General features: G+C 38.8%; 6 protein-coding genes and 2 non-coding genes across 14 annotated transcripts; 5 read left to right on the top strand and 3 right to left on the bottom strand.

Annotated features, from left to right (window-relative positions):
* The first annotated feature begins 18,403 nt into the window (after positions 1-18,403).
* On the top strand, positions 18,404-31,713 carry LOC100032458 (mas-related G-protein coupled receptor member H-like). Its single transcript, XM_001381428.3, has 2 exons — positions 18,404-18,771; positions 24,649-31,713. Exon 2 carries the CDS (start codon positions 24,681-24,683, stop codon positions 25,632-25,634), a length of 954 nt encoding a protein of 317 aa, XP_001381465.3. The 5' UTR covers positions 18,404-18,771; positions 24,649-24,680; the 3' UTR covers positions 25,635-31,713.
* A 94-nt stretch (positions 31,714-31,807) lies between these two features.
* LOC130453495 (mas-related G-protein coupled receptor member H-like) lies at positions 31,808-37,797 on the top strand. The gene has a single exon (XM_056819012.1). The coding sequence runs from the start codon at positions 34,492-34,494 to the stop codon at positions 35,491-35,493; it is 1,002 nt and encodes a 333-aa protein (XP_056674990.1). The 5' UTR covers positions 31,808-34,491; the 3' UTR covers positions 35,494-37,797.
* A 15,090-nt stretch (positions 37,798-52,887) lies between these two features.
* Positions 52,888-82,078, bottom strand: PNLDC1 (PARN like ribonuclease domain containing exonuclease 1). Of its 4 annotated transcripts, XM_007484852.3 has the most exons (19): positions 81,868-82,078; positions 80,710-80,767; positions 79,802-79,875; positions 76,612-76,651; positions 75,687-75,810; positions 75,389-75,477; positions 70,013-70,113; positions 69,111-69,187; positions 68,628-68,771; positions 67,437-67,506; positions 65,690-65,775; positions 64,145-64,200; positions 63,142-63,206; positions 62,612-62,665; positions 60,945-60,987; positions 59,294-59,390; positions 57,877-58,052; positions 57,625-57,723; positions 56,575-57,137 (listed from the first exon to the last, which is right to left on the bottom strand). In XM_007484852.3, the coding sequence occupies exons 1-19, from the start codon at positions 81,941-81,943 to the stop codon at positions 57,065-57,067; spliced, it is 1,602 nt and encodes a 533-aa protein (XP_007484914.1). In that variant the 5' UTR covers positions 81,944-82,078; the 3' UTR covers positions 56,575-57,064. The 4 variants fall into 4 exon arrangements, with proteins under 4 accessions (XP_016284483.1, XP_007484914.1, XP_007484915.1 ...); XM_016428997.2 differs by lacking the exons at positions 56,575-57,137; positions 57,625-57,723 and adding an exon at positions 52,888-55,438; XM_007484853.3 differs by lacking the exon at positions 57,625-57,723.
* Positions 82,079-87,422: 5,344 nt separating this feature from the next.
* On the bottom strand, positions 87,423-89,685 carry MRPL18 (mitochondrial ribosomal protein L18). 4 transcript variants are annotated; one of them, XM_001381420.4, is made up of 4 exons: positions 89,365-89,685; positions 88,871-89,057; positions 88,021-88,252; positions 87,423-87,618 (listed from the first exon to the last, which is right to left on the bottom strand). In XM_001381420.4, the coding sequence occupies exons 1-4, from the start codon at positions 89,414-89,416 to the stop codon at positions 87,547-87,549; spliced, it is 543 nt and encodes a 180-aa protein (XP_001381457.1). In that variant the 5' UTR covers positions 89,417-89,685; the 3' UTR covers positions 87,423-87,546. The 4 variants fall into 4 exon arrangements, with proteins under 4 accessions (XP_001381457.1, XP_016284482.1, XP_007484913.1 ...); XM_016428996.2 differs by having other exon boundaries at positions 88,170-88,252; positions 89,365-89,676; XM_007484851.3 differs by having other exon boundaries at positions 88,004-88,252; positions 89,365-89,651.
* Positions 89,686-102,405: 12,720 nt separating this feature from the next.
* On the top strand, positions 102,406-114,660 carry TCP1 (t-complex 1). Its single transcript, NM_001032972.2, is given in 12 exon segments — positions 102,406-102,528; positions 105,135-105,220; positions 105,430-105,558; positions 106,948-107,045; positions 107,604-107,714; positions 108,658-108,839; positions 109,857-109,983; positions 111,810-111,985; positions 112,729-112,852; positions 113,581-113,773; positions 113,856-114,019; positions 114,306-114,660. Coding segments are annotated over 12 exon segments (1,674 nt in total). The 5' UTR covers positions 102,406-102,464; the 3' UTR covers positions 114,526-114,660.
* LOC130457791 (small nucleolar RNA SNORA29) lies at positions 107,349-107,485 on the top strand. The gene has a single exon (XR_008917065.1). It is a non-coding gene; the product is annotated as a small nucleolar RNA SNORA29 (small nucleolar RNA).
* LOC130457781 (small nucleolar RNA SNORA20) lies at positions 112,920-113,043 on the top strand. Its single transcript, XR_008917055.1, has one exon. It is a non-coding gene; the product is annotated as a small nucleolar RNA SNORA20 (small nucleolar RNA).
* ACAT2 (acetyl-CoA acetyltransferase 2) lies at positions 114,513-127,952 on the bottom strand. The gene is made up of 9 exons (XM_001371360.4): positions 127,718-127,952; positions 126,198-126,332; positions 124,521-124,702; positions 121,057-121,174; positions 119,468-119,611; positions 117,015-117,137; positions 115,864-116,018; positions 115,368-115,478; positions 114,513-114,963 (listed from the first exon to the last, which is right to left on the bottom strand). The coding sequence occupies exons 1-9, from the start codon at positions 127,770-127,772 to the stop codon at positions 114,793-114,795; spliced, it is 1,194 nt and encodes a 397-aa protein (XP_001371397.1). The 5' UTR covers positions 127,773-127,952; the 3' UTR covers positions 114,513-114,792.
* Positions 127,953-144,179: the final 16,227 nt, after the last annotated feature.

Below are 144,179 nucleotides of genomic sequence, written 5' to 3'. Positions count from 1 at the left end.
ATTCCCCCATCTCTTTCTCTGAAATGTCTCACTTTCAGCGAGCAGAGCTCATTCATTCTGTGTGTTGCCTAGTAAAGTCTTATCTTTATACCTTCTCTAATTTCTGTTTACTATAAGCCTGGACAAGTGGGTTCATTCATTATGTGCCAAGTGGGTTCACTGAGGAACTGGATACATAGTTTGGGCCACTTCTTCCTGGTTAAAGGTTAATGATCAGGCTCTTAACTTGAACCTAAAAATTATTTCACTTAGACTAATAAATTTTAGAGGAGCACTTAGATACAATTCTAACTCCATACCCTTTCTCTGAAGGGAACAGAATGTCTCTCTTACCTCTGTTACCAATCTCTTGCTTCCCCTTCTGTCAAGAGTCAGTGTCCCTTGGCAGCTGGGTAGCTTAGTGGATTGAGAGCCAGGCATAGAGATGGGAGGTCCTGGGTTCAAATCTAGCCTCAGATACTTCCCAGTCATGTAACTCTGGGCAAGTCACTTAACCCCCATTGCCTAGACCTTACTGCTCTTCTGCCTTGGAACCAATACCAATACATAGTATTGGTTCCAAGGCAAAAGGTAAGGGTTTAAAAAAAAAAGAATCAGTCTCCCTTGAAAAATGGTGGATGGAGGTTCCTGGAGATATATCTAGCCATGCCTCCCCCTTTGAGTCACATCTAGATGGATCCATGTAAGTCTAAATAACATATATGGGGAAAACATAGTATACATCCCCTACATTCCTATTTGTGCTTCAAACAGGATAGCAGGGAAGATTTTGAGCTCCAGCTTACTGCTTGCACCACTTTGAACAGACTTGAGTTGGTCCCTTTCACTGTGGACACTTCTAGAGATGTTCCCCATTTCTGGATTTATCTACCTTCCTTGTGCCATCTCTGCCTGCCTTAAGGGACTTTGAGATCACATTCAGGAAATAAACTCAATTCTTCTAGCCTGAGTTCTAGACCATTTCTTGCTTGTGTACCACAGGTTAGAATGCTCTGTGTGTGAACATGTGTGTATGCCAGCAGAGATTACTAAGTGAAATCAATCAAAAGTCCAAAGTCTTCAGCCTAATTGTGTATATAGGAAAATCAAGTAGATGAGGCATGCATAAAGAAACCAAATGAAAGAAGGTACACAATTAGACAGATAGTTGAACTGGTCTAACAGTACTTTTTTTCTGGGACAGACAATGGTAGGTGACCAATGAACTGGACCCAGAACTCAACAAGGAGAAGAGAGAGCCTTTGAGAAATTCCACTATGTTTTCAATGAGCCCAAGCTTCTGCTTCTTTTTTTTTAAACCTCACCTTCCATCTTAGAATCAATACTGTGTATTGGCTCCCAGGCAGAAGAGTGGTAAGGGCTAGGCAATGGAGGTTAAGTGACTTTCCCAGGGTCACACAGCTAGGAAGTGTCTGAGGCCAGATTTAAACCCAGGACCTCCCATCTCTAAATCTGACTCTCAATACACTGAGCCACCCAGTTGCCCCACCCCCCAACACCCACCCCAAACTTCTCCTTGAAAGAAATCCATCTTTTTCATACCAGTGTTTTTCCATATGCTTGTGGATCATGGAACACTACAGTCTCCAAGGAATCAAAATTTCAAAAAAAAACATGCAATTGAGAGGTGCAAGTTGAAGGTAAAGAGTCTGCAGTTTATTGTAAATAATGATTTACAAGAATGAAAGATATAAAAAATGTCAAAGGGATAGGTAGAAAAAGAGGTAGACCAATTATTTAATAAGAACAAGGGGAATAGATATTCCATGGTATCTATATGTGACAAAAGGTCCAGAGGAAGTGTTGGATGGATACCCAGTGGAGGACTTACTGGAAGGGCAAAAGCAGCACAAAAGGAGCTGAATGGATTTCAATCTGTGCCACTGAAGATCATGTCTAAAATAGCAACTGATCAACTCAAGGATCTATTGAAATTACATGTGTATGCATATACATCCATATATACCTGTACAGACACAGATACAGCTTTGTAGCCAAGCAGCGATATCCGTGTAGATGTAGATATAACTGTATTAAATATGCACATAAGCACATATATTCCTAGGGATCTTTTCATTCAAACCCTAAATTCTACAGATAAGGAAACAGAAGAAAAAATGAAGTGTCTTGGCCAAGGTCACATAGCTGGTAAATCGCTCTGCAGTTTTCCCAGGCTCTTTTTAGCTTCTCTTTTTGCTGTACTAGACCAACGTGAGTCTGGGTCAGGAGATAACTTTTGTACCCAAAAACAGGAAAGGAAAGAAGGTGCTGCTATCAGGTACCTAACTTACCCGCAGCAGTCCCACTACAGACGGATTGAGGTAAGTTATGGAAGAGTCACAATTTTTGTAGTAGAAAATTCACAAGACTTGGAGTCAGTCCTGGATTCAAACCCGTCATCATCTTCCTCATTATGAACACTTTTATAGTGTCTACTATGTGCTAAGCACTTTACAAATATTATCTTGTTTGATTCTCACTACAACAAAGGGAAGGAGTTCACTCTTTTATTTTATAGTTAGGGTATAGATCAGGTAGATCCTTATCCCTTTTTTTACAGTGAATGAAACTAAGGCAAATAGAGATTAAGTGATTTGGCAAAAGTCACACATCTAGTAAATTGGATTTGAGCTTAGGTCTTTCCAACTCCAGGCTCAGCACCAGCTAGCTGCCTGATGCTTCCTTCTCTTACTACCTTACTACCTGTGTGCTCTTGTCGTAGTCACAACTTTTCTGACCCTTAGTTTCTTCATCTGTCAAATGCAGATAAATAAGACCTGCAATAACTATAATTTGCCAGCTTTGAAATATTATATAACTATGAACAATTAAGGCATCAGGAAAAGTGAATTTAATGTCGTGCCACTAATGCCGGTTGTGTAAGCAGGGGAAAACTCCAACATATCTGCACCTCAAGTTCTTTATCTAAAAAATAAAAGAGTTGAACTCTATGATATCTATGTTCCTTTCCATTTAGATCTTTTAGACTTGAGACTAAATGAGTGCTTTTTAGCACAGTACAGAGTAGACACTTAATAAAAGTGTGCAAATAGAAATTTGCTACACCTGAACTACATTTACCCAGCATCCTTTTAAGTTACGTCCTCATTTTACATTCAGAGGCTTGGAAGATAAATTTGTCTGAGACCCACACTGAGGGATCCTTTTTTGAGCTTGGGTTTTTGGTAAAGCATGGCAGGTGTGGGTCTCTCTGGTTCTGTGCTCTGCTCACTTGGCTGAATTAACCCCTTTCTTACTCACTTCATTATTATTAAATCCTATATAAGAAATACTTTGAGTATTTATTCATTTTTAATCTCACAAAAAACTTGTTCCCTTGAACTGTACTGCTAAAGAACTGGCTTCCATTCCTTACGCTGTTCTACGTCCAGTCCAAAGCTCTCCGATGTGCAGAATAAGCCCAGACTACTACAGTCACATTGGCAAAAGAAATTTCAGATCTCACTTGGGCATAGAAGATGCAGGCTAAGATAAATGTTGACAGGCTGATAGTAACCTTGAAAGTCTTCAAGAACCCTCCTTGGTCCCTCCAGTCCAACCCCATGCTTGGGCTCTAATTCCATCAGGCACAATCTTCAGAGTCAGATCCCAACCAACTTCCTGAATGGTCATTAGTGACTCGCACTGGCTGCTTGACCAGGATTCTTTTAGAGTAAGTTTATGTTCTCTTAATCACTCTCTCAGAGCTCCTAGGGACCAGAGGTCAAGTCCTCAGTTTACAAAAGAGGAAACTGGAGCTCAGGGAAGTGAGTGATGTGACCAAATATGGTCAATTCAAGGAGTTTGGAGCAGAGCTGAGACAAGAGCAGGGGTCACTTGGCTCCCAGATCTGGGCTCTTCCTACTCCTCCATTCTCAGTGGTCATCTTGGTCTCTTGTGTGCTGTGTTTAATAAAATAACTACTGATAACCTCAGGCTTGTTTGTGCTTTTGAACCATTCTTACAATATCCAGTGTTTCCCATTTTGCCTTTTGTAATTTCTTTTTTTTTCCAGCTTTCTGAGACTCAGATAACTCTTTAAGATTAATTCGATAGGCTAGAGAAGGGTTGGACTCTGCTTTGGGATTCCACCAATGAAATCACAGGTCCTGGATATATGGGTGTATATTAATTTAATTTCTCCTCTTTCAGTTTCCTAAGGAACTGGTGCTTTTTTGCACACTTCCCATACTCAGTTCACACTCTGAGTCTGTTTGTTTTGGGAGTCATGAGCAACTATCACAAGAAATTTGTTCTTTCCTGTGAAGACTTAGTCCTTTAGAATCAGATATTTGAGGAGGGGGGTAGGTTGTATCTCAAGTAACTAACAGGTAAATATCAGTGTGCTACTTCTAATCATGTTTTCAAGATCATAAAGAAAATTTATGTCTCTTAGATTCTTATAATAATAAATAAATCTTATAATAATAACTAAATAATAATTGATAGTGGTTGGCACATAGTAGGTACTAAATCAATGCTTATTGATTGATTGACTGACCAATATCAAAGGATATTTATGGCTATCCATGAAAAGTCTGCAAGGTCCATAGCATAAAAGAATAATTAAAAATTCATTAATAAGCCAGGGCTAGAGACGGGAAGTTCTAGGTTCAAATCTGGCCTCAGATACTTCCTAGCTGTGTGACCATGGGCAAATCACTTAACCCCATTGTCAAGCCCTTACCACTCTTCTGCCTTGGAACCAATACACAGTATTGATTCTAAGGCAAAAGGAAAGGGTTTAAAAAAATTCATGAATACTGCTTTAGTATTTACTTATATTATCATAGAATTTTCTTTACAAATCCTTTTTCTGCCTTGCCCTGAAGTACTATGAACTTAAAATATTTATAGGATCTTGGGAATTGAAGCAGGAAGAGATCTTGAAGATGGTTGAGTCCAAATCCTTAATACTTTACATAATTAAAAACTAACTTTCTCAATGTTTCAAAATAGCAGAGCTTGATGTATATTGGGCTTCCTGGTGTCAAAGGACCTTGTAAAATTCAAATGTGTACTTATATACCCGTCTATATAAATCATATATGTATAGTACACATATGTACAGATACATGTGGAAACATAAACACATTTTCACTTACTAATAGTATTGAGTGAAGTCATTAACCTTTCCTTAATATTAGTACTGATGGCTAATATGGAAATGAGTTTTACAAGATTTCATATGTATATGTGAAATATTCTTGCTTCCCTTCTCAGTGGGTTGGAGAAGGACTGGAAGAAGGGAGAACATTTGAAATTCAAAATTTTAAATTGCTTAAAATAAATAGTTTCATTTAAAAATTCATTTTGTGACACATGTAAAACTCAGTGGAATTGCATATCAGCTACTGGGGGAGAGAAGGGAAAGAACGTGGATCGTGTAACTATAGGAAAATAGTCTAAATTAATTAATTAAATAACAATTTTCAATTAAAAAATTCATTTTGATAAGTATTCCATATCAACTGAATGACTACTTACCCTACATAGGACACTGCCATTTATGCAGTATTCCATAGATTATCTCATTTAAGTCATGCCACAACTCTGAAGGAAGTAAAAGTATGATTACCCCCACTTTTCAGATAGGGAAACAAAGTGAGGAGGGTGTTACTCTTCGATTTAGGAAGGCCAGGTTCAAATACTGCTTCAGACACATGCTAGGTATGTCATGTTAGACAAGATACAATTTCCCTGATCTTCAGTTTCTCATTTGCAAAATGGGGATCATGTTAGCATTCTATGTCAGGTAGGGCATAAAGATCAAATGAGATCATATGTGTAAATCATAAGGTGCTCTGTTAGTGTGAGCTATTATTTATAATAATAATAATATTTATTATTGTTGCAAAAATGCTATGTTTGGGTTAAAGATTCAATTATTAGGTGATGTTCAAAGCAGGGAGAAACAATAAGTGAACTGAGTTTCTGTTTGTATACTTGAGCTCTTCTACCAAACTTACTAGTAACTATTAATTAAAAGATATAAAATAATAGTCTCTGCCCTAAAGCAGATTATAGTCTAATTAGGGATGATGAAACAGGTAGGAAGTGATAGGGTCAAAGCAAGTAGCTATTCAAAGTGATATTGAGAAAAAAATAAAAAAGGAAAAATAAATTTCTACTGGAGTTATCAGAGAAGGCATCAGAGAAGAGGTAGCATTTAAATCAGGCCTTGAGAAAGGATTTCAACAGCCAATGTCATAAAGAGACTTTGGAGAAAAGCTTACTCCATTGCTCAGAGGAGAAAGTATAGGAGACAATCTGTTTGTTTATTTGTTTGTTTGTTTTTTGTTTGTTTTTCCAAAGTACCAACTTCTAGTCTTATTTATTAGTTTAATAGTTCGATCACTTTCAATTTTATTAATTTCTCCCTTAATTTTTAGGATCTCTAGTTTGGTTTTCTCCTGGGGTTTTTTAATTTGTTCGCTTTCAAGTTTTTTTTATTTGCATTTCCAATTCATTGATCTCTGCCCTCCCTAGTTTGTTAATATATGCACTCAGGGATATGAATTTACCTCTGATTACTGCTTTGGCTGCATCCCATAAGGTTTGAAAGGATGTCTCACCATTGTCATTTTCTTTGATGAAATTATTAATTGTTTCTATGATTTGTTCTCTAACCGATTTTGGAGTATCATATTATTTAATTTCCAATTAAGTTTTTATTTGGTTTTCCATGTACCCTTACTGATCATTATTTTTATTGCCTTGTGATCTGAAAAGGCTACATTTATTATTTCTGTTTTCTGCATTTGTATGCCATGTTTCTGTGACCTAGTGTATGGTCAATCTTTGTGAATGTGCCATGTGGTGCTGAGAAGAAGGTGTATTCCTATTTGTCCCTATTTATTTTTCTCCATATGTCTATTAACTCTAATTTTTCTAAGATTTCATTCACTTCTTTTACCTCTTTCTTATTTATTTTTTGATTTGATTTATCTAAATTTGATAGTGGTTGGTTCAAATCTCCCACTAATATGGTTTTACTGTCTATTTCTTCCTTCAATTCTCCTAGTTTCTCCAATAGAAATTTGGGTGCTATACTATTTAGTGCATACATGTTGATTAGTGATATTTCCTCATTATCTAAAATCCCTTTTAACAAAATATAGTTACCTTCCCTATTCCTTTTAATCAGATCTATTTTTGCTTTGGCTTTGTCAGATATCATGATTGCAACTACAGGAGACAATCTGAAAACAGTAAATATTCCAGTTTTTCTAGAACATAGTTTCTGCAAGTAATTACCCTAAGAAAAAGTAATTTGATGCCAAATAGTATAGGGTCAACCTAAGTAAGAAAACTTGCTCAGATCTTATCTGTAGTAAGTTTTGTTTCCAGTTCTGTGGGTTACAGTTTTAAAAGGACATAGATAAGCTGGAGCATGTCCGGAGGAAGCCAACCAGAACAATGAAGGACATTGAGTTCATATTATGTGAAATTTGGTTGAGCATTTTTTCTTAGAGAAGAAAAATCTCAGAGGAACATGATAATTATTTTCAAGTACATATATCTGAAGAATTGTCACGTGGAGGGGAGATTATAATCATTCTGTTTGGGCCCACATAATATAACCAAAAGAAATGAGCAAAAGTTATCCAAAGGTAAATTTAGACTTTGTCACGGGTGAAATTCAACAAAAGGTAGACAAAGGAATGTTTTCTCTAAGCAAAATAACATTTTATGAACAGAGGTACTACTTGCCAATAAAATGGGTCTAATGACTGCTTCAGTGAGCCAAAAGATAAAGCATTGAAGATTCAACTCCTTTTTATAAGCAAAGAACAAAGAACAGGATAGATGAGGAAATCATAGATGATTATGGGGTTTAGCAGCATCATGGAGGTGAGGGATCGTGATGGGTTCCATTAAGGGAAGAGGGTTACACACACAAGAGGGATCAGGACTATCCCTTTCTGTCTGAAGGGAATGCTGGTTTTATGGGACCCAGCTGCACCCTAGGGCCATTGAAAGTGGACCAGGAATACCCGACTCACTGGCACCCGAGAATGAGATGACTACTTTTAATTGGGCAAGGATAAGGCTAAAGATGGGACAAGGTCAGTTTGTCCATTCTTGAGAATAGCACATAGATGTCACAGAATTTCTCTGGAGCTGAAGTTATGAGGGATAAAAAGCTTCCTTGGCACCAAGTGATTTGCAGGCTGTATTAGCATAACAGCTCCCTTAAAGTGTTATATGAGAGTATTGAATTTCTAAACTTAGCTCAGAGTTTTTATTTAACTAAAAGTAATCAATAGGGAGGATAAACTTTGGCATCTAACTGTGGAAGAGGACTACTGAACTTTTGAACTCATGAGCTTCTATACTCACAGACAAAGAAAGGTTTGTGGGAAGATTAAATTTAACTCTCCCCTGATTGTGAAGATTAAATTGTAACCCCTGCCTATTTTTAGATTTAATCACCAAAAGTGTAAACATCCTACTTAAACTTGAGTGGGAAGATCTGCCCATTTTTAGATTTAATCACCAAAGGTATAAACACCACATTCACACTTGAGTGGGGGAGGTCTGTGACCCATGTGTGTGATAGTGGGTGACAAAACAGAATTGACTGACTGCCTCCTGGGAAGTCCTAAAGCAGGACTTCAACTGTGATTGGTAGGCATAGAATTAGGGGAAGGTACAGGAAGTGATGCAAGAGAAAATGTCTTTAAAAGGGAGTGACAACTTCCTGAGTTCAGTTCTACTGACAGTTCTTCATTCTTTGGAGTGGAGACTAGTGGAGAATCTGCTGACTGGATCCAAGACCCTGTTCCTGGTGAGGCTCTTCTAAAATCTCTTCCTTTCTACTGACACGTGGTGGGTGAAAAGGCTGACTCTTAACTGCTAGATTTTCTGAAAAAACTAGCCTCAGGATAAACTTACATCTTGAGAGAGACTTCCCCAGGTCCTCAGCTTTGCTGAGGCCTAAGGACTAACTCTCTCTGCCCCAGCTGAGCCCAGGGGCTGGGAGTAAATTATTCAGTGCTTAAGCTAGATATCTTATCCTAACCTCTCTCTGATTTTCTTACTTCACTCTTTCTATATTTTATAAATAAATCTCTTTGGAATTAATATAAATTCCTGGCAACCCTATTTTAAATATAATCCAGTCCAACCTTTTTTATAATTAACCCCTTCCCCCCTTACATTTATTATATAGAGTGTAAAACAGTTACAAAATAAAAACAATTACAGAGTGAAATTGATTATAAATCAATTGTTAATCAATCATAAATCAATAATTTATTTTTTAAATACTATTTATTACCTATTGTCTTAGAATCAATACTAAGTATTGGTTCCAAGGCAGAAGAGTGGCAAAGGCAAGGCAATTGGAGTTAAGTGACTTGCCCAGGTTCACTTAGCTAGGAAGTGTCTGAGTTCATATTTGAACCCAGGACCCCTTGTCTCCAGTCCTGCCTCTCTATTCACTGAGTCATCTGGCTGCCCCCAATAATGAATTTTTCACAGTTTGATGTCAGAAAAAAATTAACTAACAGAGCTGTCCAAAACTGGAACAGATCACGTCGAGATATGGTGAGTTTCCTTTCCTTAGCAGTCTCCAAGCAAAGGTAGATGACTATTAGGCATAATATAGTAGGAATTACTAATTTAGTGTCTGGTTTGGACTACATGGCCATGGAAGTCTCTTCCAATTCTATAATTCAGTTACTTGGTAAGGAATAAGCATTTATATAACTCTAACTATCAGGATTTGGGCTAAATGCTTTTTAAAAATATTATCTCAAGGAATTATATGAACATAACTACAAAACACTCTTTACACAAATAAAACTAGATCTAAACAATTAGAAATATGTGAATTGCTCATGAGTAGAATGAGCTAATATAATAAAAATGACAACCCTACCTAAATTAATTAACTAATTCAGTGCTATACCTATCAAACTACCAAAACACTTTTTTATAGAATTAGAAAAAATTATTACAAAGTTCATCTGGAAGAACAAAAGATCAAGAATATCAAGAGAAATAATGAAAAAAATGTGAAGGTTAGAGGCCTACCTTTACCAGATCTCAAACTATATGATAAAGCAGTAATTATTAAAACTATATGGTGGGGGCAACTGGGTAGCTCAGTGGATTGAGAGCCAGGCCTAGAGATGGGAGGTCCTAGGTTCAAATCTGGCCTCAGACACTTCCCAGCTGTGTGACTCTGGGCAAGTCACTTATCCTCAATTACCTAGCCCTTACTGCTCTTCTCCCTTGGAACTAATATTTAGTATTAATTCTGAGGCAGAAGGTAAGGGTTTAAAAAAATTAAAAAAAATAAAACTATATGGTGCTGGGGCTTAGCAGTAGAAGGGTGGATCAATGGAATAGGCTTGGGGTAAATGATCTCAGCAAGCTAGTGTTCAATAAACCCAAAGATCCTAGCTTTTGGAATAAGGACCCACTATTTGACAAAAACTGCTGGGAGAATTAGAAAACAGTATGGGAGAAATTGAGCTTATATTAATATCTTATACCCTATACCAAGATTAACTCAGAGTGGGTAAATGAAAAATACAGAGGGAAACCATAAACAACTTAAGTAAATAGTATATCTGTCAAATCTATGGGAAAGGAAGGAATTTAAGACCAAGCAGGAAACAGAAAGCACTACAAAATGTAAAATGAATAATTTTTATTATATTAAGTTTTAAAGTTTCTGTACAAACAAAACCAATGCAACCAAAATTAGAAGGGAAGCAACAAATTTAGGGGGAAAATTTATAACAAAAACCTCTGACAAGGGGGCAGCTAGGTAGCTCAGTGGATTGAGAGCCAGTCCTAGAGACGGGAGGTCCTAGGTTCAAATCTGGCCTCAGCCACTTCCCAGCTGTGTGACCCTGGGCAAGTCACTTGACCCCCATTGCCTAGCCCTTACCACTCTTCTGCCTTGGAGCCAATACACAGTATTGACTCCAAGATGGAAGGTAAGGGTTTAAAAAAAAAAAAAAAAACCTCTGACAAAAGTCTCATGTCTCAAATTTATAAAAAAAAAATATCAAGCCATTTCCCAATTGACAAATGGTCAAGGGATATGAATAGTCAGTTTTCAGATAAATCAAAACTAACAATAAGTACATGAAAAGGTGTTCTAACTCTCTCATAATTAAAGAAATGCAAATCAAAACAATGCTGAGATACCACCTTTCACCTAGCAGATTGGCCAATATAACACAAAAGGAAAATAATAAATGTTGGAGGGGATGTGGCAAAATTGGGATTCTTAATACACTGCTGGAGGAGTTGTGAATTAATCCAGCCATTCTGGAAGGCAATTTGGACTTATGCACAAAGGGCTTTAAAAGAATGCCTGCCCTTTGATCCAGTCATACCACTATTGGGCTTGTACCCCAAAGAAATAATAAGGGGAAATACCTATACAAAAATATTTATAGCTGCGCTCTTTGTGGTGGCAAAAAATGGGAAATGATGGGGTGTCCCTCAATTGGGGAATGACTGAATAATTTGTGGTATTTGATGGTGATGGAACACTATTGTGCTGTAAGGAATGATGATCTGGAGGCTTTCCATATGAAGCTGGAGAACCTCAGTAAAATGATGCAGAGTGAAACGAGCAGAACCAGGAGAACATTTTACATAGAAAGTAAAACATTGTGGAAAAATCCAATGTAATGAACTTTGCTACTAGTAGCAATGCAACAAGTCAGGACACTCCTGAAGGACTTATGGGAAAGAATGCTAACCACATTGAGAAAAAGAACTATGGGGGTAGAAATGCAAAAGCACAACATATGACATCATTTATCACATGTATATATGGGTATGTGATTTGGGGTTTAGGCCTTAAAAAATCACTTCATAGCAAAAATGTATAATAAGGAAATAGGTATCAAGTGACAACATTTGTACAATCCAGTGGAATTGCTTATTGGCTCTGAGAGTGGGGAGAAAAGAAGGGAGGGAAAGAAAATGAATCATGTAAACATGTAAAAATATTTTTAAATAAATAAAATTAAAAATAAAAATAAAGATCATAAAAATACAAATACTATCTTATTTGGTCCTCACAACAAGATTGTCAAGTAGATGCCTTTATTAATCTCCATTTTACAGTTGAAGGAACTGAGGTTAAGTGATTTGTCCAGGGTCACATAGGCCAGTTTTGAACTCAGGAAGATGTCTTCCTGACATCATATCTAACACGTTATCCACTGTACTTCCAGCTATCTCCTAATCTACTGACCAATAAATTATTCTATGAATGAACAGGAGCCACTAAGAGTTTTTGAGCAGGAGTCATACAAGAAGTGATATGGCATAGTAGAAGACACCTTGGATTTAGAGTTGGAAAACCTGTGTTCAAATCCTGATTCTCCCAGTTACTGTGTGTCCTTAGGCAGCTCACCCAACTTTTCTGGGTCTAAATTTCTCATTGGTAAAATAAAGGACTTAATGGATGATCTCTGATCTGATGAGGTCCTCTTCAGCCCTAAATGCTATGGAAGCACATTAGGAAGACGACTATGGCAGCTATGGAAAGGATAAGTGAAAGAGACCAATAGTAAGGCTATTCTAATAGGTCGGGAGAAAGGTGATGAGGATGTAAATAAAGGAACAGATGTGAGATAGTCTAGAGAGAGAATGAACAAGATTTGGCAACTGATTGTTTGGGTGGAGGTGAAGGAAGAATGATGGAAGACTCCAAGATGATTTGGATCTTTTTAATACAAAAATGCTCCCTGGGAAGTAGACTCTAAAAGATCCCCCTGGTGCAAATATTAATAATAAAGAAATGGGTCTTGATCGATGGTACATGTTAAACCCAGTGGAATTGTGCATCAGATACGGGAGGGGGAGTGTGGAAGAGAGGGAAGGAACATGAGTCTTGTAACCATGGAAAATTATTCTAAATCATCTAATTAAATAAAATTTCAAAAAATAATCCCTGGGGGAACATCTTGATCATAGCTAAGGATGACTCAGCTACCTCAAGAGGGGAGGAGGATAAAGGACTGAGAGAAGCCTAGGAAGGAAGAAGGCCAGGGGAGGTGAGCTGCAATGACAAACTTCCCAAGGCCCCTCTAACTTAGTTCCAAACTTCCCCATTCTCTCTAACAGTCTCCATTCCTCTCAGCTCCTCTCCTCCCAGGTGGGAGAACCCCAAGGAGGAAGGACATCCTGAAAACATTAGCCTAGGAAATCCAATTCTGATCTAACCCCTTCCTTTTCCTCTCCTCCCCCACTTCAAGTTTCTACTTTGGAATAAAGCTTTCCACAAGCCTGACCTAAAGCCCCTTTTCCCTAGAGCTACATACAGGAATTTTGTCCTAACAGAGACAGAAATAGTTTTTGGCACGTAAAAATGGAAGTCGTTGGAGCATGTCTCGTTGAGGTTTTAAGTGTCCGTCTGCTAGAGAAAGAATGCCTCTAAGTATCCCAAGATAATCAAGGTTCTGCCTTGCTCTGAAGTCTGCACTCGATGTTGGGAAAAATTTTTTTGTCATATGAAAACTGTGAAAGATCAGTTAAGATGTTGTAATGTAGCGGAAAGAAACCTGACCTTAGTAACAAAGGCTCAGGCTAAAACTTACCTCTGCCATTAATGTGTCTTCAGAAAAGCCTTCTTAGTTGGAAAAAAAAAAGAAGAGGTTTGGGCTATGTGATAGCACTTCATATGCATTATCCCATTTGATCCTCAAAACTACATTGTGAAAATTATTGCTACAAGGTATTATTTTTTCCATTTTATAGATGAGAAAACTGAGGCTAGAAGTGAATGAGTTGTTCAGGGTTATGTAGCAGAAAGTGTCAGGTAGTATTTAAATCAAGCACCTTCTCACTGGAGGTCTAACAATAATTAATGCACCAGGTCTTTCATAAATAATCTCTTAAGTTTCTTATGAGTCTATTTTCCCCTCAAAATTGAATAGCATCTCTACACCCTATTTTCCACCTCTGCTGACAGGTTTAAGGGAAAGATTGCTCTCTAGATAATGAAGCACCCTCCAACCTCCGTAAGTTCTCTAGAGTTCATGCCAGATGCCCAGATCCAGGTGAATGGGTCCTTCTTGAAATCACCATCAACAGAAGATGTCTCAGCCTGTGTTTCCCTGCTCATCTCCAGACTGGGAACAATTGACAATGGACTTATCATGTGGCATCTCATCATCCACCTCAAGAAGAACTCCCTGACTGTCTACATCCTACATCTCTCAACTGCGGACTTAACTCTCCTGCTTTGTACTTCTACCAATGCAATAGTTCATATGGTTTACTCCAAGAAGGACTTAACCAAACTACAATTATTTGACTTTATCTTCTGTGTCCTGGTTCTATTTGGCCACAGTACTGGCTTCTACCTCCTGACAGCCATCAGTGTAAAGAGGTGTCTTTCAGTCCTTTTACCCCACCTGGTACCGATGCCAACACGCCCAAAGCACCAGTCCAGTAGGGTTTGCACATTGTTCAAGCTCTCTCTGTTTTGTGACCTGGTTAGATTCTTTTCTGTTTTCAGGGTACATATCCCAGATTCCCCTTTAGACCATGTGGTGTTGTGAAAATATTTTTGCTTATCTCTAACTGCCTTGTGTTTGCCCCTCTCATGGTTGACCCTCTTCATCAAGGTCTTCAGCAACCTGAAGCACCATCAACCAGCCAGACTTGACATTATCATCAAAACCACAGCCATTCTGTTCCTTCTCTTTGCCATGCCTTGTAGAGTTTTGTTGATGTTCTTGGACTTCCAAGATGAATGCAATGAATTTCTGTCTATATTATTTACATATTTGAATTTGTAGCAGTCCAGCCCATAGTTATTGTGGAGAGACAAGGATTGTGAGTGAGCACATGGCCATCCTGCGCATGGCAATGAACTCTATTCCCAGTGTGGCTGAAGTTAGGGTGCGAAACCTTGCTTCCCTTTGTCTCAGTCACCTGAGGATAATAACTCCACCTTCACCTTCTCATAATTTGCAATTATCCAATGGCAATATACTATGTAACTCATCTATATGTATTGAGGCATCATGTAACTTATCAATATGTGTTGAGTTCATTTGCATATCAAAGAGAATAAAAGAAAGGGACTGCAGCCAGCTCCTCCCACTTTGAGGACATGGACAGGTTATTTAACTCCCATTTGCCTTCACCTTTCCTGATTCCACTTCCTACTCCCTGGCTGCACTTAGTGCCCTCTTTCCCAAAATATCTTGCATAATACTACTTTGTATTTGTTTGTAGGCCATTGCCTAGCCCTTACTGCTCTTCTGCCTTAGAACCAATACACGGTATTGATTATAAGGTAGAAGATAAGAGTTAAGAAAAAAAGAATATAAGATGATGCCTTTTTCACATCAACAGTTTTGCATCTGAAGGAGACAGAAAAGGAACTTATTAAAATATTAAAAAATGAAAGTGTGGAGAAATGAAGTTTTCAGAGACATAAAATGTTAAAAGCACTAATTTGAAGACTAAGAAACTTTTCCCTTTTATTGCCCAGAACCAGAGTGCCAAGCTACTTCCTTGACATGTCCACATTCTGTTGTTACTTACCCTCACAAACCTCTTATAGTATCCAGCTCTATTTTCTGTTCTGTCTTCATCCATTATTATATAAACTTCCTGAGGATAGGAACTGCCTTCCTTGTTAGTATTTTTATTTTCAGCACTTAGAAGTATCTGTATATTATTATATAATTATATATCATATAAATATATAAACAATTATTCACAAAATATAAATAAATATAAAAATTATATGTGTATATTAAATTATTATATGTGATAATATCTTAACAAATTATCTATCTGCTGTGGGAGTAGAACCGCAGAAGAAAAACATATGATTGATCACATGGTTTGATGGGGATATGACTAGGGTTTTGGCTTTAGGAATAATATGGAAATAGGTTTTGAACAATGATACATGTATAACCCAGTGGAATTGCTTGTTAGCTCTGGGACAAGGGAGGTGAGAGAGGTGGGAAAGAACGTGAATCATGTAAACATGGAAAAATATTCTAATTAAATTAAATTTAAAAAATAAATTAAAATAAAATGAGGGGAGTTGAACTAAATGGCTTCTGAATTCCCTTCCAGCTGAAAAAAAAAGAATAAATAATCTATCTACTCATTTACTTATCAATCTTATCTATCTCTCCATCTTTCTATCTTCCTATTTACCTGTCTACTTATCTATTTGTCTATCTGTTCATCCATCCATCCATCCATCCATCTACCCACCTATCTACTTACCTATCTAATTACAACCTGTCTACCGATCTTCTTGTCTGTCTGCCTATCTATCTATTTATCAATCTGTCTGTCTACCTAGCTACCTTTTTAGCTTTCTTCCTGTCTGTTTACCTACCTATCTAGCTATCTGTTTACCTACCTATCTAGCTATCTACCAATCTATTTGTCTACTTTGCTATTTATTTGTCTATCTGTCTAGCTAGCTACCTATCTGTCTACCAGTCTCTCTACCTACCTATTTATTTGTCTCTCTGTCTACCTTTTCAGCTTTCTTCCTGGCTATCTACCTACCTATCTATCTACCAATCTATTTTACTATTTAGCTATTTATTTGTCTGTCTATCTATCAACCTACCTGTCTACCTGTCTACCTTTTTAGCTTTCTTCCTGTCTGATTAACTATCTGTCTACCTATTTATCTAACTAGATACCAATCTATTTGACTCCTTAGCTATTTATTTATTTTTCTGTCTGTCTCTCTATCTATCTATCAACCTACCTGTCTACCTATCTACCTTTTTGGCTTCCTACCTGTCTGATTACCTATCTGTCTACCTTCCTATCTAACTAGCTACCAATCTATTTGACTACTTAGCTATTTATTTGTCTATCTCTCTGTTTGTCTAGCTAGCTAGCTAGCTTTCTGTCTACCAATCTATTTCTCTATCTACCTATTTATTTGTCTGTCTGTCTATCTACCTTTTTAAGCCTTCTTCCTGTCTGTCTACCTGTCTCCCAAACTATCTGTCTATCTATTTACCTACTTACCAGCCTGTCTACCTATCTATTTATCTGTCTATCTGCTATCAGTCTACCACTATCAGACCTCACCCCTCAATTCTTTTCAGGGAGGTAGAAGGGGGGCATGTCTTATGATTTCACTGCTTCATAGGAAATACCAATTCTAAATCATTCATCGTATAGAAAGACTCTTTTTCTCTGCAAATTAAAGCCTTGTACTATTAACCAAGATACTGAGAAGTTAATCACCTTCTGGAGAAAAGCACACAACCGCCATGTTGGAGGTTCAGGCCTTGAACCTGGGCTTTTCTGACCCCAGGGTCAGCTCTCTGTCCATTACAGGCTGCTTCTCAGACCTCTTCATTAGATATTAAGAAAACATGTCAAGGGGTTAAATGTCTTAGCCAAGGTCACACAGCTAGTAAATAGTTTCTCAGTCCCTCAACTCCCTCATGGATTCTTTCTCTATGAAGAGACCTAGCACTGGATGGAAGAAAATTGGGTCTGAACCAGGTGAGAAAGACTCTCTATCTTGGGACAGAATAAAGGACAGGAAGAGATGGAGAAGGAAGAGCAGCCAGTAACTAAAAATGCCCTGGCATCTCCACTGTACCAATGAGTTGGAACTGGAATGAAAGAGCTAGCACGGTATTCTGAAAAGTACAATAGACTCACCATCAGGAATGCTTGGGTTCAAATCCCATTTCTGATCCCTTTTGGTGTATCGTCATAGGTAGTCGCATTTCTCCGGGCTTCAGTCTCTTCACCTATAAAGATGAGAGAATATCTATCACTACACTTTTGTGGCCTTGAAGCATCATACAAATGTGAGCAATTATTACAGAAGTCAGGAGTCCTGGGTTTTTAATTCAGTATTCTGCCACCAACTAGCTATCTGACCTTCTCTGAGCCTCCCTGTGCTTCACACTCCTTACCTGCAGAAGGAAGGAGCTGGACTAGGTGATCTCTCCGGTCCTTTGCAGGTCGATAGCTCTGATTTGGTGAACTTGAGATCAGAACCCCTGCCTCCCAGAGTAGTTGGGAGGCTCAAATAAGTAAACATATGCCAAGCAGTTAGCAAACCTTAAGGTGCTATTGAAATTGTATAGAGAGAAATAGAGAGAGAAAGCGATAGCTATTATTCTTTATTATTGTGATATAAAATATCTTAGATTGTGCTGCTAGAGAACTGGAATTTGGTTGGTTGGTTTCACTCAAATTGAGCCATCCTAGCATTTCAGAGTAATTCTTCTTCAGAGTAATTCAGAGTAAAAGCCACTCTGTCTTGCCTGCTCATACTGACTTTTTCCCAAAGCAGTGATGTACCACACTGGGTGGGGATGGGGTGGGACAGAAGGAAGTGGGGGAAATAAAGTGATATCAACGTCTACCCCATGAGCAGCTAAGTCCAGTCCAACGCCCTCTGACGTCCGGAACAGCATAGACCACTAGAATTTCAGTTGCAAAGAAGAGAGATTTTAAATCTCACTGGACATAGACTTAGATTGTTGCCAGATTGTTCTTAGCCCAGGAAGACTTCGATAATCTTTCTTAGTTGTTCCATTTTAAGTTCTCCATTCCACAGACAACAAAAAGACCCCGTTAGTTCTATCAGGTGCCCTTTGGGGTGACATTGTCTGAGGAGTGGGTGAGCACCTGGAGCCCCCCAAAAACCACCCTTCTAAAATTGGCCACTGCTCAGTTACACTGACTTCTGCCCAAAGAAGCTGTCTGCAGAGGAAAGCCATTGATCGGAGGATAACTCAAGATCGGACAGGATTCTTAACAGTAAGTTCACATTCAATTCGTCACTATATCAGAGAGAGAAGGGACCTGAGATCTCCATCTAAATTAACTCAGAGGAATGAACTGAGGTTAAGGAGAGAGGGTAAGAGAAAGGAATTAATGAGGGTAGGTATGTGCTTAGTGTTTTACCCAGCCAATGTCAAGGAAAAAGAACGAGCATAAGAACCTGGTTGCTTAGTTCTCATACTAAAGCTTTCACTTTCCCCCCAAGGAAATACAATTTATCTTCTTTAGTGTACTGTTATTTTTTTGGTTGTTTTGTTTTTTTAACTCTTACCTTCTGTCTTAGAATTGAAACTAAATATCATTTCCAAGGCAGAAGAGCAATAAGAGCTAGGCAGTTGAAAGTAAGGTGACTTGCTCAGGGTCACACAGCTAGGAAGTATCTTAGGCTGGATTTGAATCCACAACCTTCTGCTTCCAGATCAGCCTCTCTACTGAGCCACCTGGCTGCCCCTAGTGTACTATCAATTGGCATCTTGAGCTTGTTCATGTGTTTTAACTTCCTCTTCCTAGGATATGGGTAGAATGTCAATTATTTCCCTTTTCCTACCTATAATTTCATTTTTTCAAGATTTGGAGACTCTGCCAACTCTCTAATGCTTAGGTACTAAGTTAGAAAAAGAATTAAAGTCTGCTTCAGGTCTGCTTCGACTGATGATTTCACAGGTCCTTGATGGGCTGACATATTATTTTAATTTAATTTCTCATTTTTTCATTTTCCTCTGATATAACCGATATTTTTGCCCTTTGACTGATCCTCCTACTACACCCTATCAGTTTATTCAGTTTGGGGTACCTGCGTCCCCTCCTCAGCCAATAAATATCTATTAAGTCAGGTATCATGCCAAGTGTCAGGCATACAAAGAAAAGCAAAAGACAGTTTCTATCCTCAAAATTCTTAAGGAAATACCATTTCCCATAAAGCCTTAGTGTTTTATAAATGTCCATTTGGGATTTCTACTCCTAGTAAATCATGGCAGACAAATATCAACATATTGATTACAGTGGCAAAACTTGTAAGGACATAAGAAAAGGTGTTTCACTATTAGATTCCTACTAGATTAACAGTGCTTTGCATGTAGCAGGAATTTATTGAACACTTGTTGATTGATTAAATTGCCCACTGACACTGGATGGCTATAGCTATAAACAAGGGTCTGTTAAGGTACCTAGCAGGAAAACCAGCAACAACAGCAATTAAAAGTTCTCTGTGAGGAAGCAGCTGGGTAGCTCAGTGGATTGAGAGCCAGCCCTAGAGATGGGAGGTTCAAATCTGACCTCAGACACTTCCCAGCTGTGTGACCCTGGGCAAGTCACTTAACTAGCCCCCCCCTTCCCCCCTTTGCCTAGCCCTTACCACTTAACCAAAGACAGCCTTGGAACCAATACACAGTATTGATTCTAAGATGGAAGGCAAGGGTTTAAAAAAAAAAAGTTCTCTGTGCTTTTGTACTCCACATCTCTGCCTACTGAAATCTCTGCCTTCAAGGCACTAGTTTTTGGCATTAATTGTGCTTTTGTATTCTCTTCTATTGTCAAATTTTCTTTCAAAATCCTTTATCTGCCGTGTCCTGAGATTTTATCACTTGACAATATTTTATGGAATTGTAGAAAATGAATCTGGAAGGGACGTTAGATACTATTGACTTCAACTCCTTATTTTACAAATTTGGAAATGGAGATCCAGGGAGGTAATCAGGCTTACCCCAAGTCAAAGTTATCCCAGATGCTTTAGGATTTCATGGTTAGAATGAGAGATCCTTAATTTGCTGATGTATTCATTTCGATTTTTATTCTTCAGTTTCCTATATTGTTCTGTTACTCAGTACATACCCTCAGTCTATTTCATTTGGGGCAAGACATAAGTACTCCTCCTTTTTAAATTTTCTTTACATAAACTCTTACCTTCTATCTTAGAATTGATACTAACTGTAGGTTCCAAGGCAGAAGAGTGGTAAGGGCTAGGCAGTTGAGGTTAAGTGTCTGAGGTAGAAAGTGTCTGAGGTCAAATTTGAACCCAGGACCTCTTGTCTCTAGCCACTGAGCCACCTAGCTGCCCATAAGTAGCCTTCTTAAAAATATTTTATCTCAAGCAGAACCAGGAGAACATTGTACACAGTAAGAGTAATCAACTGTGAAAGACTAAGCTGCTGTCTGCAATCCAATGATCTAGGACAATTCTGAAGATCTTAGGACAAAGAATACTATCCACCTCCAGATGAGGTTGGAGTCAGATGCAGATCAAAACAAATGATTTTTCACTTTAGTTTATTTGGGTTTTTATTTTGTTTTTTTAAAAAATATGATTATTCTCTTACAAAAATGAACAATATAGAAATATGTTTTGCTTGATAATACATGTATAACCCAAATCAAATTGCTTACCATCCCCAGGAAGGGGGAGGGAGAGAAAGGAGGTAGACAATTCGGAACAGATAATTTCAGGAAACTAAAGTAGAAAATTATTATTACATGTAATTCTTAAAATAAAATCTTTACCCCCCAAAAAAATGAAAGCAAATCTCTTATCAAAGTAAATCAGTAACAAATGAACTTTGAATACTTATTTTAGCCTAAGGAATGGAGCTAGCTCCAAGTGACTTATAAAAGTCAATTATTACATTTTCAGTGAGATATTTATATCAGAAATTGGCAAATCCTACAAAGCTGGGCATGATTTCTAGTCTTGTTAAGTGTCTGTTCTTTAAAAAGTGATGGAAAATGTAAATAATAAGATTAAACTTTTTAAAGTATCTTTTTTAAAAAAGAATATTTTCTTTCCAGGAACAGCTGAGTGGCACAGTAGATAGATTGCCTGGAGTCAGGAGGACCTGGGTTCAAATGTGGCCTCAGACAATTCCTAGCTGTTTGAGCCTGGGCAAATCAGTTAACCCTGTTTTCCTAGACCTTGTCCTTCTGCCAGAGTTGTTACTAAGACTGAAAGTAAGGGTCAAAAAGAAAGAAAGAATATTTCATTTTCCATAAAGCCTTTGCCTTTTTGAAATATCCATTTTGGGAGAGGATGTCCCATCTCTAGGTCTGGTTCTCAATCCACTGAGCCACCCAGTTCCCCTTTTCCCCTCTTTTTCAAAAGAGTTCTTTTTGCCTTTCTCTTAAATATTGCCACTTCAATATAATTATGAGGTCATAGGAATTAGGGCTAGGAAAGCCCTCAGATAATAGCAATTTGATTCCCTATTTAGAAATTTAAAGAAGAAAGATAAAGTAACTTGTCCAAGGCCTCATGGTAGTAAAGCTCAACTTGGCTAATTTAAAAACGGGAAGCCTTTGTGAGAAACAAAATTGTTTCAAGAAGGCTATCCACGTCTTGCCCAAAAGAAAGCGATAAAGAGCATATACAGAGTAAGAGGAGACTTTATAGAGCAAAAATGTGCTCAATTCAACCTGGTATAAGAAGAAACTTATCAAAATATTTATTCCTTTACTAAAGGTCTTGCTGGAAAGCAGAAATCCTCCTTTTACAACCTTAGTTTGATTCTAACTGTCTTTCCTACTTGTACTATAATAATGTCTCTAAGCCTCAGTTTCCTCATTTGTCAAATAAAGGGGGTGCATTGGACAACCTCTGACATCTTTAACACTTCAATCCTATAAAGATGTGTGGGACTAGAAAAGCACAGGGGCAGCTCATTGGTACAGCGGATAAGGAATTAGGTGCCGAGTCTGGAGTCAGGAAGACTTCATCTTCCTGGGTTCAAATCTGGTTTCAAACACTTACTAGCTGTGAGACTCTGGGCAAGTCACTTAACCCTGTTTGCCTCAGTTTCCTCATCTGTAAAATGAGCTAGAGAAGAAAATGGCAAGCTACTCTAATATCACTGTTTAGAAAACCCAAAATGAAGTCATGAAGATCAGAAATGACTGAAAAAGACTGAACACCAACAAAAAGCATCTTCCCCGAGGAAAAGTATAATCTCTAGTTTCCTAGACCAGCTCACAGAAGCCTCTTTAACACATACATTATATGATTTTGAAACCTAAAAGCAAAGTTTCATTAGAAAAATTAATTCATGTGCGTCAGCTATGGAGGGAAAGAACATGAATCTTGTAACCAAGGAAAAATATTTTAAATTAGTTAATTAAATAATTTTTCCATTAAAATTTTTAAAATAAAAATAAAATAAAATGTAAAGAATTTGACCCCTTAAAAATTAATTCAGAATTCCAGCTTTGGATACTAGAAACATATCTTCCTCCTCCCCTCCTCACCCAATTGCAGACCTAGTAGAAAAAGTAGATTTATTCTCCATCCCTTTGCTTCTGGGTCATTGGAATAGAGACTTACTCAGCTCCAACCTATTGTCTGGGACCTGCGATATTGCAAGTGGAAAAACTGAAAGGGTTGAAAAAGGCAGAGACAAACTCTGCCTGAAGGTTGATTTTTCTGGAGTGAAGAAAAAGTTGGGGATAGGTGAGGGATGGCGCTGGAGATTGAAGTTGGGAGTAAGGATAAGGATGCTGCAAGAGCCAGGAATATACAGAGGAAAGTAATAGTGAGGATCCTAGCTGGGGGTGCTACTGTGGCTTCTCCTTCCCAATCCCATTTTCATCTTTTCTCCTTATCCTCCTCCTTTCTCACTTCCTTCACTTCTTTTTTCCTACAAAATTCCAGGGATTGTTCAGTCTCCTTTCCTTTCCATCCCAACTAAGCCTCTGTCTCTTTTCTCTACTGCAGAAGAATGAACATATACGTTCAATTCAATACTTATTAAGTCAAAGGTAAGTTTCTTAATATGTCCTCCTGAGGAAAACATAAGGATGAAGTCAGGCACAGACCCTGACCTCAAAAAACTTACGCTCTTAGGGGAATGTAGCCCATTTTCTTGTCCCTATTTCTGTCAAGACTTTGAGAGTCTGACTGATGTTATTGGACTTCTAAGATGAAAACTTCCAATATGAGTTTGGGGACAGCATTATTTATAAATATTTGCATTTATTCTCTTGTATTAATGGTACCATTAGCCCAGTTGTCTATTTGGTGGTAGGTTGGTTCAGGAGGCAGAGAATCAGAGTCTCTGAAAGGCACATTGCAAATGGTCTTTGAGTATAACCCATGTCCGTGTGTGAAATAAACCCTGGATACTCCAGTGCCTCAGAGGCACAGAGAAGTAAACAATCCATGAGGAGAGGCTCTAAATGAACACCTTAATGCAAATACCAACAACATGGAAATGGGTTCAGATCAAGGATCCACGTGATACCCAGTGGAATCACGTGTCGGCTATGGGAGAGGTGGCGGGAGGCAGGGAGGAAAAGAAAATGATCTCTGTTTCCAATGAATAATGTTTGAAAATGACCAAATAAAATAATGTTTAAATCTGAAAAAAAAATAAGTAAACAATCCAGCTGTGTTCTGTGTCAAACACTAGCAATCTAGAAAATGGATTCTCAGTCAGGGAAGAAAATATTGCTGCCTATCTTGCAGGCAATGTTTAAAATCCCCTCTGTACCTCCAAGAGAATCTACAGCCATACAAAAGTATTGTAAATATATGTCCTGATGGGAATATCTTTATTGCTATTAGTTCATTCCATTCACCAACTTTGGTGAATGTCTTCTAATACTGTCTTCTCTGATGGATACTGGTAAATAGTTTTATTTGTTTTCAAAAAGCCCTACATCTACCATTACCCCCATTTACTGTGCCACACTGTCCCTCCACAATAATTGAACTCCTAGCAAATGCCTGGCATATAATAGGCACCTTTAAAATGATTGATGATTGACAAATTGATCTTTAAGGTCCCTACCAGCTCTAAAGTCAATGAACCTATGATTTAATCATTAAATACCATTGATATCTCTCTATATACTATTTTCTATCTCTGCTGACAGGTGTGATTAGAAGAATTGATGATTTCTAGATAATGATGCTATCCTCAACCAGCAGGCCATCCATGGAGTCCACAACAGATGCCCAGAGCCATGGGAATGGGTCTTATTTGAATTCACAATCAACAGAAATGATCTTAGCCTTTGTTTCTCTGTTCATCACCCTGTTGGGAACAGCTGGCAATGGATTTGTCATCTGGTTTCTCCTCTTTCACTTCAAGAAGAATCCTTTTACTGTTTACATCCTACACCTTTCAATTGCTGACTTGACTTTCCTTCTTTGTGCATTCACTACTATAATAGGAATAATAATTAGCTACAATTTTAGTACTGGACCATTCAAGATTGAAGTTTTTCTGATCATTTTTTATGTGCTGGTTCTATTTGGCTACAACACTGGCTTCTACCTCTTGACAGCCATCAGTGTAGAGAGGTGTCTTTCAGTCCTTTACCCCATTTGGTACCAATGCCAACGCTCCAAGCACCAATCTGCTATTGTCTGTACCATACTGTGGGTATTCTCTGTTTTTATGACCTCATTAGAAGCCTTTATGTATGTGTGGGAAATAGGATTCTCTGTTAGAATTTATATTGTTTTGCAAATAGTTGTGCTTATCTTGAACTTCCTTGTGTTTGCCCCTCTCATGGTCATCTCCAGCTTGACCCTCTTCATCAAGGTCTTCTGTAACCTGAAGCACCGCCAACCAGCCAAGCTTTACATTATCATCATAACCACAGTCATTCTGTTCCTTCTCTTTGCCATGCCTTGTAGATTCTCATTGATGATGTCTAACCTTAAAGCTATAAACCATGAGTCTGTAAGAGTGTTATTTCCATATTTTACTCTATTATCCTTTGTCAATAGTAGCGTTAATCCAATTGTCTATGTGGTGGTTGGTAGACTCAGGGGACAGAGAACTAGGAAGTCTCTGAAAGATACATTGCAAAAGGTCTTTGAGGATAAGTCACACCCAAGAGTGAGATCATAGGATCATAGATTCATTCCAAATTTAGTGCCCCTCACTGAAAAAAATCCTACTCTGTATTATACTACCAACAATTTAGAAAATATATTCCCAGCCATGTTATGAAAAAAATGCTGAGGGCAGCTGGGTAGCTTAGTGGATTGAGAGCCAGACCTAGAGATGGGAAGGTCCTAGGTTCAAATCTGGCCTCAGACACTTCCCAGTTGTGTGACTCTGGGCAAGTCACTTGACCCCCGTTGCCTAGCCCTTACCACTCTTCTGCCTTGGAACCAATACACAGTATTGACTCCAAGATGGAAGGTAAGGATTTATAAAATAAGTGAATAAAAAAGAAAAAAGGAAAGGAAAAAAATGCTGCCTATTTAAATAAACAACATTTTAAATTCCCTTTGCAATTTTTAAAAAATCCTTACCTTCTGTCTTAGAATTAATACTGTGTATTGATTCCAAGAGGGTTTTAAATATTGTGCATTGATTCCAAGATAGAAGAGCCATTAAGGGCTAGGTAATTGGGGTTAAGTGACTTGCCTAGGGTCACACAGATAGGAAGTGTCTGAAGCCAGATTTGAACCCAGGACCTCCCATCTCTAGGTCTGGCTCTCAATCCACTAAACCTTCTAGCTGCCTCCTCCCTTTATATTTTCTAAGGAAGATACCATAAACATATATACTGATGATGCTATCTTTAAAGTTCTTAACCCATTCTGCTTACTTCAGATCCTATTCTCCATACTAAAACTTGAGAAATAGTTTAATTATTTTCAAAAGATATGTCCTGGAAACCTTTTTCTTTCTGTCTCTCCTAGCCTTCATCTCTTTCCTTACTTTAAGTCCCATGTCACCAATTGCCACCTAGACATGTCCATTTGCATGTCCCTAAGCATCTCAAACTTAGCATTGCCAAAAGCAGAAATTGTTGTCTTTTCCCTTAAATTTACAATATCCTTTTGCCTTCTGATTTCTGTGGATATCAGCCTTTAAGTCACCCAGGCTCCCATCCTTAAAGAATCTTTCCCTCTGCCAGTTTCCTTTTCCTTCTCTTATAAAAGGCAATGTGATTCAGCTGATAGGATGCTGGACTTGGAATTAGGAAGAGATGGGTTCAAATACCACCTTAAACACTTAAGAAACCCTGGGTAACTCTCTTAACTTGTCTTAAGCTTCTTCATCTATAAAATAAGGTTGGATTTAATGGTCTATCAGGTCCCTTAAATTAGAAATCTCTAATCTATGGCCTTAACTCTTCATTCTTCACTCTTCTCTTACCCTTAAGTAGAATGTGATCACCTTGTAACCATCTTCCCATTCAGTTATGTGCCAAATGTTATCAATTTTATTCCTACAATGTCTCTTGTATCTATCCTGTTCTTTCTACTCTTCCACCAATGTAGTTCAGACCTTCTTAACTAGACTATAGCCTCTTAATTGCTCTTCCTGGGGAAAATAATCACACAATCTTGCTGTTACTGTGTACAATGTTCTCCTGGTTCTGTTCATTTCACTTTGCATCAGTTGATGTAAGTCTTCATGTTTTATTCTGAAAGCATCCTTTTCATCCTTTCTTTTTTCCTTTTTTTTCCAACCAACTCACTCATTTTAGTATTTTTTAATTATATATAGAAACAATTTTTTAACAATTGATTTCTATTCTTTTGCAACCCAAATTCTCCCTTCCCCTCTCTTTCGTCCCTGCTCCCCAGGCAGCAAGCAATCTGATATAGATTATTCCAGTGTTGTCACACAGTACAAATTTCCCTATTCCTCATGTTATAAAAGAAGACATGTTACACATATAAGAAAAAAACTCATGAAGGAAATAAGGCAAGAAATGGATTGGCTTGATCTGCATTCATGCTCTAACAGTTCCTCCTATGGCTATGGATAGCACTTTTCATTATGAGTCCCTTGGGGTTGTCTTGGCTCCTTGAATTAGATAGTTTAGTTCTTCACAGTTGATCATTATACAATATTTTCATTGCTGTGCATATTCTCTTGGTTCTGCTCACTTCACTTTGCTCATTTCACATAAGTCTTTCCAAATTTTTCTGAAATTGTCCCATTTGTTTCTTACGGTAAAATAGTATTCCATTACAACCACTTACCACAACTTGTTCCGCCATTCCCCAACTGATACACATCCCTTCAGTTTCCAATTTTTTGCTGTCCCAAAGAGAGCTGCTATAATTTTTTTTTACATGTAGGTCCTTTTCCCTTCTCTATGATCTCTTTGGTATATAAACCTAGGGTAAAAGGATATCCACAATTTTAGAGCCCTTTGGGCATAGTTCCAAATTGCTCTCCAGAATGGTTGTATCAGTTCACAAGTCTACCCAAGAACCAATTATTGCAACAACAACAACAAAAAGAATATATTAGTGTCCTAATTTTTCTATCTCCCCTCCAATGTCATTTTCCTTTTCTGACATATAAGTCAATCTGGTAGGTGTGAGGTGGTATAGAGATAAATTTCTTAAACAAACAAGGGTTAGAGGATATCAGAAAAGATAAAATAGGTAAATTCAATTACATGATATGAAAAGGTTTTATCTAAGCAAAATCAATGCCTCTAAGAGAAGAAGGTAAACTATTCATTAGATAGGAGGTGGGAGCAGGGGAAGTACTTCGCACTAAATATCAGATTTCTTACAGACAAAAAAAGAGGGAATTAATAATAGGTAAGAATAAGAGTCAATCCCCATAAATAAGAGGTGTGAGAAAACAAGCTCATTGAACAACTATTAGTGAACCTCTGGTATTTATCTACCGATTGGTGAACAAGGTACTTTCCAGAATGTTGGTACCATTCCAGAAAGAAATTTGGATTGATATAAAAAAGTTAGCTAAACAGGACCCAGTTATACCATGGACAGACCTATACTCCAAAGAGATTAAAGGAAGGAGAAAAGACTTTATGAATGTACAAAAATATTTATAATAACTCTTTCTTGTGGTAGCAAAAACTGAAAACTTATGGCATACCCATCCATTTGGGAATGACTGAACAAACTATGGTATGTGAATGGAATGGAATGGAATGAGACTTCTGGTGCCAAGATGGCTCAGTGAGGAAGCCATCCTCCTCAACCCTCCCAAATTCCCCTCCAAACAGCAATGAATGTAATGGAATACTGTTGTGTTATAACAAATGAGGGAAAAGGTGATTTCAAAGAGATATGGAAAGACCCATATGAACTAAGGCAGAGTAAAGTCAGCAGAACCAAGAAAATAAATTATAAAATAACAACAATGTTGTAAAAGTAAACAACTCTGAAAGCCATTAGATCTCTAATCAATCCAATAAGTATCCATGTTCCCAGAGCACTATTGAGGAACTATTTACCTTCTATTTCTTTTTACCTACTAATGATGAACTATTTACCACCTGTCAGAGAATCGATGGCCTCAACATGCAAAATGAGATATGTTCTCTGGACATAGACAAGAAAGGAATTTGTCTGACTATGCCTGATTATGAACACTTATTGCAAGGATTTGGTTTTTTGGAGGGTTTTTTTTTTTTTACAATTTGGAAGGTACTCTCTGTCACCAAACTCTCTCTTAGAAATCATTTTTTCCCTCAAATAATTATGTTGTATCCAGCAGATTTATTATATTTAATTTACTATTTCACTTTTTCAAGTTCCAATTAGCTGCCCTTGTAGCAATCTCACAACCTTATCTATTGTTCCAATGCTTATTTAAGAGAGGCAATACCCCCTTCACTTTGAATAGAAGAGAACCAAGGAAAAGACTAGGACTATGTACTAATTATTGATTAATGGTTAAGAGTTTTAGTAATTGCTGTAACCAATTTCTATGGCTTAGGTTGAAATGTGTTTTGTATAGGCTTTGGTAGAAGAGCTTGTAAGACTTGACTATGTAACTGGTCTCACCTCTTGAAAGAGATTAAAATGATAGATGGAAGATGATTCAACCTGACCGGGAGGTGTTTTCCCTAGCACAGAATTTTTCTAGTAAGGGGAGGGGGTGTGGAATCTGTCACAGGACTTTCCAGAAGATGTGACTAACCCTGTGTTTTCCCCATTACTATGAATTCTAGAGACTCTTCTTGCAACTTAGCAAAATGGAAGTTCACTCTTCTAATAGAGATCCATCACAATCTTAGTTTAGTTTACATCACTGGACTGTATGTAACCACCAAACTGTTTAAAAAGCTCCTCTGCTTATAAGGTAGATCTTTTGTCACTGAGGAGCCACTGACCTCCATTATGGATAACCTTGCTAATAAAGAGATTATGGTTGGACTTTTGTGCCTCAGTTTCTCTTCACCACAGATTTTTGTCACAACAGAACCAAGAGCCACAAGGCCTTACAGGGAAGAAGTCCCTTTCCCCTCACTGAATTTTCAGATTCAGTAAGATATCCCAAGAGTGATCAAGGCAAAAAAGGATAAAGCTTCAGTTGACAGACCTCCTGAAAGCTTCTACGGCCAATTAAAGGATCATCATTCCAATTTGGGATCCACCAATTAGAATGTGTAACATAATGTCCACATATGCTCTACCATCTCTCAAAGGAACCTCCCTTATATGTCACCATGATTCTCCCAGAAGCAAACTCTCTCACAACTTAGTGTGGGGAGACACCCAGTATGTGCCAGGCCCCCATTACATGGGCACTAGTAAGTCACAGTCAAACTTAGGAACACCTTCTTTTCCAAAAGTTCATTTGTAGAGAAACCATGTGATACAGTGAAAAGGGCACTGGATTTGGTTTCAAAAGACCTGATCGGGAATCTGGGCTCTGTAAATTACTCCCTCTGTGGCTCTGGGCAAATTGTTTAAATTCTCTGGGTCCCAAGTTCACTCATCTGTCAAATGAGGGCATTGAACTAGATGGCCTCTGGATCCTTTCCAACTCTAACATTCTATGATCTGATGAAGTCAGTTATTTGGAACTCAGAAAACATTGTCCCAAAGGAAAAATGCTCTACAAGGTAGTTAGTTTCCCAGGCCAGCCCAAAGAAGCCTATTTAATCCATAAAATAGTTGAACATGGAAATTAATCACCATTTACAACTCAGTCCCAATGGGAAAATGCATTCAAAAATTATAACTCTGAATGCTCAAAATGTACTTTTCCTGGGCCCCCTCCTCAAGAATAGAATCTAATATTTATTCCTGGCTTACTGATAGATTATGGAAATGGAGTCAAAGTTCCAGTCCCTCTATGGAACAAGGGCTATAACACAGGAAGAAATTGAAAGGGCCTTGAGAATCAGTGGGTTTCCAAGAAAAATCTCAGGGCGAGGGATTTAGGTGAAGTCTCTGGCACTGAGGTTGTAGGGTATGGTGGATGTGGAGTTGGGAGGTCATTAGAAGTGAGAAACAAAGAGGTAGGGTTGGGGAAAAGAGTACTGAACATGCTTCTGCCACCAAACACTTTGGGGTTTCCTTTCTCTTGTTTCTCCTATTGGGCTCTAAAAAAGTCCCACCTAATAATCACATAATCAATAAGCCTGAGGAATGATTTCTTTATATTACAGACACCAACCCAGTTTCCCTCCAATCTCTTTTAGATCACTTAGTTTCTTTAAATGCATATCCATCCCATTTCCATATCCATCTATCCCATTTCTTCCTTCTTCCCCAGACCACCCCTGTTTCTACTAGGGCAGATTCCATTCCCAGCCACTTGACTCAAGTGGTTGTGGTGAAAAGACCTTTCCAAGATGGTGACCATAACCAATATATTCCTTAAGGCATAACAGAAATAGAAAGAGGAAAATGTTTCTTTGGCTGCTGTTGTATTTAATAGTAGTGCTAAATTAGACTGTGTAAGCAGGTAACCCAGGATAAGTAAGTCGATATGTGTAGATATGATGCCGATACATATATTCTGTTAAGAATTTATAATCCAAGTGTTGAATGATTGTCAAAGTCGAGAAATGAATGAACTTTGATTCTGCTGACTTGCCAAAGTCCTCTTATCCTATCCACTAAATGCCAGGCACCAGGAATTAAAAAACAATCTCTATCCTCAAACTTACAATCTAATAAGGGAGATGAGGAACACAAAGTACTACCCCAGCATTGGAGGGGGGGGGGAACAAATTTAAGGAAAGAGAAGTCATTTTTGGTTGGGGATTATCAAGGAAGATTCATTGAGAAGATAGTTGCCCCTAAACTTGAAGGCAGAGGAGGATTTCAAAAGACAAAGGCATGGAAAAAATGTGATCCAATCAAGAAAGAATATCCTACATCAGTAGATAAACGGGGAGAAGGAGAAAAAGGTGATCAAATAAAATATTGTTTAAAAAAAAAGGAGAAAAAGGATCAAGTAGTCTTTCTTTCTCCAGAATATAGTGTGTCAAGGGGAATAATCCAAGAAAGGCAAAGTAGTTTGAAATCAGATTCTGAGGGTCCTTATGTACCAGCAAAAGTAGAGTTAACAGTTTATCCTAAAAGCAATAGGGAGCCATGGAAAATTTTTGAGTTTTAGTGGGACCATGTAAGAAGCAGCATAGAATACTAAGAAAAGCACTAGATTTGGAGTCAGATGAGCTGGATTCAAATCCTGCCTCTAAAAGTAATTACAAAGGACATTAGGTATATCTCTTACCCTCAAGTCTAAGGTTCCTTCATCTGTAAAATGAGGTACTTGACTAGAAGATGTCTGAGGTACCTTCCTGCTCTACATGATATCATAGTTCAATGACCTGCATATTAGGAAGAATAATTTGGGAGTTGTGTGAAGAAATAGTTAGAGGAGAGAGAAGTCAGGAGGCCAGTTAGAAGCCTTTTTCAATAGACCAGGAGAAAGGAGAAGAGGGAACCAGAATAGTAGCAGTGAGAGGAAATGAAGAACAGCTGTGAGAGATGTTCTGACCCTAGAACCAGGCATCTGCCTGGATAAGAAGTTATAAGGAAGAGGGACGAGTCAAAGGTCATATGTGTACCCCAGAAAGAGTATCCTGCCCCGTAAAAAAAGTCAATTTCTAGAATGGGGACTGTATAGTTGGGATCTGAATGCATCCAAGTGTCCCAGGGTCTTGAGGGTCTTGCTTTTCCCCTAGATCTGCAATAGATATTAAAGAACATTTTTTAACACATGAAAACTATAAAACTTGGCATTCATTATATATCATCATGGAATGTCAGAGATGAAAGAAACATGAAAACTCCTTTAGTTCAGACATTTCCTTTGATCACCAAGAAGACAGAAGCCCCCGGAAATGACTTTCTCAAATAGCACATTATTGATCCACAACTTGCCAAGTTCCCTGATTGCTAGTGCAATACTCTTTTAGAAGCCTAAGATCACAAATTTAAAGCTAGAAAACACTTATCCTTACAAATGAAGAAACTGAGGCTCAGCCCACGTGACTTATTTGACTGAAGTTACACAGGTCATTCATTTCAGAGGCAGAATTTGAACCCAAATCTTCTGGTCCCAGAGTTGTTTCCACTTAACCATCTCAGAAAAAAAATACCAATTCTGTACCCTTTGTTTTAGATACAAGTTTCCAGAAATAATTTTAATTAATTTAACATGATTCTAAATTCAAACATTTCTAGTTTGATGAAAAAAAAATATCTTTGTAAAGATATTTTGTTTTACCAGTCACATGTAATAACAATTTTCCACATAAATTTTCTGAAGTTACATGATTCAAATTGTCTCCCTCCTTTCTTTTCCTCCCCCTTCCTGGGGTGGATAAGTAATTTGATCTGAGTTATACATGTATTATCATGCAAAACATATTTCTATATTGTTCATTTTTATAAGAGAATAAACATATAAAACTAAACTCCAAAAATAACAACCCAAATAAACTAAAGTGAAAAATCATATGCTTTGGTCTGAATTCTGACTCCAACAGTTCTTTCTCTGGAGGTGGAGAGCATTCTTTGTCCTAAGTCCTTCAGAATTGTACTGGAACACTGTATTGCTGAGAGTAGCTGAGTCTTTCACAGCTGATCATCCCACAATATTGTTGTTACTGTGTATAATGTTCTCCTGGTTCTGCTTATTTCACTCTGCATCAGTTCATATAGGTCATTCTGACTCTTTGAAGTCATCTTGTTCATCATTTCTTATGGCACAATAGTATTCCATCTCCATCATATACCACAATTTGTTCAGCCATTCCCCAAATGATGGACATTCCCTCGGTTTCCAATTCTTTGCCACCACAAAAAAGGCTGCTGTAAATATTTTTTTACAAGGAGGTCCTTTCCCTTGCCCTTTTTTTTAAATTTCTTTGGGATATAAACCAAGTAGTGGTATTACTGGATCAAAGGGTATGCACAGTTTTATAGCCTTTGGGGCATAGTTCCAAATAGCCCTCAGAGAGAAAAATATCCAAAATGACACAGGCAAGTCACTTGATTTCCTTGGGCCTCAGTTTCTTCATCTATAATGTGACTGGGTGGGAATAAGGCTGCCTAAATAATAGCTATCACATAGTGTTTCTAGAGTTTACTAAGTGTAAAGTGTCTCAAAAGTCTTAGAGCAATTCTAAGCTTAATAGTTTTAAGCTTAATTGCTTTTGGACACCCAGTATACATTTTCTCATTTAATCCTCACAACTAACTTGTAAAGATATGTTACAAGTATTATTATCCCCATTTTATTAAAAAAAAAAAAGACACTGACACTGAAAGAGTGATTTGTGGGAAATCAAATACCTAGCAATAGCCAATGTGGGATTTGGATCCAGGGCTTTCTAACTCCAGGTTTAGCCCTCTCTTTACCCTGCTGTGCTCTCTTTCACATAAGATTTCTAAGGTTTCTTCCAGTTCTAAATAATATGTCTATGATTCAATAAATACCATCTATACATATTGCCATCTCTGCCAACAGGTGTGAAGAAAAAAAAATTGATGATTTCTAACTAATGGAGCAGTCCCCAACCACTCTGCCTACTCTGGAGTCCATGGCTGATACCAGGAGCCAAGTGAATGGGTCTTCTTTGAAACAGGAACCATCAGAATTCTTAGAATATATTTCACTTTTCATTTCCCTGTTCGGAATAGTTGGCAATGGACTTGTCATTTATTTTCTCCTCTTCCACTTTAAGAAGACTTCCTTCATTGTCTACATCCTACACCTCTCAATTGCTGACTTGATTTTCCTTCTTTGTGGATCTACCTTTATTATAACAGATATAGCTCACTCTAATTCCAAACGTGATGCATTTAGATCAGACATGTTTCTGTTTATCTTCTGCATGCTGGTTCTGTTTGGCTATAACACTGGCCTCTACCTCTTGACAGCCATCAGTGTAGAGAGGTGTCTTTCAGTCCTTTACCCCATTTGGTACCAATGCCAACGCCCCAAGCACCAGTCAGCAGTGGTATGCGTCCTTCTTTGGTTACTCTCTATTGTTTTGACCTGGTTAGAAAGCTTTGTGTGTGTGGGGGAAGAAGAGCCAAGATTCCCTTTTAGAACATGTTCTATTGTGGAAATATTTTTGTTTATCTTGAACTTCCTTGTGTTTGCCCCTCTCATGGTCATCTCCAGCTTGACCCTTTTTATTAAGACATCTTGTAACCTGAAGCACCGCCAACCAGCCAAGCTTTACATTATCATAATAACCACAGTCATTCTGTTCCTTCTCTTTGCCATGCCTTGGAGAGTCATGTTGATGTTGGATAATTTACTGGATGAAAAAGATTCATTCTTATCTGCATTCTTTTCATATACAAATTTACTATCTTGTATCAATAGTACCATTAACCCAGTTGTCTACTTTCTGATTGGTCAGATCAGGGGGAAAAAAGCCAAAAAGTCCCTGAAAGATATATTGCAAAAGTCATTTGAGGATAAGCCATGCCCTATAGTGAGAGAGAGACCTGGGCATTATGAAATCGGTGCCCTTCACAGGCAACAACACTGAAGAAAAAAAAATTATGCCCTACATTACAGCATTAGCGACCCAGGAAAATCAGTCTTCAGCTAGTGTAAGAATGGGTTGCTACCTTTTTAAGTGGACAGGTTTTTAAATTCTCTTTGTACCTCCTAGGGAAGTAAAAAAAATGTAAAAATATTTACTTATAAGTCAATCTCACGTAGCCATTTCATTTACTTGCTTCTCTTTTCTATATCCTGCCTCCTAGGCTGGATATTCAGAAATTGTTTCAGTTATTTTAGAAACACTTTAGCCTGGACACTCTTCTCTCTGTCTCTGTCTCTATCTCTGTCTCTGTCTCTATCTCTGTCTCTCAGTCTCTCTGTCTCTGTCTCTGTCTGTCTGTCTGTCTCTCTCTCTCTCTGTCTCTGTCTGTCTGTCTGTCTGTGTGTCTCTTTCTCTTTCTGTCTCTCTGTCTCTCTCATGATCTCTGTACAGAGATCCCAAATCTACATATGTGGCCTTTTTCTCTTTCTTCATCTCCAGTCTTATATTATCAGTTACCTACTTGATATCCTCAACTGAGTGTCCCATAGGCATCTCAACCTCAATATATCCAAAACACAGTTCACTCTTTCCCTCTAAAACTTCTCTTCCTAATTTCCCAATTTTTCATCCATTTCACCTCCACAACATCTCTAATATTCCTTCTTTTCTCTACACACATTTCTCTTGCACATTAGTACAAGCTCTTCCTACTTGGACTACTTGGATTTTAAATTGGTCTACCTACTACACATTTGCCAGATCAATATTACTAACACATAAGTATATCTGTGCTACTTCTTGGTTCAAGAAGATCTAGTGGGTCACTATTACTTCCAAGATAAAATACAAACTCTTCAGGATGGTTCTTAAATCCCTTCCTAAGACAATTCCAGGTTACCTTTCAAAATTTAGATTCCATTCTTCTCCCTCATGTACTCTATGTTCCAGGCAGACTGACTACTTGCTTTCCTGTTTGTAGTATTCCATCTTCTATCTCTTGCCTTTCCAAAGATTCCCTCTTGTCTAGAATGCTCACTTTCCTTACCTACAATACTTGGAATTGTTTGTTAGATCAGTTTTGATATACTCAAAGATCCCAGCTTTTGGAATAAGAACTCACTGTTTAACAAAAAAAATCTAGGAAACTGAAAAACAGTATGGCAGAAACTAGGGATAGATCAATCAATATCTCACAACCTCTTCCAAGAAAAAGTCAAAATGGGTTTATGATTTAGATACAAAGAATGATACCATAGAGAGCATTATAAGATGTGAAATGAATAATTTTGATTTATATTAAATTTAAAAGCTTTTGTACAAACAAAACTAATGCAACCAAGATTAGAAAAGAAGCAACAAATTGCAAAAAAAAGAATTATAACAAATTTCTCTGATAAAGATCTAATTTCTCAAATCTATAGAGAATCAAGTCAAATCTATAAAACAAGTCATTCCCCAATTGACAAATGATCAAAGGATATGAACGAGCAATTTTCAGATGAAGAAATCAAAGCCATCAATAATCACATGAAAAAATGTTCTGAGTAACTCTTGATTAGACAAATGCAAATTAAAATAACATGGAGGTATGGAGGTACCACCTCAAACCTATCAGATTGGCTAATATGACAGTAAAGTGATAAATGTTGGAGAGGATGTGGCAAAATCGGGACACTAATGCATTGTTAATAGAATTGTGAACTGCTTTAACCATTCTGGAGGGCAATTTGGAATTATGCCCAAAGGGCTATAAAATTGTGCATATCCTTTGATAATACCACTTCTAGGATTATATTCCAAAGAGATAATAAAAAAGGGAAAAGATCTATTTATACAAAAATATATATAGCAGCTCTTTTTGAAGTGGCAAAGAATTGGAAATTGAAGAGATGTCCATCAACTAGAAAATGGCTGAACAAATTGTGGTGATGTTGGTGATGGAATACTATTGTGTTATAAGAAATGACAAGCAAGCTGACTTCAGAAAAAGTTGGAAAGATCTACATGAACTGATGCAGAGCAAAATAAGCAGAACTGGGGGAACATTGTACACAGTAATGGCAATATTGTGTGATAATCAACTATGAAAACTTGGCTACTTTGTGTAATTCAGTGATCTGGGACAAACCTGAAAGACTTATGACAGGGAATGCTATCCGCCTCCAGAGAAAGAACTACTGGAGTCAGATGGATACAGATCAAAGCATACTATCTTTCATATCAATGTATTTATGGTTTTATTTTGGAATTTTGGTTTTATATGAGTGTGCTCTTACAACAATGACCAATATAGAAGTGTGTTTTGCATGATAATAAAAATAAAATTAAAAAACTAGAGATTAAAATGTTTTTTTTTAGAAATAAAGAGATAAATCAGTGGAATAAATTATATGCACAATAACAGATGCAAATAAACACAGTAACCTTTTTGTTTGTTTGATATAATTAAATATCCCAGCTATTAGGTGAAGAACTCACTATTTGACAAAAGCTGTTGGGAGGAGGCAGGTGGGTAGCTCAGTAGTTTGAGAGTCAAGCCTAGAGACAGAAGGTCCTAGGTTCAAATTTGTTCAGACACTTCCTAGCTGTGTGACCCTGAGCAAGTCACTTAACCTCCATTGCCTAGCCCTTACTGCTCTTCTGTCTTAGAACCAATGCTCTGCATTGGCAGAAGGTAAGGGTTAAAAAAAAAACTGTTGGGAGGCAGCTGGGTAACTCAATGGATTGAGAGCTAGCCCTAGAAACGGGAGGTCCTAGGTTCAAATCTGGCCTCAGACACTTCCCAGCTGTGTGACCCTGGGCAAGTCACTTAACCCCTATTGCCTAGCCCTTACTGCTCTTCTGCCTTGGAGCCAATATACAGTATTGACTCCAAAATGGAAGGTAAGGGTTTTAAAATAAAAAATAAAAAATAAAACTGTTGGGAAAACTTGAAAGTAGTGTAGCAGGAACAAGGCATGGACCAACTTTTCATACTATATGCCAAGATAAGCTCAAAATGAGAGCGTGATTTAGACATAAAGGTGATATCATAAGCAAATTAGTGAATCGGGAGAAATTACTTGTTAAATATATCAATAATGGAAGTGTTCATGACTAAATAAGGAGATAGAGGGGATCACAGGAGATAGAATAATTTTATTACATGATTCTTTTTAAATGCACAAATAAACCCATACAGGTAAAATGATAAAAGTAAGAAACTGTGAAAAATATCTTTATAGTAAATTTCTCTGATAGAAGTCTCATCTCTAAGATATGTAGAGAATTGACTCAAATGTACAATAAGAATTTTCCCCAAAATAGGTCTTGATCAATAAATCAATGACACATGTAAAACCCAATGGAATTACTCATTGGCTGGGGGTGGGGGGGGTGAGAGAAGAACATGAATCATGGAACCATGGGAAAATATTCAAAATTAATTAATTAAATTAAAATTTTCTATTTAAAAAAATAAAAGATAAATTAAAAAGAAGAATTTCCCCCAATTAATAAAGGACCATAGGATATGAATAGACAGTTTTCAGAGAAAGAAGTCAAAGTTATCAATAGCCATATTTAAAAAAAAAAACTTTAAATCACTAATAATTAAGAGAAGTCCAAAGTAATATAAATCTGAGGCACCATCTCAAATTCATCAGATTGGCTAAGATGACAAGAAAGGAAAATGACAAAAACTTGTGGGGATCTGGAAACAGAGACAAGAGTAGTGCACTGTTGGTTAAGTTGTAAAATAATTCAAACATTCTGGAAAGCAATTTGAACTATGTCCAAAAAGCTATTAAATTTTGTATACCCTTTGATCCAGTCATACTGCTACTAGATTTATATTCCAAAGAAACCAAAGGAAAAAGAAAAGGATTCATATGTACAAAAATATTTTTAGCAGTTCTTTTTGTGGTGTCAAAGAATTAGAAACTGAGGGGATGTCCATTAACTGTGGAGATGGATGAATAATTTCTGGTATATGAATGTGACAATACTATTGTGCTATAAGAAATTATGAAGAGGATGGTATCAGAAAAGCCTGGGAAGAACTGCATGAACTCACAGCAATTGAACTGAGCAAAACAGGAGAAAAATCTACACAGTAACAGCAGTATTGTAAAGACTGATCATCCCAATGATCCACCAAAGGTCTCATGATGAAATATGTTATCCAACTCCAGAAAGAGAACAGAAGGACTCTGTGTATGGATTGAAGATTTTTAAAAATATTTTTCTTGCTTTTTTCTTTTGTTTTTTGAATATGGCTTATGCAGAAATCTGTTTTGCAATACTGTGCATATTTATAATGGGTTTTATTTTTCTTAGGACTTTTTTTTTCAACAGGAAGGAGAAAGGGAAAGGAAAGAATTTGGAACTGAAAAAAATAATAATTTAACATTTCTGTGCTTAAAAAAATTAAGAACTATTTTGCTAAGTGCTAAAAAAAAAACAACCTAACAGTCCAAATGAAGGAGATCAATATTCACAATATTATAAATTGTCCACATTAACAAAAGAAGAAATTCAGGACAATTTAATCTTAAAAAAAAGAAATTGAACAAGCCATAAATAAATCCCTATTTCACACACTCATCTATCTATTTAGTGCCATACCCATGGAACTTCCAAAAAATTTTTTTACTGATTTAGAAAAAACCATAACAAAGTTCATTTGGAAGAACAAAAGATCAAGGATATCCAGGGAAATAATGAAAAAAAAATACAAAGGAAGGGGGTCTTGCAGTCCCAGATCTCAGACTATATTATAAAGCAGCGGTCATCAAAACAATTTGGTACTGGCTAAGAGACAGAAAGGAGGATCAGTGGAATAGACTGGGGGCAAGCAACCTCAGCAAGACAGTATATGACAAACCTAAAGATCCCAGCTTTTGGGACAAAAATCCACTATTTCATAAAAACTGCTGGGAAAATTGGAGGACAGTGTGGGAAAGATTAGGTTTAGAGCAACACCTCACACCCTACACCAAGATAAATTCAAAATGGGTGAATGACTTGAACATAAAGAAGGAAACTATAAGAAAATTAGGTGAACACAGAATAGCATACATGTCAGACCTTTGGGAAGGGAAAGACTTCAAAACCAAGCAAGAATTAGAAAGAGTTACAAAATGCAAAATAAATAATCTGGATTACATCAAATTAAAAAGGTTTTGTACAAACAAAACCAATGTAACCAAAATCAGAAGGGTAGCAACAAATTGGGAAACAATCTTCATAAAAACTTCTGACAAAAGTTTAATTACTCAAATTTATAAAGAACTAAATCAATTGTACAAAAAATCAAGCCATTCTCCAATTGACAAATGGGCAAGGGACATGAACAGGCAGTTCGCAGCCAAAGAAATCAAAACTATTAATAAGCACGTGAAAAAGTGCTCTACATCCCTTATAATCAGAGAGATGCAAATCAAAATAACTCTGAGGTATCACCTCACACCTAGCAGATTGGCTAACATGACAGCTATGGAAAGTAATGAATGTTGGAGGGGATGTGGCAAAGTGGGGACACTAATTCGTTGCTGGTGGAGTTGTGAACTGATCCAACCATTCTGGAGGGCAATTTGGAACTGTAAACCTTAAAATTCCTTAGACTTATAAATGTTGGAAATTTCACCAAGTATGAAATTTCCCAATATTTATAAATCTAAGGAATTTTATAAGGCTGTAGCAGCTACTCCTCTAAGGCATGGTGGTGCTCCTGCTGCTACTGAACTATGCCCAAAGGGTGATAAAAGACTTTCTGCCCTTTGATCCAGCTATAGCACTGCTGGGTTTGTACCCCAAAGAGATAATAAGGAAAAAGACTTGTACAAGAATATTCATAGCTGCACTCTTTGTGGTGGCCAAAAATTGGAAAACGAGGGGATGCCCGTCAATTGGGGAATGGCTGAACAAATTGTGGTATATGTTGGTGATGGAATACTATTGTGCTAAAAGGAATAATAAAGTAGAGGAATTCCATGGAGACTGGAACAACCTCCAGGAAGTGATGCAGAGCGAAGGGAGCAGAACCAAAAAAACTGTACACAGAGACTGATACATTGTGGTACAATCGAAGGTGATGGACTTCTCCATTAGTGTCAATGCAATGTCCCTGAACAATCTGCAGGGATCTAAAAAATACTATCCACAAGCAGAGGATAAACTGTGGGAGTAAAAACACCGATGAAAAGCAACTGCTTGACTACAGGGTTGGAGGGGATATGACTGAGGAGAGACTCTAAATGAACACTATAATGCAAATTCCAACAACAGGGAAATGGGTTCAAGTCAAGAACACATGTGATATCCAGTGGAATCGTGCATCGGCTATGGAAGAGGGAAAGGTGGTGGGAGGGGGGGAGGGGAGGAAAAGAAAATGATCTTTGTTTCCAGTAAATAATGTATGGAAATGACCAAATAAAATAATGTTTAAAATAAAAAAAAAAAGATCATAAACTATGACCAAGCTGGATTTATATAAGTAAATCCCGGTTAGTTCAATATGAGGAAAAACTATAAGCATAATTAACTATAACAATAACAAAAAAATGACAAAGTTTGTTTCAATAGATGCAGAAAAAACATTTGTCAATACTTGTTCCTCTAAAAACACTAGGAAGTATAGGAATAAATGGAGCTTTCCTTAATATGACAAGTAATATTTATATAAAACCAAGATAAAGTATTATCTGTAATGAACTTAAACTAGAAAACTTTTCAGTAAGATCAAGGGTAAAGTTAGGGATGTTCATTATCACCATTACCATTAAATATAGTACTAGACATACTAACTATGGAATTAGACAAAAAAAAAAGAAATGTAGGGAATAAACATAAGCAAAGAGGAAATAACATCACTTTGGTGGATAATACAATGCTTTATTAAATAACTTTAGAGAGTCAAGTGAAAGTGAATTTTAAAAAATTCAAGAAAGTTGCAGAAGATAAAATAAACTTACACAAATCATCAACATTTCTGTATATTTTCCCAAAAAATTCCAATAGTAATTATAGATAGTATAAAATACTTGAGATTCTGTCTGCTAAGACATACATAAGATCTAATTGAACATAATTACAAAACATCCTTTAGACATTAAAAACAGAACTAAATAATTAGAGAAATATTCATTGCTCATGGGTAGGGGTCAGTCAATATAGCAAAAATGACAATACTACCAAATTAGTTTACTTTTGCAGTGCCATGACAATCAAACTACTAAAAGGATTGTTGTATTAGAACCTAGAAAAATAAGAAGACGATTCATATGGAGAAATAACAAGTCAAGAACATCAAGGAAATTAATGGAAAAAAGTGGGAAGGAAGGGAGCCTAACAGAATCAGATCTCAAGCTATACCACAAAGCAGTAATCCTCAAAACAATTTGGTTTGTTCAATGGAATAGATTAGGTACAAATTCATTCAAAAGTCAATGAATGTAAAAGCCTAGTGTTTGATAAATGCCAAGATCCCAGATATTGGGTCAAGAACTCACTATTTGACAAAAACTATTGGGAAAATTGGAAAACAGTCTGGCAAAAACAAGGTATAGAACAACATCTTGCACTGTACACCAAGCCAAGCTCCAAATATGTACATGATTTAAACATGAGATATCATCATAAACAAATTAATGGAACATGAAAAAAATTATCTGTCAGATCTATGGATAGGGGAAGAATTCATGGCCCAATAAGAGTTTGGGAGGGGGGTTTCAGCAGGTAAAATAGATAATTTTGGTTACATAAAATTTAAAAGTTTGTGCATAAAGTCAAAGCAACTAAAATTAGAAGAGAAACAGATAAATGGGACGTCTTTGCAGTAAGGTTTTCCGATAAATTTCTTATTTCTAAGATATATAGGGAACTGGTTCAAATTTATAAGAGCCATTCCTCAAAATATTTCTAGCAGCTCTTTTTTTGTGGTGGCAAAGATCTGGAAATTGTTGAGGTGTCCATTTGTTGGGAGATGTCTGATTAGGCTGTAGTATAGGAATGTGAATGAATACTATTGTGCTAAAAGAAATGATGACAGGGATGGTTTCGGAGAAACCTAGGAAGACTTGTATGAACTGATGAAGAGTGAAGTGAACAGAACCAAGAAAACAATTTATACTATACAACAATACTATCAAGACAAAAAATTCTGCAAGACTAAGGTACTCTGATTAACACAATGACCAAATACAATTGTAGATGACTCAAGCTAAAACATGTAATCCACCTCTGGAGAGAGGTGATGGACTCAAGAGGGCATCCAGAAGCATTTTTTCTTCTTTTTGTTTTTTACATAACCACTGAAGGAATTTATTTTGCTTGACTCTACACATTTGTAATGAGTTTTGTTTTTTCTAGATTTCTCAACTAAGAAGAGAACAGGAAGGGAAAGAATGCAGAGATACCATTTATAAAGTGCTTAGCACAATGCCTAGTACAAAGTAGACACAATATAAATGCTTATTCCCTCCCCTTCTCCCTTGAAATCAGAATAAAATTTAATTTTTTTTAAATAAAAGAATACCAAATAAGACAGATCCAACAGAGGACTGCTCAATGTTCTCTTGTTTAAGCCAAACTTGAGAAAAAGTAAGAAGTATTGGACATTGACTTTACCTAGAATATGTATATATATCCCAAAACTTAGGAATTAGGGAAGAGGTCTCACAATCACCCACTAAGAAAATATCCATATAGAGGGAACAGAACACTAATAAAATTAAAAAAAAAAACATGACTCACTTCAGTCATTCAGGTCTTCACTGTTTTTCCCTTGGTGACTCTAGAAAGTGGCATGTTCCTAAACCGAAAAAAGAATATTATAGGGAGCAGCTGGGTAGCTCAGTGGATTGAGAGCCATGCCTAGAGACAGGGGGTCCTAGGTTCAAATCTGGCTTGGGACACTTTCCAGCTGTGTGTCCCTGGGCAAGTCACTTGACCCCCATTGCCTAACCCTTACCATTCTTCTACCTTGGAACCAATACACAGTATTGACTCCAAGATGGAAGGTAAGGGTTTAAAAAAAAAGAATATTATAATAAATTGAAGGAATCTCTTTACAAGCAATGTGAAGAGACCAAAATACAATTGTCCTGTCTGTACTGCCTTCCCCTCACCTTCCCCCTAGATAAGGCTGTGTTTAAAAAAAAAAGAAAAGGGAAGTTTTTGTGCCCTGATGGGGAACTTGGACTTTCAGTATGGAGAGGGGGAAAGAGAGGAGAGACCCCCCTTTTCACAAAGTGGGTTTCAGGGGAGACAGCAGCTGTAATGGGTTGGCTCAGAGAGAGGAGAGGGGACTTGAAGATTTTCCCCCTTCTGCCTTCCCTCCTTAGCTATAGCTGTTCTCCCCAATTCACTCTTGTCCCTCTTGTCCCCCTTCCACTACTCAAGACCAAAGGGTTTCCCCTGATCTGTTCACTCACTCAGCTTGGGGAAGAGATAACTTTTAATGTCAACTCAATCAGGTAATATAAAAGAAATAATGGGCAGGGAAGAATGGGAAAAGGATTGTGGGAAAAGGGGGTCCCTGTCTCTATCTAAACCCTTTTCCTCCCTCCTTGAGTTTGGGAAGAACAAAGGCCTTGGCAGTCTGAGCCCCCTGAGAGAAAGTCAGGTTGACTCACCCCTGGGCAACAGGAGCTGAGGTAAAGTCTGCTCAGGTTTCTCTTCAGAAAGTCCCTTCAATTGGGAAGTGTTGGAGGGAAAGATTTCCAGTCACCAGCAGGAAAAGTGGGCATCCCTGAGGAGAAAGTCTTTATCCACCCTCTCTCTTCGATGTCTCAAGAGGGAGAGACCCTCACTGCTCTCCTCCTCAGAGTCTTCTCTCCTCAGGAAATTCACTCCTGGGGCCCCTCCCCCATCAAGGTAATCAATTCCATATACTCTTCAGTCTGGCACTTTTCTCTAGTGCCAGCCTCTGTCACAGCTGGGAAAAGATTTTCATGCTAAATTTATCTAACAACTTTTCCATATATATATAATATATTGATAGTATACTATTTAATAACTTATTTGATAAATATGCAAATAATAAAATAAATAAACTAAATAATAATTAATAATCTACAGTTTTGCATATTTTATCTATATCTAAACCCTCACTTTTTGTCCCAAAATCTATACTCAGTATTGGTTCCAAGGCAGAAGAATGGCAAGGGCTAGGTAATCAGAGTTGTGACTTGCCCAAGGTTACATAGTTAAGGAAGAGTCTGAGACCAGATTTGACCCCAAATCCTCCTGACTCCTGCCTATAGCTCTATCCACTGTGCTACCTAGCTGCTCCAATATATTTTCAAGTAATTCATTTTGTCATAGATATATAACATTAGATAGGCCTAGTATTATCTTAACTAAGAGGTATAACACTATTCAATAATATTAATGTCCATTGTAAAGAAAATTCAGGACTGCAGATTTTAAGTACAAATGTGCCAGAAACAATTTTTATTAATTTAGATGATTCTAATTTAAACATTTCTGCTTAGAGAGAGAAGAGCAAAGATCAGCAGGATCCTTTCGTGACCCCAAAAAATTACTTTCTGAAAATCCATTATTGAGTTTCCATTTATGACATTCTCAAAACAATTGGCAATCTTCCACAGTGAGATAAAAAATACTTTTTTTCAAGTCTCTGGATAAAGTTCAGTTAACATTTTGTTCATCAAACAAAACACCAGCCATTTACTTTTTGGCACACCTTTGGAGCATCATTTTCCTGAAATCATTCAATCCTCCTTTAAACACTCCCTTTAAGCAGGAGATCTTAACCTGGATTTATGAGTTTTTCTTTTCTTTTTTTTATAATTGATTTCACTATAACTGGTTTCCTTTGCAATCCCATGCATTTTATTTTTCATTTTTAAAAACATTATTCTGAGGAGTTCACAGACTTCACCAGACTGCCAAATAATCTCCTGATATAGGGGAAAAAAAATAGTTAAGAAGCCTAGTTTTAAGGATTCATTTTTTCCTGCTGATCAGGAAAAGATCCATCCCATTCACTGAAATAACAGTTTTCCTTTTTAGCCAGATCTTTACCCTAATGCTTTCACAGCATGGTGCTAGACAATGGCCTTGCCTAGATGGCAGCAGGACCCATAGGGAAGTTTGCCTCCTGGCTCTAGGCAGAGATAACAGAACCGAGGCACATGTATGCTGGTTAATTAATGTTCAACAACTAACTCTGTGAAACAAAAAGCATGTCTTTAAATTTAATCGGCATTTTTCATTTTTTTCTCCATGATTTTCTCAAATCCAGACAATCAAAACAACCCATCGAGCTCTGATTTGGAGCTATCGTTGGCTAAATGGTTAGAGATAGTTCCTGTGTAGCCCTGATTAGAGGGGTCAAAGGGGAGTAGCTAAACATAAGTTTCTGTATTATCCCTTGTTGTTGTCTGTCATTTCAGTCATGTCCATTTCTTCATGTCTCCATTTGGAATTTTCTTGGCAGGGATGCTGGAATGGTTTTCTCTTTCTTTCTCCAGTTCATTTTACAGATGAGGAAATTGAGGCAAATACAATTAAATCACACATCTACTCATTGGATTCTATTAAGGCATATTCTCTCTAAAAACTGTCAGCTGTAAAATGAGGCAATTTGAGGGCAATGTTGCTGAAGCAATTAAAAGGCTATATCTGAAGTACAGAGCTTAAACCATAAAGACCCACCCCTAGGATGGAACTGTGGTGGACCATGTGGTAGTAAAGTCCTCAAGAAGAAAGGAAAAGGAAGCATCACTCCTTGTTGGCTCTGCTCCCTTCTCTTCTGGGAATCCCAAAAAATCTCAGAAAGGGTCCCTTTCTGGACATGGCAATTGACCTAGAGACTTACTGAATGAAAAAAAAAAAGGCTTTAATATTTAAGGTTCTCTTTAGAAACGCAGCCAATCAAGTTTACAGCATAAAAGCCATAATATCATCAATCTATAGATTGCAAAGACCTTGGAGGTCATCTAGATCAGTGGCATCAAATTTAAATAGAAACAGAATGACTAAAAAGTACATAAGGATTCCTGCTGGAACATAAATAACTTCAAAAACCACATATTAACATTATTTAAGTTCTCTTCTTATGTTTTTCTTTATTTTGTTAAATATTTCCTAATTGCATTTTCATCTGATTCCTGACTGGGAGTGTTATGGGCTACATGTGGCCTGGAGGCTCTGTGTTTGACCTCTCTGATCTATTTCAAGTCTCTCATTTTATAGATGATGAAACTGAGACCTTTATTGAGAGAAAATGGACACATGTAGTAAGTAGCAGAGCTGGAATTCAAACCCAGGTCCAAGGATGTCTTCTCTATCCTATCTCTTCCAGTTAGATTCAGATTTTTTTTTTTAAACCCTCACCTTCAAGCTTAAAATCAATACTGGGTATTGGTTCCAAGGCTCCAAGGTTCCAAGAGTGGTAAGGACTAGGCAATGGGGGTGAAGTGATTTGCCCAGGGTCACACAGCTGGGAAGTGTATGAGGTCAAATTTGAACCCAGGATCTCCCATCTCTAGTCCTGGCTCTCAATCCACTGAGCCACCCATTTGCACCCCCCCCCATTTATTTTCAAAGGAAAGAAAAAAGAAAAAAAATACAATTTATAGAGTCATAGAAGTAAGATTACTAGGGAAATATTAATAGTAGGTCTTTTCTTTTAAATATAAGTAGAAGTAGCAATTGTGTGGGAGTGGTAATTTTGAGTTAACATGAATACCCACTGAGTTGGGGGGGTATTTTAGAATAATAATAAAAAATCTTTCATCGAGGTGAGAAAATTATAATCTGGGGTCCCTCACAGCACTGGAACACAGGGTAGCCCCTGAGTTTTTAATAGATATACTTCTGTATAAATATAATTCTATAAATAAATACATTTAAATATATCATATATTTATTTTAAAATCTTTTTATTATTAATTAATATTAAATTTAAATACATAAAAATACTTCTTTAGCAATAGCATGAAAAGATCTCATCTATAAAACAGAAATAAATCAAGTTAAAATGATCATGTCATTAATAAGGGAAAAAGCACTTTTTAGTTAATTTTTGGTGCCATCATGTGGCACATTATGTATCATTTTATTCTTTCAGTGATGGCAGTTATAGCCCTGCTTAGATAGACTTTCGGAAGTAGACGGAATCCTGGAAGTCATCTAGTCCAACCCTATCATTTCATTTGATATTTAAGGAGACAGAGAGCTTGTTCTGTTCCCTGGCTAAGATAAAGTGTCTTAGATATCTTGGTTACATTCTTTGCTTTTTGTCCTTCATTTTCAGAGAGGGCCAATGACATCACCAGGGCAGAGCTGCAGCTCCTTGGAGCCACAGGTGAGAATTGAGTGCCAGATAGACACCGAAGGAAGGGCTCAGCAAATCATGTACTCATATAAACAAGTGATTGATCATATTTTTTCCCCCCGAATTTCTGATCCCACAGTTCTTTCTGGGGATGCAGATAGTGTTCTTTCTCATGAGTTCCTCCAGAGTATACTGGCTTGTTGCATTGCTACTAGTAGCAAAGTCCATTATATTCAATTGTTCCACAATGTTTCACTTTCTGTGTACAATGTTCTCCTGGTTCTGCTCAATTTACTCTGCATCAGTTCAAGGAGGTTCTTCCAGGTCGTATAGAAATCCTTCAGTTCATCATTCCTTACAGCACAATAAATACTATTGTGTTCTAAGAAATTAGGGGATGACTTCAGAGAAACCTAGGAAGATTTTTTTGAACTGACCAAGATTAGAGTGGGCAAAACCAGGAATAACAGCAATACTGTAAGAAACTCTTACTTACAAATTTTGTTCACTACAATAACCAATCATAATTCCAGAGGGCTCAAGAGAAAACATGGTTCCTATTTCTTGATAGAGAGGTGATTAGATCGAGACAGATATTTTCTGACATGGCCCATGTCAAACATGTAGGAATTTGTTTTGACTGTAAGTGTTTGTAATAGAGATTTTTCCCCCCTTGCTTTCTCGACTTGGGGCAGAAGAGAGAGCAGAGGGAAAGGGAGAAAATTGTGGATTTGAATATTTTTAATTATTATTTTTTATAAGTGTAATGACAACCCCAGGTGCTATTGCTTACATTCCATGGCAGGAAGAAGAGACCTAAAATTCCATAAGAGGTTCTCTCCTGATCCCAAGTTCTTATCATTCTTTTAAGTCTAGAATAAGATCACCTAGATCTGGTATGATACAACATGGAAGTTCAGTAATGTGGGTGAAGGTTTTATCAGAGAGAAAAATTTTGTAGCTATATAGATGATTGGTTTCCCAATTCTGACTTATAATCAACTAGCAATTATTTATTAATGTCATAGCAATGCCAGGCATGGTGCTAGACAACAATTAAGCAGTCTTTGCCCTCAGAGAGCACCTATTCTATAAGGTAAAGCAATGCCATTTACTGAGATTGCATAGGATGAGAAAGTTTATAGAACAAAAGATTCCAGAAAGGGATGCCAGGTAGAAAGAGCATTATCCCAGCAGAAATAGCCTTATCTCTCCCCAAAAAACTAAGTTCAGAAAACCAGATAAGAATTCTTAAACTAGTGGAGGGAAAGAATGTGATCTATGTAACCATGGGGAAATATTCTAAATTAATTTAATTAAATAAGCTTAAATTCCTTTTAAAAAAAAAGAATTCTGAAACTAAGGTTAATAGTGTAAGAAATTGTCAGCCAGTTATTAGACTTATACATGATACATCAGGTAAATCTGTAGAGGTTCATATATAGTTAACACCATGTTCTATGTTTGTATACACTTGCCATTTGATGCTTTATGCCATTTCCTAAGATATGTGCTTTATTGGTTGAAAATGTGTTTGTATATGTGTGAGTGTGTTATTTTATGACTCCTGAGCTCTCAGGGCATTATGGTCCCTCACCTCATTTGCACGCGTTTTATGACTAAAGAGGGTTAAATTAACAACGAGAAATCTTAGAAGCATTGGAAGCGGATGTATGATTTTGAAGGGATCGAGCCGATAGGGGAAATTTAGGGTAATTTTGAAGTGAAAGATGGGTCACTGAAAGGCAGGAGTTTAAAGCAGGCAGAAATGGGCACAGGGCACAGGAATAGGACCTGGGGAGAACACAGCGGGGGAGCTAAAGCTTGTAACGGCGGCATTGTGGCAGATTTCTGGTAGGTGAGACTCCACTCCCTTGAGCTCTTCCAGATATGTTGCCCTTCAGCGCCATCTACCGTTGGAGAGAGGTGAAGCGTCTCCTGAAGGTCTGTGGCTCTCTACTGCCGCCTCTGGCTGGAGAAGCGCTGTACAATCACTTTGGCTACCCTGGAGGTGCCGGCCGGGTCAGGTCAGTTTGGCTGCGTTAAAGGGATTGCTTATGCTGCGTGGCTACGAGACATTCTACGATGCAGCCTCTGAGTGAGAGAATCCCTGAGGCAGCCACGTGGATAGCTGCGGTTCCTCTGAATAACTTAGCGTTTTCTAAGCACCTTTTAAAGGATGCTTGTAAAGTTCAAGTGTGCAAACGCTCTAGGAATTGAGATTTCCCTAGCTGAAGAGTGGCTGGGGCGAGCGGAGGGGGGGCGGGGGGGGGTGCGAGGTGCCTATTTTCCTGAATGAACTAGGGGACGTCAAAGCTGGCGTTCTAGAGTTGGAATCTGTCCCCCTGCGTTGGAGGCATAAAGGGAACATGGCTGGAACAGAGCCAAAGCCAGGTCATTTCCAGTCCGACTTAGGGGGAGACAGAAGAATGCAGCTGATGCTGGATGATGCTCCCTTGGCATGCACCTAGTTTGGCTTCATTAGCTCAGTGAGTCTCAAGCTTTTTTTTTTTGCTCCTAGCATTCCTGGCATCAATGTTCAAGTTGTCCCGCCCCAAAGATTCCCCCAATCACTGCAAATCAGTATTTTCTTCACAACTTTTAATCCCAGAGAACCGCCTGATTGGCTCAGAGGCATATTGCTGATACGTGTCAGAGTATCATGTGTCAGATTGAATCTAGGTACTCAGTCTCTATTCACTATGCTAGGCCACTCTCGGGTCCATGACTAGCCACTTATAGATTGGATGGATGGATGGATGGATGGATGGATGGATGGATGGATGGATGGATGGGCAGGAAGGTAGGTGGATGGATAGGTGGGTGGATGGATGAGTGGATGGATGGATAGATGGATGGATGGATGGATGGATGGGCAGGAAGGTAGGTGGATGGATAGGTGGGTGGATGGATGAGTGGATGGATGGATAGATGGATGGATGGATGGATGGATGGGCAGGAAGGTAGGTGGATGGATAGGTGGGTGGATGGATGAGTGGATGGATGGATAGATGGATGGATGGATGGATGGATGGGCAGGAAGGTAGGTGGATGGATAGGTGGATGGATGGATGAGTGGATGGATGGATGGATGGGCAGGAAGGTAGGTGGATGGATAGGTGGATGGATGGATGGATGGATGGATGGATAGGAAGGTAGGTAGATGGATAGGTGGATGGATGGATGGATGGATAGGAAGGTAGGTAGATGGATAGGTGGATGGATGGATGAGTGGATGGATGGATGGATGGGCAGGAAGGTAGGTAGATGGATAGGTGGATGGATGGATGGATGGATGGATGGATAGGAAGGTAGGTAGATGGATAGGTGGATGGATGGATGGATGGATAGGAAGGTAGGTAGATGGATAGGTGGATGGATGGATGGGCAGGAAGGTAGGTAGATGGATGGATAACGGGCAGACAGACATAAAGAGGCAGATGTATAATAAATAGGTAGGTAAATAGAGATTGATGGATGGCTAATAGATAGATGGATAATAAATAAGTTGATAGATATAAAGAAATGGATGGTAGATGGATGGATAATAGGCAGATAGGGAGGGGGAGAGAGACAGAGAAAAAGAAGATGGAGTGGGGTGAGGAGGGGAGATATGCTGGTAATAACTATGATGGAAACTAGCAGACTGTCATTTTCATGTGTTGCTTCTCCCACTGACTAGTTGTATGATCTTGGGAAAGTCATAACCTTTCTGGGTCTTATATTCCTCATCTATTGAATGAATAGGTTGGACTTAGGGAATTATTTATGTTTGTTTTTTAAACCCTTACCTTCTGTCTTAGAATCAATACTGTGCATTGGCTCCAAAGCAGAAGAGTAGGCAATGGGGGTCAAGTGACTTGCCCAGGGTCACACAGCTGGGAAGTGTCTGAGGTCAGATTTGAACTAGGACCTCCATTCTCTAGGCCTGGCTTTCAATCCACTGAGCCACCCAGCTACCCCCTGGACTTGGGGGATTATTAAAAAGTTCCCTTCAAGATTTCATAGTTTTATGATTCTCAAGTGGAGAGCAAGAGTCCTTTCACTGTAAAGTAGAATGGTTGAATATATGAATTAAAGGAATTGTTTTTCTAAAGTTATAAGGGCAACTTGGGTTGCCTGAGGTTAAGTAAATTTACTCATGAGCCAAACAACTCCAGCTAAATTTAGAGCAAAAATTTTGTTTTGCCTTGTGTTGCCCTGTGAACCCTGACTTTTCACAATTCACTTTCCCAAGTGATGCACAGAGACCTTGTACAGGAAGTGTGTGCTCCAGGGCAGGAGAGATTTCCACTTTAAGACTTCATTAGAACTTCCATTTCTCAACGTGGAGAGCTAGGTCACAACCGACCCAGGCCTCCTGTGGGAGCAAATTATTCAGCTTCTCTGGGCCTGACTTCTTTCATCTGTAAGATAAGAGATTTGGACTTTAACTTTAGCCTGAGGTCAAATCCAGCCAATGATGAAGCATTTAATCCACCTCCTCAGAGATGGCCTGAAAATGCAGAATGAGACATGTTTGGGGACACGGTCAATGTGTGATTTTATTTCAATTAACTATGCATATTTGCTACAAATATATTGCTTTTCTTTTTTTCAACAAAGGGAGGTAAAAGAGAAATAAGTACAAATTTAAAATAAACTTAAAAAATAAAAAGAACATTTGAAGCATAAAGAGGAAAAGCAGTTGTCTTATGATGGAATTTATGACACTACTTCTATTCACTTTTTCTTCCTATTAAAAGCGCCAAAGGCATTTCTTAAGGGCTCCAACTTCTCCTTTTGAGTTGGCTCAATCCAAATTTATCACCCAATTCAGATTTTGAGTTATCTCCCTTCCTCCCTGCGTTCAGTGTGGCTCAGTCTCGATTTCTGCCCCAACTCCTCCCTCAAGGTAGAGAACTTCAACATATATCCTAACATTCCCTCCAAACCCAGACTTCCAAGTTCCTCGGCCTCCTCCCCCTCCCATCTCAGCTCCGGAGAGGGTAGCATCCTGGATCATGCCTCAGCCCTTGGGCGAAGATAACATGGGGGGCGGGGGTGGGGGAGGCGCAGGGACCATCCTCTAGTATCTTTCAGCAGGAAAGCAGAAACAGGCAGACAAGGGATGGTGGGAACACTCCAGGCCCCCGGCTTGAGAAATGCTGGGTCGGAGGTCAAAGTACTCAAGGGCAGAAGACAGCTCAAGTGGAAGGATTTTGGTAGGGTCTAGATTCTGAAGAGAGCTCTTTGTCTCTTGACAAATCACGGAGGATTACTGTCTTGTTCCCTTATTGTGCACCATTCTCACTCCCAAGCTCACAAAAGACTCACTGACGTTCTCTAATGGAGAATCAAGTCAGCTAAAAAGTACATTAATAAAAGTTGAGGGAGAATATATGTCTAACCCAGTGGAATTGCTTGTCAGCTCCAAGAGGGGGGAAGAAAAAGGGGAGGCAACAAGAATCATGTAACCATGGGAAAATGTTAAAAATAAAATAAAATCCAAAAAAGTACATGAAAAGATCATAAAATCAGAGACCTGGAGTTGGAAGGCCATCTGACATCATCTAGTCCAATCTCTTCAGGCTTTGGGAGGGTTTTTTAAACCTTTACTTTCCATCTTAGAAACCATGGTAAGTATTGGTTCCCAGGCAGAAAATCAGTGCTGGGGTAAGTGACTTCGCCAGGGTCTCACAGCTAGGAAGTAATTGAACCAGATTTAAACCCAAACCTCAGGTCTCCTCCCTAGACCTGGCTTCCTATCCACTGAGCCACATTTGAAAACACCACAGCCCAGAGAGATGATTAAATGAGTTGCCCTGCATGACTCCAATCTAATACTCTCTGCTATACCCTGAAAAGACCTTGCTGACAAACTAATGATCTACAGGTGGAGACAAGCACAAAGGTAAGGAAACGCACCACTTATCCACTGAACAAGCATCGATAGGTTCCCTCGTTACTAAACACTCTTAAGGAGACAGATCTAGTCAACTTTTTTGGTTATAATTATGAGTCTTTAATCGAGGCAAGATTATAATCAGGAAAAACCACTGGGCACCATCACCCTAGGGTTAGCCTGCAACTGCAGTACGGGGGAAGGGGCAAAGGCCCGCCCTTGCCCTCAAGAACTTACAGAAAAGGAAGTGGGTCATTTCCCATCCTCCAGGTTGGAGCTCCCGCCTCCCAGAGGCATGCGCCCACAGCCTGGGCTATACTGACCCCTGGAGCCAAGACTGGTTTTTTACATTTTAAAATAAAGTGTTTCTGTATGTTAAAATGTAAAACGTTCATTCTTGAACAAGCAGCAATGGGCCCGCTGGCTGGTGGGCCATAGCTGTCCAGCCTCTGCAGCAGCAGAAAGCTTCACTGTGCGGGCAACTAAGAAGGGGTAAGCAGGTCCCCTCACGGCCTTCTGGGCAGGAAGCCTTCTCTGAAGGGCTGCTGGATTTGAACAGGGGCGCCCCTGAGAGGGCATGCTGACATTCCCTTTGTTCCCACTGATTTTTGGAGGCCTAGAGAATAGCATGAACAATCAATATGCTGTGGTTTCCTTTGATCAAACCCGTCTGAAGGCTATTTTTCAGCTGTTTTTTTTCCTCTTGTGATCAGTCTCTGTTCCTTGATCAAAGTAATGAGGATTTTCATAGAATGCTGAACTCACCTGAGGCGTTTCTGAAAAATGAAGCGTAAATTCAGTTTCTACAGGCCAAACCCATTGTAGTAAGAGTTTGAACTACTTCAGAGAGGCTCTATCTCGTTAGTAATTCTTGACACTGTCACCTCCTGCCATCTTCCCTGCTTATTTCCCTTTCCTTTAAAAAAAATATTTAAAAGCATCATCGTTTCTGATTAAAGGGACCTTGAAGTGAACCTATTCTGTAAAGAATTGTCAAGAACTCTAATTTATTATTAGGTGGATTTTCGTATTTTAGGTTTTCCCAAAGTGGAGTTCACCTATAAAAAATCATACCAGAGAGGCAGTGAGGTGGCTTAGTGGCTAGAGAGCTAGGCGTGGGTAAGTGAGGGCTTGAGTTCAAATCTGGCACCAAACACTTCCTAGCTGAGTGGCCCTAAGGAAGTCATTTAACCCCAACTGCCTAGCCCTTAGTGCTCTTCTGTCATAGAATCAGTACTTGGTATGGATTCTAAAATGGAAGGTAAAGTTGTTTTGTTTTTAATAAAATTATACACCTCACATATGGACCAAAAAGAAAACTTTATAGTTTAGTGAGGTAGAATCATATGAAAAAAAGGGAAGGGGGAGAGATTATCATTCTGGTGTGAACTTAGGCCTCTGTATAAGACTGCTGCAAAGTCAATGATTTCAACTCTTCAGTCACTAATGGCTATAAATCTTGGCTGCTGAAATACAAACAGGACCTGAATGCCCCATACAAAGTCCCAAGACCTTTCCCACCACCCTTTAGAATTGATATGTCTGTCCTGGAACAGTGAATTTTTCCCAAGGGTGGTGGGGAACATGGGAGAAATAGCATCACCATGCAAAGAAAGTGCTTGGAGTTGGGAAAATGGCCCATCTAACACGAATCTTATAAAGAATAATTTTGTGAAGCTAAGTACAGATTAATTAACTTAGAGGAAGCATAAATTCCATTGACTGTACTCTAGAATTTTTGAGAGATAAGATGTCAGTGGTATAGATCATGCCTTCTGGATATTTTATTCAAACTCTAAAATAGCATATTTTGCAATTAAAAACACTGATCAAAAAGCTTTCAGGCATTGCTCCAAGGCAAAGCCTAGGCTAATATCACATTTTTTTCCCAAAGAACACTGACAAATTATTCTTCCCAATTAAACATTTTCTTTATTAAATCTACTTAGAAAAGTATTCTTAAACAGAACCAAAATTACCCTAAACCCATCAGTCATTTACTCTTCTCATGATGTTGAAAAGTTTTTAAAAAAAAAAAGTTAGCATAGCCTTTTATCTATGCAACTTGTATCTCCTCTCACAAGGTATTTTTACCAGCCACCCTGGTATCTGATTAATGAATTCACTGACAAATGCAGTCATCAAAATGATTTAGGCTTTTGTTCCAATAGCACATTTCTTCCCATTTACTTCTGGAAAAGAATATTCTCCCATGAGTCAACACTACTGAATCCACAATTTCGTGTCACTAGAGCTCTGGAGAGGGACAGGCCCAAGAGGTTTGGGGCAGGAGAGGAAATCTAGCAAAGATTTCATCCATCTCAAAATACTCCTAAGGGCCAAGTCACAAAGAATGGCATTCCTAGGGCAAAGTTGAGATGGGGCAGTAGTTCCTGGAGACTTCACTGTACATGCGATGGAGATCCTCCAAGAATAAAAGCCAGAAAGGCCCAAGTAGTAACAACGCCACAGATTCTGCAAGGAAATGATGGAAGGAAATGTCCATTAAATTCAAGATCACTTGTTTTTGAGTCTACCTGTGAGTTTGTTGGTTTTCCAAGAAAGCAACCCATTAGAGCAATAACCCAAAGGCCATGTGCTCTCATTACTTTCCGAGTCATGTTCACTTGGAAGGAAATTCCTAACCACTGATAATCCATCCAGTACCACCACTCTAAACTCATACACACATCCCTTGTGATACAGAAATTAGTTTGCCAATAGAAATTAAGAGTTCACTTCTTTAGCTCCCAAGGGGGCAATTTTTATAGGAGCAATGTAAAAAAAGTTTTATTCAGATGACAACTCCAACCATCTAAGTAGCATTTATGCAGACCAAATACATTTAGTTAGCTGCTCTCTGGCATCATAAATAACTCGTGAACTTGCCATCATCCTGACATCTTCTATCCAGAAGTAGAGAATGCCACTAAAATGACACTTTATGATCCTTGTCACTTACTGTAGTATGCAGTTGATATTAGGTGAATGTCTCCAATATCGGTACAGCATCACTTGCAGATCAGGGTGATACCTGTATTCTTGCAACACAATCCTGACACTTTGGGAGGGGGAAAAAAAGGCATTTCCTCAGTGATTTAGTGATTGGCAATGCACTACACAAGGAAGATGTTACTGCACCCATTAGGCTAAAAGTAGGAGAAACAGGTAAAAGATGTGATTTCAAGGAAGGGGGAAGTGATGAGCCACCTACTCCTTAAACTTGTTGGTCATAAGCAGAAACTGGTTCCTGGTGAATCGCCGGACATCAAATTTGCAGAGATCCTTGAATTCATAATAAATCTGTTCTTCATCTACCCCAGGCCATCTCTTCACTTTGAGAATCAGGGTGGGTGGTCGGCTGCTGGGGGAATCTGGGCCAGAGAAATTCTGGAAAAATGGAAAATATTATATGTGGACTGTCCACAGAAATAAATTATTAAAATCTGAAATCGGATATTGCTATTATCTCAGAAACTCAAGAGACATACCAGAAAAAGAGTATTTGAGGAGAGGGGACAAATTATACCTACATGGGGAATACAAACTGTAGAACTGCTGGGACAGCTAGGTGGTACAGTGGATACAGCTCAGACCTGGAGACTGAAAGATCTGAGTGCAAATCCTTCTGCAGAGACTTACTAGATGTGTGACCCTGGGCACATGGTCTGTTGGTCTGTTTCCTCATCTGTAATATTGGGGGGTGGGGTTTGTAAGGACAAAATGAGGAACTTGTAAAGTGCTTTACAAATCTTAAAACACTACATACATGCTAATTGTCATCATTATTTTTAAGGTAGCTGAGAGGGGAAAGGAAGAAGTTCTAGCTAGCCAGACAAATACATTTAGTCACTATTTTTATTTTGGAGATCCTTAGACCACCATCGGTTCCCAGGTTTCACAACTAAAAGGTCACAGGACCAAAGACTTAGAGCTGGAAGTAAATGCTGAGGACATCTGATTCAACCACTTCATGTTACAGATGAGGAAACCTAGGATGAGACAAGTGAAGTAACTTGCCCCCGGTCATCTAGCTAGGAAAAGGCAGAGCCAGGATGAACTGGGCCTTGATAAAATACTGGTGTATCCCACGGGCTTGAGAAAACTTTTAAAGACTAGGAAAGCTTGGTTTGTAAAGGATTTGTCAGGATACAGCCCACAGCTGTTGCTCCCCTTCCTACCCTTGGTTCGGGTCTCTGAGTAGCTCTGGACGAGCACCTGTTAGGTGCCTGAAAGTCTAGATAGTCACTGCCTTCCAGGGGCTTACGGTCTCCTGGGGGAAGGGTGCCTGGAGAGTGGGCAAGTGTAGGCAGATATGTGATCCCGAAATGCTCAGATCTCAGAGGTTCTGGGCAATGGAGACTAAGGAGTGAAGGACTGAACTGTGTCTGCAGAAAACTTACCACAAGGCCGTTCCTGCTCACTGGCCCTGAGGGAACATCCATCCCACCCAGTTACACAGAATGAGCTTGCAGTGGCCTACATCCAGGACTGCCCTTATTCGGAAGACAGGGAGAAGCTGCTGGGATCCCTATGCCCAGCCCCCACCCCTTCTCCAGCCCCAACAACCACCAATTGACTTCCCACCTGGGTCCCCCAGAGCAAGGGAGGGTGACGCACACACTACTCACGATTTTAGAGATACAAGCTCGGATAAGGTTCACCTGGTTCACATAAGGGGCCAGAACCCCAAGATACTGAGGGAACGTGGGCTCCAGTCTCACGCCCCTGTTACAGGAAGGAGAAGGGCTTCAATGTGGATGCTCTGTCTCATCACAGAATCCCTCTGTGCCAGATACAGATTACATGCAGGGTCACAGACTAAAAGCTGGATGAATCTTGACAGATCTCGTTCTGCAGGGCCCAGAAAGACCAACTGATTTGCTTGAGATCACAGTGGAAGCCAGTGGGTGAGCCAGGATTTGAAGGCAGGGCCCACAACCCCAAATGCAGGACTTTTCACTCAAACACACTGCCTCCCGTTTGGGAAGAAGGCTGCTATGTCCTTGTCTAGGAACTCTCTCTTCCTATCTAACCCTGGTGGGCTTCTTTTTTCTCCTTTGTAAAAATCATTTTACTTGCTTCACAGGGCTATTTTGAGGAGATGAAAAGAAATTTTAAAACATTAACTTCCTTCAAGATAGCATAAATGCCATTTTCTAATAGAGGCCTTTCCTGGTGCCACCAGTTGTGGATGCTTTTCCCTCTATAGATAACCTTCCATCTCTTCTGTACAGATCTTGCATGTACTTATTTGTATAATGTTATAAACTGTTCCTTGAGTATAGGGATTATTTTTGCTTTTTCTTTCACACTTAGCACCATGTCTGGCACATAATAAGCACTGAATAATGCTTGCTGATTGGTTCAAAGTGCTTCCCAGTTATAAAGTGCTAAATAAATCTGGTTTTAGTGTCACTTATCATGGGTTACATTGTATTAAATGATAAAATTTCAATTATCACCTCCACTAAAGTCCACCTTTGATGCTTACTCTAGCATGGGATGTCCCTTGGACTCTTCAAGGTTATCCCAGATCAGGTTGATCCTATCAAGTTCAGGCCCTGTCTGTTGTCTAAGGACCAATTTGGCCAAGTTCTGAAGGTTTGATCGTGAAGTCTGCTCACTGTGGCAAACATTTGGGCAATAACAACCTACTAATTTATAGAAGGATGTGTTAATAGAAAGAATACCCAAACCAACAAAGACACAGGTATTTTAAATATTCATCAACTACATGGGAAAATGTATTTAGGACTTCTACCCTGAAATCCTCAAACAGGGACTGCCCTAGTCTGTGCTACCTGCAAGGGCTCTTGACCTTGAGCTGTCCTCTTAGGACAAGGATCATTGAGGTTCAAGAGAGAAGGGGAGGGGAAGATAAGATCAGGATGGATTAGGTGCTGAAATGGGGGCTCCAACAATACCATGTTCCTCCCACCCACTCTCTGCACTGAACAGAGTTTGACTGAGCAGTAAGTAGCCAGTACAAGGATCTGGAACAGCAGGAGGCAAGAAGGAAGGGAGAGAAATCCTTGGAAGCAGTACTGTGAGGAAAGGAGGAAAGTGCTGACGTTGTGTCCAATCAAAGAGGTTGCTCAAGGAAGAGAGGCCATTAGTCAGACCTGCTAACTCAGAGGTTTCCAATACTTGTGACTGGCTCTGTCCTTTTTAGTCCCCTATAGCCACAACCAAGCTGAGTACAAGTAAATTTTCAGAAAATCTTTCAACTAGTAAAAAATCATCAACTAGTAAAAGCACAAGTCAAAAAGAAATGCTCACCCAGTTGATCTATGTAGCAGTAAGTGGGCCACCTTCAAGAGAACTGGAAGGAAAGAAAATGTGAAATATAAGTGACCCCTCTCTCCAGTGCATCCTCCACCCAAATGCCAAAATTATTTTCCTTAAATGAAGGTCTAATCTCATCCCTCTCTTACTCAGTAAACCTCCATGGCTCACAATAGCCTCCAGGAACAGACAAATTTCTCTGTTTAAAGTCCTTCAAACCTGGCCCCAACCTACTTCTGAGCCTTATTATACATCCCTCCCTTTCCCAAACTCCAGGAGATCCAGCCACAGTAAACTTTCTGTAATTCCTCACATGGGATAATCACATTCCTACTGGCCATTTCCTGTGCCTGTAATACATTTCCTTCTTAGAATCCCCTTTCCCCTTCAAATCTCAAGATAAACACTGCTTTCAACATGAAACCTGTACTGATCCCCCATGCCCTAAGCCTGTTCCTTTTTCCCAAAATTGCCTTGCATTTATTTTGCATATAAATTTTCTCTCCCATTAGAATGTGAGCTCCTTGATGGCAGAGATTGTTCCCAATACCTAGCAAAGTACCTTTCACAGAGCAGGTATATAACAAATGCTTATTGATTAATTGACATCAAGTCTCATTTTTAATTCCTCACCCATTTCAGAGTGCTGTCACATTCTGTTTGTTATCACTCTGAATAGAGGGTAGAAAATCCCATTAAAGTAAATATATATATTTCTGCTCGTGGTACCACTATCCTCCCAGTTATTTAAGTTTAAAACCACCAAGTTCTCATTGACTTTTCTCTCTGTTCTCCATCTCCATCCTCATCATCAGTTCTTTTATTTCAATTCTCCAATATACCCCATTTCTACTTATTCCTTTCTGTTCTTGTAATATCATCCTCTTTTGGAGTTCCAATCACTTATCTTTTGTTTTGGATTGGTTTTTCTGAGGCAATCTTCCTCTCTTGCCCAAGCTTTGGCCTTACTGCTGCTCAGAATTCACAAAACTTAAAGCAATCCACCAACATCAGTCTCCTCTAAATAACAAGTAATACGCCACCTCCAGTTATTCCTGGCCTATTATGCTAGTCTCTTAACTGGCCTCCCTGATTCTAGACTCTCCTTTCCCTCAACCTTTCACCCCACTCTTCCCACCAGAATAATTTCCTAATGTAGACATCTAAGCATATCATTACCCTGTTCCAAAACCTTCCCTCAGCTTATCAAAAATAAACTTAGCTGGCATCCAAGGACTTAATAATCTGGCTCCAAATCACCTTTCCAGGCTTACTTTATACTGTTTCACATAATCCCATATTCTGCCAGCCTACATGCCTAAAATAGACTCTTCCCTACCATGCCAACAATGGAAATTCCTCCCTTTCCTCAATGCATAGTTCAAGTGCTCAATTCTCCAAGTGGTCTTCCCCAGATCTCTCTAGTTATACGTGATCTCTCCATTCTAGATGCTCTTGGTAACTCTCTTTGGACTTCTCCTTTGCACTTAACAACTACAATGAGCATTATATCACTTATACATCTCTCACACATACATACACACAAAGTTCTTTACGGACAGGAATTGTGTCTTCTTTCACCTTTAGCTCCCTGACACAGGACCTTGCACATAGTATCTTATAACTATCTGAATTGATTTTGTTTAAAGTTCCTTTTTTACCTGATCCACAAAGGAAGGCATCATAAGCTGCTTCATGAGGGTATTTGGTCTCAACTGAAACATTTTCCCCACAAGAGAGAAAAACAAAGAATTGAGGCCATGATTAGAAACAAAATTTGGATCAAGAACTATCTATTCCTAACCCTAATCCAACCATCTTCCCAACTACATTAGCATTAGCGCTACAAATGTTCACCTTTTATCCTAATTGTACCAAAGGGGAAAAAAGGAAATATAGGAGAAAGAGGCTGGCAGAGGAAAGAGCTTCCCAAAAGGTTAAGTAAATTGTTGAAGGAAACAGAGGGTATATTATAAGAACAGTATATGGATCCCCAACAATAGAACACTATAGATGCTTACATAATAATTGCTCCTTGAATTAAACAGAATCAAAGTGGACTCAGGTGAAAAATACTGAGTAATAATGTACCCATCCAACCCAACACTTATTGGGGATAAGGCACAATTTCTGGGAAACCTAGCTCCCCAATCAGTAGACCTGGAAGCATCTTGCTTTAATTGGAACATACCATATTTGATACACTCGCTTGCATGGATGATTACTGGACAAGAATTCTTGGTAGGATTCAGGTCACTATTGGAGAAAGAGCCAAGGATAGGGTTTTTTCTTACCTGCATATGTCACACTTTCGCAACAGTGCATGTACTCACACATCTTTTCCCTTTGACTAAATTAAGAAAACGAGTCAAAAATACTGTGACTCTTAAAGAGAGCTCACAGAAACACACAGATGAATAAAGACCTTTAGAACAAGGGGTCAGGACAAATTACATGAAACCCTAACTATCAAAGCAGACCACTCTGAAGGAGCTACAGAATTCCTCTGTCATCCCTGCACCCCAATAACATCCCCCCCACCTTATGCCCCTGGACAGGAAGAGAACTGAGAAGTATATATGTAGATCAATGATCCCATCAGTTGTGAGGCTCATTAAAAGCAGATCAAGAAGCTTTACCTTTTAAATCTCTAAACTAGCTACAGCTGTCATGCCTCCCCCACATCACCCCCACTCCCTGACATGCTGATGCCTCCCCTCTCTGAAGGGAGGACTTTCTTTCAATCTGCAAACTCATATAAACTCAACTTTAAGCTAAGATAAGGTGACTCTCCTAAAAAAGGTTGGTTCTCCCCAAAAGCATATATATGTATAGCTAGGTGCTCAGCTGACAGAGACCCAGGCCTGGAATTAGAAAGACCTGGCCTCTGACACTTCCTAGCTGTATGACCCTGAGCAAGTCACTTAACCCCCATTTGTTTTCTGGCCCTTGCCCTTCTGTCTTGAGAATTACTAGAACAGAAAGTAAGGGTTATGGGGGGGGGTCATATCCACAGGGTTATTTTCCATTCATCTATATCTTGACCTATATATTCAGATTAGAAAACAGGCTAAAGATCAAAAGTGAAAATAAAAATCCTACTGCTCAAAGACACCTCCCATCACCATGGAGCTGGGCCTGAGATGCTACAGGTTCCTGCCCTCGAGGAGCAGAATCAAAGACATCTAGCTTGCCTGTTTAGGACTTCATAAACCTCCAAAAGATTTGAAGCTCTCGGGAAACTTAGTTCCTGTGGGATAAAAAATGAGAGACAAAACTGGGGCGTGAGAGAGATGAGGTCAGCTGGGATTTTATAAACTTTTCACCTTCAGTACTCCCCAAAGGGCTTATATAATAGCTTTTTTGTCCCCTCCAATTCCACCCAACAGCATAATCATCCCTGTTCCTCCAATTAAGACTAAATGAGTATGCAGTGTCCTTAGGGGTCAGCAAGCAATCCTGATGACTGATGATGGAGAGACTGAACAGAGAAACAGAGCAAACTGACATGTCTCCCTCAGGAGACCAGTTTAGTAAGCTAGTAATCTGAGCCTCAAGTTAGAGATACAGGACATGTCCTACAATTTCCATGTCTCAGCAGGACCAGATAACCTCTGAGCCAAGAAGGGAATTTAGGTTCAACAGTGTCTTAGGACTCAAGTTTCATCTTGCACCATCATCCCCACCACCATCATTTATAGCTGACATTTATATGATCCTTTATAGTTTTGAAAAGCACTTTACATACACTGTTTCATCTAAATGTCACCACTGTCCTGGGAGGTAGGTGCTATTCTATCTATTTTAAGGAAGAAGAACCCAAGGCTCTAATATTAAACCAACTTGCCCAGGGTTTATCAAACAACTGCCAAGGAACTAGAGAGGCCTTGAACTCAGGTGTTCCTGACTTTTGGTACAGCCCTCTTAAAATTATGCTATCTCCAGGGGGAAATGCATCTCTTTTTTGGGATGTAGGTCACTCAATCGATGAGCCTGAACAATTATGGCCTACTTCAGGACCTAGCAATTATACTTGGCCATTTTTTCATCCCCCAAATCATGTATCTTGTATTTGGTCCCTTCTTCATTTTCTAACTCCAAGATGATGGATGAAATTTCTATCTAAGTTCTAAATTACCTTTTCTAAAGAGAGGCTTCAACTCTGATACCCACCCTGAAATACATTTCCCATCAGAGTTGTGAAGATATTCCTAGCATTCCAATAATATGTAGAACACTAATAACAACTAGAAAAAGCCCCATGTCAAATAATCTCAATAAACAAAACAAACTAGACAAACAGGAAAAAACATGGAAGTTTCCATAAAAGAATCAGTTTTGTCACTATTGTAACCTTGCACAGGGCAAAATAACTAGTCATTAAATCCTGGATTCTATACTTTATCAGGAAAGAGAAGGCAAAAAAAAGGAAAATGTACAATGAAGTTTACGAAGCCTTCCCTTTCCAAAACACAGGTTGTTAATTCACCCTCTGGGCCACTAGGTGGAGCAGTGGGTAGAGTGTGGGTCCTGCAGTCGGGAAGACTCATTTTCCCAAATCCCTATCTGGCCTCAGACACTCACTTGCTATGTGATCCTGAGCAAGTCACTTAACCCCGTTTGCCTCAGTTTCCTTATCTATAAAATGAGCTGAAGAGAACTGGCAAAGCACTCCAGTATCTCTGCCAAGAAAACCCCAAATGGGGTCATGAAGAGTCAGGTACGAGTGAACAACTTACCTTCCAAATCTCTTTTGTCACATTCTTAGTATCTATGAGGACAGGAAACAAGCCATGGATGTTCAGCTTAAATTGTTCATAGGATTCTAAGGAGAGAATTAATCCATCAGTCAGGATTTATTAAGTATTTTACTATGTGTCAGGGACTGTCTGGGGCTGGGAATGAGAGACAAGAGTGAAATATCTGCCCTCAAGAAATCTGGTTTAGCCAGGAGATACAGTATATTCATACAAGATGTCTTCAACGCTTAAAAAAAAAGTTCAAAACTGTATTAAGACTTTGAGGATCTTCTTTTTGTGGGTAAGATACTGTCTCTCTTTATGGTTCTACTCTTTCATATGGAGCAAAGCTGTGAGCTTCGGAAACAGTTAATCTGATTCAGAACTCTGAGAACAAGCTGTGCCATACTGAAGATACAGGCATCACCAGCATCTTCTGACCATAAAGCATGTCATGTATTTGACTATAGACTGAAGATGAGACTTGGGTCACTAATCTAAACTAAGATGATGCCAATTAAAGAGACTACCCAGAGTTTCAACTCAAAAAGATGAAGAAATGAAAGAGCCAACTTCAAGAACTGCATCAGCAAAGCTCAAAAGGATGGAAACAACAATGAGTTTGGCCAAGATGTGCCCAAACAGGTATTTGTTGAGCATAGCATGGACTAGGTCAGTTTCACAACTTCAGAAGTAGCTTATTAAGGAACTTTTAGGGTAGTTCCTGAGACAGAAAGAAGATACCAAAGTTTACAGTTCTGGAGCTGTGAGATACCTTCAAGCACGAGGGCTTTCCTCACTCATTTGCCTCCTTGACAGGTTTTCTCTAAAGATGTGCCCAAGCCCCTCCAAAGATACTGAGTGCGCCCTGGTGACTTGGCTTTATGTATGCACTAATATGCAGATGTCCTTTATGGTGTACTTGCACTAATATGAGTACCTATGATGCGATTATATTGCCTTATTGCCAAGTAAATGGTTATGCTTAAGATCTAAAAGTAATCATTTTGTGTAAATGGAAACATCACTGGAGCCAGGAGAGCTAGTTTGAAGGAGAGGAGTATATTCCCCCACAAAAAGGCCCCTGACAGAATATGAATAGAAGAGGGTGGTAGTGGTCCTTTTCTGGGGGCTCAGACCTGCTAGGGTGAGAGAAGATGAAGCAGGTGTCCACCCACCTGAGTGAAGGATGGAAGCAGTTATAATTTGGGCCACCACCCCATCATCCCTATCATAGACAGAAGAGTGATTTGGGGAGGAGACATAGGGATCAGGACAGGTTCATGTACTAGGTGGTATCTGAGATGACAGATCTGAGGTAAACGAAGGGATTCTCAGACAAAGCTGAGCAGGGAGGGCTACAGATAGAGCACCAAGATGCTCAGAACCGAGGCTAGCAGGTACTGAGAAGTAGAGGAATTCCTGTTATCCAAAGAAGCTGAAAAAGAGAGGGCCACAGTCACCCTACCAGTGGTGAAAGTAAAAGGCAGAAGGGTGGCCCACTTCCTATTCTGGGAAGATAATAAGAGATGAACCCAACAAGTGGCCTTTGTCCAACTCCAAGATCTTCTAATAAATGCTGAAGACTGTCTGTTAGGGACATAGAAAAGGAGGGGGGGCGACATCTATTCCCACTCAAATCCCTATCATTCCCTAAAGACTAAAAGCCTGTGTCCCTTCTCAGGCCCAGCTCCCCCTGCAAAGCTCCAGATCAGGAAAAAGGGCACAAGTGCATCTCCTCCCCTACCTGGGAGAGGTCTGTAGAACTTCTCATGAAGGTGCAAAAGATCCATCATCATGTTATGTCCCACCAAAGGCTAGAAAGAATAGAGCCAAGAGACACAAAAGAATGAATCAAAGTCACTGGGTGCCACCAGTATTTTCTTACACAGAAGTCAGTAATCAATAGCTTTAGGCAACCTCTTTAGTCCTCTTCCCCAATCATTCTCCCTCTTCCTTTTAAGAAAAGAAGTTCTTAATAGCCCAACTACCTGGAAGATCAAGCAATTATTTAGCCCCCACTAGGTGCCAGATGTTCTAATAAGCACCCAGGAAAACAAAGACAAAAAGGAAATATGTTGTGTCCACAAAGAACATTAATAGAAAAATAAAAAGAGAAGGGAAGAAAGGAGTAGGAAGAATTCAAGGTAAGTAAGGTAATTAACTCCAGGAATTTCTTAACCATATATCAATCACAAGACAGAGGGGAGATGGTTAACTCAAAACTCAGTACACCTGTGTCCAGTAATCTGCTTTAAAACAAACACAGCTCTTTATAAGCCAAGGAACAAGGTAACACTGGTGCTTTATTTAAGGGGCAGCATTTCAAAAGCCACCTGTTAATCATACTGGTGAAAGCAGTAATGGACAGAATCTGCCCAGCTTCTGAGGACCAGCCTACCTTAGCTGAGAGATACTTTATCATTGAAAAGGTGTCTACAAGGAAATTAGTCTTTTTTAACCCCAGAAACATGTGAAGACTGATTACTAGGACATGGGAAGATTGGACTCTGCATTAGAGTGGAGGACTCACAATGATGAAGCCAACAGTCATTAAAATAACATGATAATAATAATGGCTGACATTTGTGTAATATTTTAAGATCTGTAAAGTACTTTGCAATATGATTTTTATTCAGTCCTCACAACAACCCTATGAGGGAAGTTGGGGGCTTTTGTTATTACCACTTTACAGATGAGGAAATTGATCCTGAGAGTGATTAAGTCCCTTGCCTAGGATCACACAGAAAGTGTCCAAAGAAGAATTCAAACTCAAATCTTCCTGAGTGGGTCCGTTCTATTCATTGCCCCATCTATCTGCCCAAAGAAAAACGATAGGAATAGGGAGCTGGCTGTCATAGCCAAAGGTATAACCAGCTGGGGCCATGAACCTAAACAACATTGTCAAAAAACAAGCAATAGGAATATAAATCTCTACCTTCTTGGCTTTTACCAGCATCTGGAAAAAGACGGCAAAACCTCGGGCAGATAGGAGAATCTTCTCCCTCCTGCAGTCATCATGGTCACGAGAGGAATTCTCTAGACACCATCGGTATTGCCTGCTCACTTTCTTCACTAACACCTTCCAGGAGACAACAAGGGCAAGTTATTTGAGCCTTAGACCTGAAACATTAGGAAAGAACTCTCAGGCTTAGGGAAAGAGAGATGGGAATGAGACAACTTTGAGGGCAGGCTGTAATAATCTGGTGGCTAGTCTAGCCTCCCCAAAACAATCTTCTTTCCACACTTTCATTGAGAAACCCTGGCATTTGGCCCACAGACATGGGCCTTTCATGGAAGAGGTATTTAAACTAGGTTTGGCTGGGTGACAAAGACCAATAAATTAAGAGGCTACCAAGGGATCCTCTTGAGCAAGGCAAAAAACATTCTTCAATCTAAAAGGACAGAATTCCCAACTCACCCCTTTGTCTTTCATCAAGGTCCAAACTGTGGGGAGAGCCTGCCTCAGTACCAACTGTACCTCAAAAGCCTGGAACCCTGAGGCAAAGAGAGGGAAACAAGAAAGCAAACAAGGGCTGAAATGCACAGGTCACATTCAGATTTGAAAAAACAATCCACCCATCTTCCTGAATCTATAGCGTATTTGGACCATAGTACAAAGAGATGAAATGGAAAAATCTCCATTCACCCACATGACAAGTCCAATACCATCCTGGGCCAGCATTATCTTCTGCTCATATTATATGAGAGAAGTTTTAAACAAAGAGGGAATTACAGAAGGAAAAAAGGACAGATGAATATCAAGAGTGCTTAGGATTAACTTGAGGAAGGAGTTCCTGACTGCTTATGCATTTATGAATGACCATCTATAATGACTACCTATTCTCAAGACAGAGGTCACACTTATAAACAGCATGACCCTAAGTCACCCAAAGAGAAGGTACCAGCATCAAAAGTCCAACCTTTAGGGCCAGCAAGATAGCTCAGCAGATTGAGAGCCAGGCCCAGAAATGGAAGGTCCTGGATCCAAATCTGGCCTCAGGCATTTCCTAGCTATGTGACTCTGGAGTAAGTCACTTAAGCCCCCATTGCCTAGTCCTTACCACTTTACCACTTCTGCCTTGGAAGCAATACACCATATTGATCCTAAGACAGAAGGTAAGTTTTTCTAAAAAAAAAAACTTTTTTTAATAAAAAGAAGTCCTACCTTCTAAGACCCAACCCCTCACCAATAGGCAGGATCTTGAGTATAAAAGTAAATCTAGTTTTTTTAAATCTGGATAATAACTTTGTGGGTATACATCACGGACCTGGATAAATACCCCTTTCATACTCTTATCTAAAAATAGTTCTCCTGCCTACCAGTTATATCAGGAAGTGTCATCCAATCTCCTTCTTGTGCCATCTCCAACCACCGAGTTACCTCATCAATCACCACCTTCATTTGGTCTTTGTCCAGTGTACTGCAAATTAAATACCAAGAAGAAAAGGAGATGGAAAGAATACAACCAAATAAAATGAGATGATCCCAAATAAATCAAACAAGATGATTCAATAAATGAAACAAGATGATTCCAAAAGGAAGTGACTGTTTGCTATTTTTCAGATTCTGGTATTATGATCTAAGAGCCAAAACAGGCCACCAAAGAGATTACCACTCTTGCTATTCAAGTGGTAAAAATACATTTTTTTTAAATAAAATTTTTTCTACATTTCTCCTCTCAAGAGGGATGTTTCCTGATCCCCTCCTGTGTCATATGATCATTAAGAGGAAGAAAAATTTGGGTTCTATTAAAAAATAAGGTGCTTTTAGTACTACAAAGAATAATAACCATATGGTATTTTTTTTAAGTAATGGAAATTGTGGTAAATATGGGTTCATCGATGTGAGAAATACCACCAACTCTCCTCCAATCTTGGTAGTGATAGCTTACAAACATGAAACACCAAAGGTTCTAAGAATATGAGCCCTCTATCACTTCTCCCCATCAAGCACAAGCATTGCTCCAACCCAGGCTCACAGTCAATATGTAGGGGAATGTTAGAGAGATGTGACCTGTCACCTGCCTCTGTAGATGCTACAAATCCTGTGTCCTCAGCAACTGCAGCTATTGAAAAAACCCAGAAAACAAAGTCCTTGTTGCTAAAGTCCTTGCATTGTCAAATGGTTTGACATCAAGAAGAAATATAGTATCATCAATGGAAAAGATTCTAAAAAGGATGGAGTACAGTCTGTTTTACCACTGTACCCTGAGGACCATGAGGCACTACTATTTGTCCTACAATCAATTCCTCCTCTATGTATTGCCTCTATTAGAATATAAATTCCTTCAGAGCAGAAACTGTCTTGCTTTTATTTTGTACTTTTAAAAATAATTTTGCAAGATATAAAATAATATGTATTTTATTTTCCCAATAATTTTCAACATATGTTTTTCCAAAAATATAAGATCCAAACTATCCTTTCTTCTCTTCCTTCCCCTATCCCAGAGATGATAAACAATTTTATCTGGCTTATTCATGTATTATGAAAAACTTAACTCCATATTGGACATTGTTGTAAAAGAATAATTATATAAAACCAAAACCCCAAATTAAAAACACACACACAAAAAAACGAAGTAAAAAACAATAGGCTTTGATCTGCATTCCAACTCCAATAGTTCTTTCTCTGGAGGTGAATAGCATGTTTTGTCATAAGTCCCTCAGAATTGTACTGGAACACTGTATTGCTGAGAGTAGCTGAGTCTTTCACAGCTGACCATCCCCCAATATTGCTGTTACTATGTACAATGTTCTCCTGGTTATTTAACTCTGAATCAGTTCATGTAGGTCTTTCCAGCTTTTTCTGAAATCATCCTGCTCATCATTTTTTACAGTACAATAGTATTCTATCACCATCATATCCCACAATTTGTTCAGCTATTCCCCAATTGATAGACATCTCCTCAATTTCCAATTCCTTACCACCACAAAGAGAGCAGCTATAAATGTTTATGTACAATTAGGTCCTTCCCCTCCCCCGTTTTTTATCTCTTTGAGATACAGACCTAGTAGAAGTATTACAGGATCAAAGGATAATGCAGTTTTAAAACACTTTGGACATAGTTCCAAATTGCCCTCCAGAATGGTTGGACCATAACTACACCAGCAATTAATGTCTCAATTTTGCCGTATCCCCTCCAACATTTATTTTTCTTTACTGTCTCTTTGGCTCTGATAGGTATGAGGTGATACCTCAGATTGGTTTTAACTTGCATTCCTCTAATCAAGAGTGACTTAGAGGGATAAACTAGATGCATTCCCAATAAGATCAGGAGTGAAACAAGGATGCCCATTATCACCTCTACTATTTGACATTGTACTAGAAACACTAGCAGTAGCAATTAGAGAAGAAAAAGAAATTGAAGGCATCAAAATAGGCAAGGAGGAGACCAAGTTATCACTTTTTGCAGATGACATGATGGTCTACTTAAAGAATCCTAGAGATTCAACCAAAAAGCTAATTGAAATAATCAACAACTTTAGCAAAGTTGCAGGATACAAAATAAACCCACATAAATCATCAACTTTTCTATATATCTCCAACACAGCTCAGCAGCAAGAACTAGAAAGAGAAATCCCATTCAAAATCACCTTAGACAAAATAAAATACCTAGGAATCTACCTCCCAAGACAAACACAGGAACTATATGAACACAACTACAAAACACTCACCACACAACTAAAACTAGACTTGAGCAATTGGAAAAACATTAACTGCTCATGGGTAGGACGAGCCAATATAATAAAAATGACCATCCTACCCAAACTTAGTTATCTATTTAGTGCCATACCCATTGAACACCCAAAATATTTCTTTACTGATTTAGAAAAAAACCATAACAAAATTCATCTGGAATAACAAAAGATCAAGGATATCTAGGAAAATAATGAAAAAAAAAACCACATATGAAAGGGGCCTTGCAATCCCAGACCTTAAACTATATTACAAAGCAGCAGTTATCAAAACAATTTGGTACTGGCTAAGAGACAGAAAGGAAGATCAGTGGAATAGACTGGGGGAAAGCGACCTCAGCAAGACAGTATACGATAAACCCAAAGATCCCAGCTTTTGGGACAAAAATCCACTATTCGATAAAAACTGCTGGGAAAATTGGAAGACAGTGTGGGAGAGATTAGGAATTGATCAACACCTCACACCCTACACCAAGATAAATTCAAAATGGGTGAATGACTTGAACATAAAGAAGGAAACCATAACTAAATTGGGTAAACACAGAATAGTATACATGTCAGACCTTTGGGAGGGGAAAGGCTTTAAAACCAAGTAAGACATAGAAAGAATCACAAAAAGTAAAATAAATAATTTTGACTACATCAAATTAAAAAGCTTTTGTACAAACAAAACCAATGTAACTAAAATCAGAAGGGAAACAACAAATTGGGAAAAAATCTTCATAGAAACCTCTGACAAAGGTTTAATTACCCAAATTTATAAAGAGCTAAATCAACTGTACAAAAAATCAAGCCATTCTCCAATTGATAAATGGGCAAGGGACATGGATAGGCAGTTCTCAGATAAAGAAATCAAAACTATTAATAAGCACATGAAGAAGTGTTCTAAATCTCTTATAATCAGAGAGATGCAAATCAAAACAACTCTGAGGTATCACCTCACACCTAGCAGATTGGCTAACATGACAGCAAAGGAAAGTAATGAATCCTGGAGGGGATGTGGCAAAGTGGGGACATTAATTCATTGCTGGTGGAGTTGTGAACTGATCCAACCATTCTGGAGGGCAATTTGGAACTATGCACAAAGGGTGCTAAAAGAATGTCTGCCCTTTGATCCAGCCATAGCACTGCTGGGTCTGTATCCCAAAGAGATAATGGACAAAAAGACTTGTACAAGAATATTCATAGCTGTGCTCTTTGTGGTGGCCAAAAACTGGAAAACGAGGGGATGCCCATCAATTGGGGAATGGCTGAACAAATTGTGGTATATGTTGGTGATGGAATACTATTGTGCTAAAAGGAATAATAAAGTGGAGGAATTCCATGGAGACTGGAACAACCTCCAGGAAGTGATGCAGAGCGAAAGGAGCAGAACCAGGAGAACATTGTACACAGAGACAAACACACTGTGGTATAATCGAATGTAATGGACTTCTCCATTAGTGGCGGTGTAATGTCCCTGAACAATCTGCAGGGATCTAGGAGAAAAAAAAACACCATTCATAAGCAGAGGATAAACTGTGGGAGTAGAAACAGCGAGGAAAAGCAACTACCTGACTACAGTGGTTGAGGGGACTTGACAGAGGAGAAACTCTAAACGAAACTCTAATGCAAATATTAACAACATGGCAATGGGTTCGAATCAAGAACACATGTGATACCCAGTGGAATCACACGTTGGCTATGGGGGGGTGGGGGGGAGGAAAAGAAAATGATCTTTGTCTTTAACGAATAATGCTTGGAAATGATCAAATAAAATATTATAAAATTTTTTAAAAAGAGTGACTTAGAATATTTTTTCCATATTATTATTGATAGTTTTTATTTCTTCACTTGAAAATTGCTTGCTCATATTCTTTGATCATTTGTCAATTGGGCAATAACTTTTATTCTTATAAATTTGACTTAATTCTCTATATATTTGAAAAATAACACCTTTATCAGAAAAATTTGCTGCAAAAATGTTTTTCTTCTAATCTTGCTTACACTGGTTTTGTCTATACAGAACCTTTTAAATTTAATATAATCAGAATTATTCATTTTACATTTTCTGTTTTCTTTCTCTTGTTTTGTCAAATTCTTCCCTTCTCCACAGATTTGACAGGTAGACTATTCTACCTCCCCTTAATTTGCTTATGGTATCCCCCTTATGTCTAAATCATATATCCATATGATTTTTATCTTATCTTGGTATAAGGTGTGAGATAGTTTATGCTATAATGTTTTCCAGTTTTCCCAGCATTTTTTGTTAAAATAAGTTCTTATCCCGAAAACTGGGGTCTTTGGGTTTCTCAAACACTAGGTTGCTAAGTATGTTTATTCTGTATCTATATATTCCATTGATCTACTATTCTATTTCTTAGCCAATACCAGATTGTATTAACGATTACTCTTTATAGTAGTTTGAGATCTGGTACTGCTAGGTATAATATTATTGGGAAAGGGTCAGTCTTGTTTCCTTTCCACATAGGCTACCTTCCTTCACATTTTTTCCAATAATTCCCTCGATAGTCTCCATCTGTCTTGCTTTCCAACATGTACCCCAAGTGCTTTTTGTACACAGGGTTTATTAAATCTTTTTATTCCTTCATTTGCATAAAAATGGAATTGCTATTTGGGGAATAAGGGTAATCATCTGCCTCTGGTATTTAACAAAGAGGAAAAGGCTGAAACTTCAGACTTTTTTCCTAAGAAGGAAGGTTTTTTAGAATTAGGGAAATAAAAACAAGTAAAACTAGGGAAGTGGATTTCAACATTCCTAAAGAGAGGTGAATGGATTTCAAGGTCACCTTCAGGTTTTCTTTTCTAGGAGACTGGTATCATACATGGACTACTTTCACAAATACCTAATAGCTAACATTTTATTTGGCATTAACTACTCTCCCAAATGCTAGTGAATACCTCCCCTCTGGCACATTAGTACCAAATATATAACTACAAAAGCTCAGCTCACACATAATTTTACAGACTACCATATAAACTAGGGAGAAAAGACTTTACCTACGAACTTTCCAATTCCCTGTTAGAAGATCTTGCTTAATTTTCTTTTCTTGTTCTTCATTCATATATGGAATCCCATTTTTGAGGAACTAAAGAAAATTTTTAAAAAATGTAGCAGTTATCTAATGCTCCCAGGATCACAAAGCTAAAAGGAGATTTTGGTTTGATAGGTAGGAATGAGAGATGAGAAAAGGCCTTATCTTTTAACCTTATGAACAAGGAGTTTCCTTTTGAGACTGTACTCTCCACCCAACCTTCTGCACCAGCCAAAGTCAAACAAAGGGGAAAAAAAACATACCTTATTATAATCAAAACCGTACTGATTCAAAAACAGAATACTAGAGGCCTGGAAGGAGAACTCTGAATCCATAATTCCAAGTGTGGTAGGGAAGAGGAAGAAGTTATATGAATGGGCTAAATACCTATTTTAAAAAAGAAAGAAAAAATATAAGGGGAACATTTTTTAAAATATCAGATACTTGTGGCCTGCAGTTATCTTTCAGTTTTCTGCATTCAAATGTAATTCATACAAAAATAAAATTAAATAAAAGATCAAATTCAGTGGTCCAGCAGATTATCAAACAGATAATAGGAGTATATATTTACAGAGAGATTTAGGAGGGCAAGAGGTGGCTGTGTTTTAATGTTATCTTTTTTTTCCAATTTTTTTAATCTTCTTAATTTTTTAGCAGGGAATTTCATTGAAACAAAGAACCCTCAATAAGGAAACCTTCTCTACCAATGTAGCTCAGCACTTCCTGTGCAACTTTCAGTTTCCTGGGACATTCAGAGGTTAAATAAAATTGCCCAGGGCCCCAAGGTCAGGACTTAATAGAGGTGGGGCTTGAAACCAGATATTCCTGACTCTGAACCCACTATATCATATTGCCTCTTGCTGCTTTGTTTGCTTATTTTTACAATGACTTTTCCCAGTCCCACCTCCACAAAAAGAGCCCTCTTTATTTATTTATTTGTTTATTTTTAAGCCCTTACCTTACATCTTGGAATCAATACCACTTACTGATTCCAGAGCAAAAGAGAGGTAGGGGCTAGACAATGGGGGTTAAAAGAGCCTTCTTTTATAACAAAAAAGTTCAGTTCATCAAAACAAACCAAAATACAGATCATATCTGAAAGAATGTGCCACATTTTACACCTGCTATACATAAAATATATCTTGCCCATACATATTGAATTTTATTGCAAAAGGTCTTTCTACTTACTTATTTGACTTTCTTCCCATATTTGAAAACATTGACAATCCTAAAAGAATGACAGAGGGTTGGGGAGGAAGACTAAAGTTATATCAAACTGTATTTACATTCTCATTCCCTCAAACCACAAATTCAGTTAACTGGCAAATAATCACAGGATATGAACAAGCAGTTCTCGGATGAAGTAATTAAAACTATCTATAGTCATATGAAAAAAACAAATTAAAACAATGCTGAGCTATCACCTCATACCTATCAGATTGGAAGGGAATGTGGGAAAACTGGGACACTAGTACATTTCTGGTGGAACTGTGAACTGATCTAACTTTTCTGGAGAGCAATATGGAGCCCTGCCGAGAGGACCATAAAACTAATGCATACCCTTTGACCCAGCAATACCACTACTAAGTCTGTGCCCCAAAGTGATAAAAAGTAGGGGGAAAGGGCCTACTTGCACAAAAATATTTTTAGTAGCTCTTTTTGGAGTGGCAAAGAATTGGAAAATGAAGGGATGTCCATCCACTGGGGAATGGTTGAAGAAGCCATAGTATATGGTTGTAATTGAATATTATATTTGTACCATAAGAAATTAAGAACAGGATGAAATCAGAAAAACCTGAAAAGACTTATATGAACTGATGAAAAGTGAAGTGAGCAGAACCAGAACACTGTATACAGTAACAGAAATATACAATGATCAACTGTGAAGGACGAAACTATTATTAGCAAAGTTCCATGATAACCCTAAGGGACTCATGATGAAAAATGCTATCCACAGCCAAAGAAAACCATTAAGAGTCTGACTTTCACTTTATTTCCTTCATAAGTATTTTGGGAGTTTTATGTATTTGATATGCCATGTCATCTTTCATGGCATAAGGAATATGGGAAAATGTATTTCCCCCAATTCAGAGAGAGGGAAAGAATCTGAATTGAAAAAGTCAGATTAACAATTGTCAAAAAGTGTTTCTATATGTAATTGAAAAATGTAAAAGTTAAAATATATAACAAATAGAAAAAATAAAAGGAAATATGCAATTCCTAAATATGATATTGCTATTATAGGAGGCAACCCCTACAGACTATTCCCTACTTACATCTGAGTAGGCACATTATTTAAGTCTTGGAAGACAAAAGTAAGCCTTCTGATAAGGCAAAGAAATGCATATTTCAAGATAAAGGCTTTACAGATAGATGAATGAAAGAGTCAGGTTTTTCTACCTGACTGGTAGGTTGAATGTACCATGTTTAAAAATTAATGCTAGATCAATAGAAGAGCTCAGTTGTACAAAGTTTATAACAGAAGATTCTGCCTCTTGCTAGACACAAAGTCATTTCATCTCTGCCACTGAATATTTTCATTGACTGTCTTTATGACTGGAATTCTCTCCCTCTTTATCTCTGCTTCCTGGTTTACCTGAAGACTCAGCTAAAATTTCACCTTCATTCTTCCTACCTCTTAAAGCTGGTGCCTACTCACAGAGATTACCACCTATCTGTCTTGTATATACTTTGTATTTATGTCTGTATGATGTCCTTCTACTAGATTGCAAGGACCTTGGAGGTAGTAACTATTTTCAGCCTTTTTCTGTATTCCCAGCATTTAAAAGCAGGCACTTAATAAATATTTGTTGGCTTAAGCAAAGTATAAATAAAAAACGTCAAGACTACAGGAAATATATGGTACAATATACATTTTACATGATTAAATTTTAACTTGGTGATAATCTGAAACTGTAGGAATCCTTTATCAAGCTTCAAAATTGATCTTGCTGAAGACACCACCAGTTCCTCTGGCTGAAGATTACAGAGCCCTGATGGGGTTGAGCTGGACACCAGAACCCTCTTCTTACATTTCTCCACTTTCACTCTTTTCACCTCTTTGTAAATAAATCTACTAAAAGTCATTTTGACTTAAACTATACTATTTTTAAAATCAGTGACCACAATATTACTTTAGAACTTTCATATTTAATTCTGGAGGGCAATTTGGAACTATGCCCAAAGGGTGCTAAAAGACTGTCTGCCCTTTGATCCAGCCATAGCACTGCTGGGTTTGTACCCCAAAGAGATAATAAGGAAAAAGACTTGTACAAAAATATTCATAGCTGCGTTCTTTGTGGTGGCAAAAAATTGGAAAAGGAGGGTATGTCCAATTGGGGAATGGCTGAACAAATTGTGGTATCTGTTGGTGATGGAATACTATTGTGCTCAAAGGAATAATAAAGTAGAGGAATTCCATGGGGACTGGAACAACCTCCAGGAAGTGATGCAGAGCGAGAGGAGCAGAACCAGGAGAACATTGTACACAGAAACTGATACACTGTGATACAATCAAATGTAATGAACTTCTCTATTAGTGGCAATGCAGTGATCCTGAACAACTTGGAGGAATCTAGGAGAAAAACCACTATCCATATTCAGAGGAAGAACTGTGGGAAAGAAACACCAAGGAAAAACAATTGTTTGAATACATGGGTCGAAGGGATATGGTTGGGGATGTAGACTCTAAATGAACATCCTAGTGCAAACAACATCATGGAAATAGGTTCTGATCAAGGACACATGTAAAACCCAATGAAATTGTGCGTGGGCTGTGGGAAGGGTGGGTGGAGGGGAGGGAAGGAAATAAAGTGAGTATTGTAACAAAAAAATTAAATAAAATTAAAAAAAATTTTAATTGATCTGAATTAAATATAATTTAAATATTATTTCACATTTATCAAAGGATACCAAGCAACTTGAAAAGATTAACCCCAAAGCAATCAGCAACCTGACACTCAACATGTCCTCCTTTTTACAAGCATATGCCAAAGGAAACTAATGCTTCCAGATACATAAAGTTTGTCTCAAACAAATCAGGGAGGGAACCCTTCTTCTTAGGAATTGTGAATAACATAACATGACACCAAAAAACAAAACCCATCACCAATTCAAGCAAACAATAAATCTATAGGACAAAGCAACTCTGAAATACTCCCAAGTGCACCTAAAGATAAGATAATAGATTTAAAACTAGACCAGTCCATCTTACAGATGTAGTGATTCTTCAGGTCACATAGTAGCAAAACCAAGTCAAAGCCAGTACTTTCTCCACTAAACCTTGATGCCTCCCCCCCCCACCCCCCACCCCCATAGCTTAGAACTACAGGGAATTTAAAGAGACAAGAATGCTGTTATCTTTAACTGATAAACTCACCAATCTGACACACTGTAAACTGCTGAATGCTCCTCCGGGTCTTTAGATACCACTCTGCTGGTGAGTCAAAGAGACTGTTAAAAGACAATAGGTATCTTACAAATACTGATAAAATGTCTCCTAACAACATGCTTGCATTTGCATGCGTTAAGAAAAATAGTAAAAAGTTCACAGTGGTTAAGGGTTCTAGAAGACACAAGTCTCAGTTTTGGCTCCAATATTCATTAAATCTATGACATTGAAATTGTTTGATGTTGCTGAACTTCAGTGTCCATACAGAGAAAACCATTTTTTCACTATATACCTCATATGGTTATGAAGAAACCTTTAGGAACCTTACAAGAAAACTGTAGGAATCTTCCTTTAAGAAAACCTTGTAAACCTCAGAGTACTCTATGACTTTGAGTTGTACTATTAGCACTAATCTAATAAAAAGGCTAGAGAACCACTTTGTAGAAAGAATTCCTATTCAAATATGGATTCAACTTGACTCAGTGAAGAAAATAAACACTTATCTGGTCTTTACTAAGTGCCAGGCACTGTGCTAAGTACTTGATTACAAATATTATTATCTCATTTGATCCTCACAATAACCATTTGAGGTAGGTATTATTATTTTTCCTCTCACAGCTGAGCAAACTGAGGAAATTGAAGTTAAATAACTTGCCCAGAGTCACACAATTAAATGTCTGAGGTCAGATAGGTCAATTAAATGTCTCAGGCCTCCCTGACTTTAGGCCCAGTGCTCGCTCTACCTACTGAACCACCTTCAAGTAAAGACCTAAAGGAGTCTATACATTGTCACCACATATAACTCAACTAAGTCCTACCAGGATTCTAATATATTGTCACCCTGAATAACTTAGGTAAGTCCCCCAGGATGAGAGAAAAGGTTGTTCCCACATTACCTGGTTTGCTGGCCTTTTGGGTAGATGGACCTCAAGCCTGTAAATTCTATGTCCAAACCTACAGGTAAATTTTATAAAAGGAAAGGCAATCCATTTGTGAACATCAGGGTCACATTATTCATCAGTCAGAATTTAGAGAGCAGCCATCCTGTACAATGTTGTAAGACTAATGCAAAAGGATGACTTCATATGTTTAATAGGTATTGTATTTCTTGCTTTCACAATGGTTGGTGGAAGGAAGGAGAGAAGTTGGAACTAAAAATAAAAATTAAATTCATTTTTAAAAAAGACTAAGGCAAGCCAATTAACAACGTATTTCCCAAATTGTCCTGGTTCAGGAAGCATATCCAAATGGATCTGTGATACCATTGATTTGTGTTATTTCCTCTAACAAACCTTGCTCATCCGAGCTAATCCCAGGGCAGGTACAGTCTAATGCAAGATGTCTGTTGCCCAGATTCTGACATATTTGATGTTTGTCTACCAGTATATAGATCTTGGGAAAATAAGATGAATGGGCACTCGGAGCTGAGAATTAGGTAGAGGCCGAGGATCCTGCAAAGCTCAGGCACTGGAAACGCCAGGAAGGAAAGAAAATAGCCAAAGGGAAAGGGAAAGGGAAACTGTATAGGCCTAACACCTCCATCCTCCCCTTCCCCAGGCTCAGGACTCACACTGAGCTGAAACTCCAAGGGGCAATTAAGCTCCTGGTTAAAGACAGACACTTTCCAGCCTTCAGGGAGTTCGAATCTGGCCTCTGCCTCTAACTAACTAGTTGTGGAATCCCAGACATATCGCTTCCCCTGGGTTCATCCCTCAGTTTCCTCACCTGTAAAATGGAAGAGGTGGACAAGCCCATGGGAGCACAGGGAGGAGTCCTGGGGGATAGATGGAGCCCATTCCCCCGCCCCCACCCGTTACCATAGCAGCTGAGCTGCGGCCACTCTCCCCCGGGCTTGCCTAGGGCGGAAGGGTCAAGGCTGGTATTCTAACCCGGGGTTTCGGCCCCTTCCAAATCGGCATCCCCGGCACCCGCCATCTGGCCCATCTGCCTCGACGTCGCGCCACGGCGCCCGCCTCCGCCCTTCCGAGATCCCCGCCCGGCAGAGCCCGCGAAGGAACAGGTGCGCAGAGGGGTTAGCGCAAGGGCTTCTTTACCCAGAAAGTCCGAGGCCAGAATGAGCTCCTCCAGCATTGGCAGCTTCTGCTCAAAGCAGTCGGCGCCCAGCTCCATGGCCGACCACGTGCGCTGTGAGGCCTACCCGGGCCACTTCCTACGGCCCAGCCCCGCGGGCCAGCCCGGAGACCCTCGGCCTCTTAAAGGGGAAGCGCTCCCCCGCGCCTGCCCAAGGGCACACGGGCCCCGGGGCGCGCGGGGGCGGGAGGGGGAGGGGCAAGAGAAGGAGGGGAGGCGGGAAAGGGGAGAAGGAGTGGTAGGGAGAAATGGAAAAAGGGGAAAGGGAAGAAAGGAAAAGAGGGAGGGGGGAAAGAAGTGGAAGGATGGAGGACATGGAGTAGAGGAAGATAGGCCGAAAAGGGAAAGAGGGGGGAGGAATAGGAGCTGTTTCTGTGTGCCGTTTTGTGCGCCCAACCTCCCCCCCCCCCCCCATCCTCAGCTGCAGCCAGTCTGGAAGGACATAGGGTCAGTTCTGATTCCTGGTTCTGTAAACTGTCATCCCTTCCCAAATTCTCTCCAAGACCAGCCGCTTCTCTCTCCCTCCTGCCCTTTATCGGCCGAGTCCAGAGCAGGTACTTCCCCTCTCGTTCTCATCAAGTTTCTCAGGGCTGTCGATGGGCATCTCTTAACAGTGTCCTATAGCTTAGCTTAGGAAGCTAAGTGGTGCAAGAGGGTAGAGCACTAGGCCTGAAATCAGGAGGACCTAAGTTCTACTCTCAATGGGTGGCCCTGGGCAAGTCACTTACCCCTTTGGCCTTAGTTTTCTCATCTGTAAAATGAGCTTGAGAAGGAAATGGCAAACCATTCCAGTGCCTCTGCCAAGAAAACCCCAAATGGGGTCAAAAACAGTCTGACATGACTGAGTGTGGCTCTGCTTATAACACCTTCCTTTCAGTTCTCTCCCAGCTAGAAGCTTTCATGCCTCGTATCCCTTTGCTTTCCATGTCAAGTTTCACAGTAGTTCCTGATTGCTTCCTATTTATCAAATCAAGATGCCTAGCCTATGCCTCAAGACTGTTTTTTTTTTTAACCTTACCTTTCATCTTAGAATCAATACTATGTATTGGCTCCAAGGCAGAAAAGTGGTAAGGACTGGGTAATGGCGGTTAAGTGACTTGCCCAGGGTCACACAGCTGGGAAGTGTCTGAGGCCACATTTGAACCTAGAATCTTCCATCTCTAGGCCTGGCTCTCAATCCACTGAGCCACCCACCCAGCTGCCTGCCCTCAAGACTATTTTAAAGAGGCTCCAGAAATAATTACAAAGAACTGCCTGGGATATTGGGCAAATCAAGATCAAGGATTAAACCAGAATTTTCTACTTATCTGTATGACAACCCAGTAAGGTACAGAACTTCTATAGTCCTGTTTCCTCTTCTAGAAATGAGAGTCTTGAACAAAAGAAGAGGCAGCTTGGGGGGGCAGCTGGGTAGCCCTTACCACTCTTCTGCCTTGCAATTAATACACAGTTCCAAGATGGAAGGTAAGGGTTTAAAAAAAAAAAAAGAAGAGGCAGCTTGGTATAGAACACTGTGCTAGAAATCCAGAAGGACTCAGTTCAAGTGCTTTCTGACCTTATCTGCTCTGTGATCCTGGGAAAGGCTTCCAACATTTGTGCTTCAGTTACTTCATCTGTAAAATAAGTGCCTAATTTCAGTGGTCTTTAAGCTCCCTTTATATCCTCCCATCCTCTGAAAAGGAGAAAAAATCTACTAGAACGTTAGGTTTTTAAAGCCTTTCTTTAGCTAGCCCCATCCTACCTTTCTGGTCTTCCCACATCTTACTACTCTCCATATACTACAGTTAGTGTCTCTGACCTCTTGGCTATTCCTCCTGCCAAACTTTCCATCTCTCAGTTCTAGCCTTTTTTACTGCCTGTTTCTCCATACCAGAAATGCTCTCCATTATTGATTATTAATAGAAAAGTTTTAATAATCACTGTAACAAATGCCTAGGGTTTTGATTTGGATTTATTTTGTACAAACCTTGGTAGAAAAATTTATAAAAGACTGTACACCCTACTGAAACTAGTTCTGCCTCTTGAGGGAGATAAAGAAGATGAATGGAGGCTAATTCAACCTGGTCAAGAGATGGTTTTCCTAGCAATGGGTCTCTCTGGTATAGGTGGGTTATGATTGGAGACTTTCCAGGGGATGTTGTTCAACTCTGTGTTTCTGGAGACATTCTCCCCACCTTTTACATAATGGACCAATCACAGTTTGCATTTAGTTGGCATCAGTGGACCTTATGCAATTAATTTATATAACCATACTGTATAAAAAGTTGCTGAATGTAAAGCATGTCTTTGATCACTGAGGGGCCACTAACTTCTATTATTGGTAATTGCTAGCCTTGTCAAATAAAGAGATTAGACAGACTTTTGTGCCTACATTTCTCTTCATCAAAAAATTTTATCTCAACACTTCTAGCCTCTGTCTCCTGATTTCCTTCAAGTTTGCTAAGATCTCAGCCTCTATAAGTTTTTCCTAGTTCCCCTTAATGAGATTAGCATCCGTTCACCATATTTTGTTACTTTAATTTTTGTTTTCCTGTTGTCAGTTAAGGGCTTGTTTTTCTTTCTTTGTGTCCTTGTACTTAGCAGTGCCTGGCACATAGAAGGTACTTCTTTAATAAATGTTTTTTGACCAACTAGAATCTACTTGGAAGAGAAGGCCACTCCCATTGAGCCTATAACTTAGCAGTAAACCAGCCAGTAACTGGGACAATTCCTTCTCCTTGACTTCCTAAATTAAACCCACAGTCAAAGTTTTATATATATATATATATATGCATATATATATATATATATGTATACATATATATATATATACACATATATATATATATACACACACTTCATATACTTGCTGGGTTGACACCCATGTATTTTATCTTGTCTACAGTTATTTTAAATGGAATCTCTCTATTTCTTGCTATTGGAAAATAGAAATGCTTTGTCCATCTTGTCACCTGCAAAGAGTGATTCTTTTGTTTCTTTGTTGCCTTTTTAAATTCCTTCAATTTCTTTTTCTTCTCTTATTGGTACAGCGAACATCTCTAGTACAATACTTAATAATTGTAGTGATAATGAGAATCCTTGTTTCACCCCGATCTTATTAGGAAAGTTTCTAGCTTATCCTCATTACCAATAATGTTTACTGATGCAAGTTAATAGTGGAAATCAGTATGGGAATGCAGTCCTGCTGGGTCTGGAGTCAGGAAGAGAGGTTCAAATTCCATAGACTTACTTCCCAATTGTGTGACCCTGAGCAAGTCACAGCTTCTCTTAGCTTGTTTCTCAGCTGTAAAATAACTAAAAACACCTACCTCACAGGATTGTTGTGAGAATCAAGTGAGATAATGTATTAAATGTATGTATATATAAGCACTCTGTAATCTTAAAAGTTCTATGTAATCTAATGCCCAGTGGACTTACGAGTCGGCTATGGGGGGTGGGGGGGAGGAAAAGAAAATGATCTATGTCTTTAACGAATAATGCTTGGAAATGATCAAATAAAATATATTAAAAAAAAAAGTTCTATGTAAACATGAAGGAAATTATTATTCTCCAAAGAAGTTAGCAATAACACATTAATGAATCCTCACCATGCAGTTTAGGTGTAGCTAAGAAGTTGAAGGAAGAATTCTGGGCTTCCAGGCAGAAAGACCTGAGTTTGTGACATGAAACTTGCTTTGTAATCCTAGTTAAGTCACTTCTCTGCCTCAGTTTCCTCAAGTATAAAATGGGAATAATAGTACCTCTTTCATAAGGTTGTTGATCAAATGAGATATTTGTAAAGTATTTATCATGCCTGGCACCTAGGAGGCATTTAATAAATGTTTGTTTCTTTCCTTATCTTCTTTCTCCTTCACTAACTTAGGGAATGAATGAGGCAAGTAGACTACTTCCATTTAAACCAAACCATATCCAAATGGAGCAAAGCCACAGTGTGGTAATGATTCCAAGGTACAAAGTCTTGCATTCTTTTCTCCCATATTATCTAATCAACCCTTACATTGTAAGAAAAATCTGATTTTAAGTTGCTCCAACTAGATGAACATGGCTTTGTATATCAGTAGAAGCCCTCATTTTCCTATGCTCCTCCTCCTTCAGAAAATGCCTCTTCTCAGATCAAATACCCACTCTCAAATTGGGATCTCTTCTATAATTGTATTGTTGTTCAGCCCTATCAAACTCATCATGACCCCAATTGGGGTCTTTCTGGCAGATACTGGAGTGCTTTGCATTTTGTTCTCCAGTTCATTTTGTATGTAGATGGGGAAACTGAGGTAAGTAAGGTTAAGTGACTAGCTCAGGGTCACACAGCTACTAAGTGTGAGAGGCTAAATTTGAAACCAGAGTTGGATCTTCCTGATTCCAAGCCCCAAATGCTAGCCACTGTGCCACCTAGTTGTCCAAATTCCTGACCTCTAAAATCTATTCAATCCTTTAAACACCAGACTTTCAATACTCCTGTCCACAGTTGTGTTTTTTTTCTTTGCATGTTTCTACAAAGTATTTTTCATTTGTCTTGTCTCCTTCATACTCGGGAGAAAATACCATACCTACCAAAGTCCTGGTATCAAACCCAGCCTTTAGTAAATAATACTTAAAATGAATATATAATCACTGTGGAAACTATAAAATGCTTTACATAAATCTGCATTTGATGTTTACAAAAATTGAGTCTGGCAGAGTATTATTCTCATATTAAAGATAAGAAACTAGTTAGAAAAAAATATTTAAAATACAGTGAGCCCTCACCTATAGCAGGAGTTATGTTCCAGAAACCCCCAAGATAGGTAAAAATCTGCAAAGTAGGGGCATTATGTTTATATATTTTTTAAACTTTGGAAACTTTAAAATTTTTTATTTATTTAATTATTAATTAATAATATATAATTAATTTAATTTAATCTTTAGAAACCCTTCCTACTCTCCTATAAACCTTTTCCATGCTCTTACTAACCTACAGTCACTGAGCCAATCAGGACCCAGGATACAGAACACAGAGCTGTGGTTGGTTGCCTTCCATTCCATCAGCCAATAGTATGTCACAATAAGTGTAACCCACATACAGAATTAGATATTTTTATATTTTAAAAACCCTCAATATGTAAACCCCAATATTGGGAGGGATGACTGTACTTAGAAGTCTTCTAATATTTTAATCTATGAAGAAGAGCATTTAATTCACCCTTAAAAATCAACCAGATCCCATGCTCGAATGTGCCTGAAAGACAATTAAAATTAGATTAAGGGGGCAGCTGGGTAGCAGCTCAGTGGATTAAGAGCCAGGCCTAGAGATGGGAGGTCCTAGGTTCAAATGTGGCCTCAGACACTTCCCAGCTGTGTGAACCTGGGCAAATGACCTAACCCTCCTAGCCTAGCCCTTCCTTACCACTCTTCTGTCTTGGAACCAATATACAATATTGATTATTGATTCCAAGATGGAAGGTAAGGGTTTTTTACAAATAAAAAAAATTAGATCCAATAGAAAGTTGAATTTAGTTTGAATGAAAATCACACACAAAAATCTAAAAAATGGCACATTTATTATGCTGGCAAAATCTCATAATTCTCAAGTTTTTGTCTCTTGATAAGGGTTTATCAACTGATTTTTTTTAAATTAAAAGTCCAAAAGAAATGAAATTTCTCTTTTATTCATAGATTCTTCGTGGTTCCCGTAGCACCACCCCACCTTCTTTCATGGCATCTTGTAGTCGCTGTATCTGATTTTCAGATAAGGAAAGAGAAAAAGATTCAGTTAGCACCATGTTGAGATTCAAAAAGAAAAAGGATACACAAAGAAAACATCTTCCTACTATTGTCCCAAAAAAGAAAGTAAACAAAATAATGCCAGCATTCAACTTTTCCCACTACAAAGGATAGGGTTATTTTTCAAGGAATATATAATTAGCATCTACTATGTATAAATTGGTCTTGATAATAATATAGGACTAAAATAAGTATGTCAAAAGATTGTTAGTACTGTGGTATATAAAACACAATTTACTATCAAAGTTAAGCCCCCAGTACTGGGGCTGTTACAGAGAAGAGAACTCAATATACAGATCTTCCATCTTATCCAAAAGCAATTCACTTCTATCTAAAAACCTCAAGGCAGAACATGCCGATTCTGAGGATTCTTCCCAAGGTGTGGGATAGAAGGCCATGAAGTTGATTCCTGCCTCCAGGCATCTCTGGGCCAGAACTCTTCCTATATTCTCACAGGCATTGACATTTCGAGTTCTGTAGAGGTGTTTCTTAATAGCCCATTCACGAGTGGATGCAGAAACCACAACATCCCCACTAGAATGCTCAACAAATGCTTCTATGTGGTGCTGGGTCCGATTAACTCGCAACCTAGAAGGAATAGGGAAAAGAAAGATGAGCTAATAAGACATTATGTAGCTACTAAAGATTCCACCAACTACAATTTCATCTCAGATTCCCAAAAATATTTGACCTAAAGGGTTGCTGTACTGTCAAATGACTTGGATTTCTTCTTAGGGAATCACAGTATGATAGATTTAGAGCTGGCAGAATGATTTTTTTTTTTTAAAGAACATCCTCAGTACCGGGATCCAAATAAATTATTTCAATTCAGACAAATCTGTCGTCACAGTCATAGATTTGGAAGAGATCTGAAAGATTATCTTGTCTGACCCCTTTCCTTTTAACAGGTAAGGAAAAAAAGTTGCTCAGGAGACTGACTTGTCATTTGTTTAACAACTAGTATTAAGCTGCTAATAACGGCTCGGGATTACATGATTTTAAATCTTATTTCCAGGCTGATAAATATAAAAGAAGAAATCCTACTTAGGGCTTTGTGTGTTTTCATATTATTACAGCATCGAATGTTGACGGCTGGGGTGTTTCAAGCAAGGGTGCATACGTCCATCTTTACTGCTTGCCCTTAAGCCTACCACCACCCTCGGATTCTTTCAGGTCCCCTAGCCTAGAGGGCTAACTCCGCCTCACCTGTGCCAGTAGGCTCGCGACGGCCACACTGTGGCCCAGCCCCGCTCCTTCCTGGCCAGGGCTAAACGCTCCAGATTGCGGGGGTTTCGGTTGGTGAATTCCGGCGCGATCTTCTCATTTTCCTTCGGGTCCACCTCCGGCGCTGGGGCTGGATTAGGGCTGGTGGTGAGAGGCGCCAACCGAAACCCTGCAGGACCCGGAACAAAGTGGGAGAGGGAGGGTGTAGTAGTTAAAAGACCCGGAGCCAAGTTATACGCGGGTGGCGAGAAAGGCAACTGATGCTGTTCGCCCTCCTCTTCCTTCCCTCAGCCTGCGGAGCCCCGAAGCTGCAGAAGCAAGAATGCAGGACTACGTTCCCATAGCACCCCACTTCCCACCCCACCGGGGACTATAAATTTCCCGATGCTGCGCGAAAAGTTTAAAGCATGAGCCGCGCTGGACACTCCAGAGAGGTTACCTCGGGGTCATTCTGGGGGTCAAGCCCCGGTTCTTACCGGGATTCCTGCATAGAGCCAGCAGATCCCGGCCTCTCGCCCGCAGAACCATCTTGCAGATGACCTATGGGGAAACAGCCTCGGTGATCTGTTCTGTGTTACTCAAAGAAGCAGAAGAGAGGTCCAGGGCGCAGCCATATTGGTTTAGGGCAAAGACTCTTAGGGATGGAGCGCATGCTCGTTGCCCTAAATGAACGCAGGACGTCGGCCGAAATAAAGATGGCCGCTTTCCCCGAGCCAATCAAAAGCGACTTGCAGTTTCTCCTTGACTAATTGTGACCCGGTGCAAAGCTGTCAGTCTCTGTCCTCGGCAACTGTTTAAAGTCCTAGGAATTGATGATAATCAACGCTGTAACAATCACTATCAAAGAGATATTTTACATAAATTGACAAAATAGTAACAGGACTTATCTAAGAAAAACAAAAGATCAAGAATATCAAGTAATATAATTTTTAAAAATAACCGTAGGAACGAAGGGGGAACTAGCACTTTCAAACTTCAAGGAGCAGTATCACATAATTAATTGTTCATGGATGAGCAGGACCAGTATGATTAGAATGACAACTCTACATAAACTAATCTACTTGGTGAATGCCATCCCAATTAAATTACAAAAAAAAAAAACCAACTAAATTCATTTGGAAAAACAAAGATCAAGAATATCAAAAGAATTCAAGAAAAGAGGAAAAGAATTCAAGAAAAGGAAAAAGACAGCCACTGAAAATGCCCAGAATTGGGAGATGCAGTATCTTGTTTGAGTAATGACTAGAAAGCCAATGTTGATAAGTTGAAAGGTAAAGTGATAGTATAAGGTGTAAAAAGACTGGAAAGTAGAAGGGGCAAGTTTACAAAAGGTCTTGACTGCCAAGCAGAAGGTTTTATATTCGATCCTGGAGGTTATAGAGAGCCACTGGACTTTAATGAGTAGGAAGGTGACATGATCGGACCTTTGCTTTAGGATGATCACTTTGGGGAGAGATTCATAAAACCAAATCTATTTGTGATGCTGAACCATTTGATATCACTAAGAATTTTCTTTTCTGTGTCCTCAGTATTTCTATGTCCAGAGGAATTGATGAGAAGGTACCCCCAAAATGCCTATAGCCAGGTTTGCATCCTAATATGGGTTAGACTCCTGGATGATAGCATTCCCAGCTAGATGCAAGCAGGGATGGTGGAGAGAAGAAAAAGAAGAAAAGTAGAACATTGCTATCTCTGAGGTATTTGTTTCAGAATCAAATTGTGGGCTGTCTCCACTGAGATCATATTGAATTTGTTCATTTGTTTTGAAGACACAGAAGGCAGAACTAGAAGCAATGAGTAGAAGTTGTAGAGGTGAAGATTTAGGCTTGACATAAAGAATAAACTTACTAACAATTAGATGTGTCCAAAAGTAGAATGGACTGAGTTGGTAATTAAGGGTTTCTTACTCACTAGAAGTCTTTAAGCAATGTATCCCTTATCAAGCATAAACTAAAAAGGATTCTTGTTTGGCTATACTTAGACTACAGGCCTTCTGAGGTCCCTTCTATTCAAATTAAACTACAGGCATTAACCAAATAGATATATTTGATCTTGTAGGTATCAGAGACTTAGGATAAAACTCCATCATGGAAATATGGCTCCAGGAGAACATATTTTATTTTTAGAACAGTTTAGATAAGGAAGGCAGGGTAGTAGAATCATATTACATATTAAGTAGAATTATTCATGTAAATTTTCAAAAATGAGAGAAGGAAATCATGATGAAGAACATGTAGCTGAAGAACAAAGTTAAAAACAAGCAATATTTGTAATAGATACCAGTATTAGGAGATTTATGGTAATATGGCAGTAACACCAGGAAGCAAGCTAGGGGAAAAATTGGATCTTGCACTCCTCCCCACACACCACTTCCTGTTCCCCTCTCAACCGATTTGAGTGTTCTTCTCAGGAATGGTGAAGTTGAAGATTTATTTTAATAACTCTCACCCTCAAATCTTTGACTATGAGGTTTTTTATTCTTTAAAATAGAGGAGGTAAGGAGAAGGAGAAAGAGAGAGGAAAATAGGTTTCCCTAACTTCCTATAATTTCCTGTTGATTGGAGATTTCACAATGTGTTCAATTCAGGAAATAGTTATTTTTCTCTAAGGGGAGAATCAATGACCAGGAGAATGAGTCTGGCTTCCACCTTATTCCTAACAGTTAGAGAAGAAGTGAGTTTCAAAACAGCTCAAGCTGCCCAACTGCTTCCTTTAAGATTCCATGAAACTATGACTCCATCTTGCTTGATTGGCAGTTCCCAAACTTTCAAGCCTCTTGCTTTTCTGTAGATCCATTTTGTCACTTCCCAAAATCCTCATTAACAATACATGGGTGGTACCTAAAGGTGAATTTATTGGGTCTGTCTGAAGTTATGATAAAAAAAAAAAACAAATCAAACCCTAAGGGAAAAAGCACAGACAAGTACAGGAGATACAGATCAAGAGATTAAAAATCTGATAATATAGATACAAGCTGATATTGGAGGTACATATAAAAGGGGTATAGTTAACAAGTCAAGAGAAAAGTAAAGAACAGAAAATCATATCTAGGAAACTTCTTTGAATGCAGATTAGGTTCAAAGATTGAAATGAAAGGAAAGAAAATTCATAAAAACTTGCATAAACATGATCATAAGTTGATGGAAGAAACAGTTAAACAAAATTTCAATTCCCTGCAACTTAATAACCAAAGAAATGCACAGACTAAGGTTACTATACCAGATATATCTAAATGTAAATAATCTCACAGACACAGATAAAACCCCACTTGGACCAATTAAAAATTCAAAAAGCTATTTGGTACAGATTTCCTTAGAGAAAATAAAAATTTCAAGAATGAGAGAAGGAAAGCATGATGAAGAACATGTAACTGAAGAACAAAGTTAAAAACAAGCAATATTACAGTTTAATATATATATATATATATATATATATATATATATATATATATATATATATATACAATCATCAAATTGTCAATGATTAAGAAATGGAAACAATGGTGGGTTATGGAAAGATTGGTATAGTGTGAATCTTAAATTTTCTCAGACTCTACCTTGGAACATTATCTTAAGGTTATGATTAAGGTTATTCCCCATTTAAACAATGGAGGTACTTGGTCAGGAATGTATTGGGAACTTTAGCATTACTCTACCCATACTTAGGCATACTTTAGGGGAAGATAAAGTTGTAAACTCCTTACTGAACAATGAAAAAGTACTTAACCCATACTTACAGTGAGGCAAAAGCCCTTAAGCTAGGTCTATTTTTAAATCTAATACAAAAGGGTGCTAAGTACCTATGAAGGTCACATTAATCACTAAAAGGTCAGGCAACTTGCAAGGGGAAAGCTTAACAAAGAGGTGTGGAGTACTCAGAAGATATAATCTACCCAGAGAAGGTAAGAACTAAAAACTAAGAATGGGCTGTCCTAGGAAAAAGCGTCTACTATGATTGGTAGACGTGAAAATTTAGGGGAGGTGACACAAGAGAAATTTCTCTTTAAAAGGAGCTGTATGAACCAGTTCAAGGTAGTTCAATTTAATTCAGCTTTGGAAGCTAAATTGGAGGTCAGGAGTCAGAGGAGGCTCTCTGAAGGAGTTGGAGCTTGGAGTAGCTGGGTCTCTGAACACTAGAATTTTGCTTGGAAAGATCTTGTGGTGAGTGATTTAAAACTGAATTAGTTTCTCTCTTAAAGAGAAAAGCCTAGGCCCTAGCCTTTTCCTACTATTTCCTCTTATTTTGTCTCTTTCCCTTTCCTTAATTCCTTCCTTTATATTACTTAAAATCTCCATAAAACCCAGCTGACTTGGGTATTTCATATTTGGGAATTTTTCCCATGGCAACCACTTATTTTTGATATAAAATCAAGACGCTAAAAATTATCTTTACAGTTTGGGCAATTCATAGTCTTGAAACCCATATTTTTCGCAGTCACAATAATCACATCATTGGTAAAGTTGGGAATTGATTCAAATGTTCTAGAAAACACTTTGATATTATGATAGAAAAAGGCACTAAATTATTCATCCTCTGACCAAGAGATGCTACTGTGGGACACATTAGCAAGAAGTTAATGACAGAAACAAAAATCCTATATATTATAAAATATTCACAGCAGCACTTTTTTGTAGAAGCAAAACAAACAAAAAAAAACCTGGAATCAAAATAAGCACTTAACAAATTGTAGCATATCATAGCATCATAGATTCAGATTTTGATCTGAAAGGAGCTTTAAGGTCATTTAATCCAACCTCCTTATTTTACAAATGAGGAAACGGGTTATGTGACTTGCCCAGAGTCACACATGGCATTAAGTTGAGGAGGTAATATTTGAACATAGCTACTCTGACTCCAAATATAGTAATTTTCTCATTGCATCATGTTGGAGTTTTTTCACATTACTTTTCTTTATGCACCTTGTGTTCCATCTAAACTAGTCTAATTGCTATTTTTTAAAAAGATATTTTAACAATTACATATCAAAACAATTTTCCAAATAAGTTCTCTTAAGTTATAAGATCCAAATTGTTTCCCTGAAGATGGTAAGCAATTTGATTTGGGTTATACATATATTATTATGCAAAACATTTCCATATTGTTCATTGTTGAAATATAATACTTATATAAAACCAAACCCCCAAAATAAAAACAAATAAACTATAGTGAAAAATAGTATGCTTTGATCTGTATTCCAACTCCAACAGTTCTTTCTTTAGAGGTAGATAGCATTCTTTATCTTAAGTCTCTCATAATTGTCCTGCATCTTTGTATTGTGAGAGTAGCTAAGTCTTTCACAGTTGATCACCCCATAATATTGTTCTTACTGTATACAATATTCCTCTGGTTCTGCTCATTTCACTCTACATCAGTTCATGAAGATCTTTCCAGCTCTTTCTGAAGTCAGCCTGTTCATCATTTTTAAGAGCATCACCAACATGTACCACAATTTGTTCAGCCATTCCCCAATTGATGGACATCCCCTTCAATTTCCAATTCTTTGCCAGCACTAAAAGAGCAGTTATAAATGTGTTTGTACAAGTAGATCCTTTGCCCTTTTTTCTGATGTTTTTGGGATACAGACCAAGTGATGGTATTACTGGATCAAAGGGTATACATAGTTTTATAGTCTTTTGGGCATAGTTCCAAATTGTCCTTCAAAATAGCTGAATCAGTTCACAACATTACCAACAATGAATTAGTGTCCCAATTTTGCCAAATCCCCTCCAACATTTATCACTGTCATATTGACCAATCTCATAAGTGTGAGGTAGTACCTTAGAGCTGTTGCATTTCTTAATAAAGAGTGCCTTAGAACATATTTATATTATTATTGATATCTTTGATTTCTTCATCTAAAAACTGTTTGTTCATATCCTTTGACTATTTTCAATTGGGGAATGGCCTATATTCTTATACTCATTGCATTGTATAATGGAATATTATTGTGCCTTATGAAATGATAAATATAGAAAATTCAAGGAAACTTGAGAAGACATACTAAATGATGCAAAGAAAAAGTAGAGCCAAGAGAACAAAATATACAGTGCAATTATGTAAAACAGAATAAGAAATCTGTTATTTAGTATCATAACAGCATAAAAGATGGATGGAGAATAAGGCTTTGGAAAATGCAACAAGAAATCCTATTAAGAATTATCAATTTGGAGGCCAGGTAAGAGGTGATAAGGATAACCTAGCAATACCACTATTAAATCTGTTTCCCAAGGTGATCAGGGAAAAAGAGAAAGAACAAATTTGTTCTAAATTATTTATAGCACTTCTCTTTATGATGGCAAAGAGTTGAAAACTGAGGGGATGTTCATCAACTGGGGAATAGATGAGTAAGTTGTGGTATATAACTGTGACGGAACACTACTGCATTGCTAGAAATGACAAGCAAAGAGGCAGCTAGGTAGCACAGTAAATAAAACTCCAGGCCTGGAATAGGAAAGACTTGAGTTCAAATGTGACCCTGGACAAATCACTTAATCCTGATTGCCTAGCTCTTGCTGCTCTTCCTTAAAATTGATACTAAGACAGAAAATAAGGGTTTTTTTTTTTTTTAATGTGTAAGCATATTGAGAAATGACAAACAGGATACTTTCAGAAAAATCTGGAAAGATTTACTGATGTGAAATGAGCAGAATCAGGAGAACATTATATAAATATCCTTTCCCCAATGCGGTTTTCATATACTGTGGATTGGTGGATTGGAATTTGGGGAGAGTTTTGCAGAAGCTGCAGACTGCATGCAAAGGTGAGCAGACAACATAGAAAAAGTTTAAAAACTATATGGCCTATGGCAAAATACTTAACCCAGGTTTTATAACAAAATACTAATACCCTGTTTACTTGGGAAAAACACAGAACTACTAAAGTAGTCAGAAAAACCAAATCTTTAATCAGGAAAGGGATAGGTCCAATGATGGACCATTATACAGAGTCCAGCATCAGAAACTACACAGGGCCTACACGCTGGGTACTGTGAACATAACCCTGGGAGAATGCACTGAGCTAGATGAGTTCTCTGATGAACAATAGAAATTGGGAAACTTCTATATCATTTGGGGAACTAAGGATAGGGAAGTATGATTGATTGACATTACCATAAGGAAATGAGAAGCCCAAGGCAGGATTATCAGGAAGAAGCTGATGCTTTATAATGGGTACAAAAGGGAAGGGTCCAGCCTAGAGCTGGGCTTCCTGGGAGAAGACTTTGATACAATGGGAGAAACTACTAGGACAAAAGGGTAACTTAACATTTTATTTAGATGTACTAGTTCTATCCAACTAGGACCATTAAGTGCCTTAAGGCCTATATATTCAATCTGAAATGGCTGTCTGAAACTTCCCTTGGGGTGAATTCTCAAGGAAACAGGAGCAGAATTGGGGTCTCTAGATTTCAAGTTAACAACCCCATAAAAGAAAAAGAAATAATTCAGATTTCTCTGGTACAAAGGGAGGGCCCAAAAATTTTAAATGGGTCTTCCAAATAGAGAGGGTGTCCTACCCCTAACCCCTGTGATGTGGAAGGGATACCTGTATACCTGTACACAGTAATACTATAGGATGATTAATTGTGAATGATTTAGCTATTCCAAATAATATAATCACTCAAATCAACTCAAAAGGACCTACCAAGGAAGATGCTAGGATAAATGTAAATATATATTGTATAGTTCCACATATATATCTATATCAAATGTTGGCCTCTTAATTTGGAGTTAAAAGGGAAGGAAGGAGACAACTCAAAATGTAACAAAAAATAAGTTTTAAAAAATGCATGTGTTTTTTTAAAAAATGGGTGATGCAGGTCTTATGTAGAGTGGTGGTCATGTGAGTAAAGAGAAGGGAACAGATATTAGAAATTTGGAAAAGAATCATTTAAGATTTGGTATGACCATTCTGTGAGGTGAAAAAGAGTTGTAAATGAAGATGACTGGGGAGGATGGTAAAACCTTCCATAGAAATAGAGGTCAGAAGAGGAAGGAGTCTTGGGGTGTGTGATGATTAAAATAGTGGGAGTCATAAATTGTGACAGATAAAAGAGTAGTTGGCTTAAATTGTGACTGCAGAAAATATGGTTTCAAAACAGTGTCTTGTTTTAAATCAAATATAAGGTGGTTACCAGGGAAAAATTCCCAAATATTAAATATACCCAAGTCAGCTGGGTTTTATAGAGATTTTAATTAATACAAATGAGGAATTAATGAAAGAGAGAGAGAGAGAGAGAGAAAGGAAATAATGAGAAAAAGGGCTAGACCAGCCTAGGCCAGCATGAGCCAGCCTAGGCTGAAAACCCTAAGAGAGAGATCAGTCAGTCTTTTATCCACTCACCACAAGATTTGTCCTAGCAAGATTCTAGTGTTCAGAGAGACACCAGCTGCCTCCTCCAATTCAGCTTTTCCCAGCTGAATCTCTCGAGACCTCCTTTTTTACCTCCTTTTAAAGGGAATTTTCTCCTATGTCACCTCCTTTAAGTTCTCACATCTACCAATCACAGTAGACGTTTTCCCAAAGGACAGACCATTCTTAATTCACACCTGAGTAGACTTAAACTTTTGATTAAGTTCACACCTGAAAAAAAACTCTGAGTAAGTTCTCACCTCTTTGCTCCTTGTAAATTCACAACCTTTATAGGTACTTAGCACCCTTTTGTATTAGATCTAAAAATAGGCACAGCTTAAGAACTTTTGCCTTACTATAAGTATGGGTTTAAGTATTTTTCATTGTTCAGCAAGGAGTTTCTTCCCCTAAAGCATGCTTAAGTAGGGGTGGAGTAGAGGTCTCACATTCCTGATCTAAGTTCCTTCATTGTTTAAAATGGGGGATGGTCTTAACCAAATCTTATGAAGTAGGGTCTGAGAATTTTTTAGATTCACAGGTGGGTGGGAAACAATGATTTCTGTTTCAGAAATGTTGAGTTTTGAGAAGCTTATGAAAATGGTCAATTCAAAATATTCATTAGACAGCTAGCGATAAAAGACAAGAATTCAGCAGACTATGACTGGACTGTATGACTTTTTAAAAATAAGCTCTTGACATCTTTTGGTTTTGTATCACTTAAATTTCCCATTATATTTTTCCTTTCCCTTCCCAGTGTACCATCCCTTATAACAAGGAATAAAAAATTTTTTTTCAACAAAACTAATCAACATAAAAAAAATCTAACTGAAAAAGTCTGATATGTATGTGTGGTTCTATACATAGTTCCTTAATTCTATAAAGAAAATGAGTATTTTCTCATATCTCTTCTTTGGGGCCAGGTTTGATCATTATAATATCACAATGTTTGGTTTCAACTGTTGTTTTGTTCTTTCCATTTACAATGTCATATACATTCTTTTCCTGATTCTGCTTACTTGGCTCCTCATCACTTCATAAAATCATAAACAAATTACATGAATATAATACCATGGAAAATGGTGTTATATTCATGTAACTTGCTTAGACATTCTCCAATCAATGAACATTTACTTTCTTTTAAGTTCTTTGCTGTTACCTAAAGTACTACTATAAACATTTTGAGACCCTTTATAAAATTATTATTAAAACACTAGCCTCTTTGGTTCTCCTCTTACCTAACTGGGCTTCTCCTTCTCAATTTCCTTTGCTGAATCTTCACCTAAACTTAACTCATTAATTTTGGGTGTCCCCAGGTGATTTTATCAGCTCCTATGCATTCAATGATCATTTCTATGTTGGTAATTTTCACATCTGCTTATACTACTCTAGCCTCTTTCCTGACCTCTAATTTTGAATCAAATGATTTATAGTATGTCTCTAACTGGTTGTATAGACAACACATGTACAAAATTTAATTCATAATTTTTTTCTCTCTCTCTCCTTTTCCTAATTTCCTTATCACTGCTGAGGGCACCACAATTCTCCCAGTCACCCAGGGGATAACTCCTCATCTCACATTCTCAAGAATACTCACTCTCACTCACTCTCCATGTCCAATCTATTTACAGAGACAGTTGAATTTACCTTCACAATATTTATCATATGTACAACTTCTTCTCTCCTGTGACATTGCCAACACCCTAGTGTGGGCCCTAATCTTCTCACGAGTGAACTATTGTAATAGTCTGATAGTTGGTCCCCTTGTCACAAGTCTATCTCTACTTAATCCATCTTCCACTCAGCTACCAGTGGTCTTTTTTTTTTTTAACCCTTACTTTGCATCTTAGAATCAATACTGTATATTGGCTCCAAGGCAGAAGAGTGGTAAGGGCTAGGCAATGGGGGTTAAGTGACTTGCCCAGGGTCACACAGCTGGGAAGTGTCTGAGGCCACTTTTGAACCTAGGACCTCCCCTCTCTAGGCCTGGCTCTCAATCCACTGAGCAGTGGTCTTCTTAAAGTACAGGCCTGACCATGTCACCTCCCTACTCAATATAGTTCAATGATTCCTTTCACCTGCAGAATCAAATATCAAATCTTCTACTTGGCTTTTGTATGAGAAGAGACATTCCACATGGAGGAGAGAACAGACTCTGACAGAAATTTAGCTAAAGGGAAAGTGGGGAGAGGAACAAGAAGAAAAAACTAAGAGTTCCAGGAGAAAATCAGAAGCTTGAGGATTCAACAGGCAACTTTACTTCTAGCTGAGAGCCAGAGGAGGAGGGTGGATTCCCTAGGCTGGGAATAAGCCTATTTCTTGGGAGATCTACTGTCCCTTCTGAACCCCTGAATACCTCTAATCAAACTCTCCATGACAGCAGTCTAAAGTCCTCAGTGGGATTGTGGATTGGGACTTTTGAAGGGAGCCATCCACAGGTCCCTTCCAAGGATTTCTCTGTCTCTCCCTTACCTGTCCCCCGTCTCTCATATTCAAGTTTTAGTTAGCTTAAGAGTAGGGACTAAAAGGCAATTGGCAAGAAAGAGGGATCAAGGCTGAGGAGCCTTGAACCCCTAGACTTTGAAGGGCCAACCTGCTAGAGGGGACAATATGTAGGGCTTCCCTGTTTACCTACTTTCTTACTTGATATCCTTGCCACCCCTTCCCTACTTGAATCCCAATAAATTACCTGATATTTAAGATTTAGATCTGGGCCAGTCTCTAAATAACATAGTTAAGGGGACTTAAGATTTGGGGAAGGTCACACCTCTCCCCAAATGGGGATTGACTTCTAGATCCCAGGGATTCAAGATTGCCTTACCCAAAGAACTGACATCTTTCCTTGGCAGTTGAATAGTCCTAACATCCTGAAAGGAACTGACAATTAATGTCCCTGAGGGAAGCAGAGGCATAAGAAATTATCCTGCCTCTCAAGGATAGATTGGACCTCAGGAGCCCTGGGCTCCTCTGAGAAAGGCATCTTGCCATCTCACTGAGGCCTCTTTGTCTTCCATCTCCTAGAAAACATTCTCAGGGGAGACATATTCCCATTTCAAGGAGACAGAACTTGGCTTATCTACCGTCTGAAGGAAGGGAGGAGGAGGATCTCTTCACTCTCTCAACCCCATTCCCTCTTTCTCCCCATCATCACCATCTCTTTCCCAAATCCGTACATTACACTTCCAAAGTCCTTTGTAACCTTGTCCCTTTTACTTTTCCAATATTGACTTCCTAGCCATTCTTCAAAGAAGATACTGTATTTTCCAGCTCTGCACATTTTCACTGACTGTCTTTTTTCATTTCTGTTTCCTGGTTTCCCTGACTTCAAGTCTTGGCTAAAATCCTACCTTACTCAGTGTAAGGATGATATTAGAAAATAAGTATTTTTTATTAGTTTAGAGATACAAAGTAGAGTGTCTGGCTTGAGAAGCAATTGGAGTTTGAAGCAGAGCTTTAATTTTTTTCCAATCAGGGAGGCTTGACTACTCCCCCTTAATTCTAGTGCCTTCTCTCTGTTGACTGTCTTCCATTTATCCTGTAGCTTATTTATACATAATTCTTTGCATGCTATCTTCCTCATTAGATTGGGAGCTCCTTGAGAGCTCATTTTTTTTTACTTTCTTTGTATCTAGCTCTTAGCACTGTGTCTTCTACACAGTAGGCACTCCATAAATAGTTATTGACTTGATTTGCCATATGCCTAGCAGTAGGATTCCTGGCCATTTTAGTCATTTTTAAAGTATGATTCCAGAGGCCTAGGTGACTTCTGAGGTCCATCCCTGCTTCAGAACTATATTGTAATCTTAAAATTATCTAAAAGATGGGTCAGATTGATTATCATTGGCATGATTAGGGAAGGCTTTGTGGAAGAGGTGGCATTTGACATTAGCTCTTTTAAGGGTGAGGACACCTTGGTAAACTATATACATGCCTATTGCCATCCTAGTAGTACACTTTCCTTTAATTCAAGTATAAGAAATAAATGGGAGACCCAAAGCCCTTAGTTCTCTGGAAGATCTCAGTGACATACCCCCTAAGTCAATAAGCCTGTACTGAATGCATGTTATATACCAGACATTGTGCTGAGAGCTGGGGGGTCAAAGAAAAAATAGTCCCTCAAGGAGCTCACCTTCTAGGGGGCATAACACAAGAGTAACTTGTATAGTTACATTGCAAGCTGTAACTCTGGTAACTATTGCACAATTACATTGCAAGATACTCTTCAGGTTCCTTCAAAGGCAGAGCTCTAGCAATTGTTGAGAAGTCTTATAAAGTTTTCCTATGGAGGGGCTGAGTCTTAAGGGAAGCCAAGACCTAAAGAAAGCCAATGAAAATGCAGGGAGATAATGATGTGGAAGAGGAGGCCTATGGGCAGGAAGGGAAATCAAGTGTCCTAAGGCTGGAGGGTCAGGAAAGGGTCCATAAAGTACCACCTTTTTCTGCCTAACCCCCCAGGGTTTGGGAGCAGCCAAACCACGATTTTGGACCTACTGAAGAGTTGAACCTAACTCCTCCAAATCCAGTGGTCTTTCCACAGCACCAAGGACTGGAATATTATTAATTTAGGAAATGGAGGGAAAGCTTTTCAGCGCCCCACGGCTCCTAAATTCTAAAAAAAAGGCGAAGCCTCTTCATTTTGGCACCATGCGGTTGCAGGATGCATACTCAGTGCACATACAAAAATAGACTTACTAGTTGCCCTCCGGTTGTTTTTATATAGGACAGGAATGTACTCTTATAAGCCTAAATTTGAAAATGCTTTTAATTCCCACCAAAATACAAAACCCGACTTGGGTTGGCCTCATCACTAACCCTTAGTTTATGTGCCACACCCAGCAACCGCTTTCTAGAAACTATTAGAATTTCCTAGCCCGCATGCGCACTGCGGTCCCAACCCAACTGCTTTTCCTTCTTCCGCTTAGCATTAAACGCCAATTCCTCCCATCCCCGGGCCCTTTCCCTCTCATCCTTTTTCTGATTGGACCTGAAGCTCATTACGCTAATCTCCGGCTTTCTCCGCCCTCTCTCTCTCCTCTCCGAGTCAATTTCCTGGTGCTGAGATAGCTCTGAGGCTTCCTTTCCCCGCTCCCCTCTCCCTCGGCTAGAGAAAGGAGGGGGCGGGGAAAAAAGGGTTACCCAGCAGCCTCTCCGGCGCCATTCCTTCCCTGTTCTCTGGCCCCACGCTGCTGTGTCTTCGGCTCCTCTCGGTCTTGTGTGGCCGGCAAAGAAGATGGAGGGGCCCTTATCCGTGTTCGGAGAACGGACCACTGGGGAGTCGATCCGCTCCCAGAACGGTGAGGCCGAGCTGGGCGGGCGGCGGCAGAGGAGGCCTGTTTTAGGGGGCCGCGCTCCCTGGCGCTGCCCGAGGCCGTGGTGGGGCCTAGCCTGCGGCGCCAGACGAACCCCACCCCCTCATAGTCCCGGCCGCGGTCCCTCAGCGTGGGGTCGGAGGAAGGAAGGGAGCGAGACCCATTCTTAAGGAAAAGCTTCTAGGGTCGGGGTAGGGCAGGGCGGGAAGCCTGGGAGCCGCCAATGGCCACGTTTTCTTGGAGAGGCCTTGGGAGATATGTTCGCGGCCTGTGGAGCGCGCACGTTTTTACCGAATTAGGCCTGTTCTAAAACTTAGCAAGTTTTGATTGGTTGTAGCTGGGGTGCAAAGTGCACCTCTAACGATTCTTTTTTTTTGAGGGGAAGGGATTGGCACATGTCCGACCTCATTCCCTCGACTTTCACTAGCCAGCTTCTTGTGTCTGATTCCCCGCTATTGGGATTAGAGCATGGCTGGAATCATAAGGGATCAGATCCATATCAGCCAGTTCTTAAAGTATGGACCCAGGTGTCTTGTTCCCCAGGTCATTGTTTATTTCATAGTTACTCTTAACAAAAAGAATGCAACCGCTGTTAAAACTGCGGGTAGCTTTTCGGATTCCTAGCCATTAGAAGGCGACAGCGCCTGGGAGAGCCTATCTCTTACTCCTCTTCCCCCCTCATTTCTAGCTTCTTGTGCCTTACTCAAGTGAGGAGACCCCTGGGTCAAAGCATGGCTAGAATTTTAACTCTGCAAAGGATCTTAGAAATTCCTTTATGCAAAGCCCTCATTTGAAAAAATTAAATACTCGAATGAGGTCTGTATATTGCCAGTTAATTGTTATGTTAGTGACTGTGGACTAGGGTGCCTTATTTCTCCAGTCCAGGCTGCTCTTCCCCCATTTCTCTAATTTTTTTTAAACCCTTACCTTCCATCTTAGAATCAATACTGTGTATTTGTTCCAAGGCAGAATAGTGATAAGGGCTAGGCAGTGGGGGTTAAGAGACTTACCCAGGGTCACACAGCTAGGAAGTGTCTAAGGCCAAATTTAAACCCAGGAACTCCCATCTCTGAGCCTGGCTCAATCCACACCACCTAGCTGTCCCGCCTTCCTCCCTCCCTTCTCTTAATTTTACAAACTTTTTATTAAAATGCCAAAGTTAAATTGAATGATAGCTTTTCTGACTTTCAAGAAATATGGAGGGGAAAGTTAGTTTTAATTCATTGTATTGATAAAGCATTTACATTACTCTTTCAATATTCCATATTAGCCAGATTTGCTTCATGAAATAATCTGAGGATGAATTGGGATTGATAATGTAAGAGAACAAGTGATTTTTTTTTTTAACCCTTACCTTCCGTCTTGGAGTCAATACTGTGTATTGGCTCCAAGGCAGAAGAGTGGTAAGGGCTAGGCAATGGGGGTTAAGTAGACTTGCCCAAGGTCACACAGCTAGGAAGTGGCTGAGGCCAGATTTGAACCTAGGACCTCCCGTCTCTAGGACTGGCTCTTAATCCATTGAGCTACCCAGCTGCCCCCAGAACAAGTGATTTTTAAAAATGCCTCCCTTTTCTTGGGAGGAGAGGGACTATCAGAGCAGTTGTATACACTATCACTCATACTGTAGGTTTTTTGTATTTGTTTTTCTTGGGTTCAATTTGGAATGGTGGAAGAGTATATATTCAAACATTTAGTATAAAATGAAAAAAATGTCAATGAAACTTTGAAAAAGAATCTTTTTCAAGATTGAGGATTTGTTAATGATGTAGGGAAGACATTTCCAAATTCTGAAGTACAAAGCTCATTGTTCCTTTTTTCTATATGAAATTATAAACTTAATTAAGAAATATTAGCTAAAGCATCTTCAAATAGCAAATAATATTTTTATTGAGTCATTGAATAAACTTCCTTTTCAGAGAATAGATTTAAGGTCTGTTTGGTTAAGTTTTATTTATGGGTCTACATTTTAACAAATGTTTGAAATTATTGTACTTTTTAGGAAGTGTGGTTTATACAGTGACCGATTAAAAAGTGCAATAGAAATGTAAGATGAAATTATCTTAGTGAAACAGTGAAAGCCTACCTGAAAAACTACAGGTTGGAAGGCAGAAAGGAACAAACGTTTATGAAGTAATCTATATGGGCCAGTCACTGTGCTAAGAACTTTAAAAATTTCTTGTTTGGTCCTTACAGCAATTCTAGGGCATGGGTACCATTTATCTCCATTCTACAATTACAGTTTACAGGCCAACTTGTTCAGGGTTACAAAGCTAGACTGAAGGTCTGAGATTGAATTTGAACTCGAAGGTTTCTTAATCCCAGGCTCAGTATTCTATATACAGTATAATAACCTAAAGCGACTTCCAGAAAAAAACAATTGCATCTTACTTAATCCATGCTATACATGGGAGCCTTTGTCTGAGATTATTAAATTTTTTATTCTTTCTCATGGATATTCTGTTCTTTAGAAATAACTTTTAACCTATGCAGTGGTCTTTGTGAGGGCCTGCTGATGTAAGATACTGGCCTAAGATAGCATTTGAAATAATGAAGATGCCTCGTTTCATCCTCTAATTTTTCTATTTTTACAGTTATGGCTGCAGCTTCCATTGCCAATATTGTAAAAAGTTCTCTTGGCCCAGTTGGCTTGGATAAAATGTTGGTGGATGATATTGGTGTAAGTACACAGATGTGGCTTTTTTTTTTTTACCTAAGAGTTTTAAAGATAAGGTATTTTGTGTAGTGGTTTGATATGTAAATGCTTTGCTTCTCTTTTTATTGTTGAACTGCATAATATACTTATAGTAAGTACCTCTAGGTTTTTTATTCTCTAATGGAAATGTAAAATACTAATTTTTAATAAATGCTTATTACTTTTTTAAACAGGATGTGACTATTACTAATGATGGGGCAACCATTCTGAAATTGCTAGAGGTAGAACACCCTGCAGCTAAAGTGCTCTGTGAATTAGCTGATCTTCAAGACAAAGAAGTTGGAGATGGAACCACATCTGTGGTGGGTAGACATGTTAGAAATATGTTGGACTTGACCAAAAATTTTGTAACAGGCAAATTGAAAGGATACATCATCTTAATGGTCTTCAAGCTAAAAAATTGGGAGTAGAGAAAAGTTTAATAACATGTTTTGGTTTGCATTTCTTTAGTAATAATTTGGAGGCCACCCACCTTCTCTATATCTATTTATGGCTTTGATTTCTTCATCTGAAAATTGTTCGTGTCTTTTGCCCATTTGTCAATTGGGCGATGTCTTTTATTTTTATAAATTTGACAAAGATTCTCTATATTTTAGATGAGACCTTTATCTAGACTGTCTATAAAAATTTTTTCTCAATTTTCAGCTTTGTTTCTAATCTTGACCATGTTTATTTTATTTGTTCAAAAACTTTTCAACTTAAAGTAATCAAAATTATCCATTTTACATTTCACAATGCTCCCCATCTCTTGTTGACTCGTATTCCTTGCCTGTCCATAAATATGATAGGTAGTATGTTCCCAGTTCTTCTAATTTGCTTCTGGTGTCCCCTTTTATTTCTAGATCATATATATGTTTTGATTTTATCTTCATAAATGGTATAAGATACTGGTATATACCTGGGTTATGCTAAACTAGTTTCCAATTACCTTATCAACTTATCCCCAAATCCTAGATCTATGGTTTTATCAAATACCAGATTTCTATAGGCTTATTGCTCTTTTTTGTATGTCTCTTCTGTTCTTATCTACCTTTCTGTTCTTATCCAATACCAGATATTTTAATAATTTAGAGTACAATTTAAAATTTGGTACTGCTAGACCTCCTTCCTTTACCTTTTTTTAAAATTAATTCCTTCAATATTCTTCCAAGTGAATTTTGTGATTTTTTTTCCTAACTCAATAATTTTTTGGTAATTTAATTGGAATGGCATTGAATTAAGTAGATTAGGTAGGATTGTCATTTTAATTATATTGGTTCTGCCCATCCATGAACAATTAATGTTTCTCCTTTTATTTAGATCTGTCTTTTATTCATGTAAATAGTGTTTTTAAAATTATGTTTATGTAGTTCCTGGATTTGTTTTCTAGATATTTTATTATTTTATTACCTCTTTACCCATTCAAATTCTTTTTTCTTTTATTACTATTGTTAGCATTTCTAATACTATTTTAAATAATATTGGTGATAATGGGTATCCTTATTGCCTGGTGACCAGTCTTAAACAAAAGTTTGTCATCCCTAAAGTGTGAAAAGAAAGCAAAGCCTAAAAAAAAAGAAAACTTTTCAGGTTTGTGGAACATTTTACCCCTTTTTCCTAGGAAACTTAGCAGTCATCTCTTCTACTTTGTATAGGTACTGAATGTTGGTGTTAAAAGATGTGCTAGCTATGAACATTTTTTTCCCCAACAGGTTATTATTGCAGCAGAACTTCTGAAAAATGCAGATGAATTAGTCAAGCAGAAAATTCACCCCACATCGATTATTGGTGGCTATCGACTAGCTTGCAAGTACGATACATTCATGAGAAAATTCATGTTCATTGAAATATCTAATGTTAAATCACTTAATCTTTAAGCTTCAGTTTCCTTGTCTATAAAACTGAAATGATAATCCTTATACTTTGTAGTACTTTTGACCCTTTCAGAGCCTGATTGTGATGAAAGTACAACACACAGGAGCTGGAAGGGCCTAATATTTTCATTGAAACCTTGAATTATCAGTTCTCTAGTTGATTTCACTTTGGATAGAATGAAAAGGTTATGTTCGCAGTTGCCACATTTGAGCAACTCAAAAGGAGACCAGATCATTTTCTTCCCATTTGACTACCACTTTTTCACTTAATAGATTTAGTGGCTATGCTTATGGGATAAAATATAGCTGCCATGGTCTGATGGAGAAAAAGTGTCTGGGTCTTTTTTTCCTATATGAAATGGCAGAACAATCTAGCTAAGTTGTATATTATATTTGCTATTAAAATGATGGTTTGGCTTAACCCACAACTACTTTAATATCATTGTCAATTGTGGTAAGCATTGATTTCTATATTTAAAAAATGTTTTAAACAGGGAAGCAGTACGCTATATCAATGAAAACCTGATCATTAACACAGATGAACTTGGAAAAGATTGTCTCATCAATGCTGCAAAAACATCCATGTCTTCTAAGATCATTGGAATGTATCCTTTTGTAATCTTGATTGTAGCTATAGCTATGTATTTAAATTAATTGTCATTGTGGTATGTTAATTCTAATGCTTTGGTCCTAAAATCATGTTTGGATATATAAGTTCAGTATATTTCCATGGAAGAAAAATCTGTCATTGAAATGAGATCATGCTTAGAGTAAGAAAGTTTCCTACCACTTAAGGTTTCTTAAGAAATTGGTAGGGAATGATTGATTCTATCTTCTGTCAGTGTGATATTTGTTATTTGAAATGAAAGGATTCTTATAGCAAGTGTCCCTATAATAATAGTGGTTTGCATTTTTAGAAAAGAAAATCTGCAGGAAAGTGGAATTATTTGTTGGTAGTTTTCCTAGGTTAAGAAATCTAGGAATTTTTTTTACTGTCCTTTTGAGGCAAATAAGAAGGCCCAGTTGAAAATACATAAGGTATTTTAGAAAGGCATAGAGATTAGTTGTAGGATTATATTGCCATGCATTGAAACAAAGAAGACTCCAGAATAAATAAGAAATGCAATTTTTAAGATTAGAGAACCTACATTGTTCTTTATTGTGCAGTTATAGATGCATGTGTTGCTTTTGTCATTGGTACCCAAATAGGATTTTGCCCACCACCAAATTTGTGGGTACTGGTTGGAATGAGGAAGAATGTAAGGAAAAGAATAGTGGACAAGTTTAATTTGATTAAAAGATGTTTCCAAGGGGGGAACTAGAAATGTGCTAATTGCTTGTGAAATGAGTATAATTATTCTTTAAAGATGTATTATGAGCATTGTTTTTGCCACCAATTGTCACTCTTAAGGTTGTTACAAGTGGAAGATACATGGAAAATGCTGTTTCATTTCCTTATGGGTTGCTGCTTATGTTGGAAAGCTAAATAAGATACTTTTTAAGGGAAGATTCCATTGCAATTCTTTGTCCTTGACACTGTTGGCTTAGTGATGGGGACTTCTTTGCCAATATGGTGGTAGATGCAGTACTTGCAGTTAAATATACAGATGTGAAAGGTCAGCCTCGGTATCCGGTTAATTCTATTAATGTTTTGAAGGCCCATGGGCGAAGTCAGAAGGAGAGTATGCTTATAAATGGTTATGCACTGAATTGTGTGGTGGCATCACAGGGTAAGTAAACTTCAAGGAGTTTGATCTCTTAACTCTTCTCACTTTTCTGCTTCATTTATGGGTACCACCACTAACCACCCAAGTTTGCCATCTGAGTGTTGTTCTGCTTCTTCTGCAATGTCACTTACCCATCCCTCTCCATTCCCACCACTACCACCTGAGTTCAGGTGCCATCATCTCTAATAATTCACATTCGTTCTGTTTCTCTGTTCAAGAAAGTGGCCTTCTAGCAACTTAGAGTCTAAAAAAAAGATGCTGGCTTTTAGAGCTTCTTGAAGTCTAGCTTTAGCCCAGCCATTCTGCTTGCTTTTGGTTGTGCATCACCTTATATTTTCTGTACTCCATTACTACTGTCTTCTATACTTAAGCTAACCTAATCTTCTTTCTCCCAGAACTCCATACCTATTTTGTAATTTGTATATATGTTTTGTTTTTGCATATCTATATGTCATGTTTTGCTTTACTTCAGGAAAATGAAAAATTAAGGCGGGGGGGGGGGCACAGCTAATTGTTGGTTTTGGAGCTCCCACTGCCTGACCCCTAATAATTGCTATATTTGGGTGTTGAATGAATGATCTCAAACTATTTTTAATAGACTGAACAGTAATACACATCATGGCACATATTTGATTCATCTCACTATTTGCATTTATTCATAAATAAATACTTTTACTCCTTAAAATGTGTAGGGAAAATAACAAACATGATGGTTGTTTTTAGTGTACATTCCAATGTCTGGTCACCCTTGAATCAGCTATTTTCTCTTTTGTTTTATAATTTAAGCTAATGTGTCAGTCTTGATAGTTGCATTTATATTTTGGAAATGGAGGTTGGGAGAATTTAATTCCAAAAAGTGGCTTCTAACAATAAAGACCTTTAATAAAACTGGATACCCCCTACCCCCTCGGAAATTGTACTTTTAAAATTGGAGTTTAAGGGTAATAAGTGATAGTTTAGAGTTAGTGTTATAAATCTCATTTGGGGGGAAAATCTGATTTTTCTATTTGGTTTTTATAGGCATGCCCAAAAGAATAGTTAATGCAAAAATTGCTTGCCTGGACTTTAGCCTACAGAAAACAAAAATGAAGCTCGGTGTGCAGGTGGTTATTACAGACCCAGAAAAACTGGATCAAATTAGAAAGAGGTAGGTTGGCGGATTTTTCTTTTTCTTCTTCCCCACCTCCTTTCCACGTCTAGGACTGGATGCAAATAATTGCTTTTTTTCTCCAGGCTGAAGAGTCAATTAGAATTGTTTCCTAAACTGAGTATTGGTTTTTATACAAACTAACTTAGAATATGCTTCAGGGACTTGAGCATCTTAAAATTTACCAAAATAGCTTATTTTACATAATTGCTTGAGAATTTAGAATACATATTAGAATATCCAAAAGATTTATCTGTACTTTTTTTATGTTAGATATTTCTCAGAATGATTGGACCATTAGGAGGTTGAAGTGGTTGTATAGCATGTTTAAACTGTTACCATGGTTGTTACTTAATATGTAATTAATTTTTCATTAGATTTTGTTGTGCTACAAGTATATTGTTGTAGTCAATAGTTCTATTCCCATTCATAGAAGCTACACAAAAGCAAGAAGGGAATGTATAACAAATCAGTGAGTCTGTGGGGTAGTAACTGCCAGCTCTATCCTAAAGGAACAGAAACTCTGCTTACTTATTTCCTGCTACCACAAGTGCTACTTGTCTAGGAACCACCAGCAGCTCCTATATAATGAACCTGGTGGTGACCTGAGAAGGAGATTGGAGGCTAGAGGAATATGGATGAATAGATAAGGCAGTCAGTAGATAAGAACAGATGGGGAAGTGAGCTACCTTTCTAGAGGAAGATAACAAGTGGAGAAATTATAAGTTTGAGAAAGAATAAGTGAGGAGTCGAGAACTCTGGGATACCTCCCATGGACCAGATGGCCAAGAATTAATGGGAGATGTGTGGGGCATCTACGTTGCATGAATAGGCAGATATGAGGAGCAATATAGGCAAGACCAAGATGTAAGAGGCAAGAGCAAGGGAGGCAAGGCAAGAGATGTAAGATCAAGAGAGAAGCTTGCATATGTACCCCAACTTTTATTGGAGATTTTAGGAATGTGAAATGGGAGGTGATTAATGAATACATGACATGATACAGGTTTTAACATTGGTTGATTTGACAATGATGAAATCAAAGAGGAAGAGATTAATCAAACCCTCACTTTGTAAAGGAATGTAGTCTGAGCCAGGACACTGTGGCTGGCAACGCCCAGCCCAGGAATTTAACCTGACCATGAGTCTTAGTATATGAATATGTAAGATACAGTATCAATACATCAATCATACTTCCAAGATGCTAACATGTCTGGTATGCCACAACTTGTAAAGCATAAAATTTCTGCTTTAAGCCTCTTTCTGTTTGTTCACACGTGACTGTGCTAAAGCAATTGTGGGAAATAACATTGTAATAAATGAAGCCGCCTAATATCAAACTTGTTGGAATAGAGTTACCATAATTTTTTAGCTGTACATGATTTGTGTTATACATACTTTTTAAGCACAGGTACAAAGTCACACCTTTTTAGCATAAAATAAAGAATAGATGACATTTTTACTTAAAATATGTGGAAAATACTGATCCTTTTTAATAGTTTTTTTAATCTTTAATTGAAATAATTTGACAATTTAATCCATAAACTTGGAAGAATTAATGTGACTCATCATTAGAAATCCGTGATGTTGGTAAATTTGAACCCAATACCTGGGTAAAGTTTTTGAATATCGGGACCTTTTTTGTAAAGGAGGTTGGTTTAGGTAGATAATGTAATCTTAAATGTAGAAAGAAAAACTTGACTGAATGATAATGTTAAATAAAATGGAATAGCCTGAGTATTTCTGCTGAAAACTTTATTTCTAGGTATTTAAACACTTTCCTGTATTAAGAGAAAGTTAGAGTAATGATGATTGTCATATCTCTTTAGAGAAGCAGATATTACCAAGGAGAGGATTCAAAAGATACTGGCTACTGGTGCCAATGTTATTCTGACCACTGGTGGAATAGATGATATGTGTCTGAAGTACTTTGTTGAGTCTATGACTATTGCAGTTCGAAGAGTTTTAAAAAGGGATCTTAAACGAATTGCTAAAGCATCTGGAGGTAAGTATGACTATTTAGGAGCTAGTTGTTCTCTATGGGGATTACAACTCTTTTAAAGTTAATTAGTTTTTTCCATAGGTATGCCTTTAAACAAAAAGTACTGTGTAAGCTTTAGCACTTCAAAAAGAAAACATAAACAGCAGCTACTCTTATGTAGTTGTTACTGCTCATCTTAATTTTTAACGGATTTGGGGGGGAAGAAAAATGCAATTTAAGAAAAAATGAATCACTTTTTCAGTTTAGGTCAGCAGTTCTCAACCTCTCAATTTGCAGCAATGAGAATACATAATGCATAATCAGGTATTTGCATTGTGAATCATAACTGTAGCAAAATTACAGTTTTGAAGTAGCCACCAAAATAACTTTTTGGTTTGGGGTCACTGCAACATGAACTGTATTGCGGGGTCACGGCATTAGAAAGGTTGAGAACCACTGGTTTAGGTAGATTTCTTTTTTTTTAATTCACTATGTTGAATGTTGAACTCATAATTTCTTAAATTATTTGGGGGGACTACTGATAAAATCTCAATCATTACAATGTGTGGTTGGGTCCTTTTTCTTAATATGTAGGGATGTTTGTGGGGGATCTGACTCCTAGGCATCTCCCCTTTCTTACCATGTAGGAAAGTGAGCACACTTCATAATGGTAACAATTGGTCATCTTTAATTCATCTTCCTTTTGTACAAGGTAAATGGGAGGAAAATGCATGTAAAAATTTCCAATTTTTTTTCTCGTTTAAAAGCAACCATTTTGTCAACCCTGGCTAATCTGGAAGGTGAAGAAAGTTTTGAAGCTTCAATGTTGGGACAAGCAGAAGAGGTAGTACAAGAGAGGATTTGTGATGATGAGCTAATTTTAATCAAAAAGTAAGCTATGCTATAGAATACCACAGCTTATATAAATTTTTATTCTCATTAAATTAGAGCCACATAACTTCCCATTTATTTGCTGCCATTCTTTCAGTAGGATGAGCAGTTATACGCATGGGATACAGTAAGATTAGTCCTGTAAATTAAGATGAAATCAACATTTCATCTCTTACAGGTCTATCACATTTTGTAGACATTGAGGGTGGACATCCAGAAGAGGTGATGACCAGGATCCTATAGAGAGAGCCTCTATCTCATGCCCTATAAGGATCAGTTTAGGGAATTAGTTATGTAGATGGTGAAGGACAGCTTTGGGGTGAGGTGGGTGGTTTAAGGGTTATGTCTTGTCCAAGAGAGATTAATTTGTTGTGGTTGGCCCCAGAACAGGGAAAAATAATACTTAAAGCTGCCCCAAAGTGGAAGAGGCTGGTCCTTCTGTAGAGACTGTCAAGGACGGCTGGATGACTCATTAGCACATTGTAAAAGGGATTAGTATTCTTGTAGGGGCTAGACTAGTGGTGACTTGCGTTTTCAAAACTCACAATCAGTTGAGGTTTTTATACCTAGAGATTTAATATTGAATCAAAATTCTCATAGTTTATAGCTTGACCTTATTGTGAATAAAATGTTGCACCAACAGTTACCCTGTGAAGTATTTTAGACTTTTAAATTATATAATTCTAGTTTGTTATAAAGAATGGTTTAACTATGACTGTTTGTTATAGCACTAAAGCTCGGACATCTGCCTCAATTATTTTACGTGGAGCAAATGACTTCATGTGTGATGAGATGGAGCGTTCTTTACACGATGCTCTCTGTGTGGTGAAGAGGGTTCTGGAATCAAAGTCTGTAGTGCCAGGTGGTGGTGCTGTAGAAGCAGCCCTTTCCATTTATCTGGAGAACTATGCAACCAGCATGGTAAGAATGCAAACCTTGAAGAGGGAGGCAGGGAGGGACCCATTTCCATGAAAAAGCAGCTAATTGTTTTTTCTTCCTTCAGGGATCACGGGAACAACTTGCTATTGCAGAATTTGCCAGATCTCTTCTCATTATTCCCAACACATTGGCAGTTAATGCTGCCCAAGATTCTACAGATTTGGTGGCCAAGTTAAGAGCTTTTCATAATGAGGCTCAGGTTAACCCAGAACGCAAGAACCTAAAATGGCAAGTATAATTTGTTCTGCTTTTATTGTCCTTTTGCATGTACAAATTAGAGGGCTGGATTTGGGGGATGCTTGTGTTTATAAAGGTTAAAACTTTAGAGAAATGAAATCATTATTGATTGAGAAACATTGGGAGGTGTATAGCTTTGCAGAAGTATGTTTACATGTAGGTTGTATATGTTTAGAACAACACTCCAATATGTGAGTTGGAGGAAGGGGATGGGAGGGGGGGAGATTTTTGGTAAACAAAAATTGACCTTTGTTTAATTCTTTTTTTCTAATTATAGGATTGGTCTTGACTTAGTCAATGGTAAACCTCGGGATAACAGGCAGACTGGTGTGTTCGAACCTACCATGGTTAAAGTTAAGAGTTTGAAATTTGCTACAGAAGCTGCAATAACCATTCTTCGAATTGATGACCTCATTAAGTTACATCCAGAAAGTAAGGATGATAAAAGAGGAGGAACTTATGAAGATGCAGTACACTCTGGAGCTATTGAAGACTGATCAGATTTTATTTATAACAATATTACTGTTAGTTTAATTCTGTACCAGTTGGTCTTTAAAAAATAGAACAACTTGTTGCTTTGACTTGAGTTTTTATAAGGGAGATGAAAGAAAATAAAAACATCTTTCCTCTGCTGTTTTTGGTCCCTGAAACATGTTTTCACAGGTAGTTTAGTTAAATAAGTTTGTTTTTTAAGACTCAATGAGTTAAAATTAACTACATTTTTACAGTTTGTTCAATCACTTTTTGAGATGAAGGTTTTCCTTTCATTCTCTTTTAACACACATTGCTATTCCCATCCCTCCTCCAATGCAGAGAGCTGCCACTCCACGAGTTCCACCCATCCGCTCCAGTGTATGTAACAGAGTAACAAGAATTCGACATCCTGAGGACCCAATGGGATGTCCCAAAGCTATGGCTCCACCTTGAATGTTGACCTAAAACAAACAATAAGGACACATTTAAAATCTCCATACTTGCTATGTGCTTGTGAAGTTCCCTGTGGAGTAACGCCTAGTTTACAGTCACCATTAGCTTTGAGAGGAGAACACTCCAATCTCATGGTTTGGGTTTATTTCACCATAAGAAATGACAAATGAAACATTCAGAGAAAACTTGCATAGATTCAGAGGGAAGTGGGCAAAACCCAAGAAAATTTATGACAGTTATAATAATGAAAATAACTTTAGGACAATCACCATTAGAATGTAACCACGCTGCCCCCCAAGGATTAGTGACTTGTCACCAATGAAGAGGGGAAGGAAAGCTGTGCTAGGTACTTTTACAAATACTGTCACTTGGCCATGTAAAAAGTATCTCCGTATTGTTTCAATACACTCACCTTTTCTGGATTCAATCCAAGTTCCTTTGATACTGCTACAGCCAGGGATGCAAAGGCTTCATTGATTTCAAATGCATCAACATCATCTAGTGTCCAATTTGCTTTGGCAACCTAAGAGGGAAGAATGATTAAATGTGTCATTGAGGATAGGTATATGGTCATTGAAGAAAGACCCCATTCTCCCACTTGAAATACTGGGTTTTTTTCCAATCTTGAGCAAGTCAATAAAACTATAAATTGCAAAGCAGGTGCACTATCGTGAGTTTCCTAATCATGAATCTAGTCTAAAAGGAAAAGTACGAGTGGTTGTAAAGCATAAGAGAAAATGGATTGGGAGCCTAAGGATCTGGGTTCAAAACCTAGGTCTGTTAACTTTGGGTAAGTCAACTTCTGTGGGTCCCCCATTCCTTCATCTAGAAGATGACGGGATCATAACTATATGATTGTTCTCTAAGGTCTCTTCCAGCCACAAAATCCAAGTACTATCAATACTTACAGCCTGCCTGATGGCTGGAATTGGTCCAGATCCCATAATGGAAGGGTCTACACCAACTTGTGACCAGGATACAATCTGTGCCAATGGTGTAAGACCTCGTCTTTCTGCTTCTGATTTCTTCATAAGAACCACAGCAGCAGCTCCATCGTTCATTCCTACATAACATGAGGAAGGTGCTTTCAAGATTCTGAACTCTTGTTAAATCTCTTGTAACCTGATGGAAGTTTTTACCTGTCCTAGAATGCTATCTAATCTAGTTTCACCTAAAAATCATGTTCATCTACCAGTTCCTACTCCAAGTAAAATGCTCATTTGTGCATGACTTATCCCTAAACATAAATGTGGAAGTTAACTAGAAAAGTCTAGCCTTAAAGAAGAGTGAGGTAAGTAGGGATCCCAACTTTATACCACCACCTTATTGCCTCAAGTATCCACATAATCCTGATTTCTCTTTTACTACCACAAAAGCTAAGTGGAATCCCACATTGTCTTGAGTGAACCCAAAAAAATTTCCAACTGAGAAAAATGAAGTTATAGGGGAAAGGGAATAAACATTTATATAGCACCTACAATGTGCCAGGCACTGTGCTAAGCACTTTAAAAAAATATCTTGGTTTTGAACCAGCCATTTTTCAGCAGAGGAAAAAAAGGGTAAATGAAGTCACAGGCAACTTGGTCCCCTCAAGGGAACCAAGAATGTTTGTCAGCTCAAAATGCTTTGTAGTTTTCTTAGTTTACCACAAGGTAGGTATGACATGTAATTATCCCCATTCAAAAACACCACCACCTTTACCTTCAGAATCAGTACTGTGTTTCCAAGGTGGAAGAGCAGTAAGGGCTAGGCAATGGGAGTTATGTGACTTGACCAGGGTCACACAGCTATGAAATACCTGGGTCTAGATTTGAACACAGGGCCTCCTGGCTCTCTATCCACTGAGCCACCCAAGCTGCTCCCATTTTTAGATGATGGCTCAAAGTGACTAGCCAAGGATCACAAATAGGTGCTGGAGCCAGGACACAAATCCGAGTTTCCCATGACTCCACAGCGCCACCCCAGAAGGAAGGAACAGAGGCTGACCGTGTACAGCCATAAACATCGGTGAGCAGGGAGGGCCTTTCCCACCCCCTCAAACCACCCCGCCAACCCTCACCTGAAGCATTGGCAGCCGTTATTGTTCCTGATCCATCTGTCAGAAAGCAAGGCTTGAGTTTGGATATGGCCTCCAGAGTGCTTCCATGGCGAGGAAATTCATCCGTCTTCACCTCCACAGGTCCTGAAAAAGCCGAGAAGACCCTGAGAGTGGGCGAGTCCGTGCGCCTTGAGCTTCCCGGGGGAGCAGGCACAGCGAGCGAACCCCACTACCACCGGGAATACTGGCCCCAACTGAAGCCAGAACAGGCGGCGAGTGATTACTGAGACTCAACCGACCAGAAACCCCAGCCTAAGTCAAATGAGCAGCTGGAGCAAGGCCTGGGTTTTACTTGCTATTAAAACTAGATTAAAAAAAAACGTGGTATATAAAACTAAGGGAATTAGCAAGGAATACTCAACTCTTCCAGTGAACTCTGTATTAAGGGATGGGCCTTTTACAAAACTGACCAGTGGGCTAGTAAAAGAAGGTCCATTTTGGCAAAGGGGACGAATGGAGAGGGATTGCCATCTTGATCAGCTGGAAGTGCTGGAACCCAGCCTGGACCAATAAAGAAGCTGGAAGCGGCTCCATTTCCCCACCCTGGGTCAGATCCGTGGCCTTTTTATGGTACAAGTTTAAGGCTCTGGCCAAGCTGTTCCTATTGCACAGCCTTCAGACTGCCAAGGAACTGATGCCAAAGTGAAGACAAGTGAGAGCCAAATTTTCTTTCAACAACCCCAGGCAGCTTGAAATCTGGAGACCCCACGTTTGCCCCGTCCCAAGAGAATTCGCCCAAGTCTCAGACTAAGCAAAGCCTTTAGAGTACTTGGCGGTCCCCCTCAGGTGTTTCTGGTCCCGGTAGTTTCTCCCTTTGTATCAAAGTCCTCTCCCAGGTAGCCCAGCCCTTGGCTGCATCTTTCCTTTTGTATCCATTGTAAAGCATCAGCCTCTCCCTGATGATCCTGGCTTTCCTTGTGGCCAGTGTAAAGCCAATCACTCACACTCCCCTGACCCCAGGAGGTATCCCCAAGTTCTATGGCTCATTGGAGGATTCTCTCAGAGATACTGTTGCCAGAGTGCCAGAGCCTTCGGCTCTGTGCGGTTTTAGGCACTTGACTCTGTGGCAGCCAAGTATTGAACACTATCCCTCTCCTGTTTAAAGACTTGGTTTTTCTGACTACTTTAGTAGTTCTGTGTTTTTCTCAAGTTAACACACCTTAGAATGGGGCAGCTGGGCAGCTCAGTGGATTGAGAGTCAGGCCCAGAGAAGGTAGGTCCTGGGCTCAAATCTGGCCTCAGACACTTCCCAGCTGTGTGACCCTGGGCAAGTCATTTGACCCCCATTGCCTAGCCCTTACCACTCTTCTGCCTTGGAGCCAATACACAGTATTGATTCTAAGATGGAAGGTAAGGGTTTAAAAAAAAAATCAATAATCAATACTGTGTATTGGTTCCAAGGCAGAAAGAGTGGTAAGGGCTAGGCAGTGGGGCTAAATGACTTGGAACCACATTCTAAGATGGAAGTTAAGGGTTTAGAAAATAATGCTAAGATGCCATGCATGATGGAAATAATAGAATACCAATTACATTTGCAGTCTTCACTTTAACTGGCAAATAAAGAATTTTGCCCCCGACAGTGAGAATATAGATTATAATCCATTTTGAAATTGCTTTACAAAACCTTTGCTTTTCCCAAATCAAAAGGACCACTAATACCAAGTGTCTTAATTAGTGCTGCTGTGACCTTTAAATGGATATAATCCATTATGTTCCAGTATGCTTTTCAGAAATCCATTTTTCTGCCCAAAAATGGAAGGGAAAAAACCCCGACCAGTAGCTGCCTCAGATGAGCCAGGATTGAATCTGGTAAAAACCCTGATGCTGAGACCAGCAGGCAGCCAGGCTGTAACTCTGGGAGTGGACATTTAATCTCGTGGCTTCTGTTTCCTCCCCTGGAGCCCAAAGGCTGGACTAGCAGACGGCGGCCTTCAGTAGCAGGCGAAACCCCTGAAGGCTGGACTAACTTCTGCACACAGGAGGTGCTTAGGATGCTTGTAAACTCAGCAGGCCACTTCCTTTCCCTCCAGCCTCCTCAAACAATCCCATGTAAGCATGGCCTGGGAGAAGAGCCATGAGAAGACATCACCTCTTTCCCCTCCTCTGCAAAGGTGGGAAGTCCACAGGGATGGAACTTGGCAGATATTTTCAGATGATCTTTTCTTTTCTTTCTTGGGGAGGGGGGGGACTGGCTACTCATTTTTCCTCACCTCCCACTTTTTATTTTTTTTTAATTCTTTATTATATGGCACAACTCTAGGAGGGGCAGGGGAGGAACTTTAAGTGGTGTAAAAACAAAAAGGTATTAATAAAAATGCATTTTTAGAAATTCCAGGAAGTCCTTGTTTATACAATTTCCCTCTTATATTAAAAATATCCCCTCTAGTGTTTTAGGTTCGGCAATCCACACCCACCTTTTCTAGAAGGCACAGAAACAGGCACAATCTCTTTGTCAAAATAGCCCGCTTTTTGAGCATTCTCCGTCCTCTTCTGTGACAAAAGAGCATATCCATCTTGGTCTTCTCTACTCACTTTCCACTTTTGTGCCACATTTTCAGCTTTTGGAGAAGGACAAGACAATGAAATAGATTAGTGTGTGCAGAGTCAGCTTCCAAAACAGAAATGTCTTCTGCTAAAAACAAGCATCTACCATTCAATACCAGCATTTACCCAGGCTGACTTAAACCATTTCACTTAATCCTTATTCTACATTTGTTCTTAAATGGGCACGGTGACTAGAAATTGTGATGTGATTTTAATTAAAATGTAGTTAGTTAACATTTTTTCCCACATTGCTCATTTTTGTAAGTGAATAATCTTATAAAAACAAAACCCAAATAAATAAGTGAAAAATCGTATTTTTTTTATCTGCATTCTGACTCCCACAGTTCTTTCTATGGAGTGGATAGCGTTCTTTGTCCCAAGTCCCTCAGAATTGTCTGGGATCTTTGTTTTGCTGCTGAGAGTAGCTAAGTCTAAGTGACGTGGCTTTTTTTAAACCCTTACCTTCGTCTTGGAGTCAATACTGTGTATTGGTTCCAAGGCAGAAGAGTGGTAAGGGCTAGGCAATGGGAGTCAAGTGACTTGCCCAGGGTCACACAGCTGGGAAGTGTCTGAGGCCAGATTTGAACCTAGGACCTCCTGTCTCTAAGCCTGGCTCTCAATCCACTGAGCTACCCAGCTGCCCCCTAAGTGATGTGAATTTAAGAAACTATGACATGACCTTTAAGAAACTATTTTCTTCGCACACAATTTATATCATTTTATGCAAAAATAAAAAAAAGTGATGTAGGGAACATAGGAGGTGCAGGCATGATGTGGTTGGAAGGTTCACTTGGTGTGTGGTCACAGAATGAAAGAGGCCAATCAGCAACATACGGTAAAGTCAAGGGGCATCATTTAATTTAGCCTCTTGAGTTCTGGGCACCCCTGGGAAGACTGAGGCCCGACTCACAGCTCTTCAGGAAGGGGAAGCCCCTCCACAGCAGACCCCCCATCATTCTTTCCCCATTCCCTGCCTTTGTGACCATCACTATCCTCGGAGCGACTAGACAGGCTTCACTTGGGGCAAATCAAAGTCAGTATCTTTAACCTTGAACAATAGTTTTGGGGACAAAATGTAGACAACCTGCTAAAACCTAGGAATCCTCCTATTAAAAGGGAATTAGATACTGAGGGATTCAAACCCATCCCCTACCAGTCTAACATAATTTTAGGAGAGTGGAAGGGACGTCTCCAAGGGTCTAGTTCTGGGCCATAACCAGGAGGAGACAAAGAAAGGGTAGGGCGAGGGGCAGAGATTTTCCTATAGAACCACGAGCCAACTGACCTATAGTAAATCCTATAACCCCACCTCCATTTCCTCGCTGGTAAAAAGAGGGGGTTGGATGACACGATCTTTTTTAAACATGATCTTTAAGGTTGCTTCCTGCTCCCAGACTCTACAATAACTCAAACATACATTTCTGTACTTTTTTAAACCCAAACTGTTTTACTCCTTTACCTGTAATCCCCATGTGGTAGTTGTGGAACGCGTCCGTAAGCCCGTCACAGATCACGCTGTCCTTCAAGGGAGTTTCACCCATTTTCAATCCTGTTCTTAAGTGAACAAAATGAGGCGCCTGGGAACAAGAAATAGCTCATCAGTGTGGACAGGGGATGTGTGTCCAACAAATACTAAACAGGTCTGCCTTTTGAGAACGGCCACACTAAGACAAGCAGAAGGGGGGCCTCGGAGAGAACCCGCCAGGAGGAGCCCATCGCGGTAAAAACGTGCGTGGGTTCTGCAGGCCAAGCCAGGCCAGTGTGGGGGAAGACGACATGAGGCGTGGGCCAAGGACAGCACCGGCCTAGTAACGACAGTCGCTTCAAAGCACTAATGAGCATAAATGATGTTTCAAGACATCTACAAATGAATGAGATGCTAAACTATCAGTGATTTCTCCTGGTGATGGAGTGAGTCACAGGTATTTCTGCTAAGGCTACTGTGATTTGTTACCTACAGCCACAATGGAAGGAAATGCTGAATGTTCAAGTTAAAGAAAATAAAAGATGCATGTGTTTATTTTCCCATCCAGGTTCATGCACACACACACACATGCACACACACACACACACACACACACACACACACACACACACACACTCTCACACACACACACACACACCGGAAATCTATCCTCGACTCCTCATCTATAGGTTGTCCATTTAACTGAATGTCACAATCTGATTCCTGTATGTACCGGGAGGTCAAACTCTTCTTGCAAGGCTACAGACCTCTCCTGGGAGGTCCTGTGAAAGCACCCCTCAACTTCGACAAAAGGGCTTTTTAGGAAGAGCACACAATCTGCAGACAATAACTCTCTTAACGTGGCCCTCACCGTGGGAAAGTCCTTTGGCAAACATTCATCTCCCCATTTCAGGTTTCATCTGGTTCTTGGGGTGGAGGGTCACTGAAACAGAGGATCTTTGGCATCTATTTTTAAGTAATCTTAAATGACTTTGATATAGGAGTGAGCAATACTTTGTAGGGAAAACTCCTGAAGTGACATTTTAATCTGCCAAGTCAAATGCTATTCTTTAATCAAGAAACAATCGGCAGTTTGTCTTTTCTTTTGCATTAATATGGAAATATGATTTGCATGACTTCACATGTATAATAGATATCAAACTGCTTGCCTTCTAAAGGGGTGGGCTGGAGGAAGAGAATTGGGAACACAAAACTTTTTAAAATGATTATTAAAAATTTTTTTACATGTAATTGGGAAATATTTAAATATTTAGCACTATGGGCCCCTCTATATTCCAAATCAGAGGCTCTGAAACTTTTGTGTGTGGGAGGGGAAGGAAGGCAGGAGGGTGTGGGTGGACAACTGGGAGGCAAAGGGTGGTGGGTAGGAAATATCTTCATCTATTAGCCATCAGTAGTGATCAATAGGCAACCCCAGAGGGTCCCCTCTAGTAGCATCTCTCTATCTCTCAGAAGTATCTCTGTCTCCATTACAACTAGGCACCCTGAGGTTTCCCCTAGCTCTCTAGTCAGCCGGAGTATCTGATTTATTACTACTAGAAATATCTCCACACATTATCATTTCTAGTACACTAGGGAAGCCTATGGACCCTTTCTCAGAACAAAGTTCTTAAAGGCAACAAAACGATAATATTAAAATCCAATGATCAAAATGCATTTAAAAAATAGTGGGCCACACGTTAAGAATCTACTCTAAATAAGACAACTGTGTGATAGTAAAAAAGTGGCTGACTAGCAAACATTTATAAAACTCTGCCTATTCCTCAGGATCTTAAGCAAGAACGTCTTCAATATCTAGGTAGAGGAGTCTCTTAAATTTTTAAACAGAAGGAAAAGTAAGGTCAGTAGTTGCTGTTATTCTCTCATTCAACATTTTTTGATATTATAAAGTCTGAGGCTTTTTTGGTCAAATCTTTGGTAACTAGTTTTCATTTTCAGATACTTTGTGAAAAGATCCCCACCACTAGGGGCTCCCTATATTAATGCCAAACTTAGTTCCACAACCTGATCAGCTTAACCCACTGCAGATCAGATCTCCTGAGCTCAAAAGATACTCCAGACTCAGGCTAGTGCCTACCCTTCTCTTTGCTCTTTAGTCTGTCTCATCTAAAAGCACATGGGGTAAGGCGGTGGAGGGAGCAGCACAGTAGCTCAGCAGATGGAGAGTCAGGCCTAGAGACAGGAGGTCCTGGGTTCAAATTTCACTTGCCTAGCTGTGTGACCCTAGGCAAGTCACTTAGCCCCCATTGCCTAGCCCTTACAGCTCTTCTGCCTTGGAACACACAGTACTGATTCTAAGGGTGGAAGGCAAGGGTTTAAAAAATAAATAAGTAAACAAAAGCACATTTGGAACTGTAATATTAAGAGTTCAAGTGTGGAGGCACTATTATCCTCAATGGGGAATAAAGTTTGTGATAAAATTATTCACAATTATCTTCTAGTTCTCTTTTGTTTTCCTCTCCATTTCCAAGCTTCAGCCATTCTTGGTGCACTGATTTAAATGCCCTCTGGATGACTTTGACTTGGGTTTCTTTCCAAAGTTTCTTTAAACTGTATTTCATCATTTATTGCTTCCCTCTGTTTTATCTGGTACTCATAATGCTTATCATCTCGTCCTCTTTATAAAATTTTACAAATAAGTTTGTGTTTTAAACTGGTGTTGCTTTTAGCTACAATTCATTTTGCTTGGCAATTAAGTCACTGCCTAATGGGCTAAAATTTAGGCTCCTTTGGTCTTCCTTTTTATAGCAACTTTTTTTTTTATTTCCATCACATTTCTCTAAAAGATTATTACAGTCTCTTGAACTTTCTTCTGATCATAACCCATTTTTCATTATCAATAAACTGTTTGATCAGATCAGAATAGAGTCGTTTCAAGAAAGAAATTCATGAAGTTGGTTTTATTATGCATACAAAAGCAACAATAACCATACTTTTAAGGATCCAAAATCAAGCTGGTCCAATGCCTTCAGGCCAACTGAGGCCAAGAGATGTCAAGTGACTTGTACAAGGTCACAAAAGTAGAAAAAGTAGCAGAGCTGGGACATCCGAATATAATTCACACAGTTGAAACAATACTGAATATTAAAGTAAAGGAAATGCTATTACAGCTTTTGTCCCTGTAGTATTGAAATAAGTGGACCTATTTTCTTTCCAAGAAGAAAGGAAGAAATAAATGTGTCTACATCTTCTTGACTTTTGGTATAGGCCCATTGTTACTAAAAAACTAATTAAACAAATGGATTGGGTTCCAGGGTCCCCAAATTAATGCAGTTCATTTTTTCTCCTTAATTTACTCTGTTTAGTTCATAACCCTTTTTTAAAAAGGAGTTTGGGAACATATTATTTGATTAACAGGTACTGATTAAGTACTATTTTATTTTCTTGTTTGGGGAAGGGTTGGTGAGGCTCAAAGTTCATTCCTCCAGAGGCCATACCTTGCTCATGCTCTCCATGCCTCCTGCTATGACAACACTGGACTCTCCAGACCCAATGGACTGAGCCCCAAGGCACACAGCTTTGAGGCCTGATCCACAGATCATCTGACAGCTCCAAGCTGGCACGACGTAGGGGATTCCAGCTCCCACACTGGACTGTCGAACAGGATTTTGGCCACATCCTAAGAGGAGGACGGATCCGGGTTAAAAGTCAGAGCTGGGGAGAGTCAGAAGAGAGATCTGAAGATACAGCCTGAGTAGGAGTAGGAATGGGTAGGAGACTCTCTAATGCCTGTTGAGCCAGGAAGACCCAATTCAAGTGCTTCCACCTGTGACATAATGGCTGTGTGTCTCTGAGCAAGTTGGTGTTCTAGGCTACCCCCTAAGCTTTTCAGGTGCCCACCTGCAAAAGAAGGAGTTTCTTCACCCTTTATAAGCCAATAAAATCACAGGTCTAGTCCTTGTCTCTATTCTTGTTTGACTCACTCAATGATGGAACAATTAAAGAACAAAGAAAAACACAAGAAACTTTAGTCTCTACTTTTTTTTCCTTTTTGCTATATCAGAGCACTAGGCCTGGGGTCAAGAAGACCTGAGTGCACTTTAAAAGAATGTATACCCTTTGATTTAGCTATACCACTACTAGATTTGTACCCTCAAGGAGATAATAATGGAAAATATTTGTATAAAAATATTCACAACTGCACTCTTTGTGGTGGCAAAAAATTGGAAAATGGGGGGGGGCGTCCTTCAACTGGGGAATGACTGAACAAATTGTGGTATCTGATGGTGATGGAACACTACTGTGCTGTAAGAAGTGATAAGCTGGAGGATTTCTATACAAATGGAAAGACCTCCATGAACTAATGTGGAGGGAAATGAGCAGAATCAGGAGAACATTGTACAGAAATAGAAAAATTGTGGGATGATCAAAATGTAATAGACTTTGCTACTAATAGCAATGCAATGATCCAGGACAATTGTGAGGGACTTATGAGAAAGAATACTATCCACATCCAGAGAAAGAACCGTGGGAGCAGAAACACAGAAGAAAAACTTACGATATCACTTATCACTTGTTTATATGGGTATACGACTTGGGGTTTTGCTTTAAAAGATTGCTCCAGAGTGAAAATGAATAATGTGGAAATAGATATCAAATGATAACATTTGTACAACCCAGTGGAATTGCTTGTCCGCTCTGGGAGGTGGGAGGGAAAGAAAATGAATTGTGTAAACTTGGGAAAAAAAAAGAACTGGGTGCAAAGCTAGCCTCAGACACTTTCCAGCTATGTAGCCTTGGGCAAGCCACTTAATCTCAACTGCCTAACCTTTATTGCACTTTGGCCTTGCAACTATTAGAAGACAAGGTAAGAGGTTTTGTGTTTCTTTTTTTAAAGAGGGTTCTAAAAAGGAAATCTTTTTAACAGAAGAGAATGAATCCTTATTGGCAAAAACTCATGCTGGGGCGATAATAAGGAAGGATTTGTGTGTCTTAAAGATTAGTGGGAAAGAAATAATCAGTAAATCTTTTATAAGTTAGAGAAAGCTTCCCGAAGAAATAAAGTCTTTAAATGGCAACAATCTGTCATTAAAACAAAAGACAAGAATAGGCAGGAACTGATAGGCCAAAGTCTCTGACAAATACAAATTTCTGAAATTCACTATTAAGCTTACCTGCTGACAAAACATGCCCAAAAATAACCTCGGACACATCTTCTGGAGCAACAGAGGCCCTTTTTAGAACTTCTTTAATGACAACAGAGCCCAGCTCATGGACGGGGACAGTAGATAAAGAACCATTAAAGGACCCTGAAATAAAATATTAAACATTAATTCTGAAACTTCATTGACCTCCTCACAGGAAAACAGTGGTTTTGGGAAAACTCATCAGCAAAGTACTGCCATGCTCCAACCCCAGCCCAATGTTATCTAAATATCTAATTATTAAGCAGTATAATTATTAAATCATGACTAATGAAGACAACTCACTCTTTTTAAAAACGACTTACTTCTTAGAATTGATATCAGTTCTAAGACAGAAGAGTGGTAAGGGCTAGGCAACTGGGGTTACATAGTTAGGAAGCATCTGACACCAGAGTTGGGTGTCTCCAGGTCTGGATCTCTATATACTGAGTTGCTCCAACAATTCTTTCAAAGAAAGCCTCCTCCTCTGACATTTCCGATTCAGGTCTTTTGGTCCATTACCTTGTGATTCAATTATTTATCAGAAATTATACTAATGAATGGGTACATGATAGGTCCTAAGGCACTAAAATTCCACTCCATGAACAAAACACTGAAATCTGGAAGACCCAAGTTTCAAATCCTGCCTGGAATACTTAATAACTGTGTGACCCTAGGCAAACTGCCTAACCTTGGTCTTTCCTCCTCTGTAAAATGGCCTCTGAAGTCTCTTCTAATTAGAGGTTTGCTGGAGACATTTTAAATTGGAGGATTTACAGCTCAGAAATCCCAAGTCAGGGCTTGCTTTATTATTTTACTAATTGCTTGCACTTAAATGTTAATAATTCCAGTTCAATTTACATGCATGTGTGTACACTTTTTCCCCCCTGGGAATGCTGGGTTATGAAAGTAGCTTCCAACTATAAAACTATGACCCAAAAGATCCCTCCATTCTTAGATAATTAACTATCCCCATACCCATTTCCAAATAGTCCCAACCCAAGGCAAAAGATAAGGGGAACCCCGCCCCCTGAAAACACATGACAAGCGGATGGCTCTACCGGACTCTGACCAATCAGAGGCCGGCCCCGAGATTTCATCTCCTCATCAGCCAATGGGGGGGTCTGTGTGCAAGATGGTCCTACCTCGGGGAGCCAATCACTACCAGATGAACAGAGTCGGCCGGGACCTGAGAACCCGGTACATCAGGTGGACGGTCCGAACTCCGGTTCTCGCCAGCACCCTCCCCCTCCCCCTCCCCTCCCCCTCTTCCTCGCCTCTCCCCCCCTCTCCCCCCCAGGGATCTTCCCCTCTTCTGGTTTCTCTGTCCGTGCAGGACCCCAGTTAGGTGGCGAATGGGGTCCCGAAGAGATCCGTACCCCACAACTGGCCGATCTGGCCTGCAAGGTCCCGGAGCAGACGAAGAGGGGTGAATCGACCCTGGTCCCTACGCTTAGTGCCCGGGCTCTAGCCGTTGTCCAAGCCGTGGGCACCTGGGGACAGCTGCTCACCTATCGCAGTCCTGGCTGCGGAGACAATGACCACGGGATCTAAGCCTGTGCTCATCTTCCAGCTGGTCTTGGGTGGCGGGGGCAGCGGAGGCTAGAGCTGTTCGGCTGCGGGGCTTCCACTCGAGCGTGCTCGAGTTTCGACTGTCGGTGGCAGAGTGGGGTACCGGTACCGATTCTTGGGAGGCGGGGTCCCGCCTTCCCCGCCCCTTCCTCCTCGGCCCGCCTCCAGGGCCAGTGCGCACTTCCTGGTAGGCGGTGCCCACCAGGCCAGGAGGGGCGTGGCCCTCCGGGCCTGCTGGGCTTTCTGCACTAGCTCCACTGTCCAGACCACCCTGGACTGCGTGTCCCCGCTTCCCCTTCTTCTGTTACTCCATGAAGCCCCGCGGTTTGCACCTCCGGAAGCTTCTAATTCTTTAAATTAAAAATTCAATCCTCATTGAGCCCCAAACAGGAGACTTGGGCACCGAGGAGTTTTGACATTCGATTAATCAATTTTAGGAATACGAAATTCTCTACCTCTCCTTTCTCTGCCACCCAACTGAGAAGCTAGGCAATATGATATCAGTTATATTGATATCATATTGCCTACCATCTCCAAGAGGGGGAAGGGAAGGAGACAATTTAGATCTCATAATTTTGGAAAATGTATGTTGAATATTATTACATGTAATTGGGGAAATAAATATCTTTAAAATAAAACCATACATGTGAAATCATACAAAATATGAGAATGAGATTTGAAAGATGGCAACCGGTGAACTATGTATTCTGGAGCACAGACTTTCAAGACTACTAGTCTTTCTTAGATGGCAAAATTTGTACCAATGCCAGTTTGGTCATTCCATTCAACAAATCTATCTTTGAAGGAGACTCTTCTCCACTGTATCCTTTACTCAGCTGTCAAATTTACCTTTTTAAAAGGGCAGATCTGACACTGTCACCTTCCTATTCAATAGTCTTTATTGGCTCCCTACTACCTATTACTGAATTTCAATTCAAAAAACATTTATTAAGCACCAACTAGGTGCCAGGCACTGTGCTAAGTGGTAGGGATTCAAAGAGGTAAAAAAGTTTCTGCCCACAACTAGTCTGGGAGACAATATGCAAACAGGTATGAAGCCAGCTCTATACAGGATAAATAAGAAATAATTGTCAGAGAGAAGGCATTGCAGTTAAAAGGAGTTAGGGAAGGCTTCCTGTGAAAGATGTGATTTTAGTTGAGACTTGAAGGAAGCCAGGAGGTAAGTAGTCAGCTGAGGAGGGAAGGCTGCGATTCCTTGTACATGAAACTCAGTCTCCCAAGTCAATGTACATGGGTTTTCACTAGCTACTGACCTGCCTAGAATTCTCTTCTCCATCTGTGGGCTTCTTTGATTTCTTTCTACTTCCTAAAATCCCACCTTCTACAAGAATCTTTTAGGATTCCCTTAATGTTTAGTGCCTCCCCTATGAGATTACCTTCAAGTTATCCTTTATATATCAGTTGTTTTCATGTTTTCCTTTTGATGAGAGCTCCTTGAAAGTTTCTATAGTTCAGTCTTTTCAGATTCTTCCTTACCTCATTTGGGATTTTCTTGGCAAAGATACTGGAGTGGTCTGCCAGTTCCTTCTCTAGCTTAGTCTACAGGTGAGGAACAAAGGCAAAGAGGTTTAAGTGACTTGCCCAGGATCACACAGCCAGTAAGAGTCTGAGATTGGATTTGAACTCAGAAAGATGTGTTCCTGATTCCCAGTGCTCTGTCCGCTGTACCAACTGTCCAGTCATTTATATAGCTACATCTTATTCAAAATTAAATTTGCCTTTAAAATTTTCTGATTTTCAAAGGTTGCTAGTTAACTTTGTTGTGTCCTCAAGGTTTTCCATGTACTACTGAAAGATTTCCTTTAGTATTTTCTTTGGAAGTTTATTTACATGAGAAATGTTCTCACTTGCATCGAGGAATTAAGGACTGACCTTAACTTCATTGGAAACCCTATCCTATGCCTGTTCTAGTTAAGATTATCATCAGTGGGTTGCCCATAAAAGCTCAGCAACTGACTCTGGGGGGAAAATGTACACAGGACACACTTTTACATTTAATATGCATTATTAATATTTTCTCCATAACTTTGTTAAATATAAATAATCAACAAAACAATAAACCAAACTGATTTACAGTGTTTGTGTATTTCTTAAGTGTAAATGTAATGTTCTCTTGGTTCTACTCTTTTCACTGTTCATTATCTCATGTAGTTTTTTACAAGTTTTTTTAAAAAAAGTCTGCTCATTATTTCTTATTGTGTAGTAGATTACATCACACTCACATACCACAATTTATATAAGCCACTCCCTAGTTGATCGGCATTCCTTCAATTTTCAGTTCTTTGCCACCACAAAGATAACTGCTATAAATATTTTGGAACATATGGTTTCTTTCCCTCTTTTCCCCAAAATCCTTTGGAAACAAACCCAGCACTGGTTTGGGGGGTCATAGGATATGCACAGTTTTATAACTCTGGATATAATTCCAAATTGCTCTCCAAAATGGTTGGATCAGTTCACAGCTCCACCAACAGCATCCAGATCACCTCTAGCATTTGTCATTTTGCCCTTTTGTCATTTTATCCAGTCTGAGGAGTATGAAGTGATATTTCAGAGTTGTTTTGGTTTGTATTTCTCGAATCAGTAGGGATTAAAATCTATATATGACTGATTTCTTCATCTGAAAATTGACTGTTCATATCTTTTGTCCATTTATTAATTAGGGATGGCTCTTATTCTTATAAATTTGACAAAATTCACTGTATATTTTAGATATGAGACCTCTGTCCGAGGCTGCCTATAAAATCTTTTCCCGATTTTCTCCTTTCCTTCTAATCTCAACAGCATTTGTTTTATTTGTACAAACTTTTTTCAATTTCATGTACTCAAATTATCCATTTTACATTTCACAATACTCTTTATCTCTTGTTAATTCATAAATTCCTCTCCTATCTATAAATCTGATAGGTAGCATATTCCTTGTTCTTCTAATTTACTTAGGATATCTCCATTTATGTCTAGGTCATGCATCCATTTTGATATTATCTTAGTGAATAATATAAGATATTGGTCTATACCTAATTTCTGCCTAACTAGCTTCCAGTTATCCTGGCAATTTTTACCAAATAGTTATTTCTTATCCCCAAAACCTAGATCATTTACCAAATACAAGATTACCATATTGCTGTTTTAAATAACTTATTGCTGTTTGTTGTGTATCTATTCTGTTCCATTGATCTATTTTTCTATTTCGTGGACAGAATGAGATGGTTTTGATAATTGTTGCTTTATAATACAATTTAAAATCTGATACAGCTAGATCTCCTTCCTTTACATTTTTATTTAATTCTTTTGATATTCTTGATCTTTTATTTTTCCAAGTGAATTTTGTTATTGTTTTTCTAACTCAGTAACATACACATTTTTGTAATTTAATTGGGATGGCATTGAATAAGTAGATTAGTTTATGTAGTTTATGCTGTCATTTTTTTATGTTGGCTCTGCCCATCCATGAACAATGAATATTTCTATAATTATTTAGATCTGACTTTATTTGTATAAAAAATGTTTGGATTTGTTTTGGCAAGAAGGATAAGAACTGAGAAAAGGTCATTAGATTTTACAAGTAAAAGATCTTTGGTAACTTTAGAGAGGGTAGTTTCAGTTGAATAATGAGATCAATAGCAGACTCCAGATTGTTTACAAGAATGCAAGCAAAGAGGAAGTGGAGGCACTCACTATAGATGGCCTGGAGTTTAGCAAAGAAACAGGAGAGGTTATATAGCATGATAGATAGCATGACTGGATCAAATGAGGGAATTAGCCAGTAGCCAGCAAAAAATTAAAGGTTAGTCAAAGTGGGGATTACAGAAGGGGAAATCTGGTGGAGGGAAAAAAGTGGAATTCAATCACTTCTGCATGTTGGAGGATTTGTCTTGGAAAGGAGAAGGGCCACCTCTTCCTATGAGACATGAGTGATAGAGATGATGGGGGAAGATATCTAAATGATAGGAGAGGAGAAGAGAACTTTATTGGGAAACAATTTTTTCATTGAAGACAACATTCTTAGATGAGAGTGTGGGTCAAAGAAAGTGTTAAGAGAAGTTGAAGATTGGAAAAGTTTGGAATAGTCCCATAATGAGTGGAGTAATGAATTGATTAGGGCAGTATAAAAGGACTGCATTATAAATTTAAAAAACAAGGACCACAAAACAATTGTAAACAAATGTTGCCATATTACTAAGAAAAAGCATGGCTCCAAAGAAGATATATGAGAAGACCCCCTCTACCTGTAACTTTTTTTTTTTTAAACAATACCTTGTATTGGTTCTAAGGCAGAAGAGTGGTAAGGGCTAGGCAGTAGGCATCAAGTGACTGGCTCAGGGTCACACAGTTAGGAAGTGTCAGAGGCTAGATTTGAGCCCAGGACCTCCGATCTCTGGGCCTGGCTCTCAATCCACTAAGCTACCCAGCTGCTCCCTTCCCTCACTACTTTTTAAAGATGAGGGATACATGGGTGTGGAACTTTGCATATAATGTCTAATTTTTTCAATATGTTGATCAATTTTTCTGATTTCTTTTCCTCTTCTTCTTTTTCCATTTTTTTGGTTAATCTTTTTTTTTTTTTATGGGATGGGTACCTGAAAAGGGGAAGGGAAATAAATACAGGAAGGAAATTAGGTAATGAAAGGCCAAAATATATAAACAAAATTTATTTAAAAAAAAAAAGAAAGAAAACTACTCCTGTAGAGGGGAAGAAGCTGAGGAATTAGCAGTGAGAAAGGAATCCCTGAAGGAATAGCCTGGCCCATCAAAAGTTGGTAAAAGTGATTTACTGGTAACTCTGCTTTTCTGCTTGCCACTGTTAACGGTATACTTGGGAAAGAAGGCGAACTGGTTATGTATATCAAGGGATTACATGGAGACAACTTGAGTATTGCACCAGTATTCATGAAATATAAAAAGAAATATAGAAAGGTGGCTTCCCCCATACTGGATAAATAAGGATTTCTAGAGGGACATGAATAAGAATCTCAGAATGAGACAGTATGAATGAGATGTTATCAAAAATGGTAGAAGGGGCAACCCACACCAACGAGATAAACCATCTTTGGTAATAACACCAAAAATAGATTGCTTTTTTTTTGAAGGGTTATCATGTTTATGATAAAATTTACTTTCAAAAATTCTCTTTGAAGTCAAGAGACTTCACTGCCTTTAGAATCACTCTGATATCTAAATAATCCTTTTTGCCTTATTTTGTCTGGAACCAGACTTTCCTGCCATTTCTGGGCTATTTCCACATTATGCTGTTATGTATTTCTCTCCTCTTTCCTTACCCTTTCTAGCTCTCCGATAGGTGTTATCTTCCATCATTAAATTGTAAGATCTTTGGGGATAGAGATTGTCTTGCTTACTTGCGTTTCTATGAAGAATTCTCCCTCAGGTTCCTATGCTCCTGTGAATTCAGGTAGAATTAAAGAATTAATAAAATGGACAATCAAAGCTATTCAGAACAAAAGTGACACAGCTGAGAAGAAGATAGATTTTATAGACCCACACAATCAGTTCAGAATGTCAGAAATTTAGACGTGCAAGAAACTTGCGAGATAATTTAATTCCATCATCTTAATCTGAGAAAGTGAAGGCCCAGAGAAATTAAGAGATAATAAGTAAATTGCAAAGCTGGTATTTGAACTCAAATCCCCTGACTACAAATGCAAGGGCTCTTTTCCCTATATCATGAGACCGAAAGTGCTTTGAGCACAAGTCTAATGCCATTTTTCATCTTTATCCTCTCAGCAGTGACTAGAATACTTTGCACACAGTGGGCACTTAATGTTTGCTGAATTGATGCATAAACCACTAGACAAAGACATAATAGTTTAATCACACTCAGTTTTCAGTCATCATTATTGTCTTATATCAAGCAATGATCAATGCAATTTATAACTCAGATTTCTACAACTAAATAGGTACACAAGTACCCACTTACACAAACAGCTAAGGAAAATCTTCCAAGTGTATACATTCTAGAAGAAAAAGAGGCAGCAAAGAATAATACTTTGAATTTCTATACCTTTCACCAGGTCCCAAGCAATCCATTTCAAATATATTTATTGAGTGTCCCAAGTCTATCACACTCTTTAAAGAGAGCAGGAGGAAGAGAGTAGAGGGGAGATTCACAGGGAAAGAGAAAGAGGACGCTGGAAGCTCAGGCAGGCTTTCTTGTTCTTTTGGTGTTTTGAAATAAATTTGTTTAAGCTCCCTTTCTGATTCAGACTCAGTTCAATGCCAGGGAAACTGCTGCAAGTTACACACACACACACACACATATATATATATATATATTTTTTTTTTCTGCATTCAGCAGAGGAACTCATCCCCAGTCATACCATGGTATTTCTAGATTCAATCCAATAACCAGTGAAAGCCAGGTTTATGCAGCCTGCAGCTGAGAAAGTCTTAGACACATACACAAATTAGTACACAAAGCATCATCTTCAGTGGGAATAAATGCATAGTTCTTTTCTGCAAGCATCCTTGATTTATGCATGGTCCACATTTAGTAGAGTAGAAGATCAGATTGTAAGATGATAAGAAATCTATAATTCTGAAAAGATGTCTGAGCATTTTTTTTGTGTGGCAGCAAATAACTGTCAACAAAGTGGGTGCCCATTGATTGGGGAGAGTTTTTACAAATTGTGTTTAATAAATGTAAAGGAAAATGACTTTGCAAGATATTATGAAAATGAGGAATTTAGAAAAATATGGGAAGATTTATGTGGGATGAAATAAAATTAAGAAAGAACCTCAACAATGTACAAAGTAAGTACAATCATTCAAACAAAAAGAACTAGAACAGGATTTTTTTAAGGGCAGCTGAACCTCAATTAAATCCAGTGACCAATATAAATTTTGGAAGATAGATATGAGAAAATGCTCATTTCTCTTTCAGGGAGGGGATGGGAAATACTACAAATGCAAAATATGTTATGCAATTGCTGCAGGGTTTGGCTTTGCTTCACTGTTTTCCATAATAAAAGGAAGGTTCTGGTTGAGTGTGTGTGTGTGTGTGTGTGTGTGTGTGTGTGTGCGCGCGTGTGTGTGTGTGTGCTGTGAGGCCCATGAAAATGATTGTGATATAAAAAATAAACATCATCTATTATAGGAGTTTTGACCCAGAACTAGAAGGGATCTTAGATGCCTTATCCTAAATCTAATTCCCTCATTTTGCAGATGAGGAAACTGAGGTTCAGAGACATGCCTTATCCTAAATCTAATTCCATTTTACAGATGAGGAAACAGATTCAGATATATTAAATGACTTGTCCTGAGGTAAACATATTAAGTTTTTGTTCTTTGTTGCTGGGAGCCATCAAAGACCATGCTGTTTGACACGGTTCATGTGGAAACCAGGGACTGCAAAGCAGCCCCCAGGAAGGATGGAAACATCCATTGAAATCCCCCCTAAGTGACTTTCATTATTAACATCCCCTTATTATTGAAATTGCCATGATTATTATTCTTACTTAGCCCCAGGAATAATAGATGAGAGCAGGGTTAATACAGATGTCCCACTCTATCCCCCTAGGATATTACCAGGAGAGCCCACTTACAAAATTAAACCTAATGATTCTTATATACTCACTTAGATAGGACCCTCATTTCTAGGCATATAAACTTCTGGCAAATCTGTGCTCCGAATTCCCTAACCTTTATCTGGGTCATGTTGATTCTACCCACTCACTGATCCTGTCCTTAGCAACAATGTTTCTTTTCTTTTTTTTTTAAACCCTTACCTTCTGTCTTGGAGTCAATACTGTGTATTGGTTCCAAGGCAGAAGAGTGGTAAGGGCTAGGCAATGGGGGTCAAGTGACTTGCCCAGGGTCACATAGCTGGGAAGTGTCTGAGGTCAGTTTTGAACCTAGGACCTCCCATCTCTAGGCTTGGCTCTCAACCCACTGAGCTACCCAGCTGCCCCCAGCACCAATGTTTCATTGACTATCTCCCTAGGCTTTCTGTCTGTTGTTAGGTTCTATGGAAACATGTATGTTGAGAATGAAACTGTGTGCCAAGTAGATGTGTGATCATGAGGGTATAAAATAAAGCCAGGCCTCAGCCAAGGTGGAGCAGTGTATCCTGTGAAACCTGTACTGTGGGTTGAATGTAAAAGCTGTGTCCCATCCATTTCGCCAACACTGTCCCACTTCCAAGACCCCATCCCCTGTGGGAGGCTGCCCCCCCCCAGCACTTTGTACTTGAAGAGGATCAAAATGACATTACTTATGTCTTTTGACTCATAAATAAATTGGATTTAAGTGAGGCAGAGGTAACAAAGTCATCCGTCTCACTCTTTCCTCCAGAGTCATCAAAGTTCAGAGACAAAAGTCAAGACAACTGGCAAAAGTCTGGAATGCAGTAGACGATCTGGGCTTCTTTGATGTTTTAGTCACCTCCATGGCCTTTAGAACAAATTGATCTCATCCACCCCTTCCAAATATCAGAAATATTATTTAATCTGGCTCCTTCTGAGTCCCAGTCTAGCACTCTATTCAATATTCCACAAGACCCCTAGAAATACATGTAAATTGAAACTGAATGTTGCTAAATGATAATGACCACGTTTGGCCTCAAAGAAAAGATAAGGAGACTTTCCCTCTACTTCTTTGTAGAGATAGTGGGATTAGAGGTATGAAACATTGCATTTAGTCACAATTTTTTTTTTTGTGGTATCTTGGTTAATTTTGGTGAAAATTTACTCCACTGTTCTCACTCATCATTCCCTTTTCTATTCTTTATTATGGCCAGTGGCTCTTTGGGAAAAGAAGATATGAAAACAAGAGAGCAAAATTTTATGTAAAAGATAATTATGACACCAGGGAGGGACTCTCCCTGTAGCCCAGGTGTAAACCTCAAAATTTCTCAGACTTATGAATGTTAGGGGTTTCCCCCATTGGGGAATCTTCTACTTTAAAAAATTCCCTAGCAGATGGTGAGAACTCTACTTGAGCGTGGGGGCTTCCTAGCTATGGGAGTGTCCCTGCTCCACCCTACTTAAGACTGCTTTAGGACAGAAAACGGCTTGCTAAACAATGAAAGTACTTTGATCCATGTTTATGGAAGGGACAGAAAGTTCTTTGAGTCATAACTGTTTTAGAATTGATACAATGGGATACTAAGTACCTATAAAGGTGGGGCAACTTGTAAACTACTTAAACCTAAAAGGGTGATAACTTATTCAGAGGTTTTTTCTAATGAAATTTGTCGACACAGCAGCATTTTTTTCCTGACTGACTAAAGAGATTAAAACTACTCAGCTGTGAATTCAAAATGGGTGGTCCTTTAGAAACATCTACAGTGATTGGTAGATGTAAGGACTTAGGGGAGGTGACAGAGGAAATTTTTGCCCTTAAAAATAAGAGCTTGGATCTCATTCAGGGAATCTTGATTTCTGACTCTCATTCTGAAGGAGAGCTCCTTGAGGAGCTCTGTACCTCTGGGGTAGGAGCTCTGGAGGCTCTTGAGAGAGGCCCTTTGAAACAATCTCTGGCTGGAAGACTCTTTGAGGAAGGATGCTGGCCTGGTGTCACTAGTATCCTTGTTTAGTCAGACCTTGTGATGAGTGTTAAAAAACTGACTGATTTCTCTTTTAAGACTCAGGTCTAGGCCATATTGGCTTGAGGCCCTTCATACTTATTCCTTTCTTACTCTCTCTCTCTCTTTGATTACTCATTGTATTGTTAATTGAAAATCTCTATAAAACCCAATCGACTTGGCTATTTGAATAATTAGGAATATTTCCCTGGCGACCACCTTATATTTGATTTTGAAACCCAAGACACCGTAGTGAAACATATTTCTGTGGTCAGATTTGCTCACCCTCTCTTATATCTATCACGGTTTGTGTCTTCCACTATTTTAATCACTACAGTTTAAGACCTCAACCATTTTAAATCTCACACAGGTGTGAGTTTATTCCCTTCATACTCCCCTCAACATCCTTGAAACTTGGCAAATTAAACAGACTTTGCTCTTGCCATACATATTTAGCAAGTTAATGACTTTTTACTCTTGAGAATTTTAATATGTTATATTCCCAAGTTTCCACCATATGGGAGGTCTCATGCTTACGGGTCTGTGAGTAATAAATTGCGTGACTCATGGTCCTCGGAGCATGGATGTTCTCTGGAACTTCACCCACTGCCTCATCACGGTACCCAGGCCAGGTCACCAGGACTTAGTTCTACGTGTAGCTATGATAAAGGAAGAGCCAGGGAGTGTTGGCTTCTGGTGAATGGAGAGGAATTAGGTTCAAGAATCACAGCCTGAGATTTGTGTACAGTTCTGGAAAAGCTTCAGGGTGAGTTTTCCAACTCTAGACTTCTCCAATTCCTTCTTCTCACCCTGGAAAGCTTGTATGACTGCTGCCTTAGAACTTGGAGAACAGTTTCCCACTCAACCTAGCTTCATAAGAATAACAAAGGGAGTTACCTGCCACCCAGGGTTGTGATCTTGTCAGCTTCCAGAAACACCCTATATTTGATAATAGGAGCTAACATTTATATAGCACTTGCTATGTGCTAGACACCTTGCTAAACATTTGAAGGTATCTCCTTTGATCTTTACTACAACCTCAGCTAGGAGTTTGGCAATTATTCAATCATTTCCTATATTTTCTCACTCTCTTTGGGGTTTTCTTGGGAGACACTGGAGTGTTTTGCCAGATTGTTTTCTCTGAGAAAATTGAGGCAAAGAGAGTTAAGTGACTTGTTAGTTTTGTCTCGGATCTTCCCAACTCCAGGCCCAGTATCCTATCCATCACCTACTTGCCTCCAAAGTGCTATTAATATACCCATTTTATAGATGGAGAAACTGGGGCAGAAGTGAAGTGACTTGTCCCAAGGTCACACAGCTAGTAATTTCTAGGATTAGTATTAAGGATTTGCACTCAGGTCTTCCTAAATCTAGGCTCAGTACTCTATCTACTGTACCACATAGCTGCCTATTTCTCTTTTTCTTAAATTTAATGTCTGCAACCCCAATTACATGTAAAAAGTTTCTAACATTTTTCAAAGAATTTTGTCTAAAATATTCTCCCCCCCTCCCCCCAAACTCCTGCACCCCTTGAGATGGTACAAAATCTCATAGCTTTTATATGTACAATCATGTAAAATGTTTTCCCATTTTAATCCTTTTGAGGTAGGAAACTCAAATAGACAAAAAAAAAACTAAAGTAAAAAAAATTTGCTTTGGTCTGGATTCAGACTTGGTTCTTTATCTCTGGAAGCAGATGACATTATTTTTTTTCACCAGTCCTTTAGGATCATTTTAGATCACAATATTACTGGGAATAGCTATTATTTACAGATCTTCATCATAAAATATTCTTGTCACCATACAGTGTTCTTCCAGTTCTGCTTATTTCATGTGGCAGCAGTTCATGTAAATCTTTCTAGGTTTTTCTGAGTTCTTCCTGCTTTTCATTTCTTACAATAGCTGCCTATTTCTAAGAGAACCACTATGGTTGTCCATCAAACTGGGGCTTCAGCAGGTAACAGCACATAAGCCTCCATCCTTTGTGTTTCCCTAATCTATGATCTATACTCTTGGTCTCGCTCTACCTCCAGGAAACAAGATATCCCAAGTGGCTCCAACATAAAGCACCTACTCTGTTCTGGCCACTGTGCCCTACAAGAGCTTTCATACTCCCAGAGAGGTGCCCAAGGCAAGTCAATTTAGGGTATTTAAAAGCAAGAGATGGAGGTAAGGTGGGGAGTCAGGAAAGGCTGCTAGAAGGAAGTAGGACTTGAGCTGAGCTAGAAAGGAGAGAAGGATTTCAAGAGAGGGAGAAGATGGGGAGCCTGCACAAGAGGGAACATTGTGGACAAAGAACAGAAAAACCAGTTGGGTTGAAGCAGCATGTGGCAGGGAGTAATGTATAATTCATCAGACAGTAAGCATTTATTAAGCTCTTTTGTCCCAGGCAACGGACGAGGCAATTTGGGATACCAATGCAGTCTATAGGGGCTCCTTGCTGAACACGGAGACAACACGCAAACAACTATTTACAAACTAGATAGATATGGGTAAGCTGGAGATGATCCATAGAGGAGATGACAGAGAGAAAGGAGAACCCTGCTGGCGAGGTCAGTGTCCGGGATCATTAGGAAGGGATCAGGCCATGAAAAGCAAAGGTTTTATTTTTATCCTTTAGTGAGTCACTGGTGTTTGCAGAATGGGGGAAGACATGGTTGGGCCTGTTCTAAGGAAATTCAGTTTTGAGAGGTGAGTGGAAGATAGACTTGAGGGAGACCTACCAATGGGCTATTGAAATGGCACAGATGTGAACGGATCATGGCCTGCACCAGGTGGTGGCAGTACTAGAGAAGAGAGAGTATACAGGAGAAGGGCTGTCAAGGTACAAGTGACAGGTCTTTCCATCTGGAAAGATGGCCCGGTGCTACATGTGAAGGGTTTTAGATTTCAAAATGAGTTTTATATTTTAACCTAAAATCAACAGTGAGTCATTTAACCTTTAATAGGGTCAGACTGCCATTTCAGGAATATTGACAGTTTGGAGAATGAGTTGGAGAAAGGAGGAAAAAATTGGAAGCAGAGAGATCAGTGAGAAGGCCATTGCAATTTTCCAGGGAGAGGCGGAGATAACCTGGACTGGATCTAATTGATGTGGAGAACATTAGCCTGACAAGTCTTGGCCACTGCTTGGACATGTGAGGTAAGACGGAAATAACGGATGACTTTTAGGTGGAGAGACCTGGGTGATCCTCCACACAAACTGGGAAGAGGATAAAGGGTAGCTTTTAGAACAAAGGACAAGTCTGAGTCAGCTATGAGGCACCTGCATTGAGATGTCAAGAAAGCAGATAGAGATGTAGAAATAACGAGAGAAATAAGAATGGTGTATGTAGAGGGGTTATTTGCATAAATGAAAATTAAATTCTGAGGGGCTGGTGAGCTCACCAAAGGAGTATAATAGAGAGAAGAGGTGTGGGACAGAATCTTAGGATTTGTTCACACTGACAGAAGGATATTTATGAATCACCTGCAAAGGAAGCAGGACATTCACACAGGTAGGAAGAGACCCATGATGGAGCAGAATCACAGAAGGCTGTTAAGGAGAAAGCATCCAGAAAGACAAAGTAGTTACAAGGTCCTATGTTAGAAGATAGAGAAGATTTAGAGAGCAATTTTCACTGAGTAGGGAGAAGTCAAATAGATCACAAGTTTAGCCTGAGAGGGACCTTAGAAGTCATTCATATAATTGAGATCCAAAGAGGTTGAATGGTCCAAGATCACACAAGCACTAGGTGGCATAGATAGTGTGAGAATGCAGATGTTTTCAATTCAGACCCAACATTCTTTCCATCCTACCTCCACTGACTCTTAAGATACAAGATAGCTGGAGGGGTATAGTAGGCACCTTAATTCCCCCCAAATCCCAACCCTTATTCTGGATATTCTACATCAATTCCCTCCATTCATTCCACTGTGCCTTACCATAGTATTCTCATGGCCACCTTTTTCTCTTTTCCTCTGCCCTGTCTGGCTAATTCTTTTGGAGTCTTTTTTTCTATCCTTACATATTTTTATTTGGAAAAAAATCTGCAAGAGAATGTTTCACAATAAATCACATTATTTTTTAATAGATTTTGTTCTTTGGACTACTGTATATACTGAAAGCTTAAGAAAATGAAAGTGACTCAGACAATCTAGGAGACAGACATTAATTAATACATTAATTAAAGTATTAAAAGTACTATCATGTCGTAAAGTTCACAGGAGGGAGAAAACAGGAATGCTTTTTATTTCATTTTCTCCTCACAACAATCTCTGAGGTAGGTAATGAAAAAATCACCCCCATTTTACAGATGAGGAAATTAAGGCTCAGCTATTGAAGTGATTTGCCTAGGGCCACCATTTCATTGCATATATTCCCATTATAAATAAGGCTATTTTCTGGCCTTTGTGATTAGCCTTCATTGCAGAAACAGGCTCCCCAGATACTACTTTTTCTGTCAGATTCAGTGGGACTAAGAAATATGCTCCCTATTGCTATTTGGCATCAGTACCATTCTTCAGTTTTGAGGTGTGATAATTAATTCTCTTCATCTCTACCATGCAATAAATCCTGGTTATTGCTATTTAATGTTCTCTTATGAATTACACCAAAAGATCTATTCCTCAACACTTGAAACCTCCTCCACCCAGTAACATTTTTTCCTACATTCCTATAAAATCTGCTTCCCAGCCTTATCACTGTTCAGCTCATCTACCTCATTCACATAATGGATTTATTATCTTGAAGGCTTGTAATAAGGACTGGGGATGCATGTAAAATTATTTGTAAACCTTAGAATTACAAAAATACCAGTTATCATATCATTAGTAATTTCAATGTTTATTTAACTTCTTAGCATCTTAAATACACTCATCTTCAGCCATTCCTCAATTTCCAGTTCTTTGATCTGGATCATGATTCTTTCATTTTCTTTGCTTCTACAGAAGTGATACATGGAACCAAGTACCAGAACAAAGTAGATATTAACCACTGTACATTTCAGTCTCCACAACAAACTCTTACCTTAACAGGGTCCTGGCTAATCTGTCAAAAATCACTTGACTCTAGTAATCAATGGTCATTCTTTGAATTTAAGAGCTTGCTTATTCCCCGTCTCCCCACCCAACTGTTGGAAAAAGATTTCATCCACCTTCTCTTTAAAATTACTCTCATATGAAATATTCCCATTAGTTGTATTCTGGATTTTCCCACACCATTAAAATCTTGTTTTTCTTGCTCAATCCTTCTTTCTCTAGCACCTTTTATCTTTTTTTTTCTTTGTCATTTTAAAAACCTCCAGTTCTAGCTCCCCCAAATAATATATCAGCTTTTATTTATTTTATTTTTTTCTTTTTTCAGTTTTAAAAACTAATTCTTGAGAGGTATTCCATTCCAAAGGTTACTTATCATCTTGCCTCCCTCTGCAACCTTCGGAAGGTTGAAAAACTGATTTTTCTACTACTTTACTAAAAACACACAACTTTCTGCTCTTTTTTGACCACCACACTTCATTATCTTCCCTCCCTTGACCTCTGATATTCTATTTCCCTATTAATTCTCTTTTGTAATCTCCCCCCCCCTCCAGTAACTGTGAGTATCCTCCGGGTTCTATCCCTGGCATCCTGGTCCCTGTTCAAGGAAGTTCATGAAGTCGGATGGTTCCATCTTCTTTCTTCTTCAGATAATTCTTAATTACATTCCTAGAACCTGCCATTTGTGTTTCCAAATGCTTACAGGTCAGATCTCTACTTGTACTGTTGTTGCTGGAAAAACTAAAATCATGTTTGGATCCTCTAAACATTCTGGTCTTCTACTCGCAATTCAGTTTACTCTACACCTTGAATTTCCAGGTCCTGCCACTGGACTCTTTAAGTGTTCTTTCCCATTCCACAACAATCATGCATATCCAATCCCCAATCAGACCATGCATTTACTGCTTCTAATCCTTCCAATTAAGGAATTGTTCCTAAAGTAGAATAGATTGGAAATACAGATGCCAGAATTATTTCTTGTAAATAAAATTTTCATGTTTTTTTCCTATAGCTCTTCCAAATTCAAAGTCTCATAAATGGGCTCTCTTAAATCTCTCATTATTCTCTAACTAAGCACCTTTAATCAAGCAACAAAACATGGGGAAAATCCACTTACTGTTCAGAGATTTGTTGATTTTCATGACCCAAAGCACATGGGTAGAAAAAAGAGGGATGTACTCTTTGGTCACCACTGTTTCACACAAAGAATTCTTTTTCATTCTTCACTTCTCAAGATATCTTGACTGTTTAATTTCATACCATGTTACTCATTTATACGCCAGTACTTATTTAATACCATTTGGTAAAGGTATATTCTTTTCTTCCATTCATAATACTTCACAAAAAAAAATATTTAGAGTTAAAAATAAACATGCCTGTCTGGCATATTTATAAAGGAGAAAAGAGATCATAGATTACTTAGTTAAAACAAAATTACTTAGCCCTCAAATATATTACCGAAATTTTCTTAGTTTACACTGACCAGAATATTAATTCATAACTCACCTACGGTGTAGAATTCACATAATTCACCACAGGAAGAAAACATGCTTCAAAAAATACACATAAAAGACACTCACCCCCTTTCTAAGAAACTTGTCAATCACAGAATCTCTTTTCCTTCTACTTCAAAACCATCAATGATTTATAATGCACATCTTGAATTAACCTTGTGGAGGATTCACTACCACTTTCTCTCCTATTGAGAAATTCGACAAAACAATTCTATAGAATACTTCCATTTGTCCTTCATTATCCTTAGAGAAGCAAAACATAACCTTGAAAAAATTTTAAAAAGCTGAGGCATCTTTTTTGCTTATTTAAAA

Source organism: Monodelphis domestica, chromosome 2 (assembly GCF_027887165.1).
Source record: "Monodelphis domestica isolate mMonDom1 chromosome 2, mMonDom1.pri, whole genome shotgun sequence".
Taxonomy (NCBI): Eukaryota; Metazoa; Chordata; class Mammalia; order Didelphimorphia; family Didelphidae; genus Monodelphis; species Monodelphis domestica.
Note: the sequence above shows the minus strand (reverse complement) of the source record. Positions and strands in the feature narration are given on the sequence as shown.

Excerpts from the sequence above, each read along its gene's own strand:
- LOC100032458 (XM_001381428.3), top strand. The coding sequence starts at position 24,681 with ATGATGCTATCCTCAACCAGCAGGCCATCCATGGAGTCCACAACAGAT.
- LOC130453495 (XM_056819012.1), top strand. The coding sequence starts at position 34,492 with ATGGAGCAGTCCCCAACCACTCTGCCTACTCTGGAGTCCATGGCTGAT.
- PNLDC1 (XM_007484852.3), bottom strand. The coding sequence starts at position 81,943 with ATGGAGCTGGGCGCCGACTGCTTTGAGCAGAAGCTGCCAATGCTGGAG. Across the intron at positions 76,652-79,801 it reads GTTTACAGTGTGTCAGATTG|GATTGTCAATGTTTTCAAAT; the intron begins GTGAGTTTATCA and ends TCATTCTTTTAG. Across the intron at positions 68,772-69,110 it reads CCTTGATGAAAGACAAAGGG|GTGTTAGTGAAGAAAGTGAG; the intron begins GTGAGTTGGGAA and ends GTCTCCTGGAAG.
- MRPL18 (XM_056819010.1), bottom strand. The coding sequence starts at position 89,416 with ATGGTTCTGCGGGCGAGAGGCCGGGATCTGCTGGCTCTATGCAGGAAT. Across the intron at positions 89,058-89,364 it reads GGCTCTATGCAGGAATCCCG|GGTTTCGGTTGGCGCCTCTC; the intron begins GTAAGAACCGGG and ends CGGGTCCTGCAG. Across the intron at positions 88,253-88,870 it reads TCGCGAGCCTACTGGCACAG|GTTGCGAGTTAATCGGACCC; the intron begins GTGAGGCGGAGT and ends TATTCCTTCTAG.
- ACAT2 (XM_001371360.4), bottom strand. The coding sequence starts at position 127,772 with ATGAGCACAGGCTTAGATCCCGTGGTCATTGTCTCCGCAGCCAGGACT. Across the intron at positions 126,333-127,717 it reads CGCAGCCAGGACTGCGATAG|GGTCCTTTAATGGTTCTTTA; the intron begins GTGAGCAGCTGT and ends ATTTTATTTCAG. Across the intron at positions 124,703-126,197 it reads TGGGCATGTTTTGTCAGCAG|GATGTGGCCAAAATCCTGTT; the intron begins GTAAGCTTAATA and ends TCCTCCTCTTAG.